The following is a 144,179-nucleotide window of genomic DNA, read 5'->3' on the forward strand; positions in this document are numbered from 1 at the left end:
CCAAAAATCCCACCCACCCCACTCACACATGAAAACAAAGACCGCCAGAGTCAACTACAAATGAACAGTCACACCATAGGCCAACCTCAACCTCTCTTACCACCAAAGGAACACAAGTGAACAGCAAAGAACCTGCACAAGCAACGCTGACACAAAACCCCACATATATTAAGTAAAATAGAAACATCACCACCCAACCCCAACCCCACTCATCTTTTTTTCCCCTCCACCTCTTTCCCCCTATTCTTCCTAATGTCTCAACAAATGGGGATAAATGTGTTATGGGGGAGGGGAATACGAGACAGAGACATTGCACATACCTTTGTAAATCAAGAAAATCTTTACTAAAAATACATTTAAAAAATACAAATGAAACTGACCTGTATATTTCAAGAAAATGTAACTTGAAAAAAGAAACACTGCACATACTTTTGTAAACCAAGAAATCTTTAATAAAAAAGACATTAAAAAATATTTGGTAGGAGAAGAATTACCGAAGGATAGGAAAGTACTGTTTATGTATGTGATGACAATGCCAGAATACTACTTGTCCAGGGATAGAAAAAAGAAAGAGCCCCATCGAAAGGACAATGGATAATGAAGATGATGGACTATGCGGAGATGGCAAGGCTGACCGGGAAAATCAGGCACCAAGAGTTTAACCATTTTACTAAAGAATGACATACCTCTAAAGAATATATTAAAGAACACTGTAATCATTTTAAAATGTTGGCAGGATTGACATAGCACTTGTAATTTAAAATAACAAAGGATAAAAATGAAGTACCATAATTTGGATAAATGCAATTAGATGCAGTTTAAAAAGGAAGATAAATCTTGGAAGCCAAGGGAGGGGTGGAGGGAAGTCCGGGGGAACACTATAAAGGTACTGATATGGACTGTGATGTAATGTTAGCGTGTGTGGGTGTGTGTGTGTGTGTGTGTGTGTGTGTGTGTGTGTGTGTGTGTGTGAAAATTGTGTTTTTTCTTTTTGAAACTTTGAAAATGAAAAATTGAAAAAAGAAAATAATTTTAAAGTGTTTTGAAAAATATATTGAATTTGCCATAAGCTCACCCTCGCCATCTAGTGTCACATTTGTATAGTGCACTTAATACATTGTATATGCATCTGTATAGCCAAGTCTTTAGTCTGTGGCTGTATTTTTGGCACAGTTTCCTCTCTTTCCACCAATCAAGGGTGGACCACATGCTTAACACCAATCAACAGTGTGATGCAGCAGCAGCAACAACAAAATTAACACTGTTCTAGGCTGCATCAACAGATGTATAGTGTCCAGATCAAGGGAAGGAATAGTTCCTTGCTTTTCTGCCTTGGTCAGACCACACCTGCAATACTGTGCAATTCTGGCCACTACAATTTAAGAAGGATGTTGACAAGCTGGAACCTGTGCCAAGGAGGGAAACCAAGATTTTCAAGGGTCTAGAAACCAAGACTTAGGAGGAAGGCTTGAAACAGCTGGGTATGTCTAGCCTGGAAAAGAAGAGATTTGAAAGAGATATGATAGCCATCTTCAAATATCTGAAGGGCTGCCCCATGGAAGATGGAGCGAGCTTGTTTTCTCCTGTTCTGGGGGGTAGGACTCAAACCAATGGCTTCAAGGTACATGAAAGGAGATTCGAACTAAACATCAGGAAGAATTTGCTGAGAGTAAGAGCTCTTTAGACAGTGGGACAGCCTGCTTTGGGAGGTATGTGGGCTCTCCTTGCTGGGAGGTTTGTCAGTAGAGGTTGGGTGGCCATCAGTCATGGCTGCTTTAGTTGGGGTTCCTGCATTGCAGGGAGTTGGACTAGATGACCCTTCAGGTCCCTTCTAATTCTATGAAATCCCCATCCCCATCTGATGGGTCTGTTGGTATTCAAAATCTGCTTTTAACAAAACGAGTAACAGAAAGGGCTTATAGGAGAACCAGGGTGAATATGGCACTCTTCATATGTTTTGAACAACTCCCAGCAGGTCCAGTCAACATGATGGGCCTTGTGGGAGTTGCAATCTGAAACACTTGGAAGACACAAACTTGGTGAAAGCTGCTGCACAGTGAGGCCTCTGCTCAAAAGAGCATCCCTTCTCTGTCAGAGCCAAGGTGTATCTGTCCAGCACCCTGCTTCCATCAAGGACTAACCTGATCCCCCTAGATGTTCTTAAGTGGCTCCCCAGCAGTTGGTATTCAGAGGTAGAATGCTCCTTCAACGGGATGTTCTATTTGGCTATTCAAACCACTGGCCATTGATAGACTCAGCCAAACCCAGGTTCTAGAGAAGGCTTCGCCAACCTGGTATAGTCCAAAACATCTCGGGGGGGGGGCACTATGTTGGCAAAGGTCCAACACAGGGTGTTGGGGGAAAATGTGGGGGGAAATTGCATTATTGCACTTTGAATGGAAATAATCTAGGAGAAAAGAGGGGAATTATTTTCAAATGGCACCTTTAACCCAATAGAGCAAAATGCTTACTTTGCTGCCAGGTACATAAGGGAATGCAAGCAGGACATTTTCGTAAGATCAGCCGTATCAATGGAACAACTACCCTAGGAGGAAAATATGCAGCTTTCAGAACTTTGAGGTTTAGAGGAAAAGCAAGTTAGAGGCAATGGAACCAGAGGTTCTAAAATCCTGCAGAAAGTGAGTAGGAAAAATGTTTTTCTCCCTCTCTCATGCACCAGAACTCGTGCAGGAACCAATGCAGGAAGATTCAGAGCAGATAAGAAAGTACCGTATTTACAGAAGAAAGTAGGAGGAGTCTACTGGATCTGGCCACTGTCCCCTCTATTCCATCATCCTGTCCACAGTGGCCACCCGGATGCTCCTTAGGGAAGCCCTGTGTCTTTGGCTGACATCTTGGTGGTCACGGTGGGAACAGGATGCTCAACTAGATGGTCCCCCTTTGGCCTGGTGCAAAAGTCTCCTCTGACATTCCTATACACTGCTGCTGAAGACAAGTTGCACGTCTTGCCTCAGAACATGGTCACTCCAACCCTGCAAGGGAGGAAGAACAATAATGCCAGATGAAAACTCAAACCATCTTAGTCAGCTCAACAGAAAAGTCCAGGCAGGAGAGTTCTCTATTCCCAGTTCAGCCATGGAGAGCCCAGCAGCAGCCAGATATTGAGAGCCAGGCCACCCAGGAGCACATGCCAGCTTTCTTCCTGGGCACATTTGACAAGGCAGTACATCCCACTGAGCACTGCAGGACTCAATTCCAAGTAAGCATACGCAGGATATGGACAGCATAGCTGCACTGCAGAAAGTCTCTCTCCAGGGCCAGGCAGGCTGCTGCACTTCAAGGACTAAGGAGAACTAAGATGCTGGTGAAAGGCAGCCCTTAAGATTTCTAGAGACTTGCGCCCCCTAGTGACAAAAGTTCCTGCTCCTCTGCAGCTGCTCTGGGTTAGCAGTTAGGCTCTAGAAAAGAACATTTCGAGGAAAACCAAGAACACAACATAAAGAGGAGCTGTGTTGTACCAAATCTGACCACAGACGCATCCAGAGTTCTGTCCTGACTGTGAGGAGCCCACCATCATATCAGACAAGGGGACATTCCCAACCCTACCCCAAAGAGGCCAAGGATTATCCTGTGGAACTTCTGCCTGCACCTCACCTCCCCCACAGAAGCTGCTATGGCTTCCAACCTTCCATGTGCAGTACTCGCACACGTTTTCCCCTCTAAGTGTACAGAAAAGCGTGTTGTTGTTTTTTAAAAGGAAAGAAACCATCATAGAGCAGCAACATAATCCTACACATTTTTACCTAGGAGTAAACTGCAGCGAGCGCAGCAGGCTTTTCTCCCAAAGAAGAAGACATAGGATTCATCTAACATCCATCACAAGCAAGGATAACGTAAAAGAACCTCCATGGCCAGAAGAAATCTACCCTACCCAAAAAGCCAGGGATTATCCTGTGGAACTTCTGCCTGCACCTCACCTCCCCCACAGAAGCTGCTATGGCTTCCAACCTTCCATGTGCAGTACTCGCACACGTTTTCCCCTCTAAGTGTACAGAAAAGCGTGATGTTGTTTTTTAAAAGGAAAGAAACCATCATAGAGCAGCAACATAATCCTACACATTTTTACCTAGGAGTAAACTGCAGCGAGCGCAGCAGGCTTTTCTCCCAAAGAAGACGACATAGGATTCATCTAACATCCATCACAAGCAAGGATAACGTAAAAGAACCTCCATGGCCAGAAGAAATCTACCCTACCCAAAAAGCCAGGGATTATCCTGTGGAACTTCTGCCTGCACCTCACCTCCCCCACAGAAGCTGCTATGGCTTCCAACCTTCCATGTGCAGTACTCGCACACGTTTTCCCCTCTAAGTGTACAGAAAAGCGTGTTGTTGTTTTTTAAAAGGAAAGAAACCATCATAGAGCAGCAACATAATCCTACACATTTTTACCTAGGAGTAAACTGCAGCGAGCGCAGCAGGCTTTTCTCCCAAAGAAGAAGACATAGGATTCATCTAACATCCATCACAAGCAAGGATAACGTAAAAGAACCTCCATGGCCAGAAGAAATCTACCCTACCCAAAAAGCCAGGGATTATCCTGTGGAACTTCTGCCTGCACCTCACCTTCCCCACAGAAGCTAAAGGCACCAAGGAGGAAGGGATGGGACGTGGGGTGCTCAAGCCAAAAAATGGGGGGTTGGTTGGGGGAAAACCAAGACGCAGCGGCTTTGCGTCCTTTTTTTGCGCTGGAGTGCGCGTGGCCAACACAACGCACCGCGCCAGGCGCTGCCCTCGCCACCAACGTTGTCGGGCACACGTGCCCAGGGCGCGAAGGGTTCCGCGCGTCAACTCAGCCTGGCCACCAGAGCCAAGCGGGGCTGCGCTTCGCCCCTGCCTGCCCTTGCCAGGAGAAGCTTGGTCGGCAGGCAAATCCCGCTCCCCCACGCTGGCCTGGGACGCGCAACGGCTAGTCCAAGCCGGGTCCTGGCGGCACTCAGGGCCGGACGGGGTTCTCTGCGTGGGGGCGCCTGGCTCCCGCCCCCTAAAAATCGCGCGCTTCGGACTACCCTCCCCCGGCCCAACCCCACACGCCACTGCCCATGTCCATACACACGTGCTCTCCGCATTTTCAGACCCGACTCTTTCCCTCGCCCTGCCTGGAAATACTGCGGGTAGAGTAACCCTGCCCTCACTCCCCCCCCCCACACACACACACAGACACACCGCAAAACTCTACCTCCGCGCAGCAGCCCTTCCTCCTGACCGGACACATCCCCAAAGCCACAACGAAGTTGCTTGGCTGAGCGAGGCGGCTACCCAAACCCCACCACCACCACCACCCGCCCCTAACCCCCGCCAGAACCCTACCTACCCCAGGACTCTCCGCCGTCCCGCAGCACTTGGAAAAGGGCACGGATGCGCTCCGCCCGGATGCTGAGCGGAGCCGCGGCCAGGAGCGCACCCTCCGCCAAGGAGGAGGAGGTGCAGGAGGTGCAGGAGCGAGCGAGCTCCAAGCACCCATTGCCACCCTCCCTCCCGCAGCGCCAGGCAGATGGAAGTAGAGAAGACGCCGAGGACTCCCCAGCTGTTAGAAACAGAGATCTGCAGCCCCGCCCCCTGGCCAGTTTAAACTCCAGCGAGTTAAAGGGACTCTGCTTCCCCATTTCACCCCCACGGGGACCACGCACCCTCCAATAAATTAAACCCCCTATATCTTGCGAATACACGTGTATTCAAGCTTATAGCCTGGTTCCCCAAGGAAACCCAAAAGACCCCATGGCCGCCAACTTTTCAGCCTCCTCCAGACCCTGCCTTGAGGCTCCATTGTTTCCCTTTCTGTCCCCGGAATTGTCACCTGCAGATTTCTTTCTAGCCCTGCGTTTCCCTTAAAGGCACAGGCACACCTGGCAGGCTGAAAGACAGCAGGTTAGGGAAGGCTGACTTAAGCGTGCAGGTGGGAGCCACAGGCACAGCAGAAAGATACAGGAGCTTTGGCAAAAATCTATAATCTAGAACATCCGGCGTTTAGGATGGCGATTCTAGGAAAGACCAGCTGTCCGTCTGGGTCTTCTAACCAGCAGTCACACAAACAAGAATTAAGCTGTAAAAGTTTTCTGTTTCTTATTCGCCTCTCTGCCCCCCATCTCAGCTAAATAGGAGCTGACACTAGACAGGTGGGAGAAGGTGGCACTCTGCACATTCTTGTACTCATTGGGACTTTGGGACCCTGGCTGAAATTGGCTTTCAGCACACAATTACAGTGGTCCCTCAGGTTACATACGCTTCAGGTTACATACGCTTCAGGTTACAGACTCCGCTAACCCAGAAATAGTACCTCGGGTTAAGAACTTTGCTTCAGGATGAGAATAGAAATTGTGCTCCGGCGGCAGCAGGAGGCCCCATTAGCTAAAGTGGTGCTTCAGGTTAAGAACAGTTTCAGGTTAAGAACGGACCTCCGGAACGAATTAAGTACTTAGCCCAAGGTACCACTGTACTTGGGAGTAAGTCCCATTGGACTCAAGAATAGTAACTGTGATTTTAGAAAAACTACAGTGTTTAGAGGAGTGGCTGGTTTAGCAGACTTGGCTGCCACTGAGTGCTACAATGTTCCTGGTTTGTTTTAATTGTTGCATTGGTGACCAGCTCAAAGTGAAGAAGCCTCCAAGCCTTGACAGAAACATGCTAGGAGAACCCATGAACTTTGGACACATTACCCACATTGGAACAAAAGAGGGCAAATTCAGGAACAAATGAATTCCAAAGGAGGCTCCAACAACAATAATCCTTCAACTGCAAAGGTGTCAGATGTTTGAATGAGAGAATGAAATGCCAGTTTGGGGATGTGATGCTTTCAAAGCAACTGGCTGTAAGGAGGAGAACGGACCAATTTAATTTCATACATTGTTACCTATATTGAGACTACTGATCTGCTAGTAAGGCTGTGAAATGCTAAATTTAATGCCACCTCTTGTTTCTGTGGAAGCCTGTTCATGTTGGAGATTGAATCTTGACATAACCATTTAACTATAGCATCATGACCACAATTTGTTGTCTAAAAGCAGCATTGAAGATGGTAGCTACATTTTAATTAACAACTCCACTAAAGATCCCTCAGGTTTTGTAGTTCTGCTGGGGGATTAGAGAGACTAGGCTACACTGCTTTGAATTTAGAAAATTGCAGAGTGATTCACAAACTTTGGCTCCCATAAAATAAAAACCTTCCAGTAAGAATCTTCAATTAAAAATCAAAAACAAAAAACAATAGTAATTGTGAAGCTCCAATACCTTCTGAACCCAGGAAGGGCACTTAAATTCTAAGAATTAACCAAACTGCAATGTTTAAAATGTCCACTGCTTCTTTGCAAAAGTGGAGGATAGGGAGAGAATCAGAACAGGTAAGGGCCACACTACTTTTCACTCTTTTAATTAATCTGAAGAAGCACAAACTTGAGGAATATCCACTTTATGAAATCATGCTTGCCTACTGAACTTTTGAGAGCTGATCTAAGACATTTTGCTGAGGGAAAAGGAGTGGCCAGTTTCTTCTAGCCCACAAGGCAGAACAGCAACAAACAATGGGTAGGCAAACTAAGGCTCGGGTGCCGGATCTGGCCCAATCTCCTTCTAAATCTGGCCTGCTGACGGTCCGGGAATCTGTGTGTTTTTACATGAGTAGAATGTGTCCTTTTATTTAAAATGCCTCTCTAGGTTATTTGTGGGGCATAGGAATTCCTTCCCCCAAAAAAATTTAGTCCAGCCCCCCACAAGGTCTGAGGGACAGTGCTCTCCTGCTCCTTGTCCATAAAACATACAATAATAATAAATTAAAATCAGGAACAACCTGTTACCCCTCTCAGGGCATCTAAAATCAGCTGCCTGAGGCAGCCATCCTATTTTGATGATCAGGAACCCACAGGTAATACTCCGTAGCACCTCTATGCAAATAAAACACTCCTCCCCTTCCAGTTCTGCTGCGCAGCTCTTTAAAGCACCGCTTTCCCCTGAAAAGTAGCAGCCTTGCTATTCCTTTTCCTGCAGCATCCCATGCTCCCATTTCTAGGAAGGCCACTTCAACTTCATCTAGCGCTCGGTCACTTTCTTCACTGTCTTCCCAGTGCTCCTGGGCAAGCTCTATGGGCTCGCTGACATCCCTGAGGTCCATAGACTATTCTGCCAAGTACAGTCTGCTATTTCCGCAAGCTGAACAAGGAGAGGGAATTCCACTACTCTGTCATCCAGTTCAAGCTGAATCCCATGGTTTCCATGCTGCCTAGGAGGGGCAAAGCGGCAGAAAACTACCGTATTTTGCCCCTCCAAAAATTAAGGGGAAATATTTGTGCATCCTATGGAGCGAATGCAGGCTCCTTGGCTTCGGCGAAAGCAACGCAAAGTCCCTCCACGCTCCGGAGGCTACGCATTGCTTTCGCTGAAGCCTGGAGGGACTCCTGGCTTCAGCGAAAGGAACCCAAAGCCTTTAAAGGACAGCAGGAACTCGCGCTGCACTCCAAAGGCTTCAGGGTTAGCTGTAAAGCCTCCGCAGGGCAGTGGGGTGCCTTCATCCAGCTGCCCTCCGGAGGCTTCACGGACTGTCCCAGAATTCTCCTCAGGGCATGGGGATGAAGGCTCCCTGTGCCCTGCGGAGGCTTCGCACAAGCTAGAACAGCTAGAGGAAGTGCTGCGCAGTGCTCCCTCTAGCTATTCTGGCTTTTGGATAGCCCCACGAAGCCTCCGCAGGGCATGGGTATCCCAGCGGCTATCCCAGAAGCCAGAACAGCAAGAGGCTATCCCAGAAGCCAGATCCCTCTTGCTGTTCTGGCTTCTGGGATTCAGAATTTTTTTTTCCTTCTTTGCTCTCCCCAAACTAGGTGCGTCCTATCGTCTGGTGCGTCCTATAGAGTGAAAAATATGGTACCTAGGCTGCCGCCCAGTGAAGTGCAACTTAAAGCCTAGACAGCGGATCAGCACAAGCCTCATAAACCTCAGAGACTTTACACTGTATTCAACATATGTCTGCTTCTCAGAAATGGGATTGTGAGAGCTGGCACATATAATTGCCATACAGGGGGTGCTGCTGGCTTGGCGGTGGTGGGTTTTTGAACTTGGCAATGCCATGGAGAAGAATGGTTTGGAATGCCAAGCCAATATGCACATTATGCCTTGCGGCACAAAGGTAGCCATCGCATGGAAACACCTTCACGTTGCTCTTTGTGGCTTACATTTTGTGTGCGTCACTTGTAAGTGCTCCAGCCTTCACACTTGGTCAATTCTGTACTGCCCTTACAAATGTTGCTTTCTAGTGCTTTTTGGGTCTAAGAAATCATGGGCTAACTTGCTTTCATCAAGGGACTATAATATTAGATGTTAAGAAAGTGTGGGGGGGAGTGTTTGGTAAAAGAAATAATGGGCTAACTTGGTTTCATCAAGGGACAATAATATTAGCCGTTTAGAAAGTGCAAAAAGAAAGTGTTTGCAATTGTGACTGTAGCATTCATCTTTTAAAAATATAAACTTTGCAAGTTTTTGCACAGTTTCTGTATGCACATCAGCTATATGTATAAATAAATCATCATCATCATCTTTATACCCCACCCATTTGCATGGCTTTCCCAAGGGACTCTGGGGGACTTACAGCATATCTAAAAACATCCAGCATTAAAAATCTCCTGATACACAGCTCAGGAGATCGAGTGGGAGAAAAAAGAGAAGGCAGGAAGGGTAACCATGTCAGACCACTAAGTCCTCGAAATACAAATGTCTTCCGGATAGATTGCCCATAAACTCCACCCTTGGTCCAACACCTGTTCCATGCTTAGCTAATCTGTTCCTCCTTCTTTCTCTGAATAATACAATGTTACCTCGGGTTAAGAACTTAATTCGTTCTGGAGGTCCGTTCTTAACCTGAAACTGTTCTTAACCTGAGGTATCACTTTAGCTAATGGGGCCTCCTGTGGCTGCTGCGCTGCCAACGCACAATTTCTGTTCTCATCCTGAAGCAAAGTTCTTAACCCAAGGAACTATTTCTGGGTTAGCGGAGTCTATAACCTGAGGTACTACTGTACTATATGATTTCCATTCAAATGTTTAAGTTATAACATATAACATACACACTAATATAAGCATCATCAAAATACCAAATAGAAGTATAATCACAGCGTGCCAAGCCAATTTTAAATGTTGGTCATGGTAGGGTTCTATCCTGAAAATATGTCCCACCAATGGTACTATGAAAGATAGTTACTCCTGAGCAGGAAAAGAAGTATCCTGACAGTACTGGGATACTGGAGCAGGACCTAGCCCCCTGTCACACATCAAAAGTGGTGAAGAAATTCATGACAGAGCAGCAAATACAGGTACTTGATTGGCCAGGGAATTCCCCGGATGTAAATCCCATTGAGAATTTGTGGGCTATATGCAAAAGTCGCCTCTGTGCTGTAGATTGTACGACTATGGAGAAACTCATTCAGGCGCTGATTCAAGTGTGGTACAGGGATCCAAAAATCAACAGTGACTGTTCGAAACTAGTAGATTCCATGCCAAACCATGTTCAAATGCTGCTTAAAAATAGCGGAGGTCATATCCGTTACTAATGTACATCTATGTGAGTTTTGTACAATAAACTACTGTAATAAAGTCATTGTTTCAATTAATTTGTACAGCACATTGTTATGTGTTTAGTAAGACATGGACACACACTAGAACTGTTCACATTACTGAACCTGAAACAGGTCAAACCCCCCTTAATTCAGAGGGTGCACAATGTGAGTTCCTGCACTAAAACAGCAGTGTTTGCTGTGATAACCAGATAAATAAATCAAGTTGACTTTCAGGTAATACTGTCTAGTATAGCCCCTAGGCCATTGCTTCTAGCTTTAGGATGTTCTACTGATTTTGACCTGATTGAATATTATTTTTCAAATCAGTACATATTAAATGTTTGGGGGAATTGAAAGGAAACCCACATCCCACCCACCTTAGAAGTCCACAGTTGGTTAAAAGACAAAGGCCAGGTTAAAAAGGAATTACTCATTTTGCTAAGCCCTCATATTAACAGTTTCACCACATTTCAGAAACTGAGGAAGAAGGATGGGCATGTGTGTATTTCCTGACCCTCTGAAGATACCCAGCCTCGTGTGCCAACCCCAGCTGGAAGGCCTTAGGACTTCACAGCAGAAGCTCCACTCTCCTGGAAGAAGACCCACAATGCCACCTACCTTGGAGGGCCACTGCATTCTGGGTGGCAAGGAACTTCAACTCCATACTGGCCGATGGGAAGAGCAGCTCTATGATGGAACAGTAATAAATAGAATTATTGACGAAGAAAAAGAAATTATTGACCCAAAACAAATCAAAGAAAGATTTATAAAATATTACAAAAATTTATATAAGGTAGAATTGAAAGAGGAAAAGAAAATCCAAAAATACCTATTAGAAAAGTAGATTACCAGATAAAGAAGAAGAAGAATATGCAATTTTAAATTCAAATATTGAACTTGAATAGATCAAAAAAGTAATTAAAAATATGAAGCATGGGAAATCGCCGGGACCAGATGGAATTTCAGTAACATATTATAAAAAATTAGAGGAACTAATAACACCCAAATTTAAATTAATTATGAATGAAATTTTAGACAAAGGAGAAATACCCAATTTGTGGCAAGAAGCATTGATAACCCTCATCCCTAAGCAAGGTACGGATTTGAGACTTATAAAAAACTACAGGCCAATATCTTTATTGAATATAGACTATAAAATATTTACTGGAGTTCTTGCAAATAGAATGAAAACTCTGCTAAAAAGGATTATTAAAAAAGATCAGGCAGGATTTTTGCCAGCCAGACAAATAAAGGAATATGCCGAAATGAATCCAAGAAATTTCAATGCTTTTGTTAGATGGTGAAAAGGCATTTGACAGTGTCTCTTGGAAATTTATGATTAAAACCTGCAAAAGTTTAAATTTAGCTAAAAGAATTATGAATGGAATTCAAGCAATTTACAAAAAACAAAGCCAAATTAATCCTAAACAACAAAATTACAGAATAATTTGACATCGAGAGAGGGACATGACAGGGATTTCCTTTATCCCCACTCCTATATATAACAATATTAGAAACTCTATTAATAGCCCTGAGAAAGGACGAAGAAATAAAGGGCATATCTTGGTACACAGTGTTACAAAGTAAGAGCATTTGCAGACAATGTGATTATTACAATCGAAACACCAAAAGAAAGTATAAAAAAGCATTAGAAAGAATGAAAGAATTTGGCAAAGTAGCAGGATTCAAATTGAACAAAGATAAATAAAAATTGATAACAAAAAATATAGGCGAGAAAGGGGAAAAGGAATTAGAGGAAACAACAGGACTAAAAATAGAAAATAAAGTGAACTACTTAGGGAAATGGATTACAAATAAAAATATAAATTTATTTAAGGATAACACTGGTCAACAACAAATTTGTTGTCTGGGTTTTTTCAGTTGATTTAGGACGAATCTGATGCGCTTAATCCAAAAATCACATTGGTTTTGCTCAATCAGGACAAGTTTTTGAGCTATGGCCACATGTCGTATTTTTACGTTTTTGTTCACATGTACGCTTGTGTGGAGCATTTTAGAAGTTGGTGGGGGTAAAATGCCATGTCGAATAATTGTTTCGATTGGAAATGATTATTTTAATGACAAGAAGTATTCAGGTCCAATAGTTCTGGGTGATTATGTCGAAATGGGATCAGTTTGAAGTCATAAAACCTTGAAATCTTCCATAAATTGGTGTGCTGTTGATGTGACTGGGATCAACAGAAAAAAACCGGAGCAGCTTCAAGTATCCTGATCTTCAATCAGCACGTCGTCCTGTAGCTCATTGTGATGAAATTCCAGTGCCTATCTTCGGAGAACTTCCTGACATTAGTGACAAAGGTGCCTCCAGTGTTGAAGGACATGAAGAAGAAGAAGTGGTTCTTGAAAATGATGCTCCACATCCATTTTCCCAAAAGGAGTTGGATGATCTAGTTCGCGACCTCAGCTTGTCAAAGGACTCTGCCGAACTGTTGGCATCCAGATTGAAGGAAAAAAACCTCTCTGACAGTGCTCGCATCAGCTTCTTCCGCAACAGGCATCAAGAGTACCTCCGTTTTTTCTCGGAAGAGAAGGACTTGGTGTACTGTGAAGATATTGCGCAGCTTCTGCTCAAGCTTGGAGTGCCACAGTACAAACCCAAAGATTGGAGACTGTTCATCGACAGCAGCAAGCGATCACTGAAATGTGTTCTGCTACACAACGGCAACCAGTTTGCCTCTATACCCCTGGCTCACTCGAGTACACTGAAGGAGAACTATGAAGTGGTGAAGTATGTGCTGGAGAAAATTGGTTATGATCAGCATAAGTGGTTTATTTGTGTTGACCTGAAGATGGTGAACTTTTTGTTGGGACAACAGTCTGGCTTCACCAAGTACCCATGTTTTCTGTGCATGTGGGATAGTAGGGACCGTGCTCAGCATTACACAAAGAAGGACTGGCCTGTGCGGGAGGAATTGGTGCCTTGCAAAGAAAGGAACGTCATCAACGACCCTCTGGTGGACAGAGACAGAATACTCTTCCCACCGCTGCACATCAAGCTCGGATTAATCAAGCAGTTCACCAAGGCTCTGGACAAGGATGGTGACTGTTATGTAGTGTAGGAAGCTGTAGGAAGTGTTCCAGAAGGGGCCACATCGCTAAGCTCTGCCGATCGGCTCCATCTGACAACCCCCCTTCACCGACTCACAAGTCCAAGTCTTCACTCCAGTCTGCCAAGGAAATCTGTTTCGCTCTCACCAACTGCCGCTGCCCGTCTGGAACCACGATTGGCCAAACCGACTCGCCTACGCGACGCAAGCTGAACGTTACGGTGCTCATTGAAGGAGCTCCATGTGACAAGGAGATCGACACCGGGTCTGCCCTGTCCATCGTGTCTTGGAGCACCATCAAAAGACTGGTACCCAGAGTGTCCAAAAGGCAACTCAACTCTCACCGCGTACACCTGAGAGACTACCAGGCAAACGACATTCCCGTGGTAGGCGTTGTCCGGTTCCGGATCGCCTTCAAGGATTTTTCGGGCCTGCTCCGGTTGGTGGTGGTCGAAGGTCAGCAGCCAAGCCTCCTAGGGCTAGACTGGTTTGATGCCTCGGCCTGGAAGTCACTGGCATCAACTGCATCTCTAACGCAGAGACTGAGGGTCTGGTCAAAGACTTTGCCAAGGTTTTTGACGGCACCTTGGGCCAATATACAGGTACGCCCATCTCCTTTAGCCTTGATCCACAAGTCGCCCCCATCAAGCTAAAGCCACGCCAGGTTCCCTTTGCTCTCAAGGCTAAGGTGGACGAACAACTGGACAAACTGATCGCCCAAGGAGTTTTGGAGCCGGTTGACCACGCAAAGTGGGAAACCCCCATCGTCACGCCTGTCAAGCCAGATGGGTCGGTGAGAATCTGCGCTGACTACAAGTGCACGATCAACAAGGCACTTCAGCAGCACGCTTATCCGGTTCCTGTTGTCCAACACCTGCTGCATTCCCTGGGTGAGGGTAAGGTCTTCGCTAAGCTGGACCTTGCCCAAGCCTATCAACAACTGCCAGATCGCCGTTCCACAGGTAGAGTTCCTGGGCTATCTTATCGATGCCTCCGGTCTTCATCCAACCACATCCAAGATCCGCGCTATCCAGCAGGCCCCCACCCCAAAGAACAAAACGGAGTTGCAGGCATTCCTGGGGCTGCTGAACTTTTATAACATGTTCCTGCCCCACAAAGCCACAGTGGCTGAGCCTCTTCACCGACTCCTTAGCACTAAGACGCCTTGGGCCTGGGGTCATCGGGAGACGGCGGCCTTCAACGCGGTCAAGGCTCTCCTTTCTTCAGACAGTGTGCTGGTACAGTACAGTGAATCCAGGCCGCTGGTCCTTGCCTGTGACGCCTCACCTTTTGGCATCGGTGCTGTCCTTAGTCACCGTTTTCCAGATGGAAGAGAAGCACCGCTCGCCTACTTTTCCAGGACACTATCTCCGACGGAACGGAATTACAGCCAGCTCGACAAGGAGGCATTGGCACTTGTGGCTGGAGTGAAGAGGTTCCATGAATACCTCTATGGCAGGACTTTTGACCTCATCACTGACCACAAGCCACTCCTGGGCCTCCTCGCCGGTGATTGTCCAACTCCACCGGTCCTCTCACCACGCATGCTGCGATGGACTGTTTTCCTGGCTGCCTACCACTACCGGCTCATCCATCGCCCGGGGAAATCGATGGGCCATGCCGACGCCCTCAGCTGTTGCCCTCTTCCAGCATTTGTGGAAGACCCGGCTCCAGCTTCATCGCTCCTTCTGATTGAGGATCTTCCGGCAGCGCCTGTATCGGCTGCCACTGTGGCCTCCGCATCTGCCCAGGATCGCACCATCAGCCGGGTGCTCAACTGGGTGTGGAGGGGGTGGCCACAAGGGCCTTTTGCATCGGAGTTCCAGCCCTTCGCAACCAGACAACATGAACTCTCAGCTCATCGCGGCTGCCTGCTGTGGGGAGACCGCGTCGTGATTCCCCAGGAACTCCGTCAGCGCGTCCTGGAGGCTCTGCACGTTGGCCACCCGGGAATTGTCAAAATGAAGGCGTTGGCTCGGTGTTACGTCTGGTGGCCTAATATGGACGATGCGATGCCATCACTGCCTGGGTGTCCGCCTGTCAAGCGTGCCAGGAGTCAAGGCCTGCACCACCGGCAGCTAAGGGACACACCTGGGAGACGCCAAAGACACCCTGGTCGAGGGTGCACATCGATCTGGCTGGCCCCTTTCACGGCCGGACCTTTATGGTAGTGGTGGACGCCTATTCCAAATGGCTGGAGGTCGCCCTGATGCCCTCCACCACTACCGAAGCTGTCATCCGGGTGCTGCGAGGCCTGTTTGCAACGCATGGGTTTCCTGATGTCCTTGTCTCTGACAACGGACCGCAGTTCACGTCAGGCACGTTTGAGCGGTATCTTTTGGGACTGGGCATCCGCCATGCCCTAACGGCACCCTTTCATCCATCCAGCAACGGGCAAGCGGAAAGAATGGTGCGCTCGACAAAAGAGGCACTGGCGCGCCTGGACCGGGAAGACTGGCATGAGCGGGTCGCCGAATACTTGTTCGTGCAACACATCACCCCTCATGCGGCCACAGGGAGGAGTCCTGCTGAACTGCTTATGGGCCGCCGCCTCAGGTCACCGCTCGACCGGCTACACGCAGACTTTGCCGTGGCTGAACCCCCAGGCTGTGCCAACGCACCACGGTCATTTGTCCCAGGAAACCAGGTCTTTGCCCGGAACTATGTGGGGGACATCCCTTGGGTGCCAGCCACAGTAGTGGGAGTCACTGGACCTCGCTCGTACCAGGTGGCACTCAAAGACGGACGCTTGTGGCGACGGCACATAGACCAGCTTAGGCGCAGGGTTGGGGACTTGGACACTACCGAGGTGCCCCCAACTGCGCTTGCGGCTCCAGAAGAGACACATACAGATGGCGAGGCCCCACCTACACCTCCCTCGCAAACTGCCAGCGTGGAGCCGAACCAAGCCGTTTCAGAACAGACTCAGACCACTCCACTTGCGGAGGCTCCACCCACAGCAGCGGATCCAGGGGAGTTGGTTCCAACGCCACCTAGGGTCGCACCACAGCCTCAGCGAGAACTGTGTGGCCCTCCGGACTTGGCTACCAGTCCCCGGCGGTCTGGCAGAGTTTCCAAGCGCCCAACTTATTTAAAGGACTATGTTGTTGGACAGGTATCACTGTTGGTCTATGTATGAGAAATGTAACCGATATGCTTTTGTGCTTAATTGAACCATTACGCGTAGTGCTGTATATAAGGAAACCATTACGATTGTAACTAACGCCTTATCTCGGTGGGGAGGGGTGTTATGTAGTGTAGTTTCACCCTGGGCCAACAGGGGGATACTGTATATAGTTTTCACTCAGGTCTGTAGATAGTTTTCACTCAGGTCCGCGGCAGTTATTTTAGGCGGGAACTCTGGGGCTGTTGTGGTTACAATGTTGACAGCCGGCTGCCTATAAATACAGGCCGGCTGAGCTGTTCGCAGTCAGTTCTATTCCAGCTTACCATAATAAAGAGCTACTTGAAGAAATCGCTGTGCCGGCTGCTATGTCAACCCACGACTTAACAGTGACTGCTTCACTTACTTGTGCCAGGCTTTTCCAGGATTGACCATGGAGAAGTTGAAAGCTGGCATCTTTGACAGTCCTCAGATCCATCAGCTCATCAGAGATCCAGAGTTCGGAAACTCAATGAACGAAGTGGAACTGGAAGTGTGGTAGTGGAAGTTCTTCTGGTAGTGAAGAACTTTCTTGGCAACAATAAGGCCAGAAACTACGCAGAACTTGTCAACAACATGCTGACTGCTTTCAGAAACCTGGGCTGCAACATGAGCGTCAAGATGCACTACCTATTTTCACATATGGACCGGTTTCCTGAGAACCTGGGTTCAATGAGTGACGAGCAGGGGGAGAGATTCCATCAGGACATGAAAGAGATGGAGACCAGGTATCAGGGTCGCTGGGACGCAGTCATGATGGCTGACTACTGTTGGACTCTGAAGAGAGACCTCCCTGCCGCTGAGCATTCCAGGAGTTCCAAGAAATGGAAGTTCAAGCCCTGAAGTTTGAAAAATGGTGAAGCAACATGCAATTTATGTGTACTTACCTTTATCAATGCCCACCATTCAGTTTACAGTAAACCTGACCTGATGGAGAGAAACGGATGCCATGTCCTGATTCAGCAGTGCAAAAATACCCTAAATCAGTTGTAGAAATCTAGACAACATTCAAAAAGTAAAAAATTGTTGCCCAGTGTAATTATATCAAAAAATGGAAAGAAATTAAAGGGAGTATGGATAAACGGGGAAAACTAAAATTATCATTAGGAGGAAGAATATCTATGATTAAAATGATGATACAGTACTCCCCAAAATTCTATTTTTATTTCAAATGATTCCAGTTGTAATAGGAACTAAATATTTTATAAGCTGGCAAAGAGATCTTGCAAATTTTATATGGCAGGGGGGAAAGTCAAGGATAAAATTAGAAGTCATGACGGGCCCAAAGGAAAGTGGAGGATTCGCAGTGCCAGATTTAAGGAAGTATTTTGAGGCAGCGTGTTGGTGTTGGATAAAAAGATAATGAAGATAATGAAGTCCTAACACTAGAGTGCTGGGGCAAAATATACGGCTGGCATGGCTATTTATTTTATGACAAAAAAGAACAACATAAAAAAATTATAAATCACATAGTAAGAAAGGCTCTATTGGATGTCTGGGAAAGAACAAAAGGAAAAATTATTGAGAAAACAAACTCCCCAATGGATTTCACCAGTGGAGGCAACCACAACATTAAAGAGTAATGCAAAAGAGACTTGGCCAACATATAGAGAAATATTAGAAGATGTAGACGGAAATATTAAATTAAAAACTTGCGAATTACAAACATTTGGAATAAATTGGTTACAATATTATCAATTAAAAGCAACATATGAAAAAGACATAAGAAAGGGGGGATTTGGAAATAAAACTTCAAAATTAGAAAAGTAAAAATTGCAAAGTGATCAGAATTACTTGCAAAAATGTATAGATTAATAATGAAAACCACCTTAGAACAAGAGACGAAAGGGGAAAACATGTTAAAATGGGAGCACGATTTGGGATATGAGATATATGTGGAAAGATTGAAAACTTTTTGGGAGAAAAACCATAAATTTTACTGCGTGTGATTTATTAAGGGAGAATTTCAGAAACATTCACCACAGATGGTACCTAACACCTGACAGATTGTCAAAATTAAATAAAAGGAACTACGACAAATGTTGGAATTGTAACAGAACGAAAGGTACGTTATACCACATGTGGTGGACTTGCCCAAAGATTAAAACCTTTTGGGACATGATCCACGATGGGAAAAAAAAATTGATAAGGACATCAAACAAAAAAAAGGAAGAGGCATATCTATTAGGAATTCTAGATAAAGATATTCCAAAAGATAAAACTAACTTATTTCTATACAACAGCAGCAAGAATTTTGATTGCTAGCTATTGGAAAGAAGACAGCATCCCAACAAAAAGAGAATGGTTGGGGAAACTTTGCAAGTACCTGGAACTACCAAAACTGACGGATATAATAAGGAGAAAACCCAAAACTATGGTTATGAAGCAATGGGAGTTCTTAAATGATTATTTACAAAAACAGGGCTCGACTACAAAAATCTGGTTGTGTATAGAATAATCTTGTGCATAATATAAAAAATACAAAGTGAGACATTAAGGAAAGCCAAAGGGAAAATATGAAGAACAGAGGATCTGACAAACGGATTATTAAAAACACGTGAGGCAAATGGTGGAAGTCTTTTTTTTAAAAAAACAACACTTTACTTAAGGTAGATAAGGACAAGATGAAATTATACAATTAAATATAAATATAGATGGGAAACGGCTATGTAAAGTGAATACTTATCTACTTTAAAACATTTTCACCTATGACTTTTTCTTTTACTTCTTTATTTTTTCTTTGTTTTTTTCTGATATCTTATCTTTCATTTCACTCCTTTATTGTGAATAGCATTTTATAGAGGTATATGTAACTGTAAATATGAAAAGAGACAAAGTATTCTCTATTTTTTTCCTTGGTTATATGTATTTTCTTTTTCTTTTGTATTTTCTTTTGTTGTAAATATGTATGTTTTCTAATTTGTACTTAATAAAAATTAAAATTTAAAAAAAAGAAATTGAAAGCAATGGCAGGCAGAAGGGAGGACACCTGAGGACACCTGTGAAAACATGGCCCTCCATGCCAGCTGAGACCGAGAACAAAGCAGCTAAACGCCAGATAGCCCAATAAAAACCTGCAATTTCTGCAATCTACCCCCCACCCCACTCTTAAACCTTAATCTAATTCTACTGCCTTACTCCCCCCACCACCACACTCTACCAACTCCATTGGTTCAATAGACAATACAAGGTGAGAGACACAGGGCAACCCGGACGGGTTGGCAGGGAATCACCCTATATTGTAGATAAGCAAGATTACATTAAATGTGAGGAGGTTGGGAAACCCCATCAGAAGACAATGCATCACTTCATATATAAACCCCAAAACTGACCATGCCTACCTTAACGGATGAGGAACAGGAATTCATGGACAGTCCTATCACCGCAGAGGAAATAGATATAGTCCTCAAAAACCTCAAGCCACACAAAGTTCCAGGCCCAGATGGCTTTACAGCAGAATTCTATTGGAAATTCAAAGAACCCCTGATGCTCTACATGACCCGCCTATTCAATGATATCATAAAAGGGGGGCCCTTCCCCAAAACCTGGACCTACTCCAAAATAGTCTCCATCTCAAAAACACTGAAAGACAGCCTCAAAGTAGAATCAGACCACCCAATCTCATTCATAAACCAAGACGACAGGATATTTATATTAAATTTGCCCAAATGCCTAATCATTTTCCTATACAAGTTAGGAGCCCCAGACGAGACTGGCTTCGTCCCTGGTGGCAATATAACAGACCCCATCAGGAAACTACTGAACATGATTGAACACAGCACGGCAACTAAATGCCCACTGAAAATTATGTCCCTAAACATCCTCAATGCTTTGGATTGCTTAGTGTGGAAATACCCATTAGCAGTACTAACATGAAATTTGGCCCCAATTTCCTGCAAATCCTCCAACAAATATAATCCCAAACCTCAGCAATATGGAAGACTAACAATAGGGACTCTAATATCATAGCAATCCAAAAAGGCACAAAACAAGGATTCCCACTGTCTCTCTTCTTATTCATCCTGGCTCTGGAACCTTTAGCAATCTGAATCCGAGCAGCCACAGACATCAAGAGAGTGGAAATAAAAGGAAAAACCTACAAATTAGGACACTTTGCAGATGACAGCACCAGACCCCATAAATACAGCAACCTCCTTAATCAGAGAACTCAACACATTTGCAATGGTGTTGGGCCTACAGGTAAATTTTGCATAATCGGAAGCTATGTGCTTCCCACACCCAAAAAGAACTTGCTAACGTCACCAAGATAAAACTTTGCCACACCAAGTTCAGATACCATGGGGTACAAAGAACCAAAAACCTCAATAAAGTATACCTCCACAACTATAACCCCTTATTGGCGGCAAATTAACCAAGACCTAAAGAGATGGAACAACATCAACTCCACTCTCTCAGACAAAATAGCCATGATCAAAATGATCACCCTCCCAAAACTAACCTATCTATTCCAAACAAAAAACCAAGAATAAGCCCCAAATACCTGCACCTCCCCTCCACAGAGGGAGGATGGGGAATCCCCAACATAGAAGCATATTACATTGCCAACCAAGTATGCTACATAATCCCATATATAGTAGAAGATGAAACAAAACAGCGGGTACACCTGAAAAGGGACACAATTGAAAATACTAGTACCACAGCATACCCAATTCCAAATAAACTAAGGAAAATTCCCACAATACTTAACAGATACACACACCATGCTTAAAGCATGGAAAGCAGAAATAGGTAAACTGTCCCCAACCCCATCACCACTAATTCCCCTGCCATACACCCATTATTCCATCACTCAGCACAAAACCTCCAGATAACGACCTGTCAAACAAAAGGCTTCTATCGCCTAATTAACCTCTATAAAATAGCAAACCCTTGCCAACACAAGAAATACAAGACAAACTAGAAGACACCCAAATGCCCTGGTTAACACACCACCAATTACATGCCCTCTTAAACAATCCAGTAGTAAAATCAGCAGCAACTAGGCCCTTGACAACCTTCAAAAACCTCCCCCCAAAACCTCCTATGAAATTAACCCCACTCAGTGGACCAGAACATGGTCTAAACCCTGCTTTCAATCCATATCAAAGAAAAGGAAAGCACTCACTCTGAAACTCACCTACAGGTGGTACCTAACACCAAGGAAATTAGCGCTAATAAGCCCACGTAATTCACCAAAATGCTGGAGAGGGTGCACCTCCACAGGCACATACCTCCACATGTGGTGGAAATGTCCACAAATCCAACTCTTCTGTACGAAAACCATATGAGAAACATGTAAAATAACTAAGCAACTATTAGAAATCACCCCAGAACTGGACCTACTAAACATCTTCCAAGACAATAATACAGTGGTGCCTTGCAAGACGAAATTAATTCGTTCCGTGAATTTTTTCGTCTAGCGAATTTTTCGTCTTGCGAAGCACGGTTTCCCATAGGAATGCATTGAAAATCAATTAATGCGTTCCTATGGTCAAAAAAAGTCCAAACAAAGCCAAATTTGGTACAACAAGAGTTTATTAAGTGCTCTTTAAAGTCACACATACTGTAAAGAGCATTTCAAAATTCAAACCCAGATTTTTTTAAAAAAAAACAGCAGAGTGGCCCAATGGTCACAAAAAATCATAAAAATGCAGGGGGGGGGGACAAGCTTCCAGATTCTTGCAAACCCCTTCCCAACACCAAGTCCTTGAATTCCAAGCACCCCAACCCAAAATCCAAAACCCCCCAAAAAAGTTTTAAAAGCTTAACTTACCAAATGGCTGCAAAATAAGTTTTGGAAAAGCTTCAAAAATCACCAAAGTCTTTAAAAACCTCAAAAAAGGCTACTATGTACACTGCGTTCTATGAGTTGCTCCTTGAAGTCAAGTCGCAACTGTATTAACGGTGTTAAGAAAAAGGAAACTAACTTGCAAGACATTTTCGTTTTTCGTCTTGCGAAGCAAGCCCATAGGGAAATTCGTCTTGTGAAGCAGCTCAAAAACGGAAAACCCTTTCATATAGCGAGTTTTCTGTCTTGCGAGGCATTCGTCTTGCGGGGCACCACTGTACCCACTTACACCACAAAGAACTCATAACCCACCTACTCTCAGCAGCCAGAAGCATCATAACCAGACCGTGGAGAGACCTGTCAGGAATAAATATGGACCAATGGTACCAAATACTATGGGAAACAGCTAGAAAAATTACAAGAAAAATTAGCCAATAAACTGAAACTGACACAGGGACATATAGAAGAAGACGCCTTCACCCAGGCATGTATCACATACATAGCCCAACAAGACAATGACAAAAATCCACCAACAGAATACAAATCAGTATGGGTAACCTGATCCAAAAATCCCACCCACCCCACTCACACATGAAAACAAAGACCACCAGAGTCAACTACAAATGAACAGTCACACCCTAGGCCAACCCCAACCTCTCTCACCACCAAAGGAACACAAGTGAACAGCAGAGAACCTGCACAAGCAACGCTGACACAAAACCCCACATATATTAAGTAAAATAGAAACATACCAACCAACCCCAACCCCACTCATCTTTTTCCCCCCTCCACCTCTTTCCCCCTATTCTTCCTAATGTCTCAACAAATGGGGATAAATGTGTTATGGGGGGGGGAATACGAGACAGAGACATTGCACATACCTTTGTAAATCAAGAAAATCTTTACTAAAAATACATTAAAAAAATACAAATGAAACTGACCTGTATATTTCAAGAAAATGTAACTTGAAAAAAGAAACATTGCACATACTTTTGTTAACCAGGAAATCTTTAATAAAAAAGACATTAAAAAATATTTGGTAGGAGAAGAATTACCGAAGGATAAGAAAGTACTGTTTATGTATGTGATGACAATGCCAGAATACTACTTGCCCAGGGATGGAAAAAAGAAAGAGCCCCATCGAAAGGAGAATGGATAATGAAGATGATGGACTATGCGGAGATGGCAAGGCTGACCGGGAAAATCAGGCACCAAGAGTTTAACCAATTTACTAAAGAATGACATACCGTATTTTTCGCACCATAGGACACACTGGACAATAGGACGCGCTTTGTTTTAGAGGGGGGAGAACAAGAAAAAAATTCTCCCCCTCTCTGCCCAGCGCCCCTTCAGTGAAGCACAGAGAGGGGGAGAACTTTCCCCCTCTTGTTTTCCCGCTCTAAAACAAGGTGCCGTTTAAGGTGTGTTCAGGCGGCTACCTTGGAAGCCTGGAGAGCGAGAGGGGTCAGTGTGCACCGACCCCTCTCGCTCTCCAGGCTTCAGGTTCCTTTCAACCTGCTCTTTGGGGCTGGCGAGGGGAAGCCCACCACCAGCCCCAAAGAGCAGGTCAGGGGGCAGCGGAAAGGCGCAGCGGAGAGGCTCCTGCCATAGCCGTGCGCCACCTCTCCAGCTGAGAGAGGGTTGCGGGGGGCTGCTTTAGCCCCACGAGTGCTCTCCCGGTTGGAGAGGTGACGCGCGGCTATAGAGGCTCCTGCCATAGCCGCGTGTCACCTCTCCAGCCGGGAGAGGGTCGCGGGGTGCTTCTTTAGCCCCGCACGCGCTCTCCCGGCTGGAGCGCTGACACAGGGCTGTAGAGGTTCCTGCCATAGCTGCACGTCATCTCTCCAGCCGGGAGAGGGTCGTGGGCCTATGGCGTCTTCGCTCCATAGGACGCACACACATTTCCCCTTCATTTTTGAAGGGGGAAAAGTGTGTCCTTTAGAGCGAAAAATACGGTACCTCTAAAAAATATATTCTTTATATATATTCTACCTCTCCTTTAAATCAGAACCAGTGAGGGCGGTGAAGGTCCTGTGTGAGTGCCTGGAGGCGGTTGGAGGATGGATGGCGGCTAACAGATTGAGGTTGAATCCTGACAAGACAGAAGTACTGTTTTGGGGGGACAGGGAGCGGGTAGGTGTGGGGGACTCCCTGGTCTTGAATGGGGTAACTGTGCCCCTGAAGGACCAGGTGCGCAGCCTGGGAGTCATTTTGGACTCACAGCTGTCCATGGAGGCACAGGTTAACTCTGTGTCCAGGATAGCTGTCTACCAGCTCCACCTGGTACGCAGGCTAAGACCCTACCTGCCCGCGAACTCTCTCTCCAGAGTGGTGCATGCTCTAGTTATCTCACGCTTGGACTACTGCAACGCGCTCTACGTGGGGCTACCTTTGAAGGTGACCCGGAAACTGCAATTAATCCAGAATGCGGCAGCTAGACTGGTGACTGGGAGTGGCCGCCGGGACCACATAACACCGGTTCTGAGAGATCTGCATTGGCTCCCAGTACGTTTCTGAGCACGATTCAAAGTGTTGGTGCTGACCTTTAAAGCCCTAAACGGCCTCGGTCCTGTATACCTGAAGGAGCGTCTCCACCCCCATCATTCAGCCCGGACACTGAGATCCAGCACCGAGGGCCTTCTGGCGGTTCCCTCATTGCGAGAAGTGAGGCTACAGGGAACCAGACAGAGGGCCTTCTCGGTAGTGGCGCCCGCCCTGTGGAACGGCCTCCCATCAGATGTCAAAGAGATAAATAATTACCTGACATTCAGAAGACATCTTAAGGCAGCCCTGTTCAGGGAAGTTTTTAATATGTAACGCTGTACTGTTTTTAACACTGATCGGGAGCCGCCCAGAGTGGCTGGGGAAACTCGGCCAGATGGGCGGGGTATAAATAATAAATTATTATTATTATTATTATTATTATTATTATTATTATTATTATTATTATTAAAGAACACTGTAATCATTTTAAAATGTTGGCAGGATTGACATAGCACTTGTAATTTAAAATAACAAAGGATAAAAATGAAGTACCATAATTTGGATAAATGCAATTAGATGCAGTTTAAAAAGGAAGATAAATCTTGGAAGCCAAGGGAGGGGTGGAGGGAAGTCCGGGGGAACACTATAAAGGTAAGGATATGGACTGTGATGTAATATAAGCATGTTTGTCTGTGTGTGTGTGTGTGTGTGTGTGTGTGTGTGTGTGTGTGTGTAAAAATGTGTTTTTTCTTTTTGAAACTTTGAAAATAAAAAATTGAAAAAAGAAAATAATTTTAAAGTGTTTTGAAAAATATATTTAATTTGCCATAAGCTCACCCTCCCCATCTAGTGTCACATTTGTATAGTGCACTTAATACATTGTATACGCATCTGTATAGCCAAGTCTTTAGTCTGTGGCTGTATTTTTGGCACAGTTTCCTCTCTTTCCACCAATCAAGGGTGGACCACATGCTTAACACTAATCAACAGTGTGATGCAGCAGCAACAACAAAAAAGCTAACACTGTTCTAGGCTGCATCAACAGATGTATAGTGTCCAGATCAAGGGAAGGAATAGTTCCTTGCTTTTCTGCCTTGGTCAGACCACACCTGCAATACTGTGCAATTCTGGCCACTACAATTTAAGAAGGATGTTGACAAGCTGGAACCTGTGCCAAGGAGGGAAACCAAGATTTTCAAGGGTCTAGAAACCAAGACTTAGGAGGAAGGCTTGAAACAGCTGGGTATGTCTAGCCTGGAAAAGAAGAGATTTGAAAGAGATATGATAGCCATCTTCAAATATCTGAAGGGCTGCCCCATGGAAGATGGAGTGAGCTTGTTTTCTCCTGTTCTGGGGGGTAGGACTCAAACCATTGGCTTCAAGGTACATGAAAGGAGATTCGAACTATACATCAGGAAGAATTTGCTGAGAGTAAGAGCTCTTTAGACAGTGGGACAGCCTGCTTTGGAAGGTATGTGGGCTCTCCTTGCTGGGAGGTTTGTCAGTAGAGGTTGGGTGGCCATCAGTCATGGCTGCTTTAGTTGGGGTTCCTGCATTGCAGGGAGTTGGACTAGATGACCCTTCAGGTCCCTTCTAATTCTATGAAATCCCCATCCCCATCTGATGGGTCTGTTGGTATTCAAAATCTGCTTTTAACAAAACGAGTAACAGAAAGGGCTTATAGGAGAACCAGGGTGAATATGGCACTCTTCATATGTTTTGAACAACTCCCAGCAGGTCCAGTCAACATGATGGGCCTTGTGGGAGTTGCAATCTGAAACACTTGGAAGACACAAACTTGGTGAAAGCTGCTGCACAGTGAGGCCTCTGCTCAAAAGAGCATCCCTTCTCTGTCAGAGCCAAGGTGTATCTAGTCCAGCACCCTGCTTCCATCAAGGACTAACCTGATCCCCCTAGATGTTCTTAAGTGGCTCCCCAGCAGTTGGTATTCAGAGGTAGACTGCTCCTTCAACAGGATGTTCTATTTGGCTATTCAAACCACTGGCCATTGATAGACTCAGCCAAACCCAGGTTCTAGAGAAGGCTTCGCCAACCTGGTATAGTCCAAAACATCTCGGGGGGGGGGGCACTATGTTGGCAAAGGTCCAACACAGGGTGTTGGGGGAAAATGTGGGGGGAAATTGCATTATTGCACTTTGAACGGAAATAATCTAGGAGAAAAGAGGGGAATTATTTTCAAATGGCACCTTTAACCCAACTGAGCAAAATGCTTACTTTGCTGCCAGGTACATAAGGGAATGCAAGCAGGACATTTTCGTAAGATCAGCCGTATCAATGGAACAACTACCCTAGGAGGAAAATATGCAGCTTTCAGAACTTTGAAGTTTAGAGGAAAAGCAAGTTAGAGGCAATGGAACCAGAGGTTCTAAAATCCTGCAAGACTTGCAGAAAGTGGGTAGGAAAAGTGTTTTTCTCCCTCTCTCATAACACCAGAACTCATGCAGGAACCAATGCAGGAAGATTCAGAGTGGATAAAAAAGTATTTACAGAAGACATATGAAATACAACATTAGAAATGTTGGGGATATTTTGGAAAAGTTAGAAGCAAGAAAGAGTTGTAGAGCAATATTAATGGTTATTGTTGCAGAGAAAGCCTTTGACAATGTATCTTGGAGTTTTATGTTACATAATGTAAAGAGTATGGGGATAGGCCATGATTTTTTAAAGGGTATTAAAACTGTCTATCTAGAACAAAAAGCTAAAATTATTGTAAATAATGTGGTTTCAGAGGAAATTAGAATTGAGAAGGGAACCAGGCAAGGGTACCCACTTTCCCCTCTGCTGTTTATTTCAGTCCTGGAGGTCTTGCCAAGTATGATTAGAAAGGATGAACAAGTCAAAGGTATTACAGTAGGTTCGAAACAATATAAATTAAAAGCCTTTGCTGATTATCTAGTCCTGACATTACAAGATCCAGACTCCAGTGCAGTCAAAGCACTGGAGCTGATACAAGAGTTTGGTCAGGTAGCAGGATTCAAATTATACAAGAGCAAGACCAAAGTAACTGAGAAAAATCTGGATAATGAAGAAAGAAAACTATTACAAGAACAAACGGGCCTAGATTTTGTGAAAAAAGTTAAATATTTGGCGGTGAACCTGACTGGGAAAAATTTGAATTTATATAAAGATAATTATGAGAAATTATGGAATAAAATTAAAAGAGATTTGGAGATATGGTCGAACCTAAAACTGTCATTAATGGACCGGATTTCTGTGATTAAGATGAGTGTGCTGCCAAAGATGCTTTTTTCGTTTCAAGCCCTCCCAATTATAGATAATGTGAAATGTTTTAAAGAATGGCAGAAAGCACTATCCAGATTCATCTGGCAGGGGAAGAAACCCAGAATTAAATATAAATTACTTACAGACTCTACAGAAAGAGGGGGATTTTTCTTGCCAGATTTAAAAAGTTATTTTGAAGCTGCTGCACTTTGCTGGATTAAAGAATGGATGCAATTACAAGACATAGATCTATTAGATTTGGAGGGATTCAACAATGTGTTTGGTTGGCATGCATATTTATAGTATGACAAAGTAAAGGCCCATAATGCATTTAAAAACCATGTAATTAGGAAATTGTTGTATAATGTTTGGACAAAATATAAAGATCTTTTAGAAAGAAAGATGCCCAGATGGCTTTCACCAATGGAGGCAAAGACCCAGAAAAAACTAAATATGGATACCAAATGGTTGAACTATTAGGATTTATTAATAGAAGAAGAAAAAGGTTAGAAATTAAAACCATTTGATCAAGGTAAAGATAAGTTAAATTGGTTACATTATCACCAGATTAATGAATTGTATAAATTGGATAAGAAAAATGGTTTTGCTTTTGAAAAATATAAGTTGGAGACGGAGTTGTTCGATACAAAAGGTAAAAAATTATCTAAAATGTACAAGTTATTGTTGGAGTAGCATACAAAAGATGAACAACTTAAATCTGTGATGATAGATTGAGCAAGAGATGTAGGACATAATATAATGTTTGAGGATTGGGAAAGATTGTGGAAGAAGGGGGTCAAGTTCTCTGCATGTACTGTGTTAAAGGAAAATATAATGAAAATGATGTACAGATGGTATTTGACTCCGGTAAAATTAGCAAAGATATATCATAACTGTGACAATCTATGTTGGAAATGTAAAGAAAAGGAAGGAACCTTTTATCATATGTGGTAGACCTGTCCCAAGGAGATAGACTTCTGGGGAAAGATTTATAATGAATTGAAAAAAATGTTGAAATAAACAATAATAAAGATACCAGAGGCCTTTCTTCTTGGAATAACAGGTTTGGAATTGCCCAAGAAAGATGTTATTTTTGTATGCCACAACTGCTGCTCGTATTTTGTTAGCTAAAAAGTGGAAAACCCAAGAATTACCAACGATAGAAGAATGGCAGATGAAGATGATGAATTTTTCGGAGCTAGCCGACCTAACCGGAAGAGTCCGTGACCAGAAGGAAGAGGAGTATCAGGAAGAGTGGATTAAATTTAATGATTACTAAGTAAAATATGTTAAGTTAAATTAACTGAAAACAGCTTGCAGATACTCAGTTGGCTTAGGATTTTATTTATGTTAAGTGATGAATTAATATGTTTAATTTCATAATGTGAAGATCTAAGGATGCTAATGTTTAAGTTAAATTTTATGAGAACTGTGATTTGGAAAACCGTTAAAAGGATATGCAATGAAATCCAACCAAGGGGAAGCAAGGAAGTCACTTAATGTTAAGAAGTGTAATTTTCAATAAGGATATGATTTATGTTTGTTTGTCTTATGTGTTTGTTTGTTTGTTTGTTTGTTTGTTTGTTTATAATGTTGTAAAAACCAATAAAAATTGAAAAGAAAAGAAAGTATTTACAGAAGAAAGTAAGAGGAGTCTACAGAATCTGGCCATTGGCCCCTCCACTCCATCATCCTGTTCACAGTGGCCACCCGCATGCTACTTAAGGGAAACCCACAAATAGGACAAGAGCCCAAGAGCCCAAGAGCAACTCTCCCCGCCTGCGGTTTGCAGCAGCTGGGATTCAGAAGCACTCCTGTCCTGCCCATGCAAGCACTGCTGACGGGCAGGGAGGCTTCTTCCCTGTGCATTAGCTCTGCCCATCCACAGAGCAGCCCTGTCTCTTTGGCTGACATCTTGGTGGTCACGGTGGGAACAGGATGCTCAGCTAGATGGTCCCCCTTTGGCCTGGTGCAGAAGGCTCCTCTGACATTCCTATACACTGCTGCTGAAGACAAGTTGCACGTCTTGCCTCAGAACATGGTCACTCCAACCCTGCAAGGGAGGAAGAACAATAATGCCAGATGAAAACTCAAACCATCTTAGTCAGCTCAACAGAAAAGTCCAGGCAGGAGAGTTCTCTATTCCCAGTTCAGCCATGGAGAGCCCAGCAGCAGCCAGATATTGAGAGCCAGGCCACCCAGGAGCACATGCCAGCTTTCTTCCTGGGCACATTTGACAAGGCAGTACATCCCACTGAGCACTGCAGGACTCAATTCCAAGTAAGCATACGCAGGATATGGACAGCATAGCTGCACTGCTGAAAGTCTCTCTCCAGGGCCAGGCAGGCTGCTGCACTAAGATGAACTAAGGAGAACTAAGATGCTGGTGAAAGGCAGCCCTTAAGATTTCTGATCTGGGTTAGCAGTTAGGCTCTAGAAAAAAACATTTCGAGGAAAACCAAGAACACAACATAAAGAGGAGCTGTGTTGTACCAAATCTGACCACAGGTGCATCCAGAGTTCTGTACTGACTGTGAGGAGCCCACCATAGTATCAGACAAGGGGACATTCCCAACCCTACCCAAGGAGGCCAAGGATTATCCTGTGGAACTTCTGCCTGCACCTCACCTCCCCCACAGAAGCTGCTGTGGCTTCCAGCCTTCCATGTGCAGTACTCGCACACGTTTTCCCGTCTAAGTGTACAGAAAAGCGTGTTGTTGTTTTTTAAAAGGAAAGAAACCATCATAGAGCAGCAGCATAATCCTACACATTTTTACCTGGGAGTAAACTGCAGCGAGCGCAGCAGGCTTTGCTCCCAAATAAGAAGCCATAGGATTCATCTCACATCCATCACAACCAAGGATAACGTAAAAGAACCTCCATGGCCAGAAGAAATCTACCCTACCCAAAAAGCCAGGGATTATCCTGTGGAACTTCTGCCTGCACCTCACCTTCCCCACAGAAGCTAAAGGCACCAAGGAGGAAGGGATGGGACGTGGGGCGCTCAAGCCAAAAAATGGGGGCTTGGTTGGGGGAAAACCAAGACGCAGCGGCTTGGCGTCCTTTTTTTGCGTTGGAGTGCGCGCAGCCAACACAACCCACCAACACAACCCACCAACGTTGTCGGGCACACGTGCCCAGGGCGCGAAGGGTTCCGCGCGTCAACTCAGCCTGGCCACCAGAGCCAAGCGGGGCTGCGCTTCGCCCCTGCCTGCCCTTGCCAGGAGAAGCTTGGTCGGCAGGCAAATCCCGCTCCCCCACGCTGGCCTGGGACGCGCAACGGCTAGTCCAAGCCGGGTCCTGGCGGCACTCAGGGCCGGACGGGGTTCCCTGCGTGGGGGCGCCTGGCTCCCGCCCCCTAAAAGTGGCGCGCTTGGGACTACCCTCCCCCGGCCCAACCCCACACGCCACTGCCCAGGTCCATACACACGTGCTCTCCGCATTTTCAGACCCGACTCTTTCCCTAGCCCTGCCTGGAAATACTGCGGGTAAAGTAACCCTGCCCTCACTCCCCCCCCCCCCACAGACACACCGCAAAACTCTACCTCCGCGAAGCAGCCCTTCCTCCTGACCGGACACATCCCCAAAGCCACAACGAAGTTGCTTGGCTGAGCGAGGCGGCTACCCAACCCCCCCACCCCCCCTAACCCCCGCCAGAACCCTACCTACCCCAGGACTCTCCGCCGTCCCGCCGCACTTGGAAAGGGGCACGGATGCGCTCCGCCCGGATGCTGAGCGGAGCCGCGGCCAGGAGCGCACCCTTCGCCAGGGAGGAGGAGGAGGAGGAAGAGGGGGTACAGCAGCGAGCGAGCTCCAAGCACCCATTGCCACCCTCCCTCCCGCAGCGCCAGGCAGATGGAAGTAGAGAAGACGCCGAGGACTCCCCAGCTGTTAGAAACAGAGATCCGCAGCCCCGCCCCCTGGCCGGTTTAAACTCCAGCGAGTTAAAGGGACTCTGCTTCCCCATTTCACCCCCACGGGACCACGCACCCTCCAATAAATTAAACCCCCTATATCTTGCGAATACACGTGTATTCAAGCTTATAGCCTGGTTCCCCAAGGAAATCCAAAAGACCCCATGGCCGCCAACTTTTCAGCCTCCTCCAGACCCTGCCTTGAGGCTCCACTGTTTCCCTTTCTGTCCCCGGAATTGTCACCTGCAGATTTCTTTCTAGCCCTGCGTTTCCCTTAAAGGCACAGGCACACCTGGCAGGCGCGTGGAGTCCAAATGTCTGAAAGACAGCAGGTTAGGGAAGGCTGACTTAAGCGTGCAGGTGGGAGCCACAGGCACAGCAGAAAGATACAGGAGCTTTGGCAAAAATCTATAATCTAGAACATCCGGCGTTTAGGGTGGCGATTCTAGGAAAGACCAGCTGTCCATCTGAGTCTTAAAACCAGCAGCCAAACAAACAAGAATTAAGCCCGTAAAAGTTTTCTGTTTCTTATTCGCCTCTCTGCCCCCAATCTCGGCTAAATAGGAGCTGACACTACACAGGTGGGAGAAGGTGGCACTCTGCACATTCTCGTAGTCATTGGGACTTTGGGACCCTGGCTGAAATTAGCTGCCAGCACACAAGTACTTGGGAGCAAGCCCCATTGGACTCAACGATAGTAATTGTGCAGTACCAACACGTCCTTTTTTATAAGATGTTTATTAAAATTTTCAAAATATTACAAAATAAAAATAGAAAAAAATAAAATACAAAATAAAAATAATTAAAAACAACTCAATCTTTCCATTACTTATTTTTCATTAGCTTGTTTCCGGACCTCCTCACGCCTCCCTTTTTTGTATTCCAATTCAGTTTGTTGGTTCAGCAAATCCTTCCCCTCTTTGTTTATCCTAATCTTTAATCTTAAAATATTGTAACATTAAATCTTTACCTATTCGTAATCCATTTTTCATATTACCTTATAGTATTGCAGCTAAAAACCACTTAGTTTCTACCCAACATCATTCTAACATTCATTAATTTTACAATATTTCTGTAAATAGTCTTTAAATTTCTTCCAATCTTCTTCCACCGACTCTTCTCCCTGGTCTCGGATTCTGCCAGTCATTTCCGCCAGTTCCATATAGACAATCACCTTCCTCTGCCATTCTTCCAGAGTGGGTAAATCTTGTGTCTTCCAATACTTTGCTATAAGTATTCTTGCTGCTGTTATAGCATACATAAAACAAGTTCTATCTTTCCTTGGCACCAATTGGCCGACCATGCCCAGGAGAAAGGCCTCTGGTTTCTTCAAGAAAGTATATTTAAATACTTTTTTCAATTCATTATAAATCATCTCCCAGAAAGCCTTAATCCTTGGGCATGTCCACCAAAGGTGAAAGAATGTACCATCAGTTTCTTTACATTTCCAACATTTGTTATTGGGCAAGTGATAGATGTACCATTTTCATAAGTGCAGTACCAACACGTTCTGAACCCAGGAAGGGCACTTAAAAACTGCAGTGTTTAAAGTGTCCACTGTTTCTTTGCACTAACCTTCCACATCTGCCCGCTAGCCCTGCTTCTCCTCTCAGCTACCCTCTCAGGTAGAGGGCAGTGGCGGGGAAGAAGCTGAGAAGTGGGGCCACAAGTGAGCGGAGAAATTTCCCTTCCCTCAGTCTTTCTCTCCAACAGTGCCTGGATGCCTTGAACTGATGTGCCGCTTCAACCAGCCTGGAAGGGACCTCAAGAGCACCTGCGAAAAAGTGCCACACACACACACACACACACACACACACACACACAGGGGCTGCTTCGCTCTCCCACGAATAAAAGGTTTCCCAGGTTGTTTCTCCTCACTTTCCTTGACAGCCGGGCGCTGGCGGCCTCTCTTTGGGTCCCCTGACTTTGCCCATGGAAAGGGGGGGGGAGTATCCCGTTTCCCCTCCCCACCTCCTCTCTGCCTTCCCCAGGACCAATACAGTGGTGCCTCGCAAGACGAAATTAATTCGTTCCGCAAGTCTCTTCGTCTTGCAAGTTTTTCGTCTTGTGATGCACAGTTTCCCATAGGAATGCATTGAAAATCAATTAATGCGTTCCTAGGGAAACCGCCTTCAGACCAGGTCCGGGGACAGTCTGTCCCCGGACCTCTTCTGAAGGCTGGGGGGGGGGACAAGGGCTTTTCTTTCCACCCCCAGCATTTTAAAAAACCCCGGGACAGCGGAGGACTTCTCCGCTGTCCGGGCGATCTTAAAATGCTGGCGGGCGGCATTTTAAAATCGCCCCGGGACAGCGGAGGACTTCTCCGCTGTCCGGGGCGATTTAAAAGCCCCTGGGAAGGCAGGCAGGGGGGACAAAGACTTTCGCCCCCCGCCCACCTTCAGAAGAGGTCCTGGACCTCTTCTGAAGGCGGGCGGGGGGCGAAAGTCTTTGCTCCCCCCCCGCCTGCCTTCAAAAGCCCTCCGGGACAGCGGAGAAACGCGCTGTGTTTCTCCGCTCTCCCGGGAAGGCAGGCAGGGGGGGACAAAGACTTTCGCCCCCCCGCCCGCCTTCAGAAGGTGTTCCCGCCCCGCTGCCCGGCTTTGGAGGAGGTCCGACAGTGGGGAAGACGCGCTGCGCTTCCCCGCTGTCCCGGATAATTTCCCTATGGGCTGTCGTCTTGCGAAGCAAGCCCATAGGGAAATTCGTCTTGCGAAGCGCCTCCAAAACGGAAAACCCTTTCATCTAGCGGGTTTTCCGTCTTGCGAGGCGTTCGTCTTGCGAGGTACCACTGTAACAAGCTGCTCTGAGGTACACTAGTGGCGGGAAGGGGGCGGTGGAGGGAAGAGAAGGGAAGTGCTGTCCTGTTCTCAGATTGGGGACAGCCTCCCACCTCATTCTCCCCAACCTATGGAACAACCAGATTCAAATCCTCGCCTCTTCACCCCTCAGCAAACCTTTTAGGCTGCATTTTTAATGTATTTTAATCTTGTTTTTAAAGTTTTATTTCAATCCATTTTTTTTATTGGTTGTTAGCCACCCTGAACCCTGCCTTGAATGGGGAGGGCGGGGTATAAATAAAATTATTATTATTATTATTATTATTATTATTATTATTATTATTATTATTAATTTCCCCTTCTTCTCTTCTCCCCTCCCCTCCAAGTTTTTTTTTTAATGATATTTATTAGAGGTTTAATAATTACAGAAAAAATAAGAAAGGAACAATAAAAGTTAAACAGAATAAAACAATACCATACATCAAAAATAAAAATAAAAACAAAAGACAAAACAACAAAACAACAAAACAACAAAAACATTTAAATACACATCCAATATTTCCATATCTTTACCTTTCATTTACTTGTTTCATCGATCTCCTCACACCTCCCTTTTTTGTATTCTAGTTCAATTATCTATTTCAGCAAATCCTTTCCATCTTTCTCAATTTTTGTTCTATAATTTATCTTAACACAATCTGACCTTAAATTTCCACTTTAGCCCATTAACAATCTATTTTTGCTTAATTCTTTATAACATTTCTGCTAAAGCCATATAACTTCATTCCAGCATCCTTCTAACATTCATTAATTTTGCAATATTTCTGTAAATATACTTTGAATTTTTTCCAATCTTCTTCCACCGATTCTTCTCCCTGGTCTCGGATTCTGCCAGTCATTTCCGCCAATTCCATGTAGTCCATCAGCTTCATCTGCCATTCTTCCCAGGTAGGTAGATCTTGTGTCTTCCAGTACTTTGCGATAAGTATTCTTGCTGCTGTTGTGGCGTACATAAAAAAGTTCTGTCTTTCTTTGGCACCAATTGGCCGACAATTCCCAAGAGAAAGGCCTCTGGTTTCTTAAGGAAAGTACATTTAAGTACCTTTTTCATTTCATTATATATCATTTCCCAGAAAGCCTTAATCTTTGGGCATGTCCACCAAAGGTGAAAAAAGTACCTTCAGTTTCTTTACATTTCCAGCATTTATTATCAGGCAAGTGGTAAATTTTTGCAAGCTTGACTGGTGTTATATACCACCTGTAAATCATTTTCATTAAATTCTCTTTTAAGGCATTACATGCCGTAAACTTCATACCTGTGGTCCATAACTGTTCCCAGTCAGCCATCATAATGTTATGTCCAACATCTTGTGCCCTTTAATCATAGCAGATTTCACTGTTTCATCCCGAGTATTCCATTTCAACAGCAAGTTATACATTCTTGACAAATTCTTAACTTTGGGGTCTAACAATTCTGTTTCCAATTTTGATTTTTCCACCTGGAAGCCTAGTTTTTTGTCCAAATTATATGCCTCCATTATTTGATAATAATGGAGCCAGTCTCGCACTCTGTTTTTTAATTTTTCAAAACTCTGCAATTTTAATCTGTCTCCCTCTTGTTCCAGAATTTCCCAATACTTCGGCCATTTGGCCTCCATATTGAGTTTTTTCTGAGCCTTTGCTTCCATTGGTGACAGCCATCTTGGGGTTTTATTTTCTAGCAAGTCCTTATATCTTATCCAGACATTAAACAGTGCTTTTCTGACAATATGGTTTTTAAACGCTTTGTGTGCTTTAACCTTATCATACCACAGATATGCATCCCCCCCCCATGTTTTTTTTAGGCTGAGAGGCTTTTCCTCACGCCCAAGTCTGAAAATCACCTAGAGGGCTACTGAAATTTCATGTTGGTGTTGCTGAAAGAAGAAAGGGGATGGGGAGTTGTGTGAGGAAGGTGGGGGTGGGGAGAAGGAAGGACGGGCCAGTGCCACCGCTGTAAGGACTTCCAGAGCGGGGTACCCTTGACTAGGGGGGCGCAATCTGGATGGTTCTGCCAGGTGCGCATGATCACATAGTGCTCCACCTGATGACTTGTTTTTCAGCAGTCATCCTGGTTTGCTTACATGGCAATTCAACTATGTCAAATATCTACTATTTGTTCTGATATGTTTGTAGGAGTTACATGACAACGACCTGCATTTATCCTGATTTGCTTGTGGGGTGTTTTCTCATTAGCCATTCATTCATCCCACACTTTCTAGTGAATTTTCCCATCACTTTTCTCACAGAAGAAAAATACATGTGTATTTTTGTTGTTTTTTTAAACATGAACTTGTTATTCACACTTTTGCTTGTCCTGTATTTTTCCCCAAAATTTTTTTATTGGTTTTCACAATATTATAAACAAACAAACACACAAGACAAACAAACATAAATCATAGCCTTATTGAAAATTACACTTATTAACTTCGTTAAGTGACTTCCTTGCTTCCCCTTGGTTGAATTTCATTGCATGTCCTTTTAACAGTTTTCCAAATCCCAATTCTTATGAAATTTAACTTAAACATTAACATCCTTAAATCTTCACCTTATGGAATTAAACATATTAATTCATCATTTAACAGAAATAAAATCCTAAGCCAATTAAGTATCTGCAAGCTATTTTCAATTAATTTAACTTAACAAATTTAACTAGATAATCATTCAATTTATTTAAATTTGCTTGTCCTGTATTTTTACCCTATTTGTGTACTGATCAGTTTATCTGGGTCTGAGAGCTTTTCTCGTTGTTCCACAGCTGTCTTAGGGAAAAAAGCAATATTATCTGCTGAATCAGAAGGTTGACCAGCAAAATCTGTCTTCAGATTTTCTGCACATCTGATTAAAATCCAATTCAGCAAGTTCCTATTTTCACAAGGCACAGTCGTGGAGCAATGAGAAAAGGTCTTGGAGTTAATTGCTACACAACATAATCAAAATACAGGTCAAGCAAAAGTGTGGACAAACCCAGAGTGCTTTAATCAATTTCAATTGTAGAAAGCTAAAGTTCTAGTACACTCTTAAATCTGTCCTGCATAATACTGACAGTTTGGAGAGACCCCCAGATTCCTGCATCAGTTTTCTATATGTAGAATCTCAGCCATTTGTCAACAGTATTGCATTAAGGATAAACGCAATTCAAATATAATAGAATTATCAGTTGTGAACACACACTCACAAACATAATGAGCCTGTTGCACCAGCCAAATGGCCCATCTAGACTCCATTCACATGGCAGTTCATTCCACTTCCCCAGTGTTTCCCTAACATTATTAGAGACAATGTGGTATAGTGGTTAGGTTGGACTTGGACCAAGGAGATCAGGGTTCAAATCCTCACTCAGCCATGAAGCTCACTGAGTGACATTGGCCCAGCCATTGCCTCTCAGCCTAACCTACACCACAGGGTTGTTGTGGGAATTAAATGAGGAGGTGGAAAACTATGTGTGCTATCTTGAGCACTTTGGCGAAAAAAGGTGGGATATAAATGAAATTAAGAAACAAACTATTAATTGTGGCATTCTCTTTTAACTTTAACACAAGGAGAAAACTAGTTCCAGAAAATAGAAAACAGAGCATGTTTAACACTCATTTCTGTGTTATTTGATTCTACACAAAAAATCTATTTGCAGCCCCCTTAACGCAGAAAAAAATCACGTGTAAGGTGATGAGAGTTGGAACAGTATGTGAGCATACCATTCTTAATTGTTTGCAGGGAGGCACAACAGTTTTGGGGGAAGGTAGGTCTTGTTTTTATATTTCTGGAATGAGAAAGTAAATCATATTTTTCCTTTTAATTTATTCACACTTTGATAGAGTTTTTATTATGTTATTTATCTCTTCATATGCCATTTCCTTGTTTTTCCTTTCCATTTCTTCCCCCTTTTTTATTTCGCATGAGAAGCAAGAACTTTTGATGCATAACGGTTTTGGTTACACATTGTCACAACATATTAATAAAAATTATTTTAAAATATATAGAGAAAATATAGATAACACAAAGAGAACATAAATTCAGACAGAAGTGCCAGTGTTGCAATCAGGAAAACTAACACAGCATCACCTACATGTCTAATTGCAACCTAAGAGGACCAGGCCACTTTATGGTGCCGCCACACTTCCACTTGTCCAGTGCCAAGAAAGAACGGGTCTCAGCATTTTCCCCTGATATAGAAAAAATAGGGGTGGTTGGCTTTTGCTGCCCCAACTCCCCAAGGAAACATCTCTTTTAAGGGTTTGCATTTTGGCGTGGAGAAGGAGAAACCCCCTCTACAAACAGTCAGAAATTACATCTCACAGAAGGTGGGGTTCCTGTGGCTCAGGCAGGCTGAAGTTTGATATTCTTGAGGATTTAGCAAGTTTTGCATAATTCCAGACACAGTTTGGGACGCGGGTGGCACTGTGGTGTAAACCAAACCAAGCTTTGGGCTTGCTGATCAGTAGATCGGCGGTGTGAGCTCCCATTGTTCAGTCCCAGCTCCTGCCAACCTAGCAGTTCGAAAGCACGTCAAAGTGCAAGTAGGTAAATAGGTACCACTCCAGCAGGAAAGTAAACGGCATTTCCATGCACTGCTGTGATTTTGCCAGAAGCAGCTTAGTCATGCTGGCCACATGACCCGGAAAAACTATCTGCGGACAAATGTCGGCTCCCTTGGCCAGTAAAGCAATATGAGCGCCACAACCCCAGGTCGTTGGAGACTGAGCTTAACTGTCAGGGGTCCTTTACTTTTCTGAGACACAGTTTACACAAAACATTAGCATTTGATGAGACAATCAGGATGCCCATCCCTCAATGCGGAGCATCTGGGCAGACAATGACAATACAAAGGAGGTTCATAGATGTAGGAGAGGAATCCTTTCAGGAACTTCCCCTGATGTTCTCATGCTAGGGGAATAAAGGAGGCAGAGGAAATATTTAGTGTCTTTAGGAGAGTCAAAATGGCTTTTGGATTGCTTTCCTGTACTGTTTTAGACATGTGGTTTCATATACTTATGTATGTGTGTTTACCTTGTGCAGTTATCAACGTTCATTCTATATTTGAAACCTTACAATTCCCATAACACCCCCCTTGCCCTGCTCCTTTCCCACGGAAAACCCACCCTAACTTCAAACAGGAGAAAACGGCTATCCCGCGGAAAACTCAACTGCTCCGACTGAGCGCTAAAGAGTCATTTTCCCCAGAAAGACACATCATTTTGTGCTGTGTTTCTAGGCACAGGTTCCGTGATTTAAAGTGCTGCGTCTGGTATGTTGTTGGTTGTTTTGCCCCAGCGTTTTCCCTGTGAAAACCTTCCCCTTTTGTTCCACCTGGATCCGCGCCTGGAAAGCAAAGTACAGGTAGGAGTGCGCTGAGCTGAGCCCAGAGATGGAGCCCAGGGATGGGAACGGCTGCCTCCGCGGTCGCCATGGTTACACGGCCCTTAGCAACGCCTTTTTTTCACTTCCTGTTCCGTTGCCCGGCAACCCTCTGTCGCCATTTCCTGCGGGGCCTAGCATAGGAGAGCTGTCGGTGAAGCCGAAGGAGTCGGGAAGATGCTGTCCGTCCCGGGTACCGGCGGTGGCGGCCTGTCGCCTGGTTTCAGCGGAGGGGAATCTGGGTCGGGATCGGGCGGCGGAGGCGACTTCCTGACCCGCTACCGGCTCGTGTCGGCCAAGCTCCGCCGGCGCTTCCTGCGCAAGCCGAACTTGTCTGAGGCGGCCGAGCAGTTCGCGGCGCTGGCCAGGGAGCTGCGGGCCCAGGAGAGCCTCCCGTACGCGGCCTGGTGCCAGCTAGCGGTGGCGCGCTGCGCCCAGAGCCTGGGGCACGCGCCTGGAGAAGCGGCGGCGCTGGGCGAAGCGGCGCGCCTCTGGCTCAAGCACGACCGGGAGCTCCGCCTGCGCCAAGGCCCCGGGCTGGGACTGTCTGAACACCTGCCGGTTGCCCAGAGCTGCGTGGCTTTCGGCTCCCGCCTGCGCCTCGACCTGGGCCAGCCCGCGCTGGCAGCCGGGCTTTGGCTCGAGCTGGGCAACGAGCTGCGCTCCGGCGGAGAGCCGGGCCAAGCCGTGCCGGCCCTCCTGCGCGCCGCCGACCTCCTGGCGGTCGCCCAGCTGCCCCTGGAGGCTCTGCGCTGCCTACGCGACGTGGCCTCCTGCCTGCTGCTTTGCCGCGACCACGATGGTGCTTTGGCTGTGCTCACCCAGGCTCAGCTGATGGCTCAGGCCGGCACAGGACCCTCTGCCGGTGGATCGTCGTCTTCGGCTGCCGCAGCCGCTTCTTCTTCCGTTCCGGTCAGCCCGCCGCCGGGAGCCTTCCTCGACGAGCTGCTGCACTGCGAGGTGGCCCGCGTCCTTCTCCTCCTACTGCTCCAGCCTCCGCCTTCCAAGCTGATGCCCGAGCACGCCAAGACCCTCGAGAAGTACTCCTGGGAGGCCCTGGATGCCTCGCCGGGCTACGTGCCCTCCGAGCTCTTCCTGCTGCTGCAGTCCGCTGTCATGGCTTGCCAAGAGAAAGACTTGGAGGCGCTCAAGGTGCTGCAGAAGGAACTCTGGCCGCTACTCACTCCGGAGCAGAATCACCTCCTCCATCTGGTGGTACAGGAAATGATCAGTCCCTCAGGTCAGGGGATATGACCAAGGGTACTTTGGTATAGCGTATGGTTCTTAGACGACCCTTTTTTGTTTTTCACAGAAGTGTTGCAAAGAAGGTTTGCTTTGCTGATGGAAGTGACACTTCAGTCTCTGTCCTCCTAGCTTCCAGCCTGCATTTTCCATTAAGTCTACTGCACCTTTTCTCTGCATGAAGGAAACACGGTGGCAAAGCACTGCCTTTCATTCTATTGGGGCTTACTTTCTTCCTACCCACATCTATTCTTTCCTAACATTACTTAGACTTCACCAAGGACTTGAGAGAAAAACACGAGGTGTTCCACATTTCCCCCCGCTGTTGGGCTGATTTTATCATATTGGACTTTATAAAACACTTTCTTCATCGTTGGTTCCAGAAATTACACAATTTATTACACATTGTAAACTTGAAAGTAATGTTGCGGAATTTTAAATGTTGATACTTATTTATATTTTACATTTTAAAGTGTAAGTACACATGTGAGAGGTAGCTGTGTTCTTTTGCACAGGGCTTTGTGTTGAACTGCTGGATTCTTGCTTGAAAACTATGCTGCCAGTTTTCTTCTTATGTTATTGGATTGCTTTGGACTCCAACTTGCCTCAGCCCCAGCCAGCATGGCTTGATGGAAACTGTAGTGTAGTCTAAAACATCTGGAGAGTACCAAGTTGGGGAAGGCTTTTTTAGTGTTTGAATACAAAATTCATTACAGTAAGCCCACAACATATGCAGGAGTTACATTCCGGGCTTCACACCTGGTTCAGTGGCAGATGGGATTGCCAGTGTCATTTCCCCCATATATACACAAATTGCTGCGCACGTAAAGCTGAATGCACAAAAGTTAAATGCACTTAAGTTGCAGGCTTACTGTAATCATTATTCAAGAATCAAAAAAATCCTGTCCGTTTAAAATCAGATTTAAGAGACTTTCATGTAGGCCTAGACTGCATAAAGCCAACAAATTGAAAACCAAGGCTGATGCTTTAATGTGTGGTTGTGCCCCAGGCAGATCACTTTGGTGGTGAAAACTGAGCAAAATAAAAATGATACTGTGCAGTGTCACAAGTTGCTGATTTGAAACTTAGCCTTAGTGCACCACACTTTTCCTTTGCCTTCCAGCCTTAAATCCAGATGAGAGTAAAAATGCCTTGGACTTGCATAAATGCCTCATATAGTCCTGGTCTTGTATTGCCTTATGAAGCTTTGTTAGAGAGCAAGCCTATTTATTACTTATATCAGTAAGTAATGGGTAGGAGGGGGAGGTCTTCTCTGCTGCAGAAAAGGCTGAGGGTGGTACTGGTAATGCTTGAGGTGTGTGCAGTCTTATTTCCTAGTACAGTCGTACCTTGAATCCTGAACACCTTACAAGTCGAATGTTGTGGCTCCTGAATGCCACAAACTTGGAAGTGAGTGTTCCGGTTTGCAAACGTTCTTTGGAACCCACCTTCCAATTGGCTGCAGGAGCTTCCAGCAGCCAATCAGAAGCCACACCTTGGTTTCCGAACGTTTTGGAAGTTGAACAGACTTCTGGAACAGATTCCATTCGACTTCCGAGGTATGACTGTACTGTTGTAATCGCTGATGGTGCTAATGATAATATATGTAGTAACTTTTGAAAATAATCCCTTTATAGATATCATAGACTTTAAAAGAGGCAACAGCAAAAGATGCATCTGGGAAGTGGTTAAAGTACAGATTTTGAACAGGAATAGGTTGCTTAATTATTTATGCAGGCAACCCCTTACTTATGCATGTTCAGTAGGTGTGCAATTGTACATACAGTGGTACCTCTGGTTACGTACTTACCGTATTTTTCGCTCTATAACACGCACCCGACCATAACACGCACGTAGTTTTTAGAGGAGGAAAATCCGTAGGCATGCCACCCGTAGGCATTCCCTCCATAACACACACAGATATTTCCCCTTACCTTTTAGGAGGAAAAAAGTGAGTGTTATGGTGCAAAAAATACGGTAATTCGTTCCAGAGGTCCGTTCTTAACCTGAAACTGTTCTTAACCTGAAGCACCACTTTAGCTAATGGGGCCTCCCGCCACCACCGCACAATTTCTGTTCTCATCCTGAAGCAAAGTTCTTAACCCGAGGTACTATTTCTGGATTGGCGGAGTCTAACCTGAAGTGTATGTAACCTGATGTATGTAACCCGAGGTACCACTGTACGTGCATCACATCGAACCCAGAAGTGACTTAAAACATTCCAAAAAAGGGGTGGAATGGGTGTGTGTGTGTGCACAGGCTTTTTCAATGGTGTTTCAAATATATGATTTCACTAACATGCGCGGTGCCTCAGAACATAACCACCACTTAAATGGGGGGGGGGGTGCCCTGTATTTCAGTCCATTTTTAGGCTCATGCCTTTTCTACTTTAAAAGTCACTCACTGGAAGTTACATGAAGTGTCAAGTTAGACAACTGAGCTCACAAATCTTAGCCCATGTTGTGAGTTTAGAGTCTGAATAAAAGAAGTGTTGGAAGAGCATAAGAGCCAGCTTCTTGGGGCTGAGGTCCGTTTGGGCCCTGTAATAAAATATTTGAGGGGTCCACACCCCACCCCACCCCCATTGATGGACTTTGCCATTCAAATAGTGTATGTGTGCTGTGTCATGTGTTTGGTTATGCATGGTGGGGCTTACCTGCTCCCACCCCAATATTTTATTTAAGTTGGTACCCCTGTGGAAGAGGGTGCTTCTACTCACTTCTTTATACCACCCAGACTGCTTTATCACCACCAAACAACTCTAGTGCCAAAGCAATCTCAGGTATCTTGGCAGCATATATGTGATGGAAGTAATAAATGTTTCTTATTCATGTTGCAGTTCCAATCCAGAATGAAAAACTTTTTCATTCTTAGTGTTGTGCCACACAAAAGATCAGTTTGAAATTTGGCATATTCATAGACCACAATGGGTAGATCATGTAGGACAGACAATGTGGTGCTCCTCATATATTCTATAGAATGTTGGGGCTTATAATGATGAGACTTCCTTTGTCTTTTTTTCTACCCTTCTTAACTAAAGAGAATTCCTGTTCCTCTTTGATTGTAAAAATAACTTGCTTTGTTTGGAATTTACAGAGAGTAAGGTAAGCATTTTGTGCCTTTACCAATCCTAAACCAGTTAACTCAAATGTCAGCCTTGTTTTATTATTGGGACACAGCTTCAGTCATATGCATCCTAGATGGTAGAGATGTCAGGTGCCAAAAAAAAACCCCAAGAAGACTTCAAGCGCCATCCTGGCACCTAGGCATCTTCACTTGGTTGCAAGTGGCTGATAGCCAGATGCAAAATGAGATGCATTTAAGCAAATCTGTTTATTATATAACAGGTGCACTAGCATCTACTTTTATGTGTAAATGCCTAGCTATCACTAGATTGTAGTGAGCAGTGTTAGAAATTCAGTTATATAAGCTAGGCACAAAATGGCTCCTTAAGCCAAGGTTACAGTTGCCCAAATGGAATATCTGGTTGCCATTTTTGGGCAAGATGGCTCTAAAAAGTCTTATTTTTCAAAGGATGGACAGACTGATTGATTCTCAGTTAAATATCTGGCTAATTCAGATGACAACCTTGAACCAGGTTAAAAACTTTGAGAACATAAAAGGGAAAAATCACTTTATTCATAGACAGTCCACATTGGCCTATTCCTACCTCTTTTTCTTAATGGTGACACAGACAGTTCGTAGCGTAGGAATATTCTTCACAGTTGTGAGCAGGGCAGTGGGGTGGGGTAAATGAAGACAAGTGACAACCATTAACTATAACGTTGTCCACTGCTCCAGCTCAGGCTGCACAGAAAAAGCATTTTGGTTTCTGAAATCCAATCTGATTGTGCAGATAAAATATAACTGATGGAATTATATAGGATGTGGTATTAGTATGTGAAAACAGTCAAGATCCAGGCATGCACCTCCAGATGGTGGAGATGTCAGGCACCATCCTGGTGTCCAGGTATCTTCAGTTGGTTGCAAGTGGTTGATAGTCAGGTGCAAAATGCACCTGGTGCCTGGATAATTTTGAACACTAGTGGTGAGATGCATTTAAGCAAATCACTGTTTATTATATTACAGTTGCACTAGCTCGGCTTGGCGGAAAGATTGTCTTGAGTTTCAAGTTTTGAGGAATTACATTATTCCCTGTTTACTTGGACTCAAAGCGAATTCACCAATTCATCAATAGCATAACAGTTGTGGAAGCATCCGCGTGGAGGGAGGGTAGTCTCCCTCGCCCACCTGCCCACGTCTCCCCCCCCCCCGGCCCTCCGCTCCCTCACCCAGCCCCTCAGTTCCCAACTGGATTGCGGAACGTCCAGCTTCTTGTTTCTGTGGGAGGAAGGCAGGAGGGCCCAGAGTTACAGTGAGTAACAGTCCCACTGATCTCCCCTCCAGGCTCTGGCATGAAAGCTCCCGCGGGAACCTCGCCAGAATGCCAGGTGAGCGGCAGGTACAGGAGAAGGTGCTCCAGTGCGAAGCTATCGTCGGTGAAGTTCTGCAGAGGGGTCTCCAGAGGGTTCTGGAGCAGCAAGATCAGGTCTATGAAAATGTGGCTCAGTAACTACAGCTCAAGAATATTATTGAGTGATTGCAGGCGATAGGAAGCCAGGAGCTGACGACTCAAGTGGATCTAGGCTACAATTTCTATGTCAATGTAGAAGTGCCTGATGTCTCCACCATATTTGTAGCACTGGGTTATGGGTTATTTGTGGAGTTGACTCTTCCTGGGGTGCTTGCCTTCATTGAGAAGAACAAGAAGCTACTAATAGAGTTCAGTGAAGCCCTTACCAAAGACTCTGCCAAGATCAAAGCCAATATTAAGATGGTTTTAGAGGGCTTGCATGAACTCCAAGGTCTCCAAGATTTGCCTGAGGAGACCAGAAGGGACATCTTCCTTTAGGCACCTGCCCTTCCTAGAGGGGGCATTTTCAATGTGATATGCTGAAAGAAGAGTTAGTCTCTTGGGCATTTTGGTGGTGGCAGCAGGAACTGTGTTTGTAACTGAGGAAACCCTTATGAGTTGGGTAGGGTGAATGTGCTTACAGAGATAGCAGATCAGAGAGTTTGAGAGAGAATAGTTTCTCTTGGGGTGGTTGATTTCACTGCTTCATATATTCAACCCTTCTCTGCCTCTGTTTCCCCAGGAACTGTGTCTTAGTTCTTATTCTGTGTTCTCAGTTCTGTATCTTATAAGTTCATATCATTTTATGAAAGTAATAAATAAATATGATTATTTTAAAAAATAACAACCCAAAACAGCAGTTATTGATTTTTACCAGCCATGACTTTGGCAACCCACTACACAACTACGCAGAGCTGATCATTTATGCCAATGCTTTACCCTTTGAATACTGCAAAGGATCATTTTAAGCTTTGCTTCTGGTAACTCTCTCACAGGCATGCTCAGTGCTGTGATGTGAAGCATGAAAGTTCTAGGTTGCAGTGAGGTCTCTGCAGCCATGATGAATACATCAGCTCCAAGATCTAAAAATGAGGGGGTCCAAGCCCCATACAATGAAAATTCTGTTCAGTGGTAGTGAACACTGCCCTCCGCAAAACTTTTTTCTTCTATTTTGCTCCAACGCCCATCAGCCCCAGCCAGCATGGCCAATTCTCAGAGATGCTTAGATTTGTATTCCAGCAACATCTGAATAGCCCTATATTGGACCTACTGGCTACTCCTGCCTTAGGTCCATATACATTGCTAAAAATAAAGGGGAAAGCACTTCATTTACCTATTGTTTTATTAAATATACACATAACCTGACACTTCAGAAAACTTTCTATGCAGCTCACCATGAGTACAAAATCATTAGAATATGAAATCAATCAACTCAAACACTCATGTAATAAAACAACAGAGGGGATTTTTAATAGCATAAAAGTGAAATGAGAACCCAAGAGATTAATCATTCAAGAGACTTTTCCAATACTTTACCCTCAAAGGATAGTTAAGCCCCTGGCATCAATAACAACTTTTTAGAAGCCTACACTTTCTGTCCGGCTCAAGTAAACCAGATTTTTTAAAAAAACAAAACAAAAAACCAGGCCTAAGTTATAACAAAATTAAAACAGGCCAGGAAAAAAACAATTGAAGAATGGTACCATTCCTCAATCTTATTTTTTCCTAACAAGAACAATGATTAGACAAACAGGATATGACTTATCAGAAAACAATCATGACAATAATGTCACATACTCAAGGACGAAGTCTCAGATTAATAATCAACAGTTTCTTGATTATACATTGGCTGTGAGTCTGGCATTTGCACATTGGATTTGAGGCACACACCACTGGCTTTTTTTATTGGAAACCAGATACGAACTGGAACTCGCTTTCACCTCTAACTCCCAATGCAACGTTTAAAGGAAGGAATACTTCTTTGGCGATCACTCACAGCCGAGTAAGAATGTCTTCCATAAACACGGTTTTAACAATGAGTCCGTAAGTGACTGTGGAGGCCAATTCTGGAACCACACGGCCTTCCATAGTAGGGACATTAGTCTCCAGACAGGAGTTGATCACGGTATGGATTTGCCAAGCGTGTCTTCCTCTTAGCACATTTCTCCCTTGTGTCCTGAGTTCGAGTGTCTTCAAAGCCCATGACACCTTTGGTAAAGGCTGTTCTCCAACTGAAGCGCTCGCAGGCAAGTGTTTCCCAATTGTTGATGTTTATACTACATTTTTTAAGATTTGCCTAGAGAAGGAAGGAATACAAATGCAATGGGATAAAGCAACACTACTGCACCAATAGAAAAAGAATGTTTTAATTTATTAATAATAGAAAGCAAAGAGTTAATCAAAATACAACTTAAAATACAGCCTCATTTTAGTGTAGCCCATAAATCAAGACCATAAAGGGAGGAAACATCAGATATTCACCCGAGCCAGCTATTCATGCTGGTCCTACATGGGCCAGCAAAAAAGCCAAGTGGAAATTTACATGCGAAATCCCATATACGGGATCAGAGTGAGTCCATGCCAAAGGCCAGGCGAAACAGCTCCATCTTGCAGGTAGCCATTCCAGAAACAATAGCAAACCCAGATCAAGACAAAAGGCTGTGATTAACTTAGCTGGGAAAAAGGGACATCTCTTGTGTTTGGTGGAGGTCAAGGTAAGGGAGGGGCAAGCCCTGATGCTCAAGTTTCTGTCGCCAGACCTTTCCAACATGTGATGTATTTGTGATATATGCATGATGTAATTTTAGGGGTGTTGTGGGTATCTTTGTAAAACTGATAAAAGTGGGAGCCACCCTTTGTTCTCTGCTTCTTCCCCGTTCTCCCATGTGGTGGGTTGAAGTCCTGTTGCAACAGTTATTTGAATGAAGACCAGGCCTACTGGCTGCTGTTTTTTTCCTATATTCCTGGCTGGTGTCTTTGTTTGGTAATCCTAGTGAGCCTGAGGATTTTCCTATAACAAACATGTGCATCAAGGCAAATAGTTTTTAAAAACAGTACAAGTAAAAGGTAATGGTAAAGGACCCCTGGACGGTTAAGTTCAGTCAAAGGCGACTATGGGGTGCAGCACCCATCTTCCTTTTCAGGCCACTTTCTGGAGGATTTTTCATTTTATAGTAGACAAATATTTTTAAAAATTATATGCAGTTTAAGCCTTATGGTGTGCAAGTGGTGTTAAAATGTAGTGTAAGTCATAGCTGTCAACTTTTCCCTTTTCTTGCGAGGAATCTTATTCGGAATAAGAGAATTTCCTTTAGAAAAAGGGAAACATTGACAGCTATGATGTGATTACTTTGCTTCTCCACATCTGATTATTATATGTTGCTGAATGGTTTGGATTTCCAGGCTGCAATGGGAATGCAATAAATGCTCAGTTGGAAGAAGTCTCTTGATTTGCTGTTTCTTTTTCACACAGATGTCCCACCCTAATATGTTGGTCTATCATTTTCAAAATCAAACATCTTTATTAGGACGCCTTTTTGAGGACTGGCCGAAATACCATAAAAAATGTGTGGAAGCGTGAGAGATTTCCAGAAATTTTCATAATACGCCTGGCAGGTGTAATTTGCCCACGTTTCTCTACCATAAAATAACGTGCTCAACACACAATCCTGGTTACACACCTAGGATCACCCCCCATTATCCACTTCGACAAACCGCCTGAGCCTTGTTTCCACGCGATCCCCGCTTTGTGTACAGCCCTGCACCTCCCCCAGCGGGGTTTTATTGACATCTGGTTCTTGCAAAACTTGGCTAATTTACAAAAAAAAACAACCGCCTCTGCCTCTTGGACTACAGCTCCCATCTTCCCTAGTTCTCTGGCTATACTGGCTGGGGGCTGCTGGGAGTTGGAGTCCCTTCGTACCCTGAACTCCGGCGCTGTTTAAAAACCCGCCTCTCGGAGGGGAGGGGGGACTGACGGCACCTTGCCTCTCTAGGGCTTTCCTGCCCTCTATTGTGCACCCGCCCGCCCCGCCCACCAGCTCCCTGCTCACCCAATCGCCGCTCCGTCCCTCTTTTCCCGCGCGCCGCGCCGCGCTGCTTGTCCGGACAGGGAGCGGAAGTGGGCGAGGGGATCCCTTTTTCGCTGGCGGGAGGCGAGGTGCGCGCGTGTCTTTCAGAGGCAGCGCGTGGCGAGGGCAAGATGGCGGACGGTCCAGGTGGGTGCGCGGCGTGCGCTCGGGGTGAGGGCTGCTTTCTCCGGACCTGAGGCGAGCTTCGGGCGTGGATCTGATCTTTTCGGGTGCCCTCCATGCGGGCGCAGTGGGGCCTCCTGTAACATGAGGAGGGATCGCGCTTCTCTCGGGTCGCGGAGAGGATCGCCTCCGGGGAAGAACGGGAATTAAATGCTTAGTTTTTAAGGGGGGGGGGAATGGGAGCGTAGGAAGAATTGCTGAAGTTCACAGATTTAGCGGAGGGTAGTGTTTAGCTTTCTCAGCCCTGTCCTGAGTCCGATCGTGGCGAAGCACGTGGCTACTTGTACAGTGTTTGGAAACGACTCTCTGTGCATGCTCGGATGTAGTGGGTTTTTTGGGGGGTGGGGGGTGAGCGATTCCACAAAGCGAGATTGACCCTCGCCTCCGTCTTTCTTTTTGAGGAGGGTGTTGGGGAAACTTTGCCGCCGGGTAAGGGTGCTTGGAGCAAAAACCGTTTTTACTCCATGGTGCAGCCAAGTCCGAACATGCTTCTTTAAGTCCTCATATTCCTTCAGTTTCCACTTCCCTTCTTGTTATGTTAATAAATCTCTGTATGTTGGCCAACCTCCTTAAGTGATGATGTTTCAATAGGAGATATCCACCATGGGGTTTTGGGTTCTAATAAATCTTTATATTTCCCCCACACTTTCATCAGTGTTTTTTTATTATGTGATTATAGAACCCTTTATGTACTTTACCTTTTCCATACCAAAGATATGCATGCCAACCAAATCTGTTATCATGTCCCTCCAACTCTGTTGTTTCCTCCTTCTCTAACGCCTGTCTCCGCTCGTGCGCCTCCGTCTTTCTTTTTGGGGAGGAGGGTGTTGGGGAAACTTCGCCGCCGGGTAAGGGTGCATGGGGCAAAAACCGCTTTTACGGGGGATGTTCGCTTCTCAGCGCTGGTGGGGGGGGGGGAGAGAGGTTGCTGTTCTCCCACCTTGGAGCCGATTGTAACGTGTTCAGTGTTTCACAGCATGTTTGTTTCCTTTTGGAGGTGGGGGGGGGGGGAGATTCGCAGGAACTATCGATATTCCGTGGCTGCAGGAAAAATTGCATTTGAGGAAAGGGGCTAGTGCTTTCCAGTTTGCCCACTTAAGGCACTAAGGCGCTTGCCCACGTGGTTGGCCTGCATGAGCATTGACTGCAGCCAATTTATCCCATGCAACTGTTCCTCCAGTACCTCTCTTGCAGGTTTCTTTGGTCACCCACAGCACGCTCTTGTGTTTTTTTTTATAAGATATTTATTAAGATTTTTTCACACATTACAATAAAAATGAAAAAGAAAAAGAAAAATGCAAAAGAAAAACAGTTAAAAACACATTAATTTTCCGTTTCTTATTTTCCTTAAACTTATTTCCCCAGACCTCCTCATACCTCCCTTTTTTGTATTCCACTTAAATTTACTAGTTCAGCTTTTATCCATTTATAAACCTTTGTTTCATATTCTCTTAAAGCATTACAGCTAGAAACCCCTTAATTTCTATCCAACATCCTTCTAACATTCATTAGTTTTACAATATTTCTGTAAATAGTCTTTAAATTTCTTCCAGTCTTCTTTCACCGACTCTTCTCCCTGGTCTCGACCCACAGCACGCTCTTGGTTCCTCTTGGGTTGGAGTGATGGTTATTTGCAGCACCTGGCAACGGTGCTCTTGCAAACCTAGAATAATGGTGTTAACTGTAATATCACCATATATAAGGAATCTTGTACTGTACTGTAAACTCTTACAACCCATTTTCATGCCTTATTCCTTTCTAGGTGCTATGTGCTAGTGGTAGGTGGGGCCAGAGGCAAAAGGGGGCAGAGCATTAAATGCAGATTTGTACAGTAAGCTAGTTTCTTCATGCTCTGCTCGATGCAATGCAAGCAAGAAGCATGAGCCAAGTTCAAGAATGGGTTCCAGACTGGCAAAAGCACAAAGCAAGGCTGTGGGTTGGGGAGTATGTATGGCCTGGGAAGAGTTCACAGGGCTAGATGGAGAGGCTGGAGGGTTGCATTTGGACTCCAGGTCATAAGTTTCCTATCTGATCTAAAATTTGAAATCAGATTACTAATTTTAGGTTTGATTTTAGGTGGGTGAACAATGCCAAGTTTACTTCTAGTTCCATTTATTTGTAGCATTGTTTTTATTTTTTGTCTTTCTGTAGGCTCTGTCTCTAAGAAGCACAAGAAAAAGAAAGAACAGAAATATCTGGTAGAGGAAGAGGTTGCTGTGAGTTGCTTTGTGATATTGCTTAATTTCCATACTAGAATTCTATTTAGGGCAAGAAATTTTAAACCTCTCTGCACCCTGTAGCCTACATGGTGCTTTGCAGATTTTGCTGGACTACAGTTCCCACCATTTATTTCCTGGGAATATGCTGTTCCCAGGGGTGTGCAAACATTCCCTCTCCTGTTCAGCACTGTAGTTATAACTTTGGCTGATAAGTGATGAGGGCAATTGATTGTGTAGAGGCATGCATTCTGGGCAGGAGCTAATAGTAATAGTATGCTCTCTTTGTAGAAGCCCCTTATAGATAAAATTGTTGCATGATGAGGAAAAACAGCAACGTGAAGAGTGCAGTTCTAATTATTTGCTCTTTGTGTCTAGACTAGAGAATATTGTTAACTTCCAAACTTGATGAGTAAAGGAACATGGTGGCCAGCATGCTTCATTGGCAGTTATAGTTGCTAATCTGCCTATTTGATTGTTCCTAGGATATACAGTATTCTGAAGAATTCTTTATCAAGCCTGAATCCAGAGTGGCTCAACTGGACACATCACAATGGCCTTTACTTCTCAAGGTAAACAGAACTGTGTAAATGAACTACATATTTATTTATTAGTGTTCTATATAAAGCTTATGATATAATTAAATTTAACTAGAGCAACTAATTTGCAGTATAATTAACTCTCAAAATTCCATTAAATTTACTGGCAAAAAGAAAAGTTGTTAAATTTTTGTGGCTGAGGTTTTTTTATCTTTTATATTTATCTTTATAAATATTAAGATTCTTAATTGATAACCATATTCCTAAATATTTCACCTTTTTATGAATCTCTATGTTTATGAATTGGGACAAGTCTTTCTTCTCTGATTCTTTTAAGTTCTTAACTAATAATTTGGTCTTGTTTTTATTAAGTTTAAATCATTGGATCTTTTCTATAACTTTAAGGAGAGAATTATTGGGTCTTCTACTGTAATTACTAAATCATGAGCAAATGCTTTCAGTTTAAATTCACTTTTACCTGTTTTTATTCCTACAACATCTTTATCAGCTCTTATATTCCTTGCTAATACCTCTGGGACCATGACGAACAGAAGCGGTGATAGGGGGCAACCATGTCTGGTTCCGTTTTGTATTGTATATTGATTTGTTATTACCTGATTAACAATCAACAGTATTATCGTCTGTGAGTAAACAGCTTGGACTCCCCTTACCAGTTTTTCTCCAAAATTCATTTCTTCAAGAATTTTATCCATGAAATCCCATGAGACATTATCAAATGCTTTTTCCAAATCTATAAACATTAAGGCAGTTTGTTTTTCATTTCTTACTTCAAGATATTCTATTATATTTAAGATACTCCTGATGTTATCTTTAATTTGTCTGTCTGGTAAAAACCCTGCTTGATCTTGATGAATATATTCTTGCAGGACTTTTTTCATTCTATTAGCTAATATGTATGCAAATAATTTATAATCATTGTTTAATAATGAAATAGGTCTATAATTTTTTACTAGCGTTAAATCCAAATCTTGCTTTGGAATTAATGTTATATATGTTTCTTTCCATGTCTCTGGGATTTTGCCTGATCTTAAGATCTCATTCATAGTGTCTTTTAGGGCAGTGTTTCCCAAACGTTTTTGGGCAACGGCACACCTGCTTACTGAAAAAAAATCTCGCGGCACACCACCATTAAAGCCCCGCCCCGTGACGTCAGCGCGCAGCGTCACGCCGGGAGGGACGCACAAAAGTGAAAGTTTTTCCCCTCCCCCTTGCCGGGGAACCTCCAAGCTTTGGGCAGGCAGGCAGGCAGAGCTGGGAAGGGGGTTTCCAGGGGATACGGCAGCTCCTCGAAAGGCTTCTCTCAGCTGCGCTCAATCCTCCTCGGAGAGGATTTCCCCTCCGGTCCCATGCCTTCGTTTGGGGCATTGCTCCGGCTGCTCCCTCTCCCGCCGCGCAGGAGCGATGCCTCTCTCTGGCTCTCCCTCCGCGCAGGCTGAGGGAGGGAGGGAGGTGCGCGTGTGACCCGTCTCTGCTGGGAGACCAAACCCAGCGAGGCAGAGTCGCACGGAGGCGCCCAGGCAGCGCTGCCGGCTGCGAGGAGGAGCGCCAGGCAGCAGCAGGAGGCGCGGCCTCTCCTCGCCGCCGCCGCCCCACCTCTCGCCGCCCGACTCGCCCGCCTCCCTCCAGGCATCTCGCGGCACACCAGCCGATGTCTCACGGCACACTCGTGTGCCGCGGAACACCGGTTGGGAAACACTGTTTTAGGGGAATCACAAGCTGTTCACCCAATTTTTTATAATACTTTGCTGAGAGTACACTCAGTCCTGGAGATTTACTTGTTTTTGCTTGGTTTATTGCTTCTGACACTTCCTGCACTGTTATTTGGTTATGTTAAAGTCTGAGTTTTTCCTTTTTTTCTTTTTGGTAAGTTACTGTTTTTTAAATATTGATCTATCTTACTTTTGCTCTCATATCCTTTCTTATATAAGTAGGTAAAATATGTGACAAAGGCTTCTCTTATTTCCTTTTTGTCTGTAAATTTTCCATTCAACTTTATTCTTGAATTTTTTGTTCATTTTTCCTCATTTGCCATGCCAGCAGTTTTCCTGACTTATTGGCATATTCAAAATATTTCTGTTTCACTCTCTTAATTTTCCACGCTATTTCTTCATTAATAGTAATTGAATATTGTATTTGTAATAATTTGATTGCTTGTTTAACTGATTCTTTCTTTGGTTTTTTAACTAATTCTTTTTCTAATATTGCATCCAAAATTTCTCTTTCCTTTTTTTCATTTAATTTTCTTTTAATTTCTTTTTTCTTTTAATCTTTGGAGTTGCATTTTGTTGGACAAACAGTCCCCTCATCTTAGCCTTACTAGCATCCCACACTACTTGCTGCCTGGTAACCTTGTTAAGATTCAAATCAAAATAGTCTCCCAGAACCTTTTTTGCTTTTTCCAAAAACATTTAATTTTTTAATTTTTTTAAAATATTTTTTATTACATTTTTTCCAGATAAAAATAAACAGCATAGAAAAACAAAAAAAAAAGAAAAGAAAAGAAAAAAGACAGATTATTTCCAAAGCTTGTTTCAATCCTCCATCAAACTTCCCCACATCTCCCGCACAATGCAATCTTAATAATAAATTTGTCAGCAAATTATAACCTTGTTTCGTGTGTTTCTTTTGTACTTTCAATTGCATTTTAGGTTTAAATTACTTATTATCCATTTACTCTATAAACACATTTATACATTGGTTCTTTCATTAATATTATCTAATTTCATATATGTTCCACTCTCATTGCTGGGGCTAACCTTCCAAATCATGCGAAATCCTATAATTCATATAGCTTATAAAGTTTTTGCAAATAGTCCTTGCAAATAGTCCTTAAATTTCTTCCAGTCCTCCTCCATTGCTTCTTCTCCCAAATCTCGAATCCTGGCAGTCATCTCGGCCAACTCCATGTAGTCAATCAATTGCGTTTGCCACTCTTCCAGTGTGGGCAAATCTTGAGTCTTCCAGTATTTGGCGATAAGAATTCTTGCTGCTGTGGTTGCATACATAAAAAACGTTCTAATTTCCAAAAACATTTTATCATCTAATATGTCTTCATTCAATCTCCATCTAAAGGAGGATTGATTTTCCTTTTGAGAGCAAATCTTAACCAGTTATGTGATTTTTAATTGGCCGAGCAACTTGTTCTATATCAAATAGTTCCAATGAGTTTTAAGACATTGAGATTTGGCTCCAACCTAAGAACTCCACAGCATTAATTGTTCATTAATTCTTGCTTGCTTTGGATTTTTGTAGAACTTTGACAAGCTGAATGTGAGGACAGCACACTACACACCCCTTCCTTCTGGTTGTAATCCCTTAAAAAGAGATATTGCCGAATATGTAAGGTAAGGCAGGATAGAGCTTAAGAGTAGATTTCCCCCACATGGTGTTCCTTCTGTAATCTGGGGGAGGTAGGTTAGTTATTAAACACTTGGAAAAGCCACAAATGAGGCTTAGATGAACACAAGTTTTGGATGGGACTCCACTGCCCACTTTAACCATTACCGTCCTCCATGCACGTCGGCCAAGTGCACATAAGTGCAACTTGTTTTGACCCCGTTCTTCCCTTTTCCATGTTCAAAAAGATCTGCATGTTGGCAATTGCACACCATTTGGACGTGCCTGAAATGATTGCCACCTGTATAGTGACTTGCATACATTGGTCCTTACATATTGCTTTGTATCACAGCTGCAGAGTTTAGGGTGCTGGATATTCTCTTGACCCTACTATTATGTTTTGTAGGGTTTTTTATTCTTATTTAATACCTGCCAGTTACCGTAGTTTCTTTGTTCCATCCATGAATGCTTTTGTTTGGCACAATGTCTCTTAACTTTTACTGTGCCATGTAATTTATAATCTAAAAATTGTTAGTCACAAACTGTTTGCTAGTTCGCAAACTGGGAGGAGGGTAGGTACAAAAGAGTTGAAGCTGTGTTACTACAACCGTATGCCAAAAAAATGTGGCATAAATATCAAGCACAAAACTAGCACCACAATTCAGTATTGCCTTGGACACTGTATCCTGCTTGAAATCCCTAGTTGCTGGTAATGCAAATCTGTCTTGTTTTAAGGTAGATTTGGGTCCTAATTCAGGTTTGTTCTTTGAAGAGCAAGCAGAGTCCACAACTATGTAGATTATTGTTAACAGTCCCTGTGGTTCTCTTCCAGGACGGGCTTCATCAATCTGGACAAACCTTCTAACCCTTCTTCCCACGAAGTGGTGGCCTGGATCCGCCGCATCCTACGTGTTGAGAAGACAGGGCATAGTGGCACATTGGACCCCAAAGTGACTGGGTGCCTGATTGTATGCATTGAGCGAGCAACACGCTTGGTCAAGTCTCAACAGAGTGCAGGTATACCATCTGCTTTGTCTCTTTATCAAGCCTAGAAGTGTATTGCTTGACATAGAAACAGCACAATCACCGGTATGGTGAAAAAAGTAAATTAAAGTGGCCTCTCCTGACTACTCTTCTGTCGTCTTCCAGGCAAAGAGTATGTGGGAATCGTTCGGCTGCACAATGCAATCGAGAGTGAGGTTCAGCTGTCAAGGGTAAGTCTCTGCTAGGCAGGAAAATTTGAGAGGTAGGTGTGTGTGTAGTCATGAACATCAGTGTGAATGATGGCAGTAGAAACTTTTCCCAAATTAAATTTAGCTGTAGGGGTTTACGATGAGAGCAACTATTTCCTCACATGGATATCATGCAACAGGCATGAATGTTGTTTAAAATGCCACAATAAATCACTGTTAAAATAATCACAAACAAAAATTAGATGCAAAAACAAATCAGAGTAAGTTTCAATTTTCAAGAGTAATTGACTGTTTCTTCAGACCAAGAGTGGCAGCACAAAGCAAATTGCTGCTTGTTTCACTTTCTGCTGGGTAAGATACCTTTCTAGGAACCAGAGGTATGCTGTTCTGGGTTCCATGATGGAAAAAAGGCAGGATATAAATATTTTAAAATGAATACATACTTTTTTGGCTTATAATCTTTGGAATGTTTCTCTTTGTTGTGAATCAGAGCTCAAATTGTCAGTCTCAGTCTATCCTGTTTGCTATGGGAAGTATACTTTGGACTGTGTCCCTTGAAATCTGTTCACATGTATGGGAAGGGCAGAGTGATGATGCTGTTTTATCCATTCTCTGAGTGATGCTGTTCTATCCTTCCTGCAACACCAGGATTCCTGTTCTAGGTTCTTGGTGCTGTGCAGCTTCCAGCTGCCTGCAGAGTAGACATAGAGCAAGCAGAATCGAGGCTCCTTTTATTTGGGCCTTGGTTTTCTAAGATTAATGACAACTCTGACTGCCTATAGCCGCATGGTATTGAAGCCACCCTTGTCATTACTAGAGATGCCTGGGGGCAGGGGACAACAACAGCAAATATTGATTTAGTGGTCTCTATGATCTGGGAGCAGGTTCATAGCCACTTTAAAGAAGTTGAGCTGCCTGCATGGTGGTGGTTTCTTCAAAGATCAATTGGAATTTCCCAGGAACATTCTGTGCATACTTGTGAAGCAGAGTGCGTACCATTGCTCAGCACTGCAGGTAGCAATTGGAGTTCATTTTGTTCTTTGGTAACCTTGGTGACTAGTTGATGAGTACAGCTCCCTGCTTGCCTTGATTTAGCCAGATGTTTTGCCAACTCATGGTTTTGCATTACCATAACCTTAAGACCACATCGTACCAAACCAAAGTTAAATTTACTAGGTGAATGCAATTGATAAAATTTGTCCTTCCTTGCATGTGTCAATCATGTATTACCACAAGGGCGCAAGTATTTTAAAGTGTTATCTGATCTGCTTCCTTCTGCAGGCAATAGAAACACTGACTGGTGCCCTCTTCCAGCGGCCCCCACTCATTGCTGCAGTGAAGAGGCAACTGAGAGTCCGAACAATCTATGAGAGCAAATTGGTAGAATATGATCCAGAAAGAAGATTGGGTAATGAAACTGTTTTGTATGAGGTCTGCAGTATCACTGGTGGAGGAAGAGGGGAGCGGGGGCAGTGCACCGCCCCCGGCAGGGTTATTCCAGTGGGGTGCCATCGCCCCCACCTGCTCTCCGCCCCCCCGGTACCGGAACATGAAGCTCCTCCACTGTGCAGTATGACTGGTTTTCCTTTAATGCACTCCTTGAAGAGCTGTGGTTGGGAACCAGGGACACTCCAGATACTGTTGGACTATAGTTCTCTTCATCCCCCACCATTAGCCATGCTAGCTGCTGCTGATTGAAGAGTGCACCAGCATCTGAAGGGCCACAAGATAATGTGCCTTAAATCATGAGCTTATGCTCAAATCACATCTGCAAAGCAGAAGCTGAGCTTTGAGAAATTGAAAAAGTGATCCCTTCTCCCCCCCCCCCACACGGAGACCCTTTCTAGGTTACTTCCTAAGCCTCTCCAGCCTTTCTTCTCCCATTTTTTATACACTGCTCTGGGTGACTAGATCACTTCCTTGACCAGTTTGAAGTCTTGTGTTTTCTTAGGATGTTTAAAGCGTGGGTGGCTAACTTGTGGTCCTCCAGTTGTTCCTGAACTACAATTCCCAATAGCCGCAGCCAGCATGGTTGATCTTCAGGTACAATGGGAGTTGCAACTCAGCAACATCTGGAAGGCCATAGGTTAGCAACCCCTGGTTGGAGGTGTTTTCTGAGCCAAATGATGTAAAACAGATCGCATAGCACACAGTGCAAAGATGACTTACATCTATCACCCAATACTGATGGCTCATGGATGCTTTCTGTTCGAACTCTTTAAGTCAACAGAACTCCATAACTCACACATCTGCTGTGACTCTGCCCTGTTCTCAGGTATCTTCTGGGTGAGCTGTGAAGCTGGGACCTATATCCGGACATTGTGTGTGCACCTGGGCTTGTTGCTGGGAGTTGGAGGTCAGATGCAGGAGCTCCGGCGAGTGCGATCCGGGGTCATGGGAGAGAAGGTACGTTGCAAGGTGTACGTCAGAGCACATGATTGTCACTACCCAAAGTGTTGAGTTCAGTACAGGGCTGACTCCCCTGTTCTGGTAATTAAACTTTGGGACAGTGAGTAGTTGGGAGATGTCAAAGGCAGGAAGCTTTGTTTCTGCCAGTTCTGTCCCCCCAACCCACAAAAATTACCCATGGCCCCTATGAGACTAATTGCACAGAATCCATTATTGACTGTTCGTTACAGGTGAATAAAACTAGTGTTTCTGGAACTTTGATAACTTTATGTTTGCTAAGCTCATGTCAGCTCCGCAGAAACTTGGCTTCCAACTCATATTCAGTCCTCTTGTGTAGGGCTGCTCTCTGCAGTTCTCTAGAGTGGGGAACAAACAACCGCTCAGTAGTCCAAACCTTTCCCTGCATATGATTTCTGCAGAGCAGGCTAGCTTTGCTGGTGACATCTTCCACGTGGGGAAAGAGCTTTAGGCTATGTGAAGAGAATGCTGTAGAATTTATGAATGGTCAAACTTAAATAGTTGTATGGAATTGCAAAGGAGAGGCATTAATGCTGTCTTTCCCAATCTGGTGTCTTCAGTGCATATATTAGACTGCAGCTCTCATCATCCCTGACCATTCCTTGTTGGCTGGGGCTGGTGAGAATTGTAGCCAAAAACAGGAAGAGCACCAAGATGAGGGGGTTGCTTTACCTTGTGGCTCTTCACTATTCACTCTTTTGTTTTTGTCTGTGCTAACACTTGCCTTTGTGTTTGTACCCCAATTTCCAGTGTGTTCAGGACATGAAGCTTGTACATGGAACTATCTTCTTTTCTCCCAGCCCTTTTGCCTTAGGCAGTGGCCTGCATGCTGGGAGGTGCTATGGCTCAGTGATGGTTCTAGCTCAAATGCTTGGCATCTGCAGCCAGTGCAGGATCAGATTGCAGTGATGGAAACTTAAGAGTTGCTGCCCATCAGAATAGCAATAGTTGGGATGGATGGTAAAAAACACACACCCTGGTTTTTGTGTCAGGCTGCTTTCCATATTCCCAGTTATATAATATATTGGGGTGGTTTCTGCTTCTAGGACCACATGGTGACTATGCATGATGTGCTGGATGCCCAATGGCAATATGACAACAACAAGGACGAGACGTACCTCAGGAGGGTGATCTTCCCCCTGGAGAAGCTGCTGACATCCCACAAGCGACTTGTTATGAAGGACAGTGCGGTGAGTTCCCAGGACTTATAGCCGAGGCACCACAGTCCATCGCTACTGCTTTAACAATGTCACTTTTTTGTCAGACTGTCTCTTAGAAGAGGCATTCCTCATTTTCTTTGATTGCTGCCTTCTAAATGATGCTTCACTGTCTGCAAAAGTATTTTTATTTAAGAATCTTAATAAAATTATGCAGCCTGACTGCTTTAGTCCTAATTTCTGCTTCCGGGGCTGTTTAAAGGTGGGAGGGGTGGGGGCAGGTACCTTAAGGGAGTGAATGCCACTGTTGGTAGTTACAGTATTGACGGTGCAGGATGCTGTCCAGTATGGAGCTTTTCTTACCACCACGCCATGCAAGCCTCTTGGTGAGGAGGTATAATTTTTGTGGGCGTAACTCCAAAGACTTGGGAGTACATGCATTGAAAACTGAAGAACAGAATTTTAGAGTGATAGCTGTTGGTTGAAGCATGATCATTTTTACTATTTTCTGCTCAGGTGAACGCCATTTGCTATGGTGCAAAGATCATGCTTCCTGGCCTGCTGCGGTATGAAGATGGCATCGAACTCAATCAGGAAATAGTTGTTATCACCACAAAAGGAGAGGCCATCTGCACAGGTGAGAACTGGCAGCTAGGCACTTGTCTTCTTAGGTGGTTTTAATTGAGTTGTTGCAAACATAGGTGCTGGCTCCCTGGGTGCCCGAACACCTACAGAATTCCAGCTAGCAACACAGATTCCAGCATATCCAGCAGAGGTTTCTCTCCCCAGCCCTGCTGCCCTTTTATCAGGCTCCATTGGCGGGTGATTATGGATCAACACTTCATTGTGGAGTGCAATCAGTTTCCTTCTTCCAGTACTGGAATGGGTTGCAGTGACAATATGCCTATTTGACATGAGACTACAGTGCCATCTAGTGGCAAATCAAAACATAGTTTTCTTACTGTACTTTTTTCGATCTATTACATCTCCTATTATGCACTGCTTTGAGTTCGGTGCTTTCAGTAGGAAACTGCTCGTGAAATGAAATAAAAATGGAATGGGCGGCATTACATATTTTGTTGGAGAGAAGATGCGTGTTCAACGCCACACTCTAGCTTTGAAAAATGGTCCTGCAAGTGTGACCTCAGATTATGGACACTTGGGTTGGGCAAAAGCAAAGTGTCTTGGTGAATGAGAATGTGAAACAGTGGGAACAACCATGCAGCTTAGCTCTGTCCCACTGAGAAATGAGGCCCATCTTTCCTGCTGACTCCCCAAGTGTGTTTGGAACTACATAGTAATCTTGCAAATTGCCTTCCCCTTTTAAACAGCTTTCTTCAACTTCCCCACCTGCCTGCACTTGCTCAGGGCCACATGTGAAGTGATGATGAAGTTTATCCATTCTCTGAGTGTTGCTGCTCTGCCCTTCCTGCCACATCTTGATTCCTGTTCTTGGGTCTTGGTGTTGAGTGGCCTCCAGGCACCTTTAAGCCTTCCAGTGTTCTACTGGGGGGCATGGGGATGCTTGGCTGGCTGCTGGCAGGGCCTGGGTGGAACAAGCAGGGTCAGAGGCCTTTATGGGGCTCTGACTCAACCAGGAAGAATGAAACTGTCTGATCACATATTGCTCTGGTGTGCCTTTTCCAAACGTAAAAAATCAGTGCAAGAATATGGGCAAATGGCATTAAAATACCCTTGTGGGTGGGTGTTAACCTGTGTTCTGCTTTCTAGAGGGAGAACCTCCTTTAGTAGTAAATAGGGATGCTACAGGGGATGTTGTTGTAAGTCTAACTCTGGTGGGTTACAGAAAAAGCATGTGTTGGGCAATGCCAGGTTCTGTACTGTGTCATTCCTTAGGGTGCTCAACCTGTACTCTTCTTCCTGCAGCCATTGCCTTGATGACAACTGCAGTGATCTCTACTTGCGACCATGGAGTTGTAGCAAAAATCAAGCGTGTGATCATGGAAAGAGACACGTACCCTCGCAAGTGGGGACTTGGCCCAAAAGTGAGTATTGAGATGGCACCGCGCCATTTGGCTGTACAGGGGAGCAGATTCAGAAGAGCAGTTTGATGCTTGCTCTTGGAGCAACAGAATTTTCAGGAAACTGGGTGCATCATCCCACTGGGCGTATGTTCGAACTGTTTGCTTGGTGCCTCAGCTTTGTATCAAATTGTACATACTTGGCTGCACTTTCAAAGATCTTGGCCGCACCTTGCTACCACAGAAACGGGTAGAATCTCTGGTCACTTGAAATGGTTGCTTTTGCTGTTGGTGAGCCGAGCCAAATGATGTTAAAGTAGACTTCAAGAGCACTCTGTGCAAAGATGACCCAGATCTATCACCCAAGACTGATGGCTCTGTTAGGGTGTAGACATAAGGGGTGTTGGGTCCTCAAGTCCCATAAGAGCAAGAGAGATTTGTTTTATTGCTGCTTGTGGACCTTGAGGGTTATGGAAATGGCAGCAATAAGAAAGCACATGCCCTTGCCTTGTGGCATATGTTTCCTCTGCTTATTTCCCCATAGGCTTCTCAGAAGAAGATGATGATCAAGCAAGGCCTGTTGGACACACATGGCAAGCCCAATGAGAAAACTCCCCAGGCCTGGAAGACGGATTATGTGGATTATAATAGGTAATGTTTGCAGCTCCCATTGCCTTAAGTGGGGGTGGGGTAGGTGTGCTGGTTTGGGATGTACAAAGTGCATTGTGCTAGAAAAGGCAGAGCAGGGGTTGCTATTTCCTTGGGGCGGGAGAAGCAGGCAGTTATCCCTTTCTAGCCTCCTTTCTATGGCTCTAGAGGGAGTCAGCCTGCTAAATGAAATAAGGAAAACTGCAGTTTGCCCCCCATGCATTTTGGGTGTGTTTACCAGCTTTCCGAACATCACCAACACCAATGTTCCAATTCTAGTATAAAAAGTTAGGTGGAACAGGGTAGAATTGTACATAATGCACCAGATGGCTGAAAGATGCAAACCAAGCTCCTGTTTTCCTCCCAGGGTTGCTGGAAAGGAAAAGGTAAAAGAGGAAGTCGCCCAAGAGGAGCCAGAAAGGCCACCAAAGGTTTGTTTGCTGCAGGACTGCATTCCAGCATTTTATTTTTATTTGGGCAGTGTCTGTTAGAGCCTACCTTTTAGTATTGTTTTGAATGTGGGGGGCTTGGGGGGGCATTGAGAAGACAGCAGGTAAAGATCTCCAGAGTAGCTGTGGGTGGTGTGATCATTAAAAGCTTGCTGCCACCTGTAGCTGCCTGCAGTACTGGTGACCGTCATTCACACTGAAGCTTGGTCAAATTCAAACTGTTTTGTGTGGCAAGGGAGGTTGAAAAACCTGTCAATTCTCTTGGAGGGGTGTTTGTGTGCGTGCAAATATTCTTGCCATCTCTCTTCTTTCTACTCGATCATATAGATGGGTAACATGGTTACAGGCTGATTTCTCATCGTATTAGACGTTTGCCCAGCACCCTCCAGTTCTGCCCAGGTTACTACCTAGTCTTTGTCAAGTGAGGAGATGATGTCTCCTGGTGCTGGGTGAGCAGCCTTATTTCATCCTCTCTCTCACAGCTAACAGTACAATCAAAACCCTAAAGTAGTGCACTTTGCACCTTGCTCTGCAGGTAACTGCATGTGAATGGCTTGAAATCCCTGGTTTTATCTCTTGTTGACACATGCAGGTGCCAAACATGAGCTCCTTTGCAAGATCTGTCTTAAAATGCTCCCATAGAGCAGCCTGTATAGTAGTGCCCTGTCCTTGGCTGAAGCCTGTCTGATGTGTCTTGTTTCCCACTCAGCGGAAGCGGGAGATTGAAAGTGATGGGGAACCTGGTGTAGCAGCCTCCTCTCCCCCAACCTCTCCAGAGCTGCAAGCAGAAATCAAGAAAGCAAAGAAGAAAAAGAAAGAGAAGAGGAAGTCAGAGCTTTCTGAGAGTGGCAGGGAGCTAAGCGAAATGGTAGGCCTTGTGTAACCCACTGTGCTTGTGTGCCAAGGAATCAGCTGGTATATGCACACTTGAAAGAAAAATCGATTTGCACACATATGTGCATGACAATGGCTGTGAACAGCTCAGCATTTATCTTCCATTTGGGAAGAATCTCACTTTCAGTTGTGGCTTTCTGATAACTCATGAATACAGTAGCTTCTAGTTATGTAGTTTGCATGTGTCTCTTAATTCCTTTGGGGCGAGGGACATGGATATGTGGAATGATAGAAGGAGAAAGTGAGGGGGAGCCCTCTGCAAGCAATGAATTCAATTTCTTGCAGCCCATTGTGTAGGGTGACAAGGGAGACTAAGGCAATGATTCTGTTTTGACCCGTGGCCATTCTTACAGTTGCCCAACTCCTGCGCGACCTACTCCCAGCAGGAAAAAAGCACTCATCCCCAATACCAGAGAGGTAGCCAAAAAAAGGGTGGCTGTTCTGAACTCTCGTTGTTTCTCCTCTCAGGGCAGTAACACAAGTGTGAAGAAGAAAAAGAAGAAAAAGAAGCAAGAAGAAACTGAGAGCTCAGAGTAACCAGCAAGAACCATCCAGAGCAGGCAGCCTGGGCCAGCATAAGAAAGAATCTGAAGGCCTTCATGAAAGTGCAGACTGGATCATTGAGCAGAGACTTGACCTGATTGCTGTGCAAATTAATGTACTTTTGTGGGGGGGCCAGCATGACAAGCTCCCTCTGTCCTGTTCTAAGGATAGCTGGAGGAATTGGAGGCCACAAACCCACCCAGGCCTTGGTGACTGTGAGGAGTTGCCCTGAGCTTGTGAGACTCCTTTTCTGGGGGTAACACAAGGCAGCCCTTGATTTTGGCACTAGTAGCAGAGTCTTCCTTTGCCCCTCCTGCCTTCTTTGTTTTTCCCTCTGCTTGAATGTGCAGGAGCTGCTGAATGGTAGCGCCAGCTTGTCTATGGGTGGGGGTGAAAAGGGGTTTTGTTGTGAGTGGTCAGATGCTTCACTTTAAAAATTATGTTTTTGTATTGACCTCCTTGTGCTTACTTTGACTCTCTTAATGAGCCAGAATCCAAACGTTTCCCCTCAGGGTACCATAACGCCTCCTGTTGCTTTTTAAAGCAGATACTGATTTTGGGAGGGAGGAGAGATCACACCTACAAGTCTTGGAAGACTTGCTTCTGGTCCTTGCAAGCTCACATTCTCCTTGGTCCCAGATGTCTTTCATTCAGCAAAATTGTCTTGCTTCCTAATCTGGTTGGGGCTCGTTGAAAAGAGATACTGAAGCAGAGCAATAGTCCAGATCAGTGTTTTATCCCACATGCAGTTTTTATAGGGGATCAAGCCTTCCGTCCAGCTTTTTTGACGGCTGAGAAAACGATTGGAAGTCTGTACCTGTCCCTGTGCTCACATGCACATGAGGTCAGGGAACCTCTGCATATGGCTGTCGCATTTGGGGGCAGATGCTGTGGTCTGTTCCCACCCATTTTCCTTTTATTTCCCCCCACACACCCATTTTTAGCCAGCGTACCAAAGTTGATTTTAAAAGGAGGGATGGTTCTTAATTTTTTATTAAATTACAAAACTTCCAACTCTTACTTTTGGTTTCTTGTGGTGGTGGTGGAAGCTTCTACAGAAGGTGGGGGGAGAGTCGGGCCAATTTCTTTGCTATGCTTTCAGTTAACTGCTCCATGTTGGGTTTTCACAAGTGGTGGGGGTTCCACGCACAGTGCAACCATTTAAAAGAAATTATATGTTGACTGACTTTGTCGCAGGCCAATGGTGAAGTGACATAGGCAAAACCTTGAAGTAGAAGCAGTAGTGATGTGTTAAAAGGGTAAAGGACCCCTGGATAGTCAAAGGTGACTATGGGATGCGGCGCTCATCTCGCTTTCAGGCCAAGGGAGCTGGCACTTTGTCTGCAGACAGCTTTCCATGTCATGGCCAGTGTGACTTAACTGCTTCTGGCACAACAGAGCACCGTGACGGAAACCAGAGCGCACGGAAACACCGTTTGCCTTCCCGCCGCAGCAGTACCTATTTAATTTACTTGCACTGGCGTGCTTTTAAACTGCTAGGGATAGAGCGATGGGAACTCACCCCATAGCGGGCATTCAAACTGCCGAGCTTCTGATTGGCAAGCCCAAGGGTGGCGCTGTGATCTAGTATTGTATTAGGCAGGGTTTTTTTCATCCCAAGAGTGGTATTCTGTTGTGGAAAACCTGGGGGGGGGGGGAGCACATGTCAGTGGTTGGTGGAACCAGATGCCAAAGTGAATAGAACAATGGCCTTTTGCTGCTTACCTTTTGGGGCAGTAGGTTACATTCCAACTATGCAGAAACCACACACTACCCTCCTTCCAAACAAGCAACAGGCATTAGTCCACTTCAGTGACACTTTCATTGGGCTCCCAAGAGCATTCAAGAAGGGTGTGCCTGGGAAGTCATCAGAACCAATTAAGAGGCCTTGAAGGACTATGTGATGGTCCTGAGATTCTCCAACTGCTGTAGAAGGCTGGGGCTTAGCAGGTGCAGCGTGTACAGTTGGGGAGTGCACTTTTGAAAATGGAATATGCCTTCTCCAAATTTTACACTACCACAATGACGGCCACTACAAGGTTCCCAAGGCAGGATTTCCCAGGCTTGCTTTGAGGTCCTGCTGCCTAAATATTTGGATGCTAGCTCATGCCACCACATCTTTGGATCTGAGTCAGGAGGTGGCCTAGATAGAGCTTGATGCTAAGGGAAATTGCTGTATTGTTTTGTTTGGGCCACGGTGCCACACTTAAAGCTATAACCACCAGAGGGTATGCCACATAAACGAGCTTTGGGCATAGTTTTCTACTGCTGCTTCTGCCAGCTTAACTTTCGATAAGTTGTCTTTGTGCCCTCATCTTGCACCCACAGTTTACACAGGCAGTGATCAAAGAACTTGCTAAAAACATTCACTCAGAAGAGAGAAAGAAACAGCCTAGCAAATCAACTGGCAAATAATAGGCCTTTTCTAGGTCCCAGGAATAGCAGCCTAGTGTACCTTGCCCTTCTGATGAAAAGAGCTTTATGTTGGTAGAGGATAATGCTCTGCAAGACATTCCTCAAAGGAGTGATGCAGGCTCTCCAAATTGCTTAACCGCTGCAACCAAAGCTAATGTAGATGCCTCTGTGTCCAACATTGGAGGAGGGGAAATAAGAGTTTAGAAAACCGGAATCACTGAGCCCCAAACCTATGGGTATGTCTGCCAGAGAAGCCCATTTTCCCCAAGTATTTTTCACAATGTGGTAGAAAGAGTAAAAAGGGAACTAGCATGGTTCAGTGGACAGGCTGTAAGGTCCCACTTGTGGCTGCTTTAATTGCTGGCACAATTGCTCCAAGGGATGGAGATTTAATGCATCAGAAGCTGGCTCTCAAGCCTGCCTCGGCAACCATACATTTGTCTCCTAGGAGCAATGGTGGTTGGCTGTTGTGAGTGACCATGCCGGTCTAGTGGGGGATACCACCAGCTGCAGGTGGGCAGCTTTTAAATTGGCGCGTTTTTGGTCCTCGTGGGTAAGCGTCTTCTGCCATCTGGGGAGTAGTGGGGGTAATAACAAACACAAGTCCTGCAATATTTCAACACTTTATTGCTGCTTGGTTTCCCTGTAATGGACTCAACCAAAGGCCCCTATTGCACATCTTTTGGGTCTTTTTGGTATCCTCAAAGGTATGAGGTTCAATGGAGGTCAAGCTTACACCCTTAACCGCTAGTTACATATCTCAATCTTGTTTTAGACATGGACAGTTAGTTGAATAACAACCTCCCACAAAGGTTGTGCTTGCAGGTGGAGGTGGAATGAACTTGCTCTGTTAAATCGTTTTTGATAAGGCAAATATGGGAGGGAGGGCAGTTATTTTGCATATAACAAGTGAGCCACCCTAACGTGAGAAATGTGCCATGATCAATTTCTTTACAGAGCACAGCATGCAGGTGCTGAGAGTCTTGAGTTATTTCCTGTTCCCTCCTTGTGTCATGAGCTGCCAGTTAAAACTTAATAGCATCTACTCTGGCTCCCAAGAGTGTGTTACTCACAACTTTACTGATTCTGAGCATGAACAGTTGGACAAGTACAAGTCTGTAGAGAGACAATGGTCCACATGTCTGGGGAAGGAGATACTGATCACTAGCTGCCTGATCACCCTACAGTGGGTGACAGCAGATGTGTAAAATTCAATGAAGCATCCACTCAGAAGATTAGTGTGCAATATGTGGGGAGCTTGAAGGAGCAGTGGTGTATTACAGTAAGGAAATCTCACTTGACAAGATCTAAAGAAATTAGGGTTCTAAAACAGGTGGCACTGTTCAGTTTAAAACACAGCTCAGCCTGCATCTTGGCATTCACAGCATATGGCTTTCACACCAGAAGGTGCTCTTAATATCACTCCTGAAGACATCTTAATGGTTTTGGATAGGGGTTTTCCTCCTTATGTGCCAACATTTGTATGTGTGGGCTACCCTGTGCTAAGCACAAGCCATGCACATACTCTTCTGAGGGTGTTTGCAGCTGGAAGGATGGGGCTCTTGCCCTGGCAGTAACAGAGCAACAGCTGCCCTGAGGAATGGGGACAGGACGAGAGGGTTGTGCATTGGACAAAGCACAGAGCAGGCAAATGGGTGACCCTCTTTGTCCTCAACTTACTGTAATGAGGGCAGGCAGAGGGGATCTGGGAGCTACCAGGCCAGCTCAGTACACCCAAGACACAGGAACCCACTGGGGAGAGTTGCAAGCGCGCTCAAAGGCCGCCTGGAGTTGCTCAAGGCTCTCGTCAACACCATTGTTCACCAGCGACAGGTCGAAGTAGTGAGCATATCTGCTCCGGATGGCCTCTGAATCTTTCTGAAGCTGCAGCAAAGTATCCGACTGCAAAGGAAGAGGAATTGTTCGCAGTTAGTGACATCAGGTAGACAGTCTAGCCGAAGCTGCTCTGTATACTTTGCGGGGTTTCTCAGTTCAGCATGCGACGGCCTTGATGCAGCCTAGAACTTTGCTAAACTCCTTGCAAAATGGCTAGGCTGCATATATGTGGTGGTGGTTCTTGAAATGTGCCGATTAGTCCTGGGTGGCCTTCTTAGTGATATAATTCCCATGGTGCACTCATTAGCTCTATGCATTTTAATTCATGCGTACAAACATCAGACCTCTCAACACTTAGGATCTTTTAATACTAATCAGTTCGCCCCCCCCCCAAGTGCATTCTTTGCTGGGTCAAATCACCTAATCCCCCTCTGCAAGAATCCAAGCAGGCACCAGGTTAGGAGTGGGCAACCTATAACTTTCTAGATAATTGAGTCCAACCCCACCCACCATATGGCCTGTGGACAGGAATAAGACAATCTGTAATCAACAAGAGCTGGAGGGCACCAGGCTGGCTGCTAGGTTATCTGGTGATCCCTAACAATTTTGGTGGTGTAAGCAACATACTTGCTCTAAATCAAAGGAGCTGTGTGGCAGAATGGGTGGATATAGCCAGATTAAACCCACTCTACCGAAAGTTGCATCTTAAGGGAAAAGAGATCTTGGCTTCATTAAACTGCTCTCTAGCAAGACGTATGGAAGAAAGGTTAAGGCAGTGGTCATCAGCCCCCACCCTCTTGTTTGGTCCAATGGCCCATTTGGGGGGAAGTTGTCATTGTGTTCTGCTAAGGAACCATGCCCCAGAATCTACTGCTACATGCCAGCACTCCATAAAGCTAAAGGGACCATGAGGTCCAGTTGTGGCCGACTCAGGGGTTGCGGCGCTCATCTCACTTTATTGGCCAAGGAAGCCGGCGTACAGCTTCCGGGTCATGTGGCCATCATGACTAAGCCGCTTCTGGCGAACCAGAGCAGCGCACGGATACGCCGTTTACCTTCCCGCCAGAGCGGTACCTATTTATCTCCTTGCACTGATGTGCTTTCAAACTGCTAGGTTGGCAGGAGCAGGGACCGAGCAACAGGAGCTCACCCTGTTGCGGGGATTTGAACCGCCAACCTTCCGATCAGCAAGCCCTAGGCTCTGTGATTTAACCCACAGCACCACCTGCGTCCCGCAGGCACTCCATAGTAGAGGCTTAAGTGTGACTTATCTAAAGGTACCTTGGAAGTCAAACAGAATCCATTCCGGAAATCCGTTTGACTTCCAAAATGTTCAGAAACCAAAGCACAGATCCTGAATGGCTGCAGGAAGCTCCTGCAGCCAATTGGAAGCCCAGTTGGATGTTTGACTTCCAAAAACAGTTCACAAACCGGAACAGTCACTTCTGGGTTTGCGTCATTCAGGAACCAAAACGCTCAAGAATGAAGCTGTTCAAAAACCAAGGTACAACTGTACTACGAGGGTGGAACATAAGGAGATGGGCACCACAATTCAAGAAGGACACTGACAAACTGGAACGTGTCCAGAGGAGGGCAACCAAAATGGTCAAAGGCCTGGAAACGATGCCTTATGAGGAACGGCTAAGGGAGCTGGGCATGTTTAGCCTGGAGAAGAGGAGGTTAAGGGGTGATATGATAGCCATGTTCAAATATATAAAAGGATGTCACATAGAGGAGGGAGAAAGATTGTTGTCTGCTGCTCCAGAGAAGCGGACACGGAGCAATGGATCCAAATTACAAGAAAGAAGATTCCACCTAAACATTAGGAAGAACTTCCTGACAGTAAGAGCTGTTCGACAGTGGAATTTGCTGCCAAGGAGTGTGGTGGAGTCTCCTACTTTGGAGGTCTTTAAGCAGAGGCTTGACAACCATATGTCAGGAGTGCTCTGATGGTGTTTCCTGCTTGGCAGGGGGTTGGACTCGATGGCCCTTGTGGTCTATTCCAACTCTATGATTCTATGATTCTATGATCTAATGTAACACTGACACCTCTTACCTGATCTGCCTTGTCTGTGGGAGCGATGAACACAATGAAAGGAGAGAACTCAGCTGTGTGGATGATCTTCAGTGTCTGGGGGGAAAGAAAAGAGCCATTGGGGCATAGTTCCTACAAAGCTAAAAGGCTGCATACCCACACGCCTCCCTGCCTGCCTGCCTGAATGACAAGCCTGTCTAGGATGCTGCAGACTAGCGTTACCTCATTTTAGGGCAAGATGCTCCTGCAGCATCTTTTCCTTTCAGTTTTGTTCTTCAAGAAATGGGGAACACACTCTCACTAAAGCATCTAAAATGCTTCTACAGTTCCCATCTGACTTAGAGACAAAGCTAGCACAGTACCCCCCCCCAGTTTCAAGTCACTCTGAATACATGGTGCGAATGTGTCCAAAAAAAGTGAGGCAAGGAATTCAGCAGTCCTTGCACTTCAGTAAACATGTGCACAACTCTGACTTTTGCATTGTTCATTCACCCATGCCAGGTTCTCAAGGAGTTTAAATACACCGGTCTCTTTAGCACTTTCTCCTGGGCTCAGCGGGGCAGAGGAGAGGCTAAAACAAGCTGCTGTTCACTTACCAATCCCCTTCCCTTTGATCCTACTCCCATTCCCTTCCTGTGCACCTTCAGCATAGAACATTTTGTGGCTAATATTGCCCTCTCCTCCACCTCTGGCTCCTAAGCTCTTGTCCCTTTACAAAGGTTTGCAACAAGCTAAACTGTGGAGCAGGGAGAGCAGGGCTAAGTAGCTGGGGATGTTGAGATGGAGGGGGTTCAACAACACCTGGAGGACCACACGCTCCCCATCCCGAAGCTAAAGGTACAAAGGTGCTCCCAGAACGCTTCATATATATTTTTTCCAAGCAGCAGGCTGCACTTTCCTACCTGTGGCTCAATGTCCAGAATAGCAATTTTGTCCTGCTCATGAATCTTGTGCACAGTCTCAAATTTGGTGCCGAACATGTTGCCCTGGTAACTCCCAAACTCCAGGAACTCGTTGGCAGAGATGTCTTTTGTCATCTCCTCCGTGGTGACAAAGTGGTAGTCTTTCCCATCCACCTCGTTCTTCTTCTGAGGGCGGGTGGTGTCTGCAGAAGAAGGGGCACAGAGAGACATGGGAGCTGGGCTGCTGCAAGGAGATAGCAAATCTGCCTACAGGTCCAGTTTGGGTTATTTGGGAGCTCGGGGAAGGAAGAACACCACTGGAGGGAATTCTTTACAATCTCAAGTGGAGGAGGAAGAGCAGAGTGCATTAGTCATCAGAGGACCTTCTCCGCATGTTGGAAAGTGCTGAAATCAGAACCAGCCTTCTCAGTGGTAGCCCCCCGTTTTTGGAATGCTCTCCCTAGGGAAGCACACTGGGCACCAGACTAAAACACTTTATTCACCCAGGCCTTTCACTGTTAATTTAGAGAGTTGTGTGTTATGGGTGTGTGTGTGGGGGATTTTAATGCTCATCTTTCAGTGGGGTGGACAGAGGTCCTTTTAAAAATATTATTGGATAAGCATGGTTAGGTGTAGTGTTTTATTAAATCTGCTCTGGAGAGTCCTCTAATGCTTTGAAGCAGGTTTGGACAGAGAAGAGGGGAGGGGAAAATTACATTATGCAAGAGGAGGTCTGCTACACTAGCAGCACAGCAGCACTGGATACGGCCCAATGTCTTCTATACCATATGCTACTTTGGTGACACACTGCAACCGAAAGAAACGTGCAATGGAGCCAGTCTGGTGCTGTAGTTCAAGTGCTGGACATAATTATGCCTGGGAGACCAGGGTTCAAATTCCCACTTGGCCACAATGCTCACTGGGTGACCTTGGGCCAGTCCTAAATTCTCAGCCTAACCTGCCTCACAGAGCTGTTGTGAGGATAATATGGAGAGGGGAAAGGAGCACATATGCTAACTTACAAGTCTAGGAAGAAGCTGGGACAGAGGCTAAGCAATGCTAAATAAATGCCACAGCGGAAAATTTTGCGTTCTGGGTGACTTACATGGAATGGGGTATCCAAACTTCTCCGGGTTCTTGCTGAGCAGGGTGTTCTTAATGTGGCTTCGGCCAACTCCGCTGGCCCCTGGCCCAAGAAAAGGAGAAAAACAATAAAAGGAAAATGATGCTCCAGCTCCATAACCAAAGAACTTCCACTTACATCAGGGAAAGGACATATCACAATGTAATGTCAAAGTCAGCCTCTTTTGCCCTCTCTCTAAGGATGAATAATTTTGTTTGGTCTGCATATTTTTAAGTGAGCTGGATCAGAATGCTATTATCCTTTATATTTGTGACACCCCACCCAAAAATACTACCAAAGTGTGTAATTTGTGTTTGTGCACATGTGCATGTGCGTAATGTGTTAATGAATGTGTACATTGAGATAATTCTTAATTATGAGTAATCACAAAATACTTAGTTAAATAAACATTTTCATACACTTCTTTATGCCAAGATCATTTGCAGAAATGGGACAGAACAATTATAGGTGCACTCATTAAAGCTGACAAAGAGGAGACATAGACCAGACACAGACCAATCCATCCATTCCCTGCGCTTATCTGACCATCTTAAACCTACACCACTGACCAGCTTTAACCAGAATATAAATGACCTTATCTAGCCTCTGATCTCTCCGCACTCCACAATCCTTTTTTGTCCATTAACTTTACCACATCTACTCAGAGTAGAACTAGCATTGGGTTGAAATCCATTGGCTGCTGGAGTGTGGCTGGGTATAAGAACACATATAGCTGTGACTACGTGTTGCATATTTCATTATTCCTTTATCATTTAGAGACAAGTCAGTACTCTGTGGGTTGCACTGTGTCATACCTATAAGCACCAGTGTCTTCCGCTTGAAAGCTGGCAGCCTCACCACCTCCTCATAGGACACCACATCCAACTGATCAAAAACTAGGAGAGAGAGAGACAGAAAATAAGATCCTTCACTGAGCCCCAAAGGTCCCCAAACCTTGTCAATCACCTGACATCACAATGACACCAGGAGGCGAACGTCAGGACTTCAAAGCACCATGCAGGGCCTGCAAAGATCTTTGAAGCACCACGGCTCAACAGGCTTGAACAATGGGTGGTGACTTAAAGCCTGCCTTCTGCATGGATCTTCCCCCTGAGGAACTCTTGACGAACAGCTGCATCACTCCCTGCCCTGCACCAGACATCTCATATGGTGCATGTGGTTTGGCTGAATTAACACCTGTTCTGGGCCAAATTTGACCCACGGACTAGAAGCTCCCAACCCCTGGTTTCACCCTGAAGGCAGGGAAAAAAGGAATGTGGGACAACAGTGGAGGAGGAGGGGGACAAGGAGGTGCTCACTTGAGCTGTGCTTTGCCAGGTACTTGTCTTTGCATTTCTTCTTCTTTCCGAAAGGGCTACAGCTTTGGGTTCCGCTGGAGTTGCCCTGGGGCATGCTTGCAACGCGCCTGCGGGAAAGGGGATAAGGTATATTGTAGTAAGAAGAAAGTGGTGATAAAATCAGGCCTCCTCTTTTCCTTTCCCTGACCAAAGCCTGGAAGCAGTGCTTCAAACTGATGGCTTAATCAAGGCAATGATCTTTGTCCTTCAAAGTATGGGGCGGGGGAGAGGAACAACAAGTCTGAGGACTTTCTATGGCAGACATGGGGAAACTTTGGCACTTCAGATATTGCTGAATGACGGTGATGATGATTACCTCATTTAATTTCTATAGTGTCCTTCACCCAAAGATCACAGGGTAGTTCACAACATAAAGATACAAATTCCATAATAAAATTAAAACAAAAGAAACCAAAAATCACCATGCCACAAACACTTTTAAAAGACCACAGAATGTTTAATCAGCTGAAGGCCTGGTTACAGAAAAATGTTTTCACCTGGTGCCTAAACATATGGAATGAAGGCACCAGGCAAGCCTCCCCAGGGAAAGCATTCGACAAACAGGAAGAACTACAACTCCCATTAGCCCAAGCAAGCAAAGGCCAAGGGTGATGAGAACTGAAGCTCAGCAACATCTGGAGGGCAAAAAGTTCCCCACATCTGTTCTGTAGAACTGAGGCGTGGATCTTCAGGAACATCAAAAGGCAAGTGTAATGATTCGTAGGTCAAAATGAGGACGCATTGGTTGCCTCAAACATTTGAGGTCTTGTTTTGGCCTTTGGAGCACCTTAGCTCTTCTGAAGCCAACAGATCTATAGCATTATTTCTGTCTCTGAGATTTGCAGCGCACTCTGCTAAATCGAAGACAGGCTCTAGGACTGATGCAAAACCAACAACTGGAAGGGGTGGAATTAAGAGTTTTGAATACTCATGAAAAGAGAAGGCAAGGAACCCAAATGCCAATATGAAGATGCTGCAGGCCACTGGTCTTTGTATAGTGGGTCACAACAGGAGAACTACCACCAAGCAAAAAATATGGAAAAATAAATAGGTCCCCAATGCATGTTTGGGTTAAAAGTGGGTCCCGGGTCAGAAAAGGTTGAAGATGCCTGCTGTAGGCAACACCAGAGATCCTATCACAAGATGGGAGGAGCCTGAAGAGATCCAGCTGGAAACCTGGAAGGGAGGGGTACTAGGCAGGCAGGGGCCTCATCCAAAGGACATACCACTCCTGTAGCTCCAGGGAAGGGATGAGTCCTGCAGATCCATTGGAGGAGCCCTCCACCCGGCCCTGCCACCAATTGCTGTCATCCTTGTTGATGATCTCAATGATGTCTCCTGTTTGGAACTTCAGCCCAGCTTCTTTGCAAGGAATCAGGCTGTCCTTCCGGGGGTCATAGTCAAACTGGGCTTTCATGAACATCTGTAGCGAAAGAGAGAACCAGAGCTCAAGATTAAAGTCAGGAAATACCCTTCAACTTGCAGGAGGTAGCACTGCTTAGGCAGGCAAGGTTGTTAAACTGGATGCAAGAAGGACTGGAATGTAGGGCAGCCAAAATTTTAATAATTGTTTATAAGTCTGTCTACAGCAAATGATGATGATGATGATGATGATGATGATGATGATGTTACTGATCTGCAATACAGCCACTGCTTATCCCATTGTAAAGAGAAAGCTGCTGCCAAATAGATGGACAGCTTATTATCTGAAATTAGCAGGATACACAGCTGACCTCTTAAGTCTTAAGACTTCCCTTGTGAAACATGAAATACATGCTGGGTTGAAGAAGGACTATTGTGTTTAACTGCTTAGCCGGAACAGAAAAAACCCACGTATTAAAGCCTCCCTATATGGGCTAAAATTGTAAAACAAAAAACAAGAACATCCGCATTTGCCGAGAGCAATTTGTCGTCTCAGAATCAGAACATGAGTCCACTTGACCTAAATGGCTATTCTTGGATACCTTCAAAATTAGAGACAAGGTTTTGTTTTTATTTTTCGCTTGAAAGGACATACTTCATGGGCTACGTTGTTGTAGGATTTTCAGGAACTTCCTTAATACAGCTAAACTCTGGATTAAACACAAATTCCACAACTATAGGCAAAAATGCTGAAAGTTCAGTCCAATTAATATCGTTGGGGATCGCTCTTTATGCATCATCATGATCTCACACTGCATGCACACCAGCACATGCCACAGTTAACAAAAGCCACATTCCCTCAAAACCCTGGTTTGCAAACCCACCACAAACTATAAATTTCAATGGCGGTGGTTCCGTTAGGGCAAGCATTGTGGCTTGTCAGACAGAACACCCCTCCTCTACTCCACCTGTGCAATTTTCAGGGTTTCTGGGGTTGGGTTTGGCAAAGAGCAGGGCTCCATGGAAGGAGAAGAGGGGAGGAAGCCCCATTGCACAAGTTGAATCCTGTGCATAGTACCTGGTTCATATGGTAACCTCTGTTTGAGTGGGCCAAGGCTTGCAGCATTAATAGGTGTAACATAAACTGTGGTTGGTACTGGAAAGTGAGGGAGGAAACTCCTCCAGAGAAGGGAGGAGGAAAAGTAAAAGAATGATTATGCAAGCTTATGCCCCACACCTGAATGTATTTAAGCAAGGTTGAGAAATTTGCAATGTCAGGGCTGCACTTGGAGTCTTGTCTCTGAAAAATGTATCATCTGAACACAGCTTTAGTTGTGCCAATATGTGCCTTCTCTATTCCAGCACCCAGGTCCCTTTTTCAGCCAGAACTCACTCAGTTCCGACACCTCTCAGGTAGACACCATTGCCATTATAAGAGAACAAGGGAGGCATACATGCTGAGTTCTGGCACCTCTTTTCCTAGAAAAACAGCACTGCCAGAACTAGAATTCCATTCTCTTTCAAACTCCTCCCCGCCCCCCTTCTCATGTTACCTTTACACTTTAGGAAACACAGAAAGCTGCCAGGTTAGACACTTTGTCCATCTGTGTTTCTTTCAAAGCAAGCAAGCAAACAAAAGGGACTGCAGAAAGGGATGGAGTGATCCAGGTTGGGACTGTGGCCGGGGCGTTTCCAGGTAAAAATTGCTCACTGTAATCAGCTACCTGGCACATCTTTTAAAACTGAGATGCCAGGGATAAAGTCTGGGAAAGTCTGGGTATGCTCACAGAGCTACAGTTCCTCCTCAGGCTTCCTTCAGTGCATGGGTTGGTGAGAACCCTTGGACCTCACAGTGCAAAGGGGACCCAGGCTGCAATCTCCACACCAGCCCAACACCTCTCTTTACTCAATGCACACTAGTCTCATTTGCTGCTTTGGCCTCTTCCCCACCATCCTTTGTCCTGGCCATCTCATGTAGAGTGAAGGTTGCCAACTGCACCTCTTAACAGCTACAGAGCAAGAGGACATTAAGGAAGGGGCATTTCTCTCAGCACTGGGTCGCCATGCCTAAGGAAAAGCGCCCCCTGCAGAGTTTCTGCTTTCCAGGCAATGGTTAAATAGGCCAGGAAGGGCGGAGGGAAGTGTGAGAGAAAATGCATTTTGTGGGCTTGGGAGTGGATGGGAAACATATTGTGTAATCCCAGAAACCAGCATCATCGCCTCAGAGGGTTCAGCAGTGGTTAGAGGGTGGGGCTTTAGCTACTTGAATACTAACTTCCCCTTCCCTACGAGTAGGAAGAGTAGAATTGCACAAGTGACTCCAGAGTCATCTTTCTGCATGTGACTCTGCTGCCCCAAAACTCTGTTTGCTTTCTAGAGCCTTGCTTTGGGCCCCCCTGTCAGAAGAGATATGGAAAGTGGGCATCCGAACAGGATATTTTCAGCGGTGCTGTCCGAGATTTGGAACAGCCTTCCAAGAGAAATCTGCCTGGCCCCATCACTGCTCACTGTAAGGTGGGCAGAAGAGTACCGGTAAGTTTTATTCTAGTAGTCTTCCATTTCATGCAGGGCATTAAGTCCCAATGATCAACAGGTCATTGACAATGGGGGGTGGGGGCGAGGCAGGGATTTGTTCCCTGCTGGCTACATAAGGACCAGCACTCAAAGATCGGAGACCACAATAAGTATATGTGATGACCGCTGCATGCATTTTTTCCTGGTGTAAACTACCTTTAATATTTTGAGAGGCGCAGAACGGATTTTGATAATGGATAGATGAGCAACAATATACAGATACAGCATGTCTAATTTGTACAAATTATTTTCCCAGATGCAGAAATTCAGTTTGTTCTTTTCGTTTTCTTTTGCTTAAAACATGGGTTCTATTGGTGCAGAATTTGACTATTATTTTTAAAGCAAAGAATACACCACTGTTGCCATATGGAAGTAATTAATGAGGAATGAGCACTAAAAATAGGACAGCAGTCTAATTGCCTCAGATTAGACAAACTCAGAAGGAGAGGAGAAAAGAGACTGGCTGGATGTTCTGCAGCTAGTGGAATTCACACGAGGGCTACTCAAATAATTGTGCTGCATCAAGTGGGTACAAAAATGGCAAAATAGAGACACATTCTTGAACCCACCCACCCCTAAAAAAACTGAATTGGTGCAGAGAAAGAATTTCCTGGCATCTTATAACAGATTTATTGGAGAATTTAATACGGCACAATAAAATACTATTATACTTTAAAGTGCTACAAGTTTCCTATTTTTGCCACTATTTTTGCTGTAACAAAGGAATGCAACTACCCCGACCCTGGGAAATTAGCAGCCCGGGGAGGAAAACAGCAGCCCAACAACTTCAGGCATCTGCATTGCCTTAGCAACAGAAGCACATCAGAGGCCTCTACGTTGTCTTGGTAACAGCTGCACAGCCTCAACAGTACCACGAGTGGGCTGATTTCTTCAGGAAGAGCTTGACCGATCCCACATCCCATACAGTGTTAGCAGGTGACAAAACAGCATGAAAGAGTGGAGCAGATCCTGCTTTGGAGGGCAACTGATAGGCAACCATACCTGAGCACAAAGGTAACAGGCACCCAAACACACACTTTCTCACACACAGAAGGCCATAAGCCTGCTATTTCCTGTTTGGCCCAGCAAAAGAGGATGACTTGGGAACTGTCTGGCTATCTATATTACCATGACAGGTGTTAACTTCTGCTCACTCACATGTCTGGCTAAAAGGACTACTGGGCAAATTATGGGTGACTATAGCTTTCTGCAGGGGGACGCGGGTGGTGCTGTGGGTTAAACCACAAAGCCTAGGGTTGCTGATCGGAAGGTCGGCGGTTCAAATCCCTGCGACGGGATGAGCTCCCGTTGCTCGGTCCCTGCTCCTGCCAACCTAGCAGTTCGAAAGCACATCAAAGTGCAAGTAGATAAATAGGTAAATTACCTTACCGGCGGAAAGGTAAATGATGTTTCCGTGCGCTGCTCTGGTTCACCAGAAGCAGCTTAGTCATGTTGGCCACATGACACGGAAGCTGTACGCCGGCTCCCTCGGCCAATAAACCCCAGAGTTGGCCACGACTGGACCTAATGGTCAGGGGTCCCTTTACCTTTACCTATAGCTTTCTGCAGCTTTAAGCCAGGGGTTGCCAATGAGGTTTTTGGACTACAACTCCCATCATGGCCAATAGTCATGGGAGATGAAATTCATCAACACCTGGAAGGCACCACCTTGGCTATCCAAAGCAGGTGTGGGTAACCTCAGGCCTAGAGGCCAAATCCGACCCTCCAACCTCTGTCTGCCCCTAGGGACTCCTCCCAGGCACACCTCTCATCGGCCTTGCTCCACACCTTGAGTGTTTTTGACTGGGTGAAAGAAGTCCATCGATAATGCCTCTTGCTTGCTTGTGTACAAAGCACCCTACTGTACACAGGGAATATGTACATCAGTTGCCTTGGCCGCTTTTGCCTCTTGCTGTACCCACCATGACATCAGGTGACACTTTCTCCTTTGCCTGCGCAGTTCAATATCAGGCAAAGGCACCAAGGTTTGTAGCCAACACCCACCAGTCTTTACCTGCCCTGCACCGGATGCAAGAGATGACACCAGGATTAAAGCAGGTGGGTGCAGCTTGGGAAGAAATTGGGTGATAGATCAATTATTTTCCATACACATACCAAATTCCCCCTATCAAGCAATCTTAGGCCCTACATTTAAAGCACTATTATTACACTTTAAACAACCATGGCTTCCTCCCCCCACCCCAGGATCCTGGGAACTGTAGTTTGTTAAGAGCGTTGAGAGTTGTTAGGAGATCTCTATTCCAACAACTCCCAGAGTTCCCTGGGAAGAGGGATAGATTGTTAAACCACTCTGAGAACTGTAGCTCTTTGAGAGGAACAGGGGTCTCCCAACAACTCTCAGAATATGCACCTATTTTACATACCAGCTGCGGAATTCATCTTTCTGCAATGCAGAGTTTTGGCTTAGAGGTACAGAATTTAAGCTCAAGCAACCAACCCACTGCTTTGAAGGTGGAAGTACTACCACCTACCTGGAGGGCAGGAATGCGGCTTTGCTGGTTGGGAATGACCTTTAGGGAAATGGTTCCCTTAGTTTCTTTCTGATGGACAAAGGAAAAGGAGAGAATCAACCTCTGCTAAATCAACCACACAAGGCAGATCACAACCTCTTCTTGCATAGCTCAGGGTTCCTGCAGTTGCAACCTGTCTCCTAAAACTGAGAAAAGTTCTCTCTTCAGTGCAACCGTGAAAAGCATAAGAGACAGGGAGATGGTGCTTCCTTGATGGTACTTCTAGTTTCCCCATCTTAAATTTCTATACTTAGCTTTCAGTGCAGAGATGCCCAGGCATTCTGTGCCCACAGAGGTGTGCAACCTCTGACTCTCCCCATGCTTGTTGGACTACAACTACTAATATCAGCCCAGAGGTTTCTAATAAATAAATAAATCTAATAAATAAATAAATAAATAAATAAATAAAACTTCCATAACCGTGATCATTATCATCAATTATGTACTGCCTGTTGCCAAACTAGGCTTCTAAGCAGTTTACAAAGTATAAAAACCAGTTACACAAACATTAAAAGATAAACATCCATAGGTACACAACAAAACGAAACAAATCCCATTAAAACAAGGCAGTAATTAATCATCCCTGGTCACTGGCTACACTGGATGGGAGTTTCAAGTTCAATAACACCCAGAGGGCCACAAGCTGCCCATCTCTGCAGTAAAGAATTGGGGCTACTGCCGGCTTTTGGTTTCTCCAGGATATTTCAGTCGAGCCTGCTTCTGGCTCTCATATGAGCCCAGTCCTTTTCTACACCTTGCTGATTTCAAGGCAAAGTCAAGAGACGCTCCCAGCAAGAACACTTTAACTTCCTGTTGGTTTTTCCTGAGCTGGGAGAAATGATAAAACAAAGAGGTGTGGGGATGGAACCTAAGGTCCACCGGCTCCTAAAGATTGAAATAATTCATGCTCAATTATCTTTTAAAAGGTCAGGAAGAATCACAGCAGGCTGCTGCTCCTGAAAGAGAAAACTCAGGTCCCTCCATCCTTGGTACCTACCAGTATCTTCTGCAGCTGGTCTACAGAATGGTTGGCGACACTCTTCCCATTGATTTCTAGGATCTCATCCCCCACATGAAGGGAGCCTGGCAGAGTAGGAGACATGAACCTCATGAAGCAAGGCAGTGCCAACAGCAACAGATAGGAGTCTTAATAGTAGCTAGAGAGGACGACAGCTACTGATAAACAGGCACCACACTGGCAACTCCTGGGGCTAGGCAAAGGCTACACTTTTACTAGATTGCAGTAAAAATGAAAATGATTTTTTAAAGAAGCACAGCACTAGCAGCAGTTTAAACATGCTACTTGTGGGACTCGCATTATTGAACTGAAAAAAACTAAACTATGAATTCACATGAGTGAATATGCCTGAAATGCTTCAGAATTGGGTTTGCTTTTATAAAAACACACTGTGAACCCACTACTTGAGCTATTCCTGCTATTCATGCAAAAGGAGCTCACTTCCTAAGTTCTTCCTTGGAGAGTTAACAGCTGTTTTGGACAGGAGGGAAGGGTAGCTCCTTTCAAGCAGGCACGGCCAGGGACTTTGCAAGGGCTCCAGGACTCAGAAGGCCTCATCGCTGACTGGCCTCATCCTGCCAACCCATGCTGCTTCTAGCAGTCACTCACCTGGGCGCTGGCAAGACTTGTGAATGAGAGCCAAGCCCACCATCACAGGTGCCACCATCACAGAGAGGCCAATGTCACATGTGCAACATCAGTGAAGCTGAATGTGACAGCAGCACAGCTTAAATGGCCACTGCCTTCTCCTTCTGCTGCTGTCAATGGCAGGGGCTGCTTTGACCCTTCTGCCACTCCACAGCAGCAGCAGCAGGAGGAAGAGGAGGAGCCAGTCACTGAAGCCACTCTGCACTTGGCATAGCGCTTGGCCGCCTCCACCCTCTGACTGGGGGCCCCAAAAGGGCTCGGCTCCCAGGAGTTGGAGCCCCAACCCACCATATTGGAATAAGCAAAATGCAATGCCTGACCTCATAATCTAACATGGCGGGTGGCATGTCAAAGCCAGGCACTGGCTTGGGTCCCATTCAAAACCACTGCCATTGCTCACCAGTGCAACATGACCAGACGCCTGGCAGCTGAGAGACTGGTGATGGAGGGAGAAATGTCCAGCAATGAACAGCAGCACCAGGCAGAGATCCCACCACTGGCCCAAACTCCTTGCTCTCTGGTACAAGGAAGAGAGATCTACTCTGATCTCCATTGGGGTGCTTAGCTGTCCAAGTCCTTCTCTTCCCCCACCACTAAAACATCTCTATTCTAAAGGCAGACGGGAAACTCTCCATTCCATCTAATGGAGAAAGGAAGAATTTGCCTTTCCATGCAGTGTAAAATCTCATCATATTCTCAGAAGAGGGACAAAAAAAATTCCAAGCATCTATGGCAACCAGGAGCTGGAGGAGGAAATGACAGGACTGTCACCCAATAAGTTATTGGGTGGTTGCTTTTATTTTGATTATAGTCATACCTTGGAAGTCGAACGGAATCCATTCAGGAAGTCTGTTCGACTTCCATAACATTAGAAAACCAAAGCGTGGCTTCTGATTGGCTGCAGGAAGCTCCTGCAGCCAATCGGAAGCAACCGAAGCCCCATTGGACTCTCAGCTTCCAAAAATAGTTTGCACACTGGAAAAGTCACTTCTGGGTTTGTGAGCTTTGGGAGCCAAAATGTTTAGGAACTAAGGTGTTCGACTTCCAAGATACTACTGTATACATTTTGTGGTTTTATATTTTGATTTTGTTCTGTGAACCATCCTGAGACCTCTGGGTAAAGGGCAGTAGGTATATAAAATTCAATAAATAAATAAATTAAATAAATAAGTGGGCTTGGCCTGCAGAACTCAGGAGGTAGGAAGAGAGACACAAAAAGTAGAACTGGTTGGCTCCAAAAGTAGAATTGGGCTCAGGCTCTGCCAACTGTTGGGTCTCCTTCCTTTCTGCCCAAGAGACATCAGCTTCCATTGGCGCTGGTTCCTAGGGATTAAAAAAAATATGTATTTCCAGGCCTGCTACTGCTCTTTACCTTGCCTGTGGATCATGCCTCCATGGAGGATTCTGGCCACCATACAGCTCTTCTTCTCATTCAGCTTCAGCGTGATACCCTGGAACAGAAAGTCTGTGACAATCTGGATCAAAGCTACAGTGTGAAGACTCTGCTTCTCTGCAGAGGCTCTTCCTGGCCTATTTCTGTACCAGAGGCAGCCCCAGGAGATGCATCCAGGAGGGGAGACTCCTAGCCAAACTCAATCTCTGTTCATTTCCCTTGTATGTAACAGCTGCCAGCTAACACTTCACTTTCCAGGTCAGAACTTGCACAAAGGGTTGGCAAGGATTGGGATCTGCCAAGGGCCCTGCACCCCAGCGGGGGATCCATGCAGCTGACCAGAATACTCTGAGCCTGGCTCATCCTCTTCACTGCTGCAACCTGTTTGCTCATCTGCCTTTCACAGAGAATGGGTCCCAGCTCAGTAGTAGAACATCTGCTTTGCATGCAAAAGGCCCCAGGTTCTATTCCTGGCATCTCTAGATAAGACTGGGAATGTCCCCTGCCTGAAAGCCTGGAGAGATGCTGTCAGTCAGTGTAATTAGGTAGACCAATGGGCAGCCTCACTCTGGCCCAGACAGCAATGGAGCAGTAGATGCCACTGCCTCCTTGTTGATAGCTGCTGTATAGGTCAGTTGCTAGAGTGTGAAACTCTTAATTTCCGTGGGTTTGAGCCCCAAGTTGGGCAAAAGAATCCTGCATTGCAGGGTGTTGGGTTAGACGAACCTCACGGTCCCTTCCAACTCTACAATTGGCTGGCAGTAGCAATAATAAAGTTAGAGGAGGAGGAGGAGCTGCAGATGGCAGCAACGAGGAACTAGACTCCTTGGGGATGGGAGGCACTGGGGGTAATTCCGAAAAATGGGAACTGGCACTGCTTCTAGGACAAGAATGGGGAAACCTGTAGCCCCCCAAATGTTGCCGGACTCCAACTCCCAACAGCTCCAGCCAGTATGGCCAATAGTCAGGCATGATAGGAATTATAATCCAGCTACATCCAGAGGGCTACATGTTCCTCATGTTCTAGGTCTTGCTCCTGGAGGCTCCTTCCATGGCTACAAGACAGTTAGGGATAGAACATCTCTCAAGTGAAGAGGAAATCTCAATTTCATGCAAGCTGCACACAGCCAGAAGCTTTGAGCTCATTAAAATCTTCCACCTCTGTCCGTCTAGGCCAGCCTTTCTCAACCTGTGGGTCCCCAGATGTTGTTGAACTACAACTCCCATCACCCCTAGCTAGCAAGGCCAGAGCTCAGGGATGATGGGAGTTGTAGTCCAACATCTGGGGACCCACAGGTTGAGAACCGCTGGTGTGGGCCCAGGAGTTTGCCCAGGAGCAAGAGAAATATTCCACCACCACCACCCCACTGCCTACAACCACAAGGACTTGAAGCACTCTAGCTTCACCAGCTCACCATGGGCTCCTCCGCGACCTTTTCAAACTGGATGAACCTCATTTTCCGTATCTCCCGGCCATTTGTGTGGGCTGGGCTGCCCAGCATGGCTGAGCCATTGGAGTAAATATCCTCGGACACTGCATTCATTGAGGATGGAACTGCCTGTAAAGGCAAAACAAAACAAAACCCCAAGTTTAGGAGCAGTACCCAGGCCCTGCTGTATCCTGGTCTCCCAGAAGCCACACCAAACTGGAAACTTTAGCCCAAGAAGTATTAAACTCAGCCATCCATTCCCTGCTCCTATCCCTGAGTCTATATCGTGCTCATGATGGCAGCTGCTGGGCCCTAACACAGCATGGATTTATGTTTTGGCTGCCTAGCTGCTACATGTTCTCTCTCTTCTAGCCTTTAGTGATTGAAGACGGTCACCTTCAATGCACTCAGCTGTTTCTGAAAACATTGCAGCCATGGGATGACAAGTCAAATTGGCCACAATCATGGCTGTCATATACTCTTGGCTAACATGGATGAATAAGTCAAAATCTTGCACCAAGGAATGCTTATTTCCTCATCTTATATTCAGCAAAAATATCAGGAGTGCACTTTCTATGCATGACCAACTCTGCCAAGACAGAAGAGAGCCCAAATTTAAGACCAGTTCTTTTTAGAACAATCTGTTTCAGCAGTTCTGAGACTCAGGTGGTTCACAGAAACTGTCACAGAACAGGGTAGAATATTCATACTTGCCTTTACACTTTTCTTTTCCTGCCAGAGATCGAGGTCCTTTTAGGGCCCGATTATCGAAAACACTAGCAAGTCCCTGGCTGGAGTCCATGATTTTAATAATATTGAGCTAGTTTTAACAATGAAGATGGTGCAGAAGAAACGTTTATTTTCTTCATACTTAATCCAGAAGCAAAACAGCTTTCCTTCCCATGAAATTGTTACTGCTCTAATGGTTGTTCACATGTTACATTCAACCAGTCTACAACATGTGTACCTGCATACTAAAATAATTTAGCTGTACAGTTGTGCAGTTATTAACATGTAATGTTCTACAAGTGTACATAGCAGGCTGTGTACATAGCAGCTGAGCTGTACAAACTGACAAGTGTGCACTCTTTCACACAAGCATTTGTACATGTGTGGAGACATCCTGTACCTGTGTCCAGTGTAACATGGGAACAAGCCTACAACTACATGGATGGTACCGTCCTAGCTGGGCTATCAGGCAGTCTGAGCAAACCAGCCAGCTCCACCATGCCCCAGCAATTTTCAAAGACTCTATGGACGAAAAAGTTTAGGAACAACTGATCCGTTTCATTTCATTTGCTTGATTTTATCTTTAAGTTGAGTAAGAAGCTTTTGGGGAACATGGGGTTCTGGTTGTCCAAGAACTATACACTCCTGTGCTCTTACACTTTGCTGGCACGGGGCTGGGGGGAATTGTCAGCTAAAAGCTGAGGTGCACTTACAAAAGGGATTAAGTTTGACTTGTGTCCAGTTGCAACCAGTGCTTTGAAAACATATGCACTTAAGCTCTTACCCCCCACCCACCCAACCCACATTAAATGTTGTTCTTTTACAGACGGGATGGGGGCTACTTGCAGATGGGCTGCTTATTAATAATAATAAAAAGGAAGTTGCTAACCTGCACTTTCTAGCACAATTATGCCTTCACATTTTCTAATTGTAAAAAGTCTGGTAAGAAAAGTGAAGGGAAATGGCACGGTGGAAAGTGTGGAATAACAACCAGATGCTGGCAACATCATTCTAAGCCTCTGCATGAACCTACCAGGATGAACGCTCAACAAACAGGCAGCATTATATGACCTCTGTGCAAGTTTTGTACAAACACGTCAGCATTAATGTTCAACAACCAACTGTTCCAAAAGCTCCTACAGCTTTTGAGGCTTTGCCAGCAATTGCCCACACATCATCAAACCTATGATTGCAATTTACATACATAAGATAGAATCTTGTTGTGTGTAACGAAAGAAAAGGAGGAGGGGGAGGAAACCTCAGCTTCTCAGATGCTGAATTCTGGACTCCAATCACACTGCCTGAACTTGGATAGTACTGCAGATTGTGCACTGGTCTGCCACCGAACCTTCTCTCAAGAAAAACAGGCCTGCACTTGAACCAGCTTTCAAACGCTACACTCTCAGTTGTCACCAGAGTCTTGCAAGTCCCAGGAGAAGAAGAGTTAACACACACAAACCACAAACCAGAGATCTGGTCAACCTCAGAATGGCTGTTTTTAGGGTAAAAAAGCGACAACTTCAAAAGACTGGATGACAAACATATATTCTGCTTCATTCCAGTAACAGCAGCCCAAGCTCACCCAATGCACAAAGCCAAATTTTGAAGGATACCCCCTAACCAGAGTCCTTTCACATAGTTTAGCCCTTGCTCTTGCTCTTATCTTCCAGAAGCAGACAAAGGACGCAATGGATTGGCGATTAAAGTCTGTTAAAGAGCAAAAGCACAACAAAAACATATTAACAGTCCCTGGAAATGTCTTATCTCTTCTAGACTATAAGCTGGTTTCAAGCAACTGAGCATATATAAACAGCACTGACTGTTTTCCATCTCAATGTCAGGGTGGAAAGGTGGATATGTTTAGTTCATTAGGCTGGTGCTAGACTGTTGGGGGAACTGGGGACAAAGTCTCCTCCTCCCCTACCCACTTCTGCTAAAATGGCACCATCCTCTCAAGAGATAAGAGTAAACCCATCTACACCAACCCAGGCCTCTAAAGCAAGGATGGGTAATCTTTTGGAGAGATCAAGGGCCACATCCCTTGGAGGCAAATAGTTGGGGGTGGTGTTAGAATCTCAGATATATAAGCTAGGCGCCAAATGCTCCTTAAACCAGGGTTAGTCACCAAAACGAAATGCTTAGTTGCACTTTTTGACCAGATGGCTCAAAAGTCATTCTTTTCAGTATGACTTTTTAGTTCCTGAAATTCATTCTGGTGGTGCAGATAAAATATCATGGATGGAATTCTACAGGATGTGTTTCTACATATTGGTGGGAGTGAGAAGGGTCGAAGCAAAATTGTGGACCACCCCTTCTTTCTCTCACCTTTATTCATTTGCCATCCATTCATATTCTCCCTTCCTCTCTCTGGGGTTGGAGGGTAGCACAACAGATGGGGGCCTGGTAAGCAGATTGCACATCTGTCCTCTAAGGGAGTGGTTTCCAATTAGCTAAGTACTGTGGAGCCCTTGTCTTTCAAAAGCCAAGCCACGGGCCCCCTACTTTTAAAAATGTTGCTATTTCTATGGTAGTTTTTGTTATGTGAATGTTGCCAGAGACTCTGGGTGGGTTACGTGGACCCCCTGGGGACCACTGCAATTGGGAACCACTGCTCTAAGAAACCAAAGTTATACTGCCTTAGAGAATGGAGGCTCCGTCTAATTATAGCAGTTGTCACTGACAGTTCACCACTGACTAAGGCTCATTAGAGTCTGCTGCAACCCTTACAATCACTGAACATTTAGCTCAGGGGTCGGCAACCTAAAGTCCATGGGCCACAAGCGGTGCACAGGGATCGTTTAACTGGCCCACGAGCCACCCACTCGGCGAGTCCCCGCTTGCTGCACTAAACCAGTGAGGTGCATGGAAGCACTTCCGCGGCACCAGAAATCACGTCTGCGCAGACGCAGACACCGGAAATTGCGGGCGCGCGCACTCATGTGAATGCACAATCCGGCCCACGGAGGGATCTCCACTGGAGTGAACCGGCCCAGGTGAGGTAAACCTTGAAGACCCCAGATTTAGCTCAAACCAACTTCAGGTCTTATTCACACATCCATTAAAGAGTCAACAGATTTCCTACCTCCTGTCCAATTTGGATGAATACACACAGACACTCACTGACTTCTCTGACCAATACAATACTCTCACCCATTTACTATTTCTGAGCTAACCTCACCAGGTTCAGTTTGCAGCACTCCTCATTAGCCCCCTTGGCCTACCCCTGCCCAGGACTGTTGGCATACATCTCACTGCGTGTTCAGCTCGTGTTTTCTACCATTCCTCTGGAGATAGCTGAAGAACCACGACCTTCCAATCTGAGCCTCTCCAAGCTAATGCAAACAAACCCAGATGTTCCTGGTTAGATATTAGCCTATGGGTTTTACCGCTTCATTTAGCAGGCTCTGCCCATCCACACAGAAACGGTTGCTAGCCTAGGAAGGTGATTCTTAACTGCTTTGTACCAGTAGTGATTAAACATCTGCAAACATAGCCTAAAGCAGAGGTAAGTCAATGTGCTTTCTTCCAGCTGTTCTTGGACTCCAACTCCCATCATTCCTGACTACTGGTCAAGCTAGCTGGGGCTGATGGGAACTGGAGTCCAACCACATCTGGAGGACGTCACATTGGGTACCCCTGGCCTAAAGGAAACAACATTCATACCAAAACCACACCCATGGACAATTGTGCAGCAGTGGGCCTTTGGACTGATCTAGAAGGGAACAGAGATCCTCTGGGTATACAGCGCTGAAGAAGATGGACTAGTTGGTTATGTGAGAACAGGATGGTGGACTAGCTGGGTCTTTGGTCTGATCCAGCAGACTCTTCTTATGTCCTTTCCCTTTGCCTCAGCGAAGTTGCTGGTGGCAACCCTGGCCTGGGTTCAAAGTGCCCGTCAGGGGAGCTGACTCAGCCTAGAGTCATCTCTTATCTGTTCTTCCTTCCTTGAAGCAGCCTGTCACACAGTTCAGTGCCAGACCTCTGGGCTCAGCAAAGATTTCCCCAGAGTGCAGCACATTCCAGGCCATTAGGCTCAAAGGTTGGCCTAGTCAAGATGTCCCCACCCCCTACACTGTCTTTCCCCCAACCATCGGTGCAGCCAGGATTTATGTTGGGGGGTGCAGGCTTTAGGCTAGGAGGGGGGCAGAACCTCAGTTAGTTAAGTATTTTGCATTGATTGGATAAGCTCATGTCCCCAACCTTTGCTTTTTGGCTAAACAGTGCCTTGTCCTGAAGATAATCCGGATGTAATCAGGAGAAATGAGGGCTAGAAGCAGGAACTTGGGGATTTGTGGACAACAAAGCTTATCCTTGAGGGTCAGCAACCTCAGCAGCAGCAGAAACCCAAGCACCTTCCCAGAAGAGTATGCAGCAGCAGGGAAACCACCCTCCGTTTTGAATTTCCCACAATGACCCAGAGGTGGTCACGCAGCAACACTCTGAGGGACTGTGGAAATGGTGGGCAGATTCTCAGACCTGGCTGCTATTGCCAGGGAAATTAGGCACCTGTGTAGCAGCAGCCAGCCCTCATCAAGGGCTCCCACCAATATGGAATGGGACTCACTTCAGAGCACTTTCTAACCAGGAGGAGGCCTCCTTTCTCTGGACAGAGAAGGGTTTCTGGGCTCTGAAGTGGCTCCACCCACCCTAGTTGGCCATCAGACTCCCCTGACATACTGTAGAAGCCTTCTGGGTCAGGCTAGGACTTTGCCTGAGCAATAAACAGTTCCTACTCCTTGGCTTGAAATTCTTGGGAAGCAATTCTAGGTTGTAACCTCCTGGCTCTTGATCAACAGCACGGACAAGCTTAAACTTTGCCTCACTTTTGAAGAATGAATGAATCCCTGCCATGTTTGCAGCAGATGCCTGGTGATTAGGGCATCAAAACTCTAGTGTGTTTGCTGGGGTAACAGCTGCTCACCATCACAAAAGAGCGCACACAACCCACCCACTCTGGGCAGCTTCTGACATTTTTTTTAAAAAAAAAAACAAAACACATTAAGCTGTTTGTTTGTTTGAAAAAAATTCCCTAAACAGGGTTGGCTTCAGATGTCTTCTAAAAGTCAGATAGTTGTTTATTTCCTTGACATCTGATGGGAGGGTGCCACTACTGAGAAGGCCAAAACAAACCAGGAATGGGGAGCCTGTGGCCTTTCAGTTGTTGTAGAACAACTCCCATCATTCCTGGCCATGCATGCTGGGGCTGATGGGAGTTGAAGCCCAATGACATCTGACAGGCCACAGGTTCTCCCATCAATGCACTGGTTCCCTGTAACTCACTTCTCGCAGTGAGGGAACCACCAGAAGACTCTCGGAGCTGAACCTCAATGTCCGGGCTAAATGATGAGGATAGAGGCACTCCTTCAGGTATATAGGGCCATTTAGGGCTTTAAAGGTCAGCACCACCAACACTTTGAACTGTGCTCGGAAGTGTACAGTGAAGATCCTTTAGTGTGATATGGTCCTGGCGGCCGTTCCCAGTCACCAGCCTAGCTGCTGCATTCTGGATTAGTTGTAGTTTCTGGGTCACTTTCAAAGGTAGCTCCACATACAGTGCACTGCAGTAGTCCATGCAAGAGATAATTAGAGCATGTGCCACTCTGGCAAGTATAAGGATGAGTCTCTGTGGAACATACAAAGTGCTGTGCTTTGCCATCTAAATCAGAGGTGGAGAATCAGGTTCCAAATGCCGCTCTCTCTATCTGGTCCTCAAGATTCTTTCCAGGCTGCACACCCTTCAAAACACCAACCCCCATGAGCATTTTGGTAGTCCGGAATGTGCCTTTTAACTCTGAAAATGCCTGTTGTTTGCCGGTATAGACAGGGGTGTAGGCGTATGTGTACAAATCAGCCTAATGTACAAAAGTGATATCTATTTATATATTTTATTTTAAAATCTGTATCTCACGTTTCACTTCTTCAAAGAGGCTTAGGGCAATCAGATACATAACGCACAAAATTGAAAAAAACAAATTAAAACTCCAAAACGTAAAGCCCCAAGAATTTAAAATGTAAAAAAAAAGAGATCTGAAAAGCATTCAAGATACAAAGGCCTCCTGAAATAAAATGTTTTGAAACTCAGTAGAGATTTACATTCACTGCTCCACTATTTTTGCCTCTGGTCCCACTCACTATTGGTATCCGGCCCCTGAGAGGCTGCCCAGAATGAAATGTGGCCCTTGGACAGAAGACAATTCCCATCCGTGATCTAAATGCATTCCAAATCGTTTCACCACAATCCAGTCCATTTCTCCCATCATGACCTCCCCCCAAAACAGACCAGTTGTTTTTCTCCTGCACAGTTTAGTCTTTGATCTGACACTGTCCTTTTGGAAGTTGGACCTGAAGGGAATATGTTTTTCTGCCAAGAGGCCGAGAAACGTGATGCTGATGCCGTAAGCACTTGGATTATCTTCTCAGGGCTTCCTGAAACTCAAGTATTGTAGACAATTGTGCCAGTGCCCAACCCAGCCACCCCCAGCTTTCTTTTTCAAGGGAGGAAACAGCTGCATGAGGTTACAGCTGTCACAGACAACTCCCAGAACTTGCCAGATGCAACAAAGCATGTCAGAGACAGGCCAGCTCAGCAGAATTCAGCAGCAGCAGCAAAATAGTAGCTACTGAGGAAGTGACCAAGGGTCCAGATGGTCTGAGATACCCTGCTATGTCTAGGATAGAGATGGGGCTTCTGTGACCCTCCAGATCTCATTGGACCCCCATTAGATCCAGTATGACCCACTGGTTATGGGTTGCTGGGAGTCATAGTCCACAATTTTTCTGGAGAGCCACAAGTTCCCTATCCCAGGGAAACCCTAGGGTAAGAACAGACGAGGAGGTCTCTATCAAAGCTTCTGGACAATCAGTGCCTTGGTGACTCACTACACAGGTACAGTGGAGAGGTGGAAAAGACTGAAATGGTGGCATCCAATGGGCTATTGAACTGACCAGTCCCATTAGTGGAAGCCCACGTAAGGACTTCAGCTAGTGCAATGGGGCTTTCCCCTGACCTCCCTCAAGTTGGGGTTGAGAGAACCCCTAGAACAGCACGTGAGGGAAGGTCCCATTCCATCGGGCAAGCTGAAATGCTTGTGCCAACAGAACATTTAGGGAGGAGTGATGTTGAATTCTCCTCATATTTTTACTCATAGAGGTGAGTAGGCAAGACAAACTTTAGTATTTATACAGCACTTTCAAAACATTATCAGTGGGATTCACAGTAGGAGGAACTGCACAAAAGAAGTGGGAACTAGGGAAGGGGGATTTTTGCAGGAGTGCCCCATTCAAGGTTCAAGCCAGCCATTCACTCCAAACAGGGCATTCCTCTCCCCAATTACTTCTCCATTTTCTTATTTTCTTTCCAACCACCAACCGGTACTCCGTAATAGATGAACATGATCTATCTTCTCTGTGATGTATTTTGAGGGTTTGAGACCGTTCACGTTTATGTTTCATTCTGTTAGTTCTCTTGAACTTCTGCAAATCTTGGCGTTTCCTTGACTATGCTAATACCACTGCCTTATTTCTCATTTGGACCCCAGTTTCTCATTTCTCATTTGGACCCCAGTTTCTAATGGCATTCACCATCCAAGTTTGCTGTAGGAAGGAATTATAACAGTAACAGCAGCAGCAGCAGCAGCCAGCTCTTGCTGCCTTTTTGCAAACAAAACCCAAGGACTTTTGCTATGTATCCAAAGCTGACAGCTGGTCTAGAGATTTCTCTTCTTAGCGGCAGTTTTAAAAAAACCAAACAACCCAAAAGCAGCCTTGGTGGCTATTATGAGAGGAGGCACAGCAGCAAAAGATAGTGCTTTATTCTTTCTCTGTTGCCATTTACCACTCAAAAGTGCTATCCTAGTGCAGTTTCAGGTGGGTATTTAAACAAACAGCAGCTTTTTTTCAAGGAAGGAGAAATGAGCAAGGCTGCTTTTGATTTTTAAAGATGGTGCTTCATTCGCATTGCCTTGTAAACACATAGTTCCCCCCCCCCAAAAAAAAAGATTCAAGAAGCAAAGGCAATAGCTGCATCTCTCCAGTATGTGAATGGTCAGGTCACCTGACTCAGGTGTAAATCCAACAAACAGATGCAGGTCTTGCTGCTCCCAGTTCGGGAAATGCTCTGCAGCTCTGGCAAAACAGCAAAAGATGGAAACCTTGGAAAGGAACAAACAGCTTCTTCCATCATCAAGGGTTTCATTATAATACAAAGCAGTCAAATGCAAAGCAGTGCATTAAAATATTTAAACATTAACAAGACTATTCATTTCCAAGTCATTAAAAAGGTAAAGGTAAAGGGACCCTTGACCATTAGGTCCAGTCATGGATGACTCTGAGGTTGCAGAAAGAGTAAAGCATGGCTCAGGGTTGACTTCAGCAATGCACCATCTTGAAAGCACATGATACCTTGCTGAAGCTAAGCAGGTCTGGATCTGTTCATTGCCTGGATGAGAAACTGCCTGGGAATACTATGTATCATGCCTTGAGATTTATGGAATAAAACTGGAATATTAGCACAGCAGATAGATTAATGAACATGGCATAACATGAAATGTATCTAAAATGTGTGGGGGTGATGCCTGTGTACATATTGACATGCATTTCACGTGATTTTAGATGTAACTTGCACAGTACGGCATCCATTCTAGCTCCCCAGTTTGACTAGAATTATGTTAGTTCATTGTATGACCTACACATTGTATGAAACAGAGCTGTTTTAACATATAGCAGAAAAATATGATAGTCTATTTCTCCCCCATCCTCAGTCACTGCCAAATGGGAATATAGAACTGCCGAGCCATGTTTTAATTCACCAAACGGTTGGATTCTATGGACAAATGGGTCTTCACATGGCTCCCACTGTCATGCAGCAACTGTTTTCACAGCTAAGGCATCATAAGCAAACCATCCAAAGACATTCTCTGTGCAGATCAGGCCAAACATGAAACATTATACAACAATGGTGCATTTAACAGGAGCATCACACAAAAACCCCAAGAAACAACAACTGGACTACTCTTCACAGCAAGGTGATTTCATTTGCAGCACTGTCTCCAGTTCTGCATGTGCCACACGGTTCAAAGAGGGTGCTGACCAGTCAGAAGGTTTTCAGAGGAGAGTGACAAAAAAATGAGTGTCTCCAGGATGCCAAGTCATGTGGTAGAAGATCGAAGAAGCTGGGTATCTTTAGCTCAAAGGAAAAAAGGGTTGCACAGGGGCAAGTTGCCAAAAGGTACACTACATAGATTTGATAAAGCCAAATTCCCCCATTGCCAAGTCATAAAAGCTAGACATTATCCAAGCTAAACTACTTACTATGCAGGAGATCTGCAACTGGATCTCCCAACATATTTACATTAACTTAAAAGCAGCTATAAGGCAGTGGGGAGGGAAGGAAAATTGGACAGAAGAAGCAGCTCAAACAGAGGATGTGTTCAACCATTTCCTTCCGTGCTATTTCCCTGGTCTAAATACTCCCCAAGTTGCTGTCTGTACCATGCCAGTATTTTTTTGGAACAACTTCAAGATAACACTTCTCTTACCATGAATTGGTGCCACATCAGTGAGCTATCAGAGAGGTATCTACTCCTCCCACTATTGTTCCACTGTGGTCATTGAGACCTGCTGGGGAAACTTGCTTTCCTTGACTGCCCCTAATCTGTATATCAACAGCATCAAAAGCAGCAATAGTTCCCAGAATAAAAAACACACACCAAGAAGCCTGTTAGGGCCTGAACCTTGTGAGAGTCCAGGAGCAATGCAAAATTGTTTTTTTGCTCAGACTTGTTTATAGCAGCAGCTGGTGATTAAAGGAAGAAGAGATTTGTACTGCATTTTTAAAAAAAGTGTTTATATATTTTTAATAATACTCTGTGTTACAAATATGTCTGCAAACACGACAGGAAGGCTGGCAATTTCAACCCTGCTGTCTGCAAATCCCTTACAGACAACCAAGTTCCTGGAGACAGTCAGGTTGTGTATCCATAAGCAGTGACTAGAGGAGAAATGACTGCTGGGAGGAGCACAGAACACCATGGTGCACTTGTAGCAGCAAAACCAGACGCTTTCATCTGGCCCAGCTGCAACAAAACATGTCTCTCCCGTATCGGTCTCTACAGCCACAGCAGGCGCTGTACCCTTACAACAGTTTGACTTCACTCCCCCAAAGGCACACTCCTCCACTGTCTCCCAAGGAAGACAGATGCCAACAAGTTCAAGTATCCAAAGCACTTCAGAAGTGTGAACTCAGTCATTCGCACAACAGCCTCATAAGGCAGACCAATCGTATTAAATAGCACAGGTTGGAGTGTGGAGGCAAGGAGAGAAAAAGCCGAAACAGTAGTGCATTGGTGGGAGAACCTGTGGCCTGTCATATGTCATTAGACTTCAACTCCCATCAGGCCCAGCATGTATGGCCAGGAATGATGGAAGTTGTTCCACAGCAACTGAAAGGCCACAGGCTCCCCATTCCTAGAGTCCTGGCTTGTTTTGGACTTGCTCGAAAGCACAAATGCTGGACCTGAGTGCAACAGCATTCTCCGGACCTGTGAATCCCCCAACAGTAGAGGCAGAAGCTAGCCATTATGTCTAGCAGACACTGATAGTCTTATCAGTGGTGGGGAAGAGCCCTGCATGAGATTCTGAAGAGCCAATGTCAAAGATTGTGAAGGCATGGAAAAACAGAAAGGGAAAAAAATCCCGAAGAAGTTTTCCCTTATTTTCTTTATAGGCCTTCACATCTCTAGCCATTGCTAGCAAGTGCTGGGAGAGATGTACAAAGAAAACTGACCTAGTATATGACAGCTTCTTATGTTCCTATCATCACTTCCCCCAAACTGGATAGCTCTGCAGTTAAATCAGCACAAGGCAATTGCCACTTCCAGTTCTGACCAGATGCAACTTTGCAGCAGAGAGAGAGAGAGAGAGAGAGAGAGAGAGAGAACCAACTTCCTGAAGTAAAGCACTGAATCCTTCTCACATACACACGCACAGGCTCTACTCAGAAGCAAAGGGACAAGATGACCAGCTGTGCCCCCAGACTCTTAATACTTGTGATTAACTTGCCAATAGGCAACAAGGGAGGAGGACACACAGGCAACAAGAGAAAAGCAAGCAAAAAACAAGCCCCCTCCCTTAAAAGGGTCAGTCTCCATGGTCTCCCTTAAAATGTACTTGCTGTAACAGTTCCAGAAAGAAAGAAAAGTGTGGATTGAGAGCCACATTTCCACCAACTACATTCAAATTGTCTGAATGATCTATGGACTTGGCAACAGTAACCCAGCACATCATGTTTTTCCAATGTGCGGAACACCTTGCACACCTGCACATGAGCCTCTTTGATGGAGGTCTGTCCTCACACTTCTGTCCCCCACTGTGGTCTTTGCATAGGGAAAGCCACAAAAGATCCAACTTGCAAGAGGATTTTGCTGTTTGCAGCAGGATGCATGAGCTGCATAGCATATCCACCCCAATCTGTCCTGGGATTCTTGTTTACCTGGATGGCTCCACAGCTGGCTTTTCTGTTCTGAATAGCCATTCATGAATGTGTTCTGCAGATCTCAGCACCTTTGCGTCAAGGAATAGCTCTAGTCCAGGGTTTCCCAAACTTGGGTCTCCAGTTGTTTTTTGACTACAGTTCCTATAATCCCTGACCATTGGTCCTGCTAGCTAGGGATGATGAGAAGTGTAGTCTGAAACACCTGGAAAAGTTTGGAAAACACTGCTCTAGTTGAAAGTGTCCAGAGGTCAAATTTCCCAATGCGTCTTCTCCAACTGATTTCCAAAGCGCCACTCTAGAAAAAAATGGGGTATCCTCCACAGCAGCTTTCAATCCAATGTATCAGAGTTATTGCTAGAAGAGAAATCCGGAAACCAGGCAGAAAAAACATTGGTTCCACGCAAGGGACTGTGTTCAGATCTCAGCCAAAAAGCATGAAACTGAGAAGCACCCCAATAGACCATGTACTGTAACCCACTTAAAACAACTGTCCTCCGCCACTTGCAAGGAGTGTGGTGGTGTCCAGCCACCACAAGAGCAAAAATCACTGGAGTTATTCGAAATGAAAGTGGAAGAGGGAAATCTATCATCACCTGGATCCCACAGACAATCGTGTCCCACCAGACTCTCCCACTTCCAAAGGGAAGGGAACTAGCCTAGTGACGGAGGACAGGAACATAGGAAACTGCTGTCTACAGAGTCAGACCACTGGTCCATCTAGCTCAATACTGCCTACACTGACTGGTAGCAGCTCTCCAGGATTTCAGAGAGGGGTCTCTCCCAGTCAGTGCTAGGCATTCAGCCTGGTGCCTTCTCCATACAAGCAGTTGTTTTGCCACTAAGTTGCAGCTCTTCCCTGTTTTGCATACAGAAGGTCCCAAATTCAATCCCACCACATCTCTAGCAAGGCTGGAAGAAGGACCCATGCTTGCCACTCTGCTTAGGTGATACCAAACTGCATGGGGTCAGTGGGCTGTCAACGCATCAGGCAGAAGCTCCCCACATTCTTTTTTTTTTTTTTTTTTAAGGTGGATTCAAAAGTACATCTCCGCGTGCATCAGCTGGCCTAAGCTGGTCCATTCTGCTTCCTAGATAGCATTGCTGGTACCCAGGTAACGCAAATGGCATAGGCAGACCTTCGCATGCTTAACGGGACGTATACCCCACTGCGTGCAACAGCGTTTACTCTCTAGTCAATGGGTTTCAGAATTGCAGCCCGAAGTCTCACTTGCGAAGTCACATAAAACTCAAGACCGGTTGGGGCCACCTAGTCCATGCCCAAATTTATCCACCCCAAAGGGATATGTGTTAAGTAACAGGCAAGCGATGCATTTGCATTGATCAGCATATAGAGTAAGTGGACAACGTGGGTGGGTGGGGGCCTCCCGCCCTGCATCGGAAAGGGGTCTGCATAAAAGGCGGATCTACACGGATCCTCATGGATCCTCCACTTTTTTAAAAATAATTCCAACAAATGCAGTGTCAAATCACACCTAGAAGGCACGCCTACAAACTGGACTATAAAAAACGTGGATCCAACACTTTGCCGCGCTGCAGTACCAAAAAAAACATGGATCCGAGGCACGGATCCTCATGAATTCATATGATTTTTATATTGAAACAAAATAAAAACACCATGCTACTGTAGACCACATCTTAGTCTGTAGGAGGAACCAAAAAAATCACGCATCCACTGTTTCGTGGTGCCGCAATGGCGCAAAAACATGGTTAAAAAACACAGATCCTCATGAATCCTCATGATTTTTGCACTAGATCAGCCCAAACTCACTTTCAAATTACACATCATGTCCAGGGGCACAACATCCACCACAGAAATCACGGATCCATGGCTTCCTGGCCATACCATGGCCCAAAAAAGTGGTTTTCAAGAACAGATCTTCATGGATCCACACGCTTTCTGCATCGAGCCAACCCAAACTCACCGTCAAATCACATATCATAGTAAGGGGCACAACCTACACCACAAAAAACTCAGATCCACACCTGCCTGACCACGCCCTGGCCCAAAAACGTGGTTCCGAAGCACGGATCCTCATGAATCCTTATGATTTTTGCACTAGATCAATCCAAAGTCACCATCAGATCAAACATCATGGCCATGGGCACAGCATCCACCACAAAAATCACGGATCCACGGCTTCCTGGCGAAACCGTGGCCCAAAAATGTGGTTTTCAAGAACGGATCTTCATGGATCCTCACGCTTTTTGCATCGGGCCACCCCAAACTCACCATCAAATCACACATCATGTCCAGGGGCACAGCCTGCACCACAAAAATCACGGATCCACGGCTTCCTGACCATACCGTGGCCCAAAAACGTGGTTTTGAAGCACGGATCCTCATGGGTCCTCATGCTTTTTGCATTGGGCCAACCCAAACTCACCGTCAAATCACACATCATGTCCAGGGGCACAGCCTGCACCACAAAAATCACGGATCCACGGCTTCCTGGCCACTCCATGGCCCAAAAACGTGGTTCCGAAGCACGGATCCTCATGGATCCTCACGCTTTTTGCATCGGGCCAACCCAAACTCACCGTCAAATCACACATCATGTCCAGGGGCACAGCCTGCACCACAAAAATCACGGATCCACGGCTTCCTGGCCACTCCATGGCCCAAAAACGTGGTTCCGAAGCACGGATCCTCATGGATCCTCACGCTTTTTGCATTGGGCCACCCCAAACTCACCGTCAAATCACACATCATGTCCAGGGGCACAGCCTGCACCACAAAAATCACGGATCCACGGCTTCCTGACCATACCGTGGCCCAAAAACGTGGTTTTGAAGCACGGATCCTCATGGATCCTCACGCTTTTTGCATCGGGCCACCCCAAACTCACCGTCAAATCACACATCATGTCCAGAGGCACAGCATGCACCACAAAAATCACGGATCCACGGCTTCCTGACCATACCGTGGCCCAAAAACGTGGTTTTGAAGCACGGATCCTCATGGGTCCTCATGCTTTTTGCATTGGGCCACCCCAAACTCACCGTCAAATCACACATCATGTCCAGGGGCACAGCCTGCACCACAAAAGACTCGGATCCATGGCTTCCTGACCATACCGTGGCCCAAAAACGTGGTTTTGAAGCACGGATCCTCATGGATCCTCACGCTTTTTGCATTGGGCCAACCCAAACTGACCGTCAAATCACACATCATGTCCAGAGGCACAGCCTGCACCACAAAAATCACGGATCCACGGCTTCCTGACCACTCCATGGCCCAAAAATGTGGTTTTAAAGCACGGATCCTCATGGATCCTCACTCTTTTTGCATTGGGCCAACCCAAACTCACTGTCAAATCACACATCATGTCCAGGGGCAGCGCCTGCACCACAGAAAACTCGGATCCACGGCTTCCTGGCCACTCCAAGGCCCAAAAACATGGTTCCGAAGCACGGATCCTCATGGATCCTCACGCTTTTTGCATTGGGCCACCCCAAACTCACCGTCAAATCACACATCATGTCCAGGGTCACAGCCTGCACCACAGAAAACTTGGATCCACTGCTTCCTGGCAATGCCATGGCCCAAAAACGTGGTTTTGAAGCACGGATCCTCATGGATCCTCACGCTTTTTGCATTGGGCCACCCCAAACTCACCGTCAAATCACACATCATTCCCAGGGGCACAGCCTGCACCACAAAAAACTTGGATCCACTGCTTCCTGGCCACTCCATGGCCCAAAAATGTGGTTTTGAAGCACGGATCCTCATGGATCCTCACGCTTTTTAATTGGGCCACCCCAAACTCACTGTCAAATCACACGTCATAGCCAGGAGCAGAGCCTGCACCATAAAAATTATGGATCCACGGCTTCCTGGCAGCGCCATGGCCCAAAAAGGTAGTTTTGAAGCACGGATCCTCAAGGATCCTCACTCTTTTCGCATTGGGGCTCCCCAAACTCACCATCAAATCACACATCATAGCCACGGGCACAACTCACAAATCATGAGTTGCACTACAAAAATCACAAAAATCCCCTTACCTGCACTGTTAATGTCACCACTGCAATATTATTATTAGAGCCGATAGGAGAATATATGACTACCGTATTTTTCGCTCTATAGGACAACTTTTTACCCTCCAAAAATTAAGGGGAAATGTGTGTGCGTCCTATGGAGTGAATGCAGGCTCCTTGGCTTCAGCGATAGCAACACGAAGCCTCCGAAGCGCAGAGGGAGCGCTCCCTCCATGCTCCAGAGGCTACGCATTGCTTTCGCTGAAGCCTGGAGAGCGAGAGGGGTCGGTGCGCACCGACCCCTCTCTCTCTCCAGGCTTCAGGGATAGCCGCCTGAAGCCTTTGGAGCACAGCGCAAGTTCCTGCTGATCTCCGAAGGCTTGTGGTAAGCCGCCTGAAGCCTGGATAACGAGAGGGGTCGGTGCACACCGATCCCTCTTGCTCTCCAGGCTTTGCTTCTCTGGAGAGGCACTGCACAATGTTTCCTCTCTGCGCAGCGCCCCTTCAGTGAAGCTGGAGGAGAAATGGAAGGGGCTCTGTTTCTCATCCCGCTTCGCTGAAGGGGCGCTGAGCGGAGAGGGGGAGATTTTTTTTCCCCTTGTTCTCCCCCTCCTATAGAGTGAAAAATACGGTATATATTGTACCAAGATATGGTTCATCTTCAAGAACAGATCAAATACATGCCAAAGTATTAAAGAGGAGAAAAAATATGAAACTGCTTACATACTGTCAACTAATATCCAGATTCAAGAAAGACTGTATGGCAAACATACAGTGAAAATCAGTGAAAAGATAGAATCTGAGTCCATCATAACAGAGTTCTACCTTCTGGGTAAAATTTATAAACTATTACTCAAATATGACACCAAGCCCGAACAAGCAAAACCTTATATGACAAAATGGATGCAAAAATTTTAAGAGCAGTTCACAGTAGAACAGTGAGAACAATTATGAATAAAGGAATAAAATTTACTGCAAATTAAGCCCTAAAACAAAATTGGTACAGTGGAACCTCGGGTTGCAGACATAACCCGTGACTGAGGCACGTCCGCAACCCACAGCATTCGCATCCTGAAGCGCCACGTCTGCACAGGCACTGGTGCAATTTGGCGCTTCTGCGCATATGAAAGACCCAGTTCTCTGAGTGCATGTTCTGGAAGCTGGGCAATAGGGGCAGTACAGGATTCCTTTTGGTGTACTGACCTCCCCGCTGCACCAAGGATTCCCTGCCCGAGCTGCTTCAGGTCATCGCGGATGTTCTCCTGGAGATACCTAGTTTGGTTGTCCTAGGGGATTTTAACATCCATGCCGACATGACCTTACAGGGGGCCGCTCAGGACTTCGTGGAAAGCATGGCCTCCATGGGGCTGTCCCTGAATAAGTTTGGCCCAACTCATAGTCACGGACATGCCTTAGACCTAGTGTTCACCAATAGTGACATGGGTGATATGACACTAGGTAAAAGTGAAACAAAAGAAGTGCCATGGTCAGATCACTTCCTGGTGCAACTGGACTTCTCCGTGACCCTTCTCCTCTGCAGGGAGGTGGGACCAATGCGGATGGTCCGCCCCCGCCACTTAATGAATCCAAATGGTTTCCAGAGAGTGGTAGGGCAAGCTTTATCCCATGTTGTTGGCCTTTCAGCTGATTCCCTGGTGGCCCGCTGGAATGTGGAGTTGACCAGGGCTATCGACTGTCTGGCTCCGAAGCGCCCTCTCCGACTGCATGGAGCCCTGACAGCCCCGTGGTTTTCTTTGGAGCTGCGGGTGAGGAAACAATCGCTGAGATGGCTAGAGTGCCGGTGGCAGAAAACTCATTCTGAATTGGACCGGACACAGGTTAGAGCTCAATGTCGAGCCTACCAAGTGGCGATAGCAATGGCGAAGAAGACTTTCTTCACCGCCTCTATAGCATCTACAGAAAATAGTAGCAGGAGACTCTTTCAGGTGGTTTGCAATTTAATGGAACCACCTTTACCACCGGGGCCTTGTAAAGACCCCAAGACCTCCTGCAACGATTTTTCAAATTTTTATGCAGATAAAGTTGCTCATATTCGGAAGGAGGTAGACACCACCGTGGGAGCAGGGCTGGGGCGAGAGAGTGCTAGAGCCCTGTCTGGTCAAGTTGCATGGAATCAATTTCAATCCGTTACCCCCGAGAATGTGGACAGGCTGCTTGGATGCGTGAAACCAACCACCTGTCTCCTTGATCCTTGCCCATCCTGGCTAATAAAAGCAAGCCGGGAAGGGCTGGACAATGGGCTCTGCGGGGTGGTGAATGCTTCCCTCTGTGAGGGGGCATTCCCAGACCAGCTGAAAGAGGCGGTCATTAAACCGCTTCTTAAAAAAACATCTTCAGACCCGGCCAGTATGGCCAACTATCGCCCAGCCTCAAATCTTCCATTCTTGGGCAAGGTGATTGAGCGGGTGGTTGCTGAACAACTCCAGGCACACCTGGAGGATGCAGACCATTTGGATCCCTTCCAATTGGGATTCAGGTCTCCTCCTGGGACTGAAACTGCCTTGGTCGCGACAATCGATCATAACATCCTTCTGGACCGTCTAGAGGAGCTGGGAGCTGAGGGCACTGTTATACAGTGGTTCTGCTCCTTCCTCCTGGGCTGTGTCCAGAAAGTTGTGGTGGGGGATGAGTGTTCAGACTTACTTGTGGGGTGCCTCGGGGTTCCGTCCTCCCCTCCATGCTTTTTAACATCTACAGGAAGCTGCTGGGAGATCATCAGGGGGTTTGGGCTTGGTGTCCATCAATATGCGGATGATACCCAACTCTACCTCTCTTTCAACTCAGAACCAGTGAAGGTGGTGAAGGTCCTGTGTGAGTGCTTGGAGGCGGTTGGAGGATGGATGGCAGCTAGTGGATTGAGGTTGAATCCTGACAATAATGAAGTTCTGTTCTTGGGGGACAGGGGGTGGGCTGGTGTGAAGGACTCCCTGGTCCAGAATGGGGTAACTGTGCCCCTGAAGGGCCAGGTGCACAGCCTGGGAGTCATTTTGGACTCACAGCTGTCCATGGACGCACAGGTCAATTCTGTATCCAGGGCAGCTGTCTACCAGCTCCATCTGGTACGCAGGCTGAGACCCTACCTGCCCGGAGACTGCCTCACTAGAGTGGTGCATGCTCTTGTTATCTTCCGCTTGGACTACTGCAATGTCCTCTACGTGGGGCTACCTTTGAAGGTGACCCAGAAACTACAACTAATCCAGAACGCAGCAGCTAGTCTGGTGACTGGGAGTGGCCACCAAGACCATATAACACATGTCCTGAAAGACTTACATTGGCTCCCAGTACATTTCTGAGCACAATTCAAAGTGTTGGTGCTGACCTTTAAAGCCCTAAACGGCCTCGATGCAGTATACCTGAAGGAGCATCTCCACGCCCATCATTCTGCCCAGACACTGATGTCCAGCACCAAGGGCCTTCTGGTGGTTCCCTCACTGTGAGAAGCAAAGTGACAAGGAACCAGGCAGAGGGCCTTCTTGGTTGTGGTGCCCGCCCTGTGGAATGTCCTCCCATTAGATGTCAAAGAGATAAACAACTACCTGACATTTAGAAGACATCTGACGACAGCCCTGTTTAGGGACGTTTTTAATGTGTGACTTTTTAATGTATTTTTATTTCATTTTTTGGGAAGCCACCCAGAGTGGCTGGGGAAACCCAGCCAGATGGGCAGGGTACAAATATATTTGTTGTTGTAGTAGTAGTAGTAGTAGTAGTAGTAGTAGTAGTAGTACTTTGTAGGATTTGATAATCTTTATAGGTCTTTTAAATTTCTTATCTATCTATCTATCTATCTATCTATCTATCCCCTCCCCCGTTTCCCTTTCTGTACTTCTTTATCCTTATAAAATTGAATATATATATATTTTTAAAATTTACGGCTCCACAGTTTTCTGGGTCGCCCCATATTCATTACCCAACCACCTATGCTGCTCATGGCCAGATCACTTTGGGGCACTGCCATGCTGTAAAAAGATTCTCATGAAGCACAGATCCCCATGGATCCTTAGGTTTTTTTATGTTTGGTCACCCTGAAATCACTATCAAATCACACATGATGTATATGACCACAGAACGAACCACAAAAACCACAGAGCACAGCCAAGGAACAAACACTATATTAAATACTTTAATCCTCATGGATCGGCATGATTGTTAAATGGACTCCACCAAATTATATTGTAAGATCACACCAATGTCCATGGAATGACCGAAATACAAACGCTATCTGAAATGGTTCTGCATTAGCAAGAACATTGAAATAAAATGACATTCATATTCATAGCTTCCACTGTGAAGAACTGCACCTGGAAATTTTTGACACTGCTAAACCTCAAGAATGTCCAAGGCAGAGATTGTGATGATCTTACCTGTGAATGTAAATTATCAAACCAACTAGATGGAGACCACCAAAGTAACCATGAAAAACAATCACCTGTCTTGCACAACCGAACGAAGTCCCAAGTAGCCTTACTGTACAAGGACAATCGAACTAGGACATATCTGAGGAGCTGAAGGACCCTTTAACGGTCCTCCTCCAGCCTCAACAGTTGTTTTTTGTTTGTTTGTTTGTTTGTTTGTTTGTTTGTTTGTTTGTTAAAGTAATCGCCCAGGACGATATCTACCTTTACCTCCCCACCCCTATTTTATGCTGTTATCTCAATGTATATTATGCTATGGCCACACGGCTAATGCAATAAATAAAGATGATGATGATGCGTCAATTCAGCTACAAATGGTTTTGGGACAAAAGTTGGTTGCTTTGCAGGGGTAGTAATTATAAATGGAGGTTTAACTGCAAGTTTTTTTGAGAACAGATTTTGTCAGTGCAAACTTTGAAATAGGGGGTTTCCAACGTGGTGCCCATGGGAATCATGTTGCCTGCTGACAGCTTTCCTGGAGTCCACCACGTGTTTTTAGAAAAAGAACAGGATTCGTGGTGAATTGTGCCCAGCATGGCTTCAGATTGTTCATAGTACATTTGATTGACTACAGGGGCATATGAAGGGGCAGCGTGGTGGTGCCCAGGGGTGCCATGCTGGGGGGAGGGTGACAGTAAGGTCGCTGTACTGGCTGCCGCTCTTGCGGCAACTGTACAGGCAGCCCCTCTCGCAGCGACCGTATGGGCCATACGGGCAGCTGCTCTCGCGGCGACTGTACAGGCTGCTGCTCGCGTAGCGTCCGTACAGGCAGCTCCTCTCACGGCGGCCGTACAGGCTGTATGGGCAGCCGCTCTCCTGGCGACCATACGGGCAGCCATGCATGCACAGTCCGTACAGGACATCATCCAGGACTTGTTACCATATTATAGCTGCCACAAAATCTATCGGCATGCCACCAGAACCAGGGAAGCCTTGCCAGTTGCAGCTCACACAGTTGAAGTGAAATAAAAGACAGAAGAGTAGATCGGGAAGAAAGTTCCCCAGACTGCAGGAAAAGATAACAGTAGCTCCAGCAGCTGATTCAGTGCAGGCTGCTGAGGGGTTTGACTCCTTAAGATCACCAACTGACTATGAGACACCTGGAAAGCACTCAGCCTCAGATGACCTCCACTCCAAAAGGTGGGAAAGAGGATTTGACAGTGACAGATATTGATTATTTTGATAGCAGCCCCATATTCTCAACACAAAGTGAGAAGTGTTTGGACAAATCACTGATTTGTACATCAGTTCCCCCATGGCACAACTGTACCTTCCCCACACTCAGTCTACAAACCATGGGACTTTGGTTCAGTTGGCAACATCTGTGTGTATGACTATGACATAAACACACTGAAAGGATCAAACTGGATAAATGATCGCATAATAGATGCCTTTCTTGCCTCCAGGGTGATCATGGCCAAAGAGCTAGGTCACAATGGAACAATTTTCCCACTTACCGTACTTGCCACTTCATGCAGATATGTCAAAGATTGCCAGTGCAAGCTCTGAAGAACTGTTTGAGATTTGGAGTGCTAAAGAAAGATGTTTTGATTATTCCAGTAAATGACAGAGAAGTCCACTGGAAACTGATAGTAATCATTTTTAAAAGGAAGACCATGCTCTATCTAGATTCCAAACATGGATTGAACCACTCTGTGATTGATGCAATAACATCCTTCTTAGCATGTCTGTATGAGATGGATTCAAAATATCCCTATAGTTTTGCGGCTGATCATTTTTTGCACCAACTGATATACCCAGGCAAGGTACCGTAATTCCAGTGACTACAGTCCTTTCACATGTACCATTGCCCATCTGATTGCTTCTGCTGCCCAATTACAGTTCATACAAAAGGATATGGCTGCCATTAGACCCTGGATTGCAAAAGAAATAATACAGTACTGTGGGAAAACCTATTTTGAAGACAAATATTTTCAAGTGGAAATTGATGCTGTTCCTCCCAAGAAGAGACAAATCTTGAACGAGAGTTACATTACTGTGTCTCGATCATGCCCAGAGGGATGGAAGGATACACTAGCCTATTGCTCAGATATCCTTGTTTGAAGGCTGCTGGTCACTATGTTTCTTGAAGGAAGGGTGCAGGAGGCCCAGTGGTGACCTAACTATGGCTTCCTGTGAAGGAAACTGCAAGGACTGGTACCACTGCTTTCGCATAGGCATTGATTCAAAAGATCTTCCAGAGGTTTTTGTGTGTCCAGACTGTCAATCCACTGTGTCCAAATAGATTTTGAAACTGCGAACTGTCATATTCCACAGGTTGGTACAATACAGCAAAATCCAAACATATAGTTTTCATCATCATGGCAGGGATGGTCCTTTTCCATAGAATTCTTATTTATGGAGTTAGTTTTTATATCCTGCTTTTCTCTACTTGAAGGAGTCTCAAAGTGGCTAAAAAGCTCCTTTCCCTTCCACCCCCACAACAGACACCTTGTGAGGTAGGTGGGGCTGAGAGAGTTCAGAGAGAAGTGTGACTGGCCCAAGGTCACCCAGCAGCTGCATGTGGAGGAGCGGGGAAGCGAACCCAGCTCACCAGATTAGAGTCCACCGCTCTTAACTACTACACCACAGAAACGTATCTCTTAAAACTCTGGAGCAAGCTGTTCAGTTCAGCCTCATAGTGATACTGATTTGTGGAGGGAAGGTTGGTGATGAGCAAGATCTGTTCCCATTTCCCAACACAGAGACCATAGAGCAGTTTCTTTTGGGGGCTGAACCTGCAGAGTGTTTCTGTTCAGAATTTCCGTGGCAGAAATTGGCTAAGTGCCTTTATAAACATTCAGCTTCTCAAATCGAACCCCATCATGAAACTTTCAGGTGTAGCTGTTGGAGGTGGAGGGCAGAGAAGGTGCTAGTCCTTACCTCCCTCCTCCCAGCCTATCATTGCCCAATGGGCTGAATTTCAGGGCTTTTGCATGTAAAGGGCAAGCTTGTTCTTTACTTGTTTAGACTCTTTAAACTTGGAAACAGATATTTGGCTCCATGACCAAAATGACCAAAAGGGTCAGCTTCTAGAGGACTGGAAAGATCATAATTGTACTTCCCCTACCCTCAGCCCTAACTCCGTTGAGTATTTTTTGTTATGAGACTGAGTGTTTGGGGCTGATGCTGTAGCATTCTTGTCTGGGGCTTGATGGAAAAACAGAAAAGTGACCCTCACCTAACTCTCCAATGCCCTTCAAGAAGAATGCTGTAGGAAATATTGCTAAGCCCAAAGGGAGGCAAGAATTTGCTTCAGCTCACCTTGTTAATGGCAGAGCAAAAGCTATGGGTGTGTCATTCTCAATCAGTCTACTTTCAGGACTGATTTTAGAACCCTCTTATATCAGGCCACATGGTCACTGGAGGTGGCCCCATCATGCAAACATGACTATCCACACAGGGACCATCTATTTTTGTTTTTTTTTCCTGATACTGGATTTTAAGTTACAGTTACATCTTTTAAAACAGCTGTCAGTATATCACACTGTATTCCACTTGCCTTCCAAAGGAACACGTGGCTCTCCCCACATAGCGGGTTAGGTTGAGACTGCTGATCCAAAGTAATCAGTAATTTTTACGGTAATTACAATCCTGCTTTCCCTTGTACCAGCTTACCTTGACTTCAGTAAGGCCTTTGAAAAGGTCCCCCATGATATTATTGCAAAACAACTAGTAAAATGTGGGCTAGACCAGTGTTTCCCAACCACTGTTCCGCGGCACACTAGTGTGCCGCGAGATGTTGCCTGGTGTGCCGTGGGAAAAATTAAAAAATTCGATTTTTTTTTAAAAGTCAAATTTTCGATTGGGGCGCCGTCACTAGATGACCCCTGGGGTTCCCTCCTCCCTCCTGCTCTGCACCTCCCTCCTCCTCCTCCTCCTCCGGGGAGGCCCTTCCTGGCTCTTGGCCAAGGCTTGGCGGCTGCCACTCACTCACTCGCTCGCCCACCCGTCCCTCCATCCCTGCACCCGGCCTCTCCCCCTCCGTCCCCGGCGCGGGGGCTGCCGGGATCCGTAGTCCCCTCGCCCTTGGGCTCCGCGCCCGCGCAGGGTGCGCAAACTACGTTTCCCAGCGTGGCCTGGCGGGCCGGGCGTTTTGTTTGAAGCGCTCTTCTCCCGGCCATGGAATGAGCACAGCGGCGGCGGTCGGGCGGGCAGGGGCTCTTCCGCGCAGACCCTGCGCAGCCTGCCTGCGCCCCCGCGGAGATCGGGCGGCAGGATGGAGCCCGGGGATCCCCGTGGAGGCGGAGCGGCAGAGGCGGAGGCTGCCCCCCAGGTAGGGCTGCGTCAGGGGGTTTTTTATTTTTGCAATGCTGCATCCGCGCCGGAGGGGACGCATCGGACCGCGGGGAGACCCCTTGGCAGGCGTGCAAGGCAATGCATGCGTGCAGGCGTTGCATGGAGTGCAGTGCAATGCAATGGCAACGCGGCGCCCTGCATGCATGCATGCAACTTCCACCGGCGCTCCGGACTTGGCAGGTGAGGGGGGTCCCCAGTGGGTGGCAGAGAGAGCCGGGAGGGCGAAGGGGAGCCGGGGGGGAGCAGCGCTGCTCCCCGAGCCAAGCCCGGGGGGAAACTTTGGCGTCGTTGCGCCGGGTGTTGGAAGCGGAGGCTGGCGGGGGCCCCTCACCTGCAAAACCTGGTCGCCTCTCATATATTTCGTGCATTGCATTCATCGCCCGCTTTCTCCTCCAAGGAGCTCCCGGGGGCGCGCGTGGTTCTCCCCGTGTTATCCTCGCAACAACAGCCCTGCGAGGTGGGTCAGGCGAGTGGCCCAAGGGAGCACCCAGGGAATGTCCTGGCCAGGTGGGGTGATTTGAACCCTGCTCTCTGCCCGGTCTTCGTCCTCATTTAGCCCCCACATGTGCATGACTGTGCATGACTGAGGTTTTCCCCCCTCGTCTTGGCTATGGTGTGAGTCTGTGCTGTTAATTAATGGGGTTCTGCCTTCGGAGAAGATGAGCCAGCCCTCAAAGAGGTGATTATGTAATTTGCTAGCAATTCATGTCCCTCCCGGCGTGACGCTGTGCGCTGACGTCACGGGGCTGTAATGGTGGTGTGCCTCGAGATTTTTTTCATGAAACAAGTGTGCCTTTGCCCAAAAAAGGTTGGGAAACACTGGGCTAGACAAAGCTACTGTTAGGTGGATTTGTAATTGGTTGATGGGCTGAACCCAAAGAGTGCTCATCAGTGGCTCACCTTCATCCTGGAAAAAAATGACTACTGGGGTTCCACAAGGTTCTGTCCTGGGCCTGGTGCTATTCAATATTTTTATAAATGATTTGGATGATGGAATAGAGGGTGTGCTAATCAAATTTGCAAATGACTGCAAACTGGGAGGGGTTGCTAATACACCAGAGGACAAGGTCAGAATTCAAAATGACCTGAATAGCCTAGAGAGCTGGGCCAAAACCAACAATATGGAGTTCAATAGGGAGAAATGTAAGGTACTACACCTGGATAGAAAAAATGAAATGCACAGGTGGGGGACACTTGCTTTGACAACAGTACCTGTGAAAGGGATCTGGGAGTCTTAGTCGACCACAAGCTGAATATGAGTCAACAGTGTGATGTGGCAGCTAAGAATGCCAATGCAATTCTGGGCTGCATCAATAGGAGTATAGTGTCTAGATCAAGTGAAGGAATGCTACCACACTATTCTGGTTGGTTGGTCAGACCACACCTGAAATACTGTGTCCAGTTGAAGAAGGATATTGTCAAGTTGGAGCATGTCCAGAGGAGGGTGACCAAAATGTAAAAGGTCTGGAATTCAAGCCCTATGAGGAGAGACTTAGGGAGCTGGATTTGTTTAATCTAGAGAAGAGAAGATTAAGGAGTGACATGATAGCCATGTTTAAATATTTGAAGGGATGTCATGTTGAAGAGGGAGCAAGCTTGTTTTCTGCTGTTCTAGCGACTAGGATGCAGAATAATGGATTCAAACTATAGGAAAAGAGATTCCACCTGGGCGTGGTAATCCAGTCAGGGAAAAAGGGAGGCATACTATGTTTAGGGCACCGTTTCCAGCCCCTTCCCCTTTTTGGGGTGAGCATAGTGGATCCTAAAAAGGGCTGCTCAGTCATGGATACAGCTGCTGAGCTGCTCAACGGCCTCATTCCTTGAGTCAGAACGACTGACCGCCCATGTGTCGGTTCATGACTAGGGGCTTCACATTCCTGCCACAGTAGCCATTTAGTGATGGCCATGGGGGGAGGGTTTGGGGGGTTGGGTTTGGTTTTTGGAAGACGCCTGTGCGTGAATTTGTTTTATGTGTGTAGATTAGTGCACGCTGACCAACGCACAGTCTTCGCAGTAGGGCTCTGTTCTGATGGCATGAGTAGTCACGACAAACTGGTGGATCCTATCTGCTGCAGCCTTCATCTGCCTTCAGAGCCATTGTAACACACTGCTTGTTATCACCCGCCTGTTCTGCCGTTGAGGACTTCTTGGATCATTCTTTGTCTAACTCCTTCCCTGTTATGTACTAAGCTTGGATCCTAGAACAATAGGCAAGTAGGATCCTAGAATGCAAGAACTGATTGGCTTGCAGGAAAAGACCATTCAGGCTCCAAGAGGGAAGCAGAATCAGCTAGTCAGACGGGACTCATTGTGTGAATAATGTATATAAAAGCCTGAGGTTGGGGGGGGGGGATTCAATCACTGTTTTACAAGCTGCAATAAAGAGCATGAAACTCTTTACTCTGAGCATATTTAATTTTCTTTGACCTTACCACCTTGGGTGACCCTGCTGGGAGTACGAGATTCCCAATGGCTTCACTCACAAGGGTCATAGGAATGTGCAAGCCCACTCACCATGACAAGTGAGAGAACTGAGATAGATTGCACCGAGCCCTGGTTCTCATTAGACAAAGCGTTCCACCAAAAAGGCTCTGGCTCTGGTTGAGGACAGCTGGATATGTTTTGGGCCAGGGACCACCAGTAGGTTGCTGTTAGATGAGCGTCACACTCATGGGGGGTGTATTGGAAGATAATTCCCACAGATAAGAAAGGTCACAGACTGTTTAGGGCTTTAAAGATTAGCACCAAAACATTGAACCTGATTCGATACTCCACCTGGAGCCAATCCAGCTGATGAACAACCAACTGAATGTGGGCTCTCCACAAAGTCCAAGTAAGAACTCATGCATCTGCATTTTAGACCATTTGGAGTTTCTGGAGCAGTCTCAAGGGTAGCCCTGCATATCTATCTCTCTCACTCTCACTCTCTCTCTCTCTATCACATTTATACCCTGCACTCCCCGGCTCAGGTGTACAGCAAGTTAAAGTAGTCTAGTCTGCAGGTGACCACAGCATGGATCACCATGGCTAGGCTGGAAAGGGACAGGTACGGTACCAATCTCCTAACCTGACATAGATTCAAAAATTCCAGTTTGGCTACATTTGTGACCAATGCCTCCATAGAGACAGAAGCATCCAGGATCACACCGGGACTCCTGATAGCGGCTACAGGTGACTATTCCGCCCCATTAAGAGCTGGGAGCTGGCAAACCAAACTGAAATTATTCTGGCCCAGCCATTGGACGCCCATCTTTAATGGATAGAGATTCAGCTGACTCCGTTTCCTCCATCCCAGCACACCCACCTAAAAATTGGCCAATATATCCAGGGTAGCATCTGGCAGTAGATCCATGATGTTTGTGGTCAGATCTGTGGTTATGTACAAGATATTTGAATAAAGGGTGAATTTGGGGTTCCCCAATGCAAAAAGTGTGATGATCCATGAGGATCCGTGCTTCAAAACCACGTTTTTGAGCCATGGAGTCACCAGGAAGCTGTGGATCCGTGTTTTTTGTGGTGCAGGCTGTGCCCATGGCCATGATGTGTGATTTGACGGGGAGTTTGGTTTGGCCAATGGAAAATGCGTGAGGATCCATAAGGATCCATGCTTTGAAATCATGTTTTTGGGCCACGGTATGGCCAGGAACCCGTGGATCCGAGTTTTTTGTGGTGCAAGCTGTGTCCCATGGCATGAAGTGTGATTTGACAGTGATTTAGGGGTGGCCCAGTGCAAAAAGTGTGAGGATCCACGAGGATCCGTGCTTCAAAACTACATTTTTGGGCTACGGTGTCGCCAGGAAGCCATGGATCCGTGACTTTTGTGGTGCAGGCTGTGCCTCTGGACATGATGTGTGATTTGACGGTCAGTTTGGGTTGGCCCAATGCAAAAAGCGTGAGGATCCATGAGGATCCGTGCTTCAAAACCACGTTTTTGGGCCACGGTATGGTCAGGAAGCCATGGATCCGAGTCTTTTGTGGTGCAGGCTGTGCCCCTGGACATGATGTGTGATTTGACGGTGAGTTTGGGGTGGCCCAATGCAAAAAGCGTGAGGATCCATGAGGATCCGTGCTTCGGAACCACGTTTTTGGGCCATGGAGTGGCCAGGAAGCCGTGGATCCGTGATTTTTGTGGTGCAGGCTGTGCCCCTGGACATGATGTGTGATTTGACGGTGAGTTTGGGTTGGCCCAATGCAAAAAGCATGAGGACCCATGAGGATCCGTGCTTCAAAACCACGTTTTTCAGCCACGGTATGGTCAGTAAGCCGTGGATCCGTGATTTTTGTGGTGCAGGCTGTGCCCCTGGACATGATGTGTGATTTGACAGTGAGTTTGGGGTGGCCCGATGCAAAAAGCGTGAGGATCCATGAGGATCCGTGCTTCAAAACCACGTTTTTGGGCCACGGTATGGTCAGTAAGCCGTGGATCCGTGATTTTTGTGGTGCAGGCTGTGCCTCTGGACATGATGTGTGATTTGACAGTGATTTAGGGGTGGCCCAGTGCAAAAAGTGTGAGGATCCACGAGGATCCGTGCTTCAAAACTACATTTTTGGGCTACGGTGTTGCCAGGAAGCCATGGATCCGTGACTTTTGTGGTGCAGGTTGTGCCCCTGGCCATGATGTGTGATTTGACGGTGAGTTTGGGCTGATCTAGTGCAAAAAGCATGAGAATCAATGAGGATCCGTGCTTCAAAACCATGTTTTTGGTCCACGGTGTTGCCAGGAAGCCGTGGCTCCGAGTTTTTTGTTGTGCAGGCTGTGCCCCTTGGTATGATATGTGATTTGACAGTGAGTTTGGGTTGGCCCAATGCAAAAAGCATGAGGATCCATGAGGATCCGTGCTTCAAAACCACGTTTTTGGGCCATGGTGTTGCCAGGAAGCCGTGGATCTCGGTTTTTGTGGTGCAGGCTGTGCCCCTGGCCATGATGTGTGATTTGACGGTGAATTTGGGCTGATCTAGTGCAGAAAGCATGAGGATCCATGAGGATCCGTGGTTCAAAACCATGTTTTTGGGCCACGGTATGACCAGGAAGCCGTGGATCCGTGATTTTTGTGGTGGATTCTGTGCCCCTGGCCATGATGCTTGATCTGGTGGTGATTTTGGGCTGGTCTTGTGCAAAAATCAACAGGATCCTTGAGGATCCATGCTTCGGAACCACGTTTTTGGGCCACGGTATGGCCAGGCAGGCGTGGATCCGAGTTTTTTGTGGTGTAGGCTGTGCCCCTTGGTATGATATGTGATTTGACAGTGGGTTTGGTTTGGCCCAATGCAAAAAGCGTGAGGATCCATGAGGATCCGTGCTTCAAAACCACGTTTTTGGGCCACGGTATGGCCAGGAAGCCGTGGATCCTATTTTTTTGTGGTGCAAGTTGTATCCCTGGCTATGATGTGTGATTTGACGGTGAATTTGGGCTGATCTAATGCAAAAAGCGTGAGGATCCATGAGGATCCGTGCTTCAAAACCACATTTTTGGGCCACAGTATGACCAGGAAGCCATGGATCCATGATTTTTGTGGTGCAGGCTGTGCCCCTGGACATGATGTGTGATTTAACGGTGTGTTTGGGTTGGCCCAATGCGAAAAGTGTGAGGATCCATGAGGATCCGTGCTTCAAAACCACGTTTTTGGGCAGTGGTATGAACAGGAAGCTGTGGATCCTAGATTTCTTTGGTGCAAGTTGTATCCCTGGACATGATGTGTGATTTGACAGGGAGTTTGGGTTGGCCCAATGCAAAAAGCGTGAGGATCCATGAGGATCCGTGCTTCAAAACCACGTTTTTGGGCCACGGTATGGTCAGGAAGCCGTGGATCCGTGATTTTTGTGGTGCAGGCTGTGCCCCTGGACATGATGTGTGATTTGACGGTGAGTTTGGGGTGGCCCGATGCAAAAAGCGTGAGGATCCATGAGGATCCGTTCTTGAAAACCACGTTTTGGGGCCACGGTTTCGCCAGGAAGCCGTGGATCCGTGATTTTTGTGTTGCATGCTGTGCCCATGGCCATGATGTTTGATCTGATGGTGACTTTGGGCTGATCTAGTGCAAAAATCATGAGGATTCATGAGGATCCGTGCTTCGGAACCACGTTTTTGGGCCAGGGCGTGGCCAGGCAGGTGTGGATCCGAGTTTTTTGTGGTGTAGGCTGTGCCCCTTACTATGATATGTGATTTGACGGTGAGTTTGGGTTGGCCCGATGCAGAAAGCGTGTGGATCCATGAAGATCCGTTCTTGAAAACCACGTTTTTGGGCCACGGTTTCGCCAGGAAGCCGTGGAACTGTGATTTTTGTGGTGGATGCTGTGCCCATGGCCATGATCTTTGATCTGATGGTGACTTTGGGCTGATCTAGTGGAAAAATCATGAGGATCCATGAGGATCCATGTTTTTTAACCATGTTTTTGCGCCCCTGCGCCCCCCCCAAACAGTGGATGCGTGATTTTTTTGATGCTTTCTACAGAGTAAGACATGGTCTACAATATCATGGTGGTTTTATTTAATTTGAATGAAAAAATCATATGAATTCATGAGGATCCGTGTAGATCCGCCTTTTACCTTTTTCCATCGGAAAGGTAACAACCCGCTCCTTGCTTTAAACATGAGCGGGAGGGAGGGGCTTGCCCACCTCCAGCGCTACGGCGCGTTCAGCGGCCGTTGCCACGTCTTCCCACCGGCCACCCCCGCATGCCCCGATCTCCAGAAGCGCCTCTCACCTCGGCCTTAGGCCTGTTCTGCAGAAGGTGCTCCAGGTACAGGTCGGACAGCGCGGTCCTCATGCTGCTCACGCTGTCACTCCGGCTGGATTTGAGCGTCATGGTTGGTGGGCGCCAGGCGCGAGTAGCTAAGCACCCCGGGGTAGTGTGATGCTATGAGACTCGGAGTCGAACGGCGTCTCGTCAGCGGCCCGAGGGGCTCTGCTTCCACCCGCAAGGCGCGATCGCTGTCAAGCCGCTGCTGCTGCTTTTGGAGCCGAATAGACCCCGCGCGCGCACTACAGCCGGCTGGAGCGTCCAAAACCGAAAGGGTTGCAGAGTCACCGTGCGCCGGAGAAGGCAGCAGAGGGGAGGACCAGGCCCGCCCGCTGGGAGTGGCTAAATAGGGAGGGATCTCTCCACCCGGCCCACAGCGGCTGCCAAAGCAGCAGCCCTACGTTCCCCTAGCCACTTAGCGCCGCCGAGCGCCGTGCGCTGGGGACAGCGGTGCAAGCCCTATCCAACCTCTCCAAACCGCGCGCGCGCCCTCCTGCGCCCCCTCCTGCCAGAGCCGAGTGTCTTTCTGCTGCCTGCCAGAGCCACCGCTTCGCTTACGCAAAGCACGAGGCTCTGTCTGCAATGTTGAACGAGCTGGGCCGTGCAAGCAGCAGCGATTGTTTTAGGGGCAGATAAGCGACGTCACCTCAAGAACAGAGGGGGCTGCCTTCGGGCGAGTAACACTCGCTGGCAGCAGCGGCTCTCCTGGTTCTCAGGCAGGGGTCTTCCTCGGCCTTCTGTGGACAGTGTCCGTGACTGGACTTGGTCTCCACGTCTGCAGAACAGGCGCTCTCCCATTAATTCATGCATAAATACGGTGCTTTTTGTAGTTGCGTGGCAATCGGCGATTCAACTGGTGATCGGCGATCTAGGAAGCTGACTTGTACAGAACCAGACCCTTGGTCATTCTAGCTCAATATTGTCTACACGAACTGGCAGCGGCACTCCCATTATTTCAAACCAGGGTCCTTCCCCGCCTTACCTAGAGTTGTCAGAAATTGAACCTGGAGCCTTTTGCATGCAAAGGATGTGCACTACCAATGAGCCATGTACTGTACTGTACTTACTGGGAGTAAGTCCCATTCAATTCAGTGGGGCTGCAAGGAGAAACTGAGTGCATCAGCACTCAGTATTCCAAGACCTACTGCCTTCCAACTGTGGAGGAAAGAACAGTCACCAGGATTAGTAGTCATTGGCCGGTCCATAAATCTGCCTAATATCTTTTAAAGTCATCCAAGTTGGTAGCATTGCTACCTCTTGTGGGAGTGAATCCCATAGTTTAACTATGTACTGTGTAAAGAACTTTTGTGTGCTGTGAACCTTCCAGCTTGTGCAAGTCATCACTTGATGTTGGACTGTCATCAGGTGTTAAGTATTGTATGCCTGTGGGAACAGGGCCCTTTTCCCAAGGAAATGCTTAACTGCAGAGATGTTGAAATGTTCCCCAACTTGCTTTTGGTATAATATCCTTATTTGGTATAATGACCTTATTGAAACAAAGGGAAACTGAAATGTAAAACTGCTGAATTAAAGAGATTTAACACTATCACTTGTGGATTAAATAGGGACAATGGATCTTTATCATCTTACATGTGTAAATTGGCTCACCAGCGCCCTGCATGGATTACCCTTCCTGCATCTGATGAAGAGGGCTCTAGTCCCCCAAAATTTATGCCATAATAAATTAGTTTAGTCTTGAGGGACCCCCAACACACTCTTTTTGTTGTTGTTGTTCATTTTGTAGTTCATTTTCCATCGTTCCGTAGTTCATTTGTAAAAGCTGCACTGCAGAAAAATTTAGTTTTCGATCCATGGGGAAACTTCCATCTTTTTAAGCTATTGAAAAGTATGCATGGTTTCATAATCCTGAAATGGAAAGCTTGATCCTTTTTCATTCACCATTTCCATGTATTAATCTTCCTCCACCCCAAAAGCAGAGTAATAAGCATGCATAACAAGCCCAAATTGGTGTACAGTTGCTATATTTTGCACAGAGTACAATAGCCCCCAGCAAGAAACTGCAAGCCTGTGAAACCACTTTCTCCACACCTGGGAGCTGTTGCAACTGCAACAGTTGTGATACAGGTAACGGGAGAGCCACACAGCTTCCTGTTTGCCAGATACTCTTGGGGTTTTGGCTGGGCCTCAAATGCCCAGTGGTGATGCAGTTAGGTAATATTAATTACTAAGCTTATTGTTCTTATGGGAATGTATTTTTAGATGGCAATGTGCATTACTTCTCTTACTTCAAAATGCAGTAGACAGCCATTTGAGATCCTCCTCATCCCCCTAAGTAGGGGCTTGGTTTCTGCCCCAAAGGCCTCTCCTGATAACCATGCAACAATTGCCATAATTAGTATGAATCACAGAATTGTAGAGTTGGAAGGGACCCTGAGGATCATCAAGTCCAACTCTTTGCAATGTGGGAATATGCAGCTATCCCATATGTATGAGGAGATTAACAGGAACCGTCACAACAGCATTTTAAAGTCCCAGTCCTTTTCAAAATATGCATACAAAACATATATCGTAGATTGATGACCTGATTTCCTTATTTCTTACCCTTTTTGTGATCAGCCTAACAACCACAGTTTATGCAAGCACTGCTGCATGTGAAATGACAACATTTATTCAAAAGGAGTAACAACAGTAGTTTGTTTGGTTTCCCAACCCCACCCCCCTCTGAAGAATCAGATCAGGTAATGTGACCATCCAGGATTTTGCTGAGATTAGTGATGGAGCTGAGTTTTCAAACCTGGTGAAGGATCACAAAGATATTCAAACTGATGGCTGAAATATGCTGATCGCCTCCGGCAGCACCTCCTTAATCCATAAGGACTCTGGAAAACACACACAAAAGGCCACACTGATGAAAAATGCATTTGTGTATGCGTAGATGGACTATAAAAAAAATAGAAACTGATTGCCTAAGAAAAAGCAGGAACCCCCAGAATTGTGGAAATACACAGAAGAGTGAAGGCAGTGTTCTTTATTTTACCAACTCCTTCCAAACCACACAGTCAGTGCCGGATTTACGTATAAGTTAAACAAGCTATAGCTTAGGGCCCCACTCTCTTGGGGCTCCCCAAAAAAAGTAAAGGGAAAAAAACCTGGATGTACATTTCCAAAATATAAGAGAAGTTCAACAATTACTTTGATAAAACACATATTTTGTTATGTGCAAATGGCTATAGATACCTATTAGGTCCATAAATTACCATATAGCATATACAGTGGTACCTTGGGTTAAGAACTTAATTCATTTCAGATGTCCGTTCTTAACCTGAAACTGTTCTTAACCTGAGGTACCACTTTAGCTAATGGCGCCTCCTGCTGCCGCCGCTCCGTCACCGTGCGATTTCTGTTCTCACCCTGAAGCAAAGTTCTTAACCCGAGGTACTACTTCTGGGTTAGCGGAGTCTTTAACCTGAAGCGTCTGTAACCTGAAGCATCTGTAACCCAAGGTACCATTGTATTCAACACAAAAAACAGTGACAATTTGTTGACAGAGGATAGCTGGACATATAAAGGGCCCCATTATCTTCAGTAGCTTAGGGCCTCATGAAACCTACATTTAGCCCTGCACACAGTACTGAAAACTGGCAGAACTTAGAATCCAGGTGTCCCCCATTTTATACTGGTGCTGCTCATTTTTTCCTGCTTAAGTGCAGAACCTTGCATTTCTCCATACTGAAATTCATTGTTAGTTGGGGCCTGGTTCTTCAATCTGTCAAAGTCATCTTGAACCCTAATTCTTTCTTCTGCAGTATTACCTACCCCTCCCGGTTTTGTGTCATCTGCAAATTGAATAAGCAGTACCCCCTCAATTCCTTCACCTAAGCCATTTATAAAGACGTTGAACAACTATGAGCCTAGGACAGAACCCTATGGCACCCCACTTGTCACTTTAGCAAGCACTCTTTGGGCTCTGTCAGTCAACCAGGTACAAATCCACCTTACAGTTACCTCGTTCAACCCACATTTTACCAGCTTCTTCGCAAGAATACAATATCATGAGGGACTTTGTCAGAAGCCTTACTGAAATCAAAATTCACTGGTTTCACAGCATTCCCCAGCATTATTCAGTTGAGAGCTGTTATGTACTGAAGTTTTCACCATGGGCCAGCAGGGGGATACTGTAGATAGTTATGCAAATGAAGGATCGAAAGTGACATTCAGTGATTGGATGGATACTGTAGATAGTTATGCAAATGAAGGATCAAAAGTGACATTCAGTGATTAGACAGTTTTAGAAAGTTGCTACAGTAACGTTGTACTGGAGCTCTATATAAGTAGGCTGACTGAGCCCTTCAGTTCATTTCTGTTGTGGCCTCTGAATAAAGAAGAGCTGTTTAAAGAAACGCTGTGTCGTCTGATATGTTTACTCACAACTTAACAAGAGCAAAATAAGACCCCCTCCCTTGTACTCTGAGAGAACAAAAGCCTTTTGCTGTCTTGAGAGAATTTCTTTTTTTTAATGTTTCATTTACTCTATGTATCCAATTTAATACCCTGAAGTGGTTAACAGCAAAAATAATCTTTATTTTTTTAAAAAAATTGTGTGTGTGTTCAAGTTTCAAATCCAATACAATTACAACCCTATTCCCAGTGCTTTTTCTCTAGAAAAATAGGTGCCGGTACTCACTGTGAAGTTGTTACAGTACATGCCACACTTTTCACCAACAATGAAAAGGTGCCGGTACTACATACCCCTGAGTACCTCCTGAGGGAGAGAAAAACACTGCCTATTCCTGAAACTAATTTGTTGAAACTGATTTTCATTTCTGAATATTAAATTGTTGTAACCCGCCTTGGGACCTGCTGGTGAAGGCAGGGTAATAAACGTAAGGATATTGACAAGAGGAACAACAATCTCCACTTAGAGGGCTCGTTGAAAAAGTAAAGTCTTCACAAGGTACCAAAAATATAATAGAAATGGGGCCCAACTGGGGAAAAGTTCTAAAGGGTAGGGAACACCACATTAAAGTAAAAGCCTAATTTCTACATTGCATGGGCAGATCATTTGATGTGATGATATCTGCAGGAGACCCTCTGAGCATAAGTGCAATGATAGGCAGAGTACATAAAAGCTGAGAAAATATTTCCTAAGAACACAGGGAGCTTCCTTATACTGAGCCAGACCATATACTGAGTACTGATTGGCAGTGGGTCCCCTGTATTTTTGCCTCACTACTACCTTAGGGTCTTTTTCACTTATATTTCAATATTCCCCACCACCATCTGCCTCTGTGAGCCTCCCTCTCTCTGAAGGTGAGTGCTATTTAAAGCTGGTCACCAGAAAGGCAGCATTGACTGGTTGCCTCTGACTACAGACATCTGACAGAATTGCGCAAGAACACAGTCTAATTGAGGAAGTTCAAGCCAGGGCAACCTTTGGACAAAGTTACTGCAGGTCATTCAGAGGAAAACAAGTTTCATATCTCAGGCCCATCTGCACTTACATTTAAATAAATATTATACCACTTTATACAGTACAGTGATGGTTTCCTTCCACCCACCGGGGGGGGGGGGGAGAATGAATTCTGGGAGCTGTAGTTTATTTATTAAGGATGCTGTGAATTGGTCTCTATTTCTTTCACAGAGCTACAATTCACAGAATTTCCTGGGAAGAGGGATTGGCTGTTAAACTGATCAGGGAACTGGACTGGACTCCCAATTCCCACCAGCCCCATCTGATCAGGGAGTAGTAATCCAGCGATGGCTGGAGGGTCTACAAGGCCCTCATCCTTTCCTTAGTTCAGACATTGGGAGGTGGAATAAATCCCTTTCCATGACACTTACGTGGCACAGCAGAGAAGGAACAGGATCCCCAAAGCAACAGGGAAGGCGTACAGAGCCGATCTTGGGAAAGAGTGGAAGACATGAGTCCAGACATCATCCAGGTAATCTGACAGCCAGGACCGGCGAACACCTGCAGGGGAGACAGTGAAGGCACAAAAAATAAAACTGACAATGTGAACAGACACAGGTCTCATTGGCTCCCTATGTGACCACTTCTGGTGGCTGGAAGAACTCACCTGAAGAACTCACCCTCCAGAGCTAGTTGGGAAGGAAATTTGATTCTGTTTGCATCTCTAGGTGATTCTAGAGCCCTTCTACCTAAATTTTATAGAAATTTATTCATGTATACAGCAGCAGCAAGAATGTTACTTGCCCCAAAATGGAAAGAAGTCGTCCCAGCAAAGAATATGGATACAAAAACTTATGGAATATGGAGAAATGGTGAAACTTACCGGAAGAATAAGATATCAAGGTAACAATTTTTTTTATAAAAGAATGGAAATGGTTTATCGAATATTTGCAGATAAATTGTAAACAGATAAAAACAATGGCAGGATTATTGTAACAACCTGCAGCTACATAAGAGTATATATTTATATAAAGAAGATAAGTAAATGAGTAAGTTAAGTTAATTTGGATATGCAGAAGATATTAAAAATAAATTTAAGGAACCGCAGAAAGAGGGGGAAGGAAGTCAAGTTTTAAAATGTCGAAATGATTGTAAAATCAGTAAAATGTATATATCTGAAAAGTATACAAAAATAAAAATAAAAATTTGTAGGTGATTCTATCAAATTCAGGTTTTTTAAAAAATATCTCGTGAATTCTGATACAAAAGCTCTATGAGTGATCTAACATGGTGTTATTGTTTTGTTTTGTTTTGTTCTTCTTCTTGGTGGTCTGTTTGTTACTTTTTGGTTATGGCATACTGTTTACTGAAAACAATAGATGTTTGTTTGTTTGATTTTTAACAAATTTTTAATCCAAATTCTTCAGATTTCCTTACCCTGCTCCACTCTCCATGCCCCATTCCATTCTTTTATCAACCCATAGGAGTGGATTTTGAGGTTTCTCAACCCATAGGAGTGGATTTTGGCCTGGCGCAAAGCAAAATAAGTACATATTGCACAAGCAGAGTTCCACTAGCTCTTCTCTGGATTCAAACCATTGTTGTTGTGGTTTTTTTCTCTAGAACAGGCAAAAGGCGCATAGTAGCAGAAGTATCATTGCAGCACCAGGGGATGGGTTGTGTATGCTCCTAATTATACATTTTCCCCAGAGAGATGTATTAATTCAGAGGTAGCCGTGGTGCCCTTCACATCTTTGTTGGGACCCCAGTTCCCATCAGTCCCAGTCAGTGAGGCCAATTGATGGGGGTTTGGGGAGTTGTAGTCCGACAGCATTTGGAATGCACCATGTTGGCTGCCCTTGTGTTATTGGCTGAAGATAGCTGCTGACTAGGGAATGACACAAATACCGTACATCTCTTGTGATTGCAGAATCCTGGACATCCTCTTGTTCCTGGGGCTTTTATTTATTAGTTCTTGTATTATCATTTTTAAAAGTATGGTATAAACTGCCCACCATAAAATATATTGTGGTAGTGGACAGAAAAAATAAATAAACACAAGGGGGGAGAGAGAGAAAAAAGAAAGAAAAAATAAATAAACACAAGAAAACAAAGGTAAAATCACGAAATATAGTGTAAATCAATTACGCTCAGGAAGAATTTTGGCCAACCTAAGCTTGGAACAGCCAGGGGCTCAAAACTCACTGAGTGGTTCCAACTGACAAACTAAAAAGAAATTTCATGGTGTGTTTTTTCAGTATGAAAGTCAAAGTCTGGAAGAACTTTGACCCCTTATTAGTATCAGCATCTCAAAAAGGCAAAGGTTTTTTTCGCAGAAGCAGTGCCTGAGATCCTTGATCTCATTTGCTGAGCCTTCAGATGTATTTATATAAAGTGTAGGCTTTAATTCTGAGCTCATATTCTTTGCACGTTCTTGACCAATATGGAACCCTAAGACAGAGCTGACCTGCCTCAGGCAGTAGATCCCACCTGCCATTGGTGGACCTATCCTCTGTTTGCCACCACCACCACCTGCCTCCTTGAGCTGCCTCAGGTGGCGTGCAAGTGAGCAGCTCTGTGTGGGTGTGTAGCAGCAGGTGAGTGGATGGGCAGAGGCATTTTCAGTTTTGCTTAGGGCAGCAAAATGCCCTGGGCTGGCTGTGTGCCTAATGATAGCACACTGGAGCCAGATTTTGTTACGGGGGTGGGGAACCTGCAGCCTTCCAGATGTTGCTGGACTACACTGCCCATCATCCTGGACTATTGCCCACTCTGGCTGGGGCTGATCCAAGCTGTGTAGTCCAGCAGCATCTGGAGAGGTTCCCCACTGTCACCTTGCAAAACTTCCTGGTCTAATTGTTTTACCTCCTCTCTTAACAATTATGCTTTTTAATTGGCATGCTTTGAGGCACATTTTGTTTTCAGTGCTTTATTTTGTATTTTAATGATGCGTTGCCTTTTCAACTGATTTATAAAACTGGAGAAGGATCATAGCTTAGTGGCAAAGTATTTGCTTTGCACAAAGGTTTCAAGTTGGCATGAAGAAGGTTTGATCCCCACACCGCCAGGTAGAGCTGTGAATGTTCCTTGCCTAAAACCCTGGAGAGCAACTACCAGTTAGTATAGACCAGTGTTCTTCAAACTTAGGTGCCTGTATATTATTGCATTACAACTTCCAGTGGTCTTAGCCAGTGGTCAGGGAAGGTGGGAGTTGCACCTGAGGTTGAAGAACACTGCTACAGTCAGTGAAATTGCAGATAATTGAAACACATTGGAAAAGCCTGCAAGCACCCCAGTCTGCCCCCGTTCCGCCCTTTCGGTCATGTTTCCATGACATCTTTATGATGTCTCTGGGTCACTTCTGGGTTCAGCGTGATGCATGTGATCATTCACATATCGGGTGCAAGTAAACTTTAGGCTGCTTCTATAGAAAATACTAAGCGAGATGTGCCAATGGGTCTGACTCAGTATAAAAGGTAACGGACCCCTGGACGGTTAAGTCCAGTCAAAGGCGACTATGAGGTTGCGGTGCTCATCTCGCTTTCAGGCCAAGGGAGCTGGCAATTGTCCGCAGACAGCTTTCTGGGTCACGTGGCCAGCATGACTAAACTACTTCTGGTGCAATGGAACACCGTGACGGACGCCAGAGCACCCGTCACCACAGAGGTACCTATTTATCTACTTGCGCTGGCATGCTTTGAAACTGCTAGATTGGCAGGAGCAAGGACAGAGCAATGGGAGCTCACCCTGGGGATTTGAACTGCCAACCTTCTGACTGGCAAGCCCAAGAGGCTCAGTGGTTTAGACTACAGTGCCACCCACATCCCATCAGTATAAAGCCTACGGTCCTGTGGTTTTATACCTGTAAACCACTTGGAAGTCATTTGGGCATGAAAGCAGCATTTAAATTAATAAACAATGAAAAAATAACAAGACAACTATGCAGTTTCCTCACTAATTATTATGTAGCTGTTCTTCAAATAAAATTTAAAAACTTACGGTGGATTTCAAGGCCCGGATCCATTTCCTTTGTGTTCAACTGCAGAGACAGAGGAGGCCTCCTGATTTGTCTTGAAGCGGTGCGCCTTCTAAACCCATTGAGAGTGACAAATGCACGGGAAATCCTTGCAGGGGAGGAGATGCCCTGGATGCAGGAGGTACAAACTGCCAGGCACAGCATGTGGGCATGCACTATTTTGTGCCGTGTCAAATCCATGGCTTTCGCAGGCTGCAGGGATTCTGTCAAGCCTAGTGATTTCTCTGGACTGTCCACACAAAACATAAACACACATACAGCCGTCTTGGCTGAGCAAACCCCCGTCTTTGAGGCCAGAAGAATCTAAAAAACACAAGTGAATGGGGGGGGGGGGGTAGGAGGAGATGAGGGAAAGGACAAATGCAGCAACTGCCACATGGTAGACACAGCCAGATTCTCTTCTGCTCTTCTAGAGGGTAGGACTCCAATCAATAGATTCAAGTTACAAGAAAGGAGGCTCCTACCAAACATTAGGAAGACAAGTGTCCCTGATTTAGAGAAGACATCCCGGTTTCTGACTGGATCCTGGAAAATCCTGCTTTTCCTTAGGATGTCCCTATTTTCATTGTAGAAATTTTGGAGGGTATTGGTTTATTCGACTCCCGAGCTGTCTGAAGGCAATCCTGTATAGGGAAGTTTTTTTAAAAAAAAATAATAATGGGCCGCTTCTAGCACATATAAAAACATAGTAAAACATCAAACCTTAAAAAGCTTCCCTATATAGAGCTGCTTTCAGATGTCTCCTAAAGGCCTGCTTGCTGAAGGCCTGAAGGGCCCTGCCCCTTGCCTCTTTCCACCTGGCTTGGGGTAGGGCTTGACAGGCCTCACAAGGACTGCGGCTGCTGCTTAGCAAGGAGGGCTCCTCTTTTAAATCGTTTTTATTTTTATCTGTGTTGTTTTAAATGAGACCATCTTGGCTGTGAGCCCTGGAAGACCTGCACCCTGCCTTGCTGGCCTTTTCCCATCTGGCCTGGGAGAGTGGAGTGGTGACTGACTCCAGCTACAAAAGCTGAGGCTGTTGAACAGATTCTTGTGCTGGCGTATTATTTATGGGGGGTTGAGAGAGCCGTTGCTGTTATTGATATTATTGTTGTCTCTTTAGTTTTAGATCTTATGATTTACGTGGAAATTGTTTACACTTGGTTGTGTACTTTCTGATGTGTTTTATTTATTGTTTATGACTTCTGTTATGTTTGTAATTATGTCAATCATGTCATGTTGTAAGCCGCCTTGAGCATAGTTTCAACTGTGGAAAGGCAGCATACAAATAATAATAATAAAAATGATGATGATAATTACTCATCTCCTTGACATCTACATCAGAGGCATTCCACATGGTGGGCGCCACTACCGAGAAGGCCCTCTGCCTAGTCCCCCTGGTCCACTGACCGCATGGCAATGGGCCATGACTAGGATTGCCTACCTCCAAGGTCTGACCTGGAATCTCCAGGCTTGCCTGGCCCCCTCTAAGTGGCAAGCGGCAGGCCTGAATCTCCAGGTGGGTGAGAGTGCCTTTAATAAATAAAATTTATTAAGAAGGCTGTGCATGCAGTAAGCTTCAACTCCACAGGAACCAGCTACAAATTCTAGCACAGATCCTGGGGTGGCTCTGCCCTCCCCTCTCCCATTTAACCTCCATCTCTAGGGCCTGTTCCCATTACATCAGCAGGGGGGCATCCCCTTGTCATCACCAAGGGCAGTCCCTAAGCCTCAGGTTTGGCCCCTGATATATTAGCGTGTAGGACTATCCTGGCCCGGCAACCCTTGCACTCTGTCGTCCAGTTCTAGGTCACCAGCACACTTGCCCATGATGGTTGAAGTATGGTTACCAGATTTTTTCCCCAATGAATTGGGGGACACTCTTTTTTTGAAGCTGGGTAACAACAAGGAGTCAGTAGTGGGGATGGTGAGGCAAAAGACCCTGGGCCCAAGCACACATGCATATTGTATAAAGGAGTAAAGCCCTTCTTTCCCACCGTGAAACTTAAATGCGAGTTTTTTAAAAAACTGGGCAACGGCACTCCACGTGCCTGTGACTCCTGAGCCTTCCCTGATCTCTTTCCCCCTTCCCCATTTGTTTTGACAGATCAGGGGAGGCTCGGGAGTCACAGGCGGGCAACCATTGCCCAGGAGGGGCCAGCCTGGTAGTGCAGTTGGCTCTGGCTGGCTTCAGGAGCTGCTCATCGCTGTGGCACAGAAAAATGGCGGGCGCCATGGCAGCGAGCAGCTCCTGAAGCCAGCCAGAGCCAACTGCGGTAACAGGCTGGCTCCGGGCTGCTGCCGCTGCCGCATTTCCCGGGGACAGATTTGCAAATCTGGGGACATTCCAGGGATGGAATTTGTCCGGGGACAGATTTTCAAATCCGGGGACTGTCCCCGGGAATGCCTGGCAACCCTAGGTTAAAGCAGCAGGGGGGAGTCATTTCAGATGTATCCCCACCCCACTTTAATTGTGGATCTAGCTGGAATGTTGAGGGCGTACGGGTGGCAGCATGTCTAATTTCTCTTTGTTTCAGGCTTCAGCAGTAGACAGACAGCACCCAGGATAGCTCTCTGGCCAGTTTTCTATCAGTTTTGTCAACAAGCACCCCATGTTGCCAAGGCCCGACTGGCCTCTGCTAGGATTCTGGCATTTAGTGTCCCCGGGCATTTAGTGTCCCATGCTGTAAAACACTCTTCCAGCAGAGATAATAAATAACAATAACAATAATAATTATAATTTATTTATACCCTGTCCATCTGGCTGGGCTTCCCCAGGAACATTCTCTTCTGACTTTCAGGCATCTTTGCATGCTGACAGGCCTTTGCAAGCACTTTTTGTGATTATTTGCAGCGTTTATAATGGTGTTTCATGTTGTATTGTTGTACACCGTCCTGATATCTTTATGATATGAATCATAGAATAATATTCTATGCAGGAATATGAAGCTGTCCCATATGGGGATCGAACCTGCAACCCTGGTATTATCAGCACCATGCTCTAAACAACTGAGCTATCCAATCCTTAAAAGAACCTGAGCCTCCCATGTGACAGGTGGGATACTAACCACTATTTTAAAAAATAAATATTTTCTCCTCCCAATCTGGCAATCTTTAAACACCAGCAAATAATTTCTTTTTAAAGTATTTCTGCACATTTATAGGCCTGTTGCTGTGCGGTATTAGGAAAAACCTGCTCACCCAGAAATCAGAACAGTATCCATTTTTAAAACGATGGTTTGACAGGGCAATGTTCCTTTAATCCAGAGCAGCTCACAGGCAATCAACAATTTCCTTTCCATTGTCTTTCCATTGCCCTTATTTTACTGAGCAGATCATGCTGCAGATATACATCATTTGTCATAGCAGAGGCAGGCACTTCACACCCCATTAATCACTCAGTGGTGCAGAATGCAATTCGTTCCTCCTGAGACAGGCTTGATTTGAAGCAGTATTTGGCCTTGGAACATTTGAGCATGTCTTGGAACCTGTCCAGTTACATACCTTGGAGGTGTTTTGCAATCTATCGCTCCCCCCCCCCCATTTTTAAAAAAGCCCAGCTTATCACAATACACATATATGAACACACTAAGATGCACACTAATCTTACACTTGTACTGTCACAATCACAGATTCCACGCACAGCTCTTGGGGCTACCAATAGCAGCTTTAAAATAACCTTTAATATGCTATTGATTTTGTAATAAGTGCTGGGTACTGAGCTGACAGCTACATTATCAGATATAGCAGAGTCAGCCCTGGTTAAAAGGCACATAAGTAAACCCATGTTTTTAGTACTATGCTCAACATACCGTGATGCAGATGCCAGTGGAAAAACCCACAACCAGAAGCTCTGCCTGATTTCCACAATATCCACATGGAACCAGACAACCTTTGTGACATCACAGCTCTCAACTATATGGGAATACTGGTGCATGACCTCGAAAGGCACTCCTGTATCTTTAACAGCAACATTCCTGGGAAGATGTACAGCACAATCCTATAAATGTCCACTTAGAAACATGGGTACTTTTAGGGGATAGTCCAGAGCACCTGAACCCTGGGTCTTTTGCAATGGATCTCAGATCTACTGCAGCTTTCTCTCCATAGGAACCAACTCCCAGGGGGCATGGGGGCTTCGTCCCTCACAATAAAATATTTGATGGACACAAAGTTGATGGATGGGCATTCCCATTCAAATAGTATGCATGCACTGTGTCATGTGATCAATTGTGTGGGGTAGGGCTTACCTGGGTACCCACAATATTTAAGTTGGCACCTGTTTCCCTCCTTTCTTCTTTACCCCCCCCCCCCCGGAGTTTACTTTCCTTTATAGGGAAGTTAGGCTCACTCTAATAAACAGTGCTGGCAAGAGCACAGCCACACCCAGTCTTAATTTCCCACATCCAGGCGTGGAAATTAATACACACAACTTTTATTCAAATTTATGTCATGGGCATGTGCCCCCCAAATCCTTCAGGTATTTTGCAAAGTTTGATGGGTTTGATGGGACTAACTCCCAGGAAAGTGGAAGCAGTTCTGTAGCCTTATTTATTGAGTCACTATATTAATAAAATTGTCTTTCAGCTTTAATGGCTCTCAGAAGCAGCTTACATTAAATACACCCACTAAAACAATTCACAATAAATAAATAAATAGTGTTGGGCTGTGTCTAGGGAACCCTGGGCTCAGCCAGGAAATTCACTACGGGGCCTTGGGTCACTCACTGTTTGCTAACCTACCTCGGTGTTGCTTACTTGTTGGAAAGCAGAGTCGTGTTCTTTAAAAAATGTCATTATCTTTAATTTTGTAGCAGCTGGGATAGCATTGACAAATGATTGGCGGCCTCTGCCCTGTTCCATTATTGTTGTACAGTCAGCTGTTTCACCAGGTAGCAGCCAAGGCTACAGCGGGGGCTTTAGCACTCACAAAACCTAGATGTCATGGATGCAAGGTATCCCTGTGGCCACAGTCTGCTGTTCCTTCTCAAATGCCCAAGGACCACTTGTGTCCTAATGATAGTACTGTGGCCCTAAAGTCAACTTCAGAGGCCCTATCCTCTGCCCTATGACCTGTTACGATCTGATTGGCTGGTAACAAGGGCAGGGCCTTTTCAGTGCTGGCACCATGGCTGTAGAACTCCCTCTTAGGGAAATCTGTCAAGCCACCTTTTACACATGCTTAAGCCTTATCTCCTCTATGCCAGCTCTTAGATTCTCTTTTAAAACTTATGCAGGTGTACTTGTTGATCACATCCACACCAGTTATAGCAAAGAATCCTGGGAACTGTAGTTTGCCCCTCATGGAGCTAGAATTCCCAGCACCCTGAACAAACTACAATTCCCAGGGGGCAAACTACTTTGTAGGAAACAATGTGCTTTAAGTGACTGGTGTGTATATATGACCAATGTTGTTCCTTTTCTGACTGCTTTTCTTGCTAGTACAACAAACAACGTTGGACAGGTCTTTTGAAAGGTGGTATGCAAATCAAGAAAAAAAATCAAATAATAAGTCAAACATGTTTTGCTTCTCCAGTTATTTGAGATCCCAGGAGTTTATAGAAAATAACTATAAACTGCAGAAGGAGGCCTCCCTCACTAATTAATTATTACCTGCTATTAATGCTGACTGTGCTTGCAGCTAGGACTTTTAATGCTGGGAAACCTCAGGAATCAGTCAAGGGAGGAAAACAAGAGGAGAAAGTACAGATCTTAACAAGACAAGTGGTCTTTAATCATGAGGCACTGTTCTCTGACTACAGATACGCACAGGTAGAAATCTGAAAACAGAAAGGCATAAAAATGCTTGACACACTCACATTTTGTAACAACATCCAAAAGGATCTGAAAGTGTATGTCTTCTCCTGATGGAAAACACATGGTTAAGATTGTGGCATTGGCTCTTATACAGCACAAAGAAGGAAGTGACTTGATAGGTTTATCAACTGTCCACCTTCATGCAATGGATGGTTTGAAACGGAATTAAGCAAACAATTGGAGACACCTGATTGCCCAACAGTGGAAAACAGGATGCTGGACTAGACTGACCTTTGGTATAAGCCAGCAGGGCTCTTCTTCTATTCTTATGTAGCAAATTCTAATTCAGGGGTGGAGAACCTGTGGCCCTCCAGATGTTGCTGAACTACAACTCCCATCATTCCTGACCATTAGCTGGGACTGATATGAATTAAAGTACAACAGCATCAGGGGTTGGGGGGGGCGATCCCTGTTCTACTGACTATATCAGTCTATTTAGGACTCATTCACATTTTATATTTCAATGGGTTTTTATATTTTTCTCATAACACTGATGCTAGAAAATATTTCCTTATTTTACTCACCTTAATTCTATGCATGTGTGGACCAAAATAGGATGCACATAGTTCTGTGGGCCTTACTTCCAAGTAACTGTGATTAAAATTACAGTAAGCAAACCAAATAATATGGCATTGATTACATGATTTAAATTCACATGTCTAGTTTTTTAAAATTTCAAAAGCAGCCATGGGGCCCCCAGTGAAGACCATGCTCATTATGGGACATCTCACTCTCTCAGAATCACCATTCATTCCAGGTGAGAAGTTGCCACTGGCATCATAAGAAGCTTTCATCATTGGGTGAATAAGAACTATTTTTTGAGGGCTGCAGCACTGCAGCGTAGAGAACCATCATTTTACCTCCTCCTCGTGTGCCATAAATCCAATCCTGATCTCCCACCCCACACTCATAAACAACTCCTTTTTTAAAACAAACCAACAACAACTAGACACATTAATTGCAAACACACAGTTAATATTACCCCTAGTTTGGCCCTAAGAACCACGATGCAGGTACGTATTGCAAGAAACAATATGTTTCCAGTAATCGGTGCAGAAGCATGAGCCTTACAATGATTTTTGTTTCTTACGCTACAAAAACATTATCAAAAATATATGGGTGACAGAAATCATTTTGCTCAAATGTCACTGATATAAGCTTGTTCCAGCTGGCATGGTGTGGGTGGCTTGCACAAGGGCTGCTGAAAGTTCGCTGCATTGGCAAAAGTGCAGGTGCATCCAGGCTAGGCCATCTGCTGGGTGTCGCAGCCCAAAAACTCCATCCTCAGTGCAATGTGGTTATTCCAGCGGACAGGGTGTATCCTCAAATATTGAGCAAATAGCGGAGGGTCTAGGAGGTTCACCACTGGGCTGAAATGATCTTGATTTCCCTGGAAAATCTGAAAAGAAGGTGGGCGGGATAATTAATTCTTCCTTCGACCTCTAAAGCTGCTTGAAAAAGAAGATAAAGTTTACCGGGGCTGGGTCAGGCCATTATTGCCACATAGCAGCGTTGGCCTCTTGTGGGACCCATTAGGTAAAGGTACAGGACCCCTGGATGGTGAGGTCCAGTCAAAGGTGACTATGGGGTTGCAGCGCTCATCTCGCTTTTCAGGCCGAGGCAGCCGGTGTTTGTCCACAGACAGCTTTCCGGGTCATGGGCCAGCATGACTAAACCGCTTCTGGCGCAACGGAACACCATGACGGAAACCAGAGCAGCACATGGAAATGCTGTTTACCTTCCCACCACAGTGGTACCTATCTACTTGCACTGGCATGCTTTTGAACTGCTAGGTTGGCAGGAGCTGGGACAGAGCAAAAGGAGCTCACCCTGTTGCAGAGATTCAAACCGCCAACCTTCCAATCAGCAAGCCCTGAAGGCTCTGTGGTTTAGACCACAGTACCACCCACCCATTAATGACACCTGCCCAGGCTTCTCCTTCTAAAAAACTTTGGATGTCCAGGAACTACCCACAACATCTCCAATATATTGTTAGCTTACCCTGGAGAGACGGCCATCTTAATTTTCCACAATGCTTTCTTTTTTAAAAGCATGTTAGTGTGCCATATAGTTTGAGTTAAACAAAGAAATAAAATTGCCTCCCTGCCACCTACCCACCCGAAAGACATATAACATACACGTGAGAAAAACAAGGGAGACGTCACTGGCTGGAATAAAGAAGCACCAGTGACACCCCAGAAGTGTAGGCCTTATTTACCTTCTCTTTGCCGCCTTGTAGGACAGAGGCCCAGTGCTTGCCATCCAGGCTGCTCGAAAGAGAAAACTCCTTCACGAACATTTTGGTGAAGGCAGACTTTGCACCTTGGGTCATCAACCCAGTCACCCGCATGGTCTTACGAAAGTTCACCTGAATCCACTCCGCTGAGCTGTCAACCTGCAGAAAAGACAGTGAGGCCTTCAAGTGCCTGCTGTTATGGCTGCCCTGGGACACTTCTTTAAACCTCTCTGGTTTTTCCCATTTTAACTTCAGTGCTCTTCAGCGCATTGCACAACAAAAGATAGCAGGGTCAAAGGCCTGTGTCAAAGTGGTGCGTCTTCAAGCATACAAAATACTGTACAATGTAAGTACAACACATCTTTGTTGGGAAGGAATTCAACAACTTAGGGGGCTGCCACAGAGAAGGCCCACTCCCAGGCCATGAGCCCATGAACCTTTTGAGGGTGGTGGAACTAACTAGAGGGCCCCCTCTGCTGAGTTTAAAACTAAAGAGGATCTGTAGAGAAGGAGGCAGTCTTTCAGTATTGGTGACCTAAGTTATTTAAACATGAGTGTAAGCACCTAAAATTGGACCCGAAAATTAACCGGCAACCTGTTCTATTTTGAAACAGGGGTCATATGAGTTCTATAGGAAACCCCAGTTGGTAATCTGGCCACTGCATTTTGGATGCTATATTCAAGGGAAAGACCCACATAGGGTGCATTGCAGTAATCCAATTGGGAAGTAACCAGAGCATGGAATACCATAGCAAATTTGTTTCTGTCCGAAAGGTGTCATAGCTGGCAAACCAGCCAGAGCTGGAAAAAGACATTCCTAGTCACTTGAGCCTCCAGTGACAGTGTTGAATCCAGGAGCACCCCCAAGCTAGACCTCCCCCTTCCAGGGGAGTGCTGCCCTGTCCAAGGCAGGACATCTCCCTGCCTCCTGGACTCACAACACCTCTTTCTTTTCAGGATTCAGCTTAAAGTTACTGGCCCGCATGGAGTCCAATATTGCCTCCAGGTACTAGTCTAATACCTCAACCACCTCCAGACTCTTTTGGGAGGTAGTGGACGCTCCTTCATTGGAGGTTTTTAAGCAGAGGTTGGCTAGCTACCTGCCATGGATGCTTTAGTTGAGATTCCTGCATTGCAGGGAGTTGGACAAGATGACACTCAGGATCCCTTCCAACTCTATGTTTCTATGATTTTCCTGATTCAGATCAAAAAGAGAGGAAGAGCTGGGCGTTATCTACATTTTGGTGACACCTCACTCCAAATCTCCTGATGACAGCTCCTAGCAGCTTAATATAAATGTTAAATAGCATGGAGGACATTTTTTTTTTTAAAAAAGCCCTTCACAGCTTGTGGTCACAGCTTCTGCAGGACCACCTTCTCCCATATGTATATACCCTGAGAGATGGGCAAATATGCCCATTTTGATTTCCATATTTCCAGTCTTCACTTCTCCAAGTTTCCACATCAGTTTATTATTTTTTAAAAAATTGAAATGTCCCCTAGAAATCAGTTTCTCCTAATATATACTTTTGTATGCACTTTGGCTAATGTACACATTTTGCAAGAAATTTTCCCTGTTATATTACATTTTTATATGCCATCATATTTATTTTTAGGCAAACTTTCCCCTAAAATAAGCATTTATGTATGCATTGTTTGGCTGAAGAACTGCATCACAAAATTCAGGAAAATGTGACTTTAGAAGGATAGCTGTGTTTCAGTAAGTGTATTGGTTAACAGAGTGTGAATCAGGTAGGTTTTTGTTTAAATGCAAGCAAAATCAAATTTCTCTCCCACCTCTGGTTTCTACACACACACACACACACACACACACACACACACACACACACACACACACACATTCAGGGACACCTTCCAGGCACTCAAGGAGGGCACAGAGCACAGCTGGGAAGGGAAGGAGCCGGGAGGTGGGATTTAAACAGGACTGCACTGCACATAGTCCACCACAGATAATGCTTCACACCATAATGCTTCATACCATCTCCAACTCAATGCTTTGCAAGTCAGTTCACCCATTCACCTGCTAATCATACAATGCTGAGTAACAATCTAGAGCAGGAATGAGGAACTTGTGGCTCTCCAGATGTTGTTGGATTACAACTCCCATCATCCCTGACCATTGGCCATGCTGGCTGGAGCTGGTATGACAGCAGGAGAGCCACAGGTTCACCAGCTCTGCCTTAGATCCTTCCTGCCCATACACAAAATTACCTTTGGTCTCCAAGCATTGACTCTCCCATTCAAGTTAAGCCGGGCCAGAAAGGGGGACCAAGTGTAAAGCACATTGCTGATGTAGGAAGAAGCTGAGACCTGCTCATTGGAGATAGCATTGCTTTCCATTCCTAGTGGCATAGAGCAGCCTAGGAGAGAAAAGTGGAGAAACAACATGACCCTCACTTGCCCTCAAGAGCCCTCTCCTTCCCACCCTGCCAAGGGAGGCCCTCAGTTCCTGAAGTGGCTCTGGTCACACCTTCAAGTTTACATTTGCCATGCACTGACATGGTTGTAAGAAACCTTATGTAGATTTCCAACACTTCTTGTGGGTTAGAAACCGAGTCCTATGGTGAATGGTTGAAAGAGCTGGGCATGTTAACCCTGGACAAGAAATAATTAAGGGGAGGCATGACAGATGGAGCAGACCTGTTCTCTGATGCTCCAGAGGACAGAAGGAAAACCAATGGGTGGAAAGGAAAGAGAAACAGATTTCAGGTAAACATCAAGAGAAAGGGAAAGAGCTGTACAACAGTGGAACAGACCACCTCAGGAGGTGGTGAGCTCTCCTTCACTGGAGATATTTAAGCAGAGGTTGGACAGCCATCTCTCAGGGACGCTAGAGTTGCATCTTATATGGCAGATTCTTCACTAGGCAAGGGGGGGGGTGAAATAGAGGACCTCCAAGGTCTCTTCCACCTCTGCAACCCTACGGATTCTATGAATGTGGAGGATGAGAGGGCCTCACTGCCATACTGTTCAGGTCGCATCCGATGAGCTCCATGCGCAATGTGTTGCGGATGCTGAAGTGTGTCGGGTGGAGACGGATATAGCGGGCTACAATGGGAGGGTTAAAGCTGCTTTCTCTCACGCCTGCTGCATCCACGTTCCCAAAGAATATCTGCAGGCAAGGAGAGAAAAACACCGAGGTGGGAATGGAAGTTGTGATCAGGGGCTATGCAAAGCCTGCATGGAATCCACACTCTGACACTGAAGGCAAGCTTTCCATATAAAAACAAAGAGAAGTTTTAGGAAGTCATGAGGTCAATGACACACACCCTTTAAAAATATTAATTTAACTGGAATAGCAAGGGAAGGGCCATAGTTCAGCAGCAGAGAACCAGCTTTTCTTACAAAAGGTCCTCAACTTAATATCTGGCATTGCTAAATATGTCTGAGAAAGACCCCAAGAGAGTGGCTGCCAGTCGGTGTAGACAATATTGAGCTAAATGCTCTGACACAGTGTAAGGCAGCTCTCTGTATTTCACCTTTTTACTCTCTATACCTAGTTTTGAGGCATCTTACATAGGTGGTGTGTGCTAAAAAAAATAAAATTCTATGCCAAGATAATCCAAATTATTTGCTAAGAAAAGCTGGATTCCTTCTAAAAGTATGCCTGTTCAGTACACTTGAATATTTCCCGTTTGGCCCAATTTATTCCAATTTTGCTAGTTGTAGAGAGGGGTAAAAAGCATTGGTCTGCTCTTGGTCACAGGTTTCTGAGAGAGTTCACCAGGAATTCCCTGCACATTTAAACATAGCCTATCACTACAGTCTTAAGGACTACAAACTTGGTGAGGTGTTCTGCTTTTGCGTTTAAGTTAAAGCTGAGGTTCTAAGGATGCTGAATCCTTCATAATAATACCACTGATGTTTGCACTTGTCTGGTACAAAGTGTGACCTGTGGAGTCTATTAAGCTCTGAGCATGGTTAAAAATACCTGGGTGCATGACAATAACTGCAGTACCCTCTACATGTCTTCTCAGAAGTAAGTTCTGCTCAGCTTAAGAGGGCTTACTCCCAGAAAAGCGACTATGAAATTGCAGTCTAAAATTGTACATTTTTAAACTACCCAAAGAAGAGTATGCATTAACAAAATAAAGAAGTTAATATTCAATAGCTTTCTGCCATATGACTAGTCCTCACAAGTAAGTTCTGCAACTTCACATGATTTCTTGAATGTATGCGGTGACAATCCTAAATCTAAATCCTTTTACTAGGGAGTAAGTCTACTTGACCTCAATGAAACTGACTGCTGAGTAAACATTAGATTACACCACACATAGTGTGGTATAAGCAGCTTCATTTAATAAACATGCATAAGTCTAATTAATGCATGAACAATACCACAGAGTAAGCTGTCCTGCCAGGCTTAACCAATTTTGTAACCGTCGTCTACACGAGAAACTCAGCGTGTGAGGAGGCTAACCTCTAATCTAGGACCTTTCACTACTTTGTAACTGAGCCAAGTTTTACTGCCTGTGCTTTTTTTTCTTGTATGGGAAAGCACATGAATCTTGGGAGTGTTTGTAAGTAAACCAATTTTAACTTACCAAACATATGGCCTTTTTCTACGATGAGGAAGAGGGAAACTTTGGAAAGAAACTTTTTTAAGGGAACAATTTTGGAACTCACTTTGAAGGGCATATTTTAAAAGTCTAGCAGCCTTTAATTTCTGCACTTTACTTTGCTGCACATTTTATGGCTTTAAATCTCTGCTGGGATTCTCTCACCAAAGAGCACTTGCCCCAAATTTGGGTTTTGGAATCCAGGAACTCTCCTTTCTGTTATACCTATTTTTTCCTTGAACCAACACTACAACTCATTACCCTCAACTCAAAGCTTTGCAAGTCAGATCATCCATTCTTCTGTTAATTATAAAATATTAAGCAATCAACTAGAGCAGGGCTAGTGAATGTGCAGCCCTTCAGATGTTGCTGGACTACAGTTCCCTTCATCCCTGACCATTGGCCATGCTGGCTGGGAGTTGGAATCTAACACCTGAAGGGCTACCAGGTCCCCTCTCTTATCAATAAGAACCTGTACTTAACTTTAGTAATAATTTGGGAAGGTCATGTACATTCACATCATTCTATGTTTTGCATTGGGTGGAGATTCCCAGGGTCAAAGGGCTTGGTGTTTTTTTTTACTGATTGTTTCTGACAGTGCAATCCTGCATATGTCTATTCAGAAGTAAGACACACTGAATTTAATGAAGTTTACTTCCAAGTAATTGAAGTAAGGATTACAGCATAAGTTCTGCTTCTATTGTTCCAAAGTCCTAAACGTTAGCAAAGGCACTTAAATAAGGCAGTTGGAGTTCAGAGAGAAAAATCCTGATAACACTTTCCTAAGGAAATGGAGTAAAACTGCATATAATTTGAGGAGAAAGGTGAAACAGAGTTGTTTTGTCTTTCTTATTTCAGGCCTTGTGCATCACAGAGGGACATTCACCTAAACATACAGAAGAGAAATCCCTCAGGACTATACAGCAAATCAGGGCACATGATACCTCAGTAAAGTTCATGCCACTCTGAATGGTTGCTAAGCAACACAAACACCACCCCTTAGGTAGCTTACACCAAAAACTGAACAAACCTGTGAGCTACATACTGAATAATCTCTGCTGTTGCACTTCCAATCCAAAGTGCAAAAATACATGTTTGCTATTGTATGTGCAATGGCAAAGTCTGCATACTTGGGGGGGGGGTGGAGATCAAGGTGAAATTTTGCTTTCCTTTGTGCCTTCTTCCTTTCCACTTTCTTTGCTCTCTGCCTTCTGGTTAGAGGAAGATGAGGGAGAAAAGGCACTCACCATCTTGGAGCTGGTGGCATTGCCTTTATAACACTTCCATTTCTCTCCATCACTACTGTAGAATATCTCAAACTGGGAGATGTAGAGGCTGGAGAACTTCTGCCGGGCTCCTTGTGTCTTTATCCCATGGATGATCTGTTGTCGCAGCAGGTCTACCTGGACAATAGAAAGCAGGAATTCACACCAAGTGAGACAATTGATTTTTGGAAGCTATGAGGCCCAGAGACAGCAGAGGGAGAGAGGTTGCTTCTCAGGGCAAATGATACTGAGCTTGAGAGAGCAAAAGCTTTGCATTCAGAAAGTTCCAGGTTCAATCCTTTACCAATGGAGGCTTGTCCATTAGGGCAAACAAGGCACTACACCACCAACTTCAGTCCCAATTCAATAAAGACTTTCTGATAGATCAGACACAAACAGTGAGGATTGGACATGTAACATCTAATTCCTTAAAAATCAGCACTAGCACACCACAGGGATGTGTACTAAGTCCCTACCTGTATTCATTGTATACATACGATTGTGTATCATCTGACCCGTCTACTGCAATTATTAAGTTTGCAGATGACACCACCATAATGGGTTTAATAACAGGTGGAGACGAATCAGCGTATAGAGAGGAGGTCCAAAAAATATCTACATGGTGCCTAGGGAACAACTTGCACCTTAATATCAGCAAGACAAAGGAGATGGTGTTGGACTTTCGGAGGAAGAGAGGAGAACTAGTCCCGCTGTACATCGGCGAGGACTGTGTGGAGAGAGTCTCTTCCTTTAAATTCCTAGGAGTTTATCTCAGTGAAGACTTTACTTGGAAAATAAATACAACCCAGGTGGTTAAGAAAGCCCAACAGAGACTCCATCTCCTCAGAGTATTGTGGAAGAACAATGTCAATCAACATTTGATGATCTCTTTCTATCGGTCAACAATAGAAAGTGTCTTTTCATACTGCATCATGGTGTGGTACGCTGGTTTAACATCATCTAATAGGAAGTGCCTACAGAGGGTGGTGAATACAGCACAATATATTATGGGCTGTTTCATGAATCCGCTGGATGAAATAGTGGAAGAACATTGCCTCAGGAGAGTGAGGAAAATTCTCAGGGATGATTCACACCCTGGCCGGCACTTTCTTGATCTCCTGCCCCCAGGCAGAAGATATAGAAGCATGATTAGTTGCACCAACAGGGTAAAGAACAGCTTCTATCCGTGGGCTGCTGAATGAAAAGATAACAACAGGGCAACTGACTTTTGGGTTTGGTGGGTGTGTGTCAGTAAATGAGGGGAATGAAGACTAAAAGAGCTGAGTGGGGGTGATCGTGTAATCTCACTGTATATAAGTTGTACAAGTGACAATAAAGTATTTCAATTTCAATTCCTCCTACACCTATCTTCTTAGTTATGACTACCCAGCGGGTGGCCCTGCCCATCTGCTTCCTTCTCAGTCTCAGTGTTGCCCCTTGTAAAACTCAAGAGGGCAGACATTAGAATTATCTGGCTCTACTGTCATTGGCTCAAGTACTGACTGTTGGTCTTCCTGCTTTCTTCCCCACCAGCCCCAGAGAGGACCAGCCACCACTGTCCTTGGTATCTTCGGATAGGGCTAGGAAAGATCCATGTTCAGGAAGAGAAGGCTGCCACTAATCTATATGTATATGTATATGTATATGTATATGTATATGTATATGTATATGTATATGTATATTTTGTGTGTGTGTGTCTCCTGCCTCTCCTTTTAAGGGGCACAGGGCAGCAAATTTCTGGGATTAAAAAAAATCTATCTATCTATCTATCATCTATCTATCTATCTATCATCTATTTGTCTATCTACACACACACACACACACACACACACACACACACCTAAAAACAAATTGCTTCACCCTGCCTATCCACAGGCAGCTCTTGTTCCTGTGGAGACATGAAGGGCTCACTGGTCTCTACCTCATGACTGCTCATAGCCCATGTTTGTTCCTTCCTAGACAGCGCATTGGGACTGGAAGGGCATGAGGCAGGTTGCCCCACAGCAGCTGGACCAAGAAAGCCAATGATAGGCAGAACCAACTAATACTAGTTCTGCCCTTCTTCTCCTCCTCCCTGCTGAGCTCTATCTAAACAGGCAGCCCTGAGACTGAGGCAGAGACAGTGCCCTATTTGCCCTAGTGTACCTGCCTCCACTGCCAGCCACGATAAGGGGTTAAAAACTTGGAAGGAGGCACAGTAGGCCTCCCTCCTGAGGCAATTGTGGTAAGGGCAGAAGAGCTGCTTCTTTACACTTGCCCTCTCCAGGGATTTAGACTTACAGTTTCAGATGCAGAGGGCAAGTCACGCTGAGCATACAGAGCAAAAGGTCTGAAGGGAGAGAGGGAGACTTCACATCTATATAGGCTCCATGCGATCTGGAACCCTGAGCAACTGGGATATCAGTTTTATTGAAGCTTTGGCATGCAAAGGCTCTGAATGTGCCAATGCCAGAGGAAAGGCTTGGAGGGCAGCCCCAGTCTCTTCGCTCACGCATTCTCCAGAAATTTAAGTATAAAAAACCTTACTCTGTTGAAGAGCTGTCTGTGAGTGAGTAGAATGCATGAAGATATATAAGCTCACTAAGTCTACTCTCCCCCCCATTGCTGCCACCACCATCACTATCCCCCTTCCACAGTTAGTAAGCAACCATCACCATAAAGGAGTCTCCTGTACTCATGCAGGCTCCCTGTGTGACGCAGAACCCTGGGAAACCAGAGTTCCATCTCACCTAAGAGCATCCACAAGCATGGTTGGCTCTTCACTGCAAATGCTCACCCTCCAACTTGTGGAAGGTGGTTAGGGTAGTGGTGGAGCTATGGCACTTGCCCCCATTCATAGGTTCTGCTAATCTGTGAGAATATAGCTCCTGAGTAGGGTTA

At 45.5% G+C, this 144,179-nt stretch overlaps 4 protein-coding genes across 4 annotated transcripts in view; 2 read left to right on the forward strand and 2 right to left on the reverse strand.

The window, feature by feature from the left end:
* Positions 1–39,263: 39,263 nt before the first annotated feature.
* LOC308579142 (40-kDa huntingtin-associated protein-like) lies at positions 39,264–46,461 on the forward strand. Its single transcript, XM_081179910.1, has 2 exons — positions 39,264–41,624; positions 46,034–46,461. Exons 1-2 carry the CDS (start codon positions 40,562–40,564, stop codon positions 46,237–46,239), a joined length of 1,269 nt encoding a protein of 422 aa, XP_081036036.1. The 5' UTR covers positions 39,264–40,561; the 3' UTR covers positions 46,240–46,461.
* Positions 46,462–50,138: 3,677 nt separating this feature from the next.
* Positions 50,139–66,152, forward strand: DKC1 (dyskerin pseudouridine synthase 1). Its single transcript, XM_081179908.1, has 15 exons — positions 50,139–50,257; positions 52,445–52,509; positions 52,995–53,081; positions 56,322–56,413; positions 57,238–57,422; positions 57,555–57,619; positions 58,880–59,006; positions 59,874–60,004; positions 61,072–61,215; positions 61,699–61,819; positions 63,070–63,188; positions 63,709–63,815; positions 64,180–64,243; positions 64,971–65,129; positions 65,624–66,152. Exons 1-15 carry the CDS (start codon positions 50,242–50,244, stop codon positions 65,690–65,692), a joined length of 1,551 nt encoding a protein of 516 aa, XP_081036034.1. The 5' UTR covers positions 50,139–50,241; the 3' UTR covers positions 65,693–66,152.
* Positions 66,153–68,720: 2,568 nt separating this feature from the next.
* Positions 68,721–118,324, reverse strand: MPP1 (MAGUK p55 scaffold protein 1). The gene is made up of 12 exons (XM_081179909.1): positions 117,981–118,324; positions 86,309–86,452; positions 84,873–84,951; positions 82,832–82,917; positions 81,796–81,864; positions 76,594–76,790; positions 75,329–75,435; positions 74,825–74,905; positions 73,992–74,072; positions 72,887–73,089; positions 72,006–72,080; positions 68,721–70,015 (listed from the first exon to the last, which is right to left on the reverse strand). Exons 1-12 carry the CDS (start codon positions 118,080–118,082, stop codon positions 69,839–69,841), a joined length of 1,401 nt encoding a protein of 466 aa, XP_081036035.1. The 5' UTR covers positions 118,083–118,324; the 3' UTR covers positions 68,721–69,838.
* Positions 118,325–133,113: 14,789 nt separating this feature from the next.
* Positions 133,114–144,179, reverse strand: part of F8 (coagulation factor VIII) — a 68,255-nt gene continuing 57,189 nt past the window's right edge. The window contains exons 22-26 of the mRNA XM_081179167.1: positions 141,282–141,437; positions 138,443–138,587; positions 137,687–137,835; positions 135,437–135,613; positions 133,114–134,617 (exon numbers count right to left, since the gene is read on the reverse strand). Of these exons, the coding sequence (XP_081035293.1) occupies positions 134,462–134,617; positions 135,437–135,613; positions 137,687–137,835; positions 138,443–138,587; positions 141,282–141,437 (783 nt within the window). The 3' untranslated portion in view covers positions 133,114–134,461. The remainder of the gene's footprint in view (positions 134,618–135,436; positions 135,614–137,686; positions 137,836–138,442; positions 138,588–141,281; positions 141,438–144,179) is intronic.

This window comes from Podarcis bocagei, assembly GCF_964188305.1.
Source record: "Podarcis bocagei genome assembly, chromosome: Z".
Taxonomy (NCBI): domain Eukaryota; kingdom Metazoa; phylum Chordata; class Lepidosauria; order Squamata; family Lacertidae; genus Podarcis; species Podarcis bocagei.

Coding starts and splice junctions, on each gene's coding strand:
- LOC308579142 (XM_081179910.1), top strand. CDS start 40,562: ATGCTGTCCGTCCCGGGTACCGGCGGTGGCGGCCTGTCGCCTGGTTTC. Junction 41,625..46,033: donor GGAAATGATCAGTCCCTCAG/GTCAGGGGATAT, acceptor TCTCCCCTCCAG/GCTCTGGCATGAAAGCTCCC.
- DKC1 (XM_081179908.1), top strand. Junction 57,620..58,879: donor GTGAGGTTCAGCTGTCAAGG/GTAAGTCTCTGC, acceptor TTCCTTCTGCAG/GCAATAGAAACACTGACTGG. Junction 61,820..63,069: donor AGGAGAGGCCATCTGCACAG/GTGAGAACTGGC, acceptor TTCTTCCTGCAG/CCATTGCCTTGATGACAACT.
- MPP1 (XM_081179909.1), bottom strand. CDS start 118,082: ATGACGCTCAAATCCAGCCGGAGTGACAGCGTGAGCAGCATGAGGACC. Junction 82,918..84,872: donor AGGCATGATCCACAGGCAAG/GTAAAGAGCAGT, acceptor CTACTCTGCCAG/GCTCCCTTCATGTGGGGGAT. Junction 70,016..72,005: donor CCACAGACAAGGCAGATCAG/GTAAGAGGTGTC, acceptor CTTCCTTTGCAG/TCGGATACTTTGCTGCAGCT.